The sequence below is a fragment of the Mya arenaria genome, chromosome 10, assembly GCF_026914265.1.
Source record: "Mya arenaria isolate MELC-2E11 chromosome 10, ASM2691426v1".
NCBI lineage: Eukaryota > Metazoa > Mollusca > Bivalvia > Myida > Myidae > Mya > Mya arenaria.
In genome coordinates this window covers 11214277-11358455 of record NC_069131.1, presented here as the reverse complement: position 1 = coordinate 11358455, position 144179 = coordinate 11214277, and the positions used below count along the sequence as shown (strand labels likewise).

The 144179-nt window shown below is 35.7% G+C and overlaps 2 protein-coding genes and 3 long non-coding RNA genes across 7 annotated transcripts; 1 reads left to right on the top strand and 4 right to left on the bottom strand.

Moving 5' to 3' along the window:
* The first annotated feature begins 26388 nt into the window (after positions 1-26388).
* Positions 26389-123782, top strand: LOC128206291 (uncharacterized). Of its 3 annotated transcripts, none has more exons than XM_052908658.1 (4): positions 26389-27719; positions 29010-29207; positions 29453-29689; positions 30120-31686. In XM_052908658.1, exons 1-4 carry the CDS (start codon positions 27602-27604, stop codon positions 30698-30700), a joined length of 1134 nt encoding a protein of 377 aa, XP_052764618.1. In that variant the 5' UTR covers positions 26389-27601; the 3' UTR covers positions 30701-31686. The 3 variants fall into 3 exon arrangements, with proteins under 3 accessions (XP_052764618.1, XP_052764619.1, XP_052764617.1); XM_052908659.1 differs by lacking the exons at positions 29010-29207; positions 29453-29689; positions 30120-31686 and adding exons at positions 121617-121814; positions 122544-122780; positions 122991-123782 and having other exon boundaries at positions 26395-27719; XM_052908657.1 differs by lacking the exons at positions 26389-27719; positions 29010-29207; positions 29453-29689; positions 30120-31686 and adding exons at positions 118812-120121; positions 121617-121814; positions 122544-122780; positions 122991-123782.
* On the bottom strand, positions 35234-53094 carry LOC128206293 (uncharacterized). Its single transcript, XR_008256438.1, has 2 exons — positions 52994-53094; positions 35234-35802 (listed from the first exon to the last, which is right to left on the bottom strand). It is a non-coding gene; the product is annotated as an uncharacterized LOC128206293 (long non-coding RNA).
* LOC128206295 (uncharacterized) lies at positions 59402-65400 on the bottom strand. Its single transcript, XR_008256440.1, has 3 exons — positions 65286-65400; positions 61701-61790; positions 59402-59736 (listed from the first exon to the last, which is right to left on the bottom strand). It is a non-coding gene; the product is annotated as an uncharacterized LOC128206295 (long non-coding RNA).
* On the bottom strand, positions 75784-78910 carry LOC128206292 (uncharacterized). Its single transcript, XM_052908662.1, has 2 exons — positions 78834-78910; positions 75784-77521 (listed from the first exon to the last, which is right to left on the bottom strand). The coding sequence occupies exons 1-2, from the start codon at positions 78895-78897 to the stop codon at positions 76785-76787; spliced, it is 801 nt and encodes a 266-aa protein (XP_052764622.1). The 5' UTR covers positions 78898-78910; the 3' UTR covers positions 75784-76784.
* On the bottom strand, positions 86587-97501 carry LOC128206294 (uncharacterized). The gene is made up of 3 exons (XR_008256439.1): positions 97401-97501; positions 92211-92325; positions 86587-86694 (listed from the first exon to the last, which is right to left on the bottom strand). It is a non-coding gene; the product is annotated as an uncharacterized LOC128206294 (long non-coding RNA).
* Positions 123783-144179: the final 20397 nt, after the last annotated feature.

Genomic DNA, 144179 nt, shown 5'->3' with positions numbered 1-144179 from the left:
CCTGGGGGTGCATAGGATGATATTTGGTCACCGGGAACTAACGCGTCAAAGTATGCCAATTTTCGCGACTGTTCGTACTTTTAGCGCGCTCCCATATAGCCTGTAAGGGGGAGCTAATCTCGAAGATATCTCCGTAACCAAAAATGGTATGAGGTCCGCTAAGGTCTTAAAATTTAGGGCTCTCGATGCCCTACAAGAAGCACCCGTCGGGGTGCCTGGAATGATATTCGATCATCGGCTCCGTTTGCCTATAAGGTTATTCTATACTGTAATATGCAGCGAAAAATGCCCAAAACAGGGGTATGCATGATCGAAGATATCTCAGCATCCCTGCACGTGATGAGGCTGGGACCAATTTTGCCATTTAGGGGACTCTAAACCCTACAAGAAGCACCCCTGGGGGTGCATAGGGATGATATTTGGTCACCGGGAACTAACGCGTCAAAGTATGCCAATTTTCGCGACTGTTCGTACTTTTAGCGCGCTCCCATATAGCCTGTAAGGGGGAGCTAATCTCGAAGATATCTCCGTAACCAAAAATGGTATGAGGTCCGCTAAGGTCTTAAAATTTAGGGCTCTCGATGCCCTACAAGAAGCACCCGTCGGGGTGCCTGGAATGATATTCGATCACCGGCTCCGTTTGCCTATAAGGTTATTCTATACTGTAATATGCAGCGAAAAATGCCCAAAACAGGGGTATGCATGATCGAAGATATCTCAGCATCCCTGCACGTGATGAGGCTGGGACCAATTTTGCCATTTAGGGGACTCTAAACCCTACAAGAAGCACCCCTGGGGGTGCATAGGATGATATTTGGTCACCGGGAAACTAACGCGTCAAAGTATGCCAATTTTCGCGACTGTTCGTACTTTTAGCGCGCTCCCATATAGCCTGTAAGGGGGAGCTAATCTCGAAGATATCTCCGTAACCAAAAATGGTATGAGGTCCGCTAAGGTCTTAAAATTTAGGGCTCTCGATGCCCTACAAGAAGGCACCCGTCGGGGTGCCTGGAATGATATTCGATCACCGGCTCCGTTTGCCTATAAGGTTATTCTATACTGTAATATGCAGCGAAAAATGCCCAAAACAGGGGTATGCATGATCGAAGATATCTCAGTATCCCTGCACGTGATGAGGCTGGGACCAATTTTGCCATTTAGGGGACTCTAAACCCTACAAGAAGCACCCCTGGGGTGCATAGGATGATATTTGGTCACCGGGAACTAACGCGTCAAAGTATGCCAATTTTCGCGACTGTTCGTACTTTTAGCGCGCTCCCATATAGCCTGTAAGGGGGAGCTAATCTCGAAGATATCTCCGTAACCAAAAATGGTATGAGGTCCGCTAAGGTCTTAAAATTTAGGGCTCTCGATGCCCTACAAGAAGGACCCGTCGGAGTGCCTGGAATGATATTCGATCACCGGCTCCGTTTGCCTATAAGGTTATTCTATACTGTAATATGCAGCGAAAAATGCCCAAAACAGGGGTATGCATGATCGAAGATATCTCAGTATCCCTGCACGTGATGAGGCTGGGACCAATTTTGCCATTTAGGGGACTCTAAACCCTACAAGAAGCACCCCTGGGGTGCATAGGATGATATTTGGTCACCGGGAACTAACGCGTCAAAGTATGCCAATTTTCGCGACTGTTCGTACTTTTAGCGCGCTCCCATATAGCCTGTAAGGGGGAGCTAATCTCGAAGATATCTCCGTAACCAAAAATGGTATGAGGTCCGCTAAGGTCTTAAAATTTAGGGCTCTCGATGCCCTACAAGAAGCACCCGTCGGGGTGCCTGGAATGATATTCGATCATCCGGCTCCGTTTGCCTATAAGGTTATTCTATACTGTAATATGCAGCGAAAAATGCCCAAAACAGGGGTATGCATGATCGAAGATATCTCAGCATCCCTGCACGTGATGAGGCTGGGACCAATTTTGCCATTTAGGGGACTCTAAACCCTACAAGAAGCACTCCTGGGGGTGCATAGGATGGTATTTGGTCACCGGGAACTAACGCGTCAAAATATGCCAATTTTCGCGACTGTTCGTACTTTTAGCCCGCTCCCATATAGCCTGTAAGGGGGAGTTAATCTCGAAGATATCTCCGTAACCAAAAATGGTATGAGGTCCGCTAAGGTCTTAAAATTTAGGGCTCTCGATGCCCTACAAGAAGCACCCGTCGGGGTGCCTGGAATGATATTCGATCACCGGCTCCGTTTGCCTATAAGGTTATTCTATACTGTAATATGCAGCGAAAAATGCCCAAAACAGGGGTATGCATGATCGAAGATATCTCAGCATCCCTGCACGTGATGAGGCTGGGACCAATTTTGCCATTTAGGGGACTCTAAACCCTACAAGAAGCATCCCTGGGGGTGCATGGGATGATATTTGGTCACCAGGAACTAACGCGTCAAAGTATGCCAATTTTCGCGACTGTTCGTACTTTTAGCGCGCTCCCATATAGCCTGTAAGGGGGAGCTAATCTCGAAGATATCTCCGTAACCAAAAATGGTATGAGGTCCGCTAAGGTCTTAAAATTTAGGGCTCTCGATGCCCTACAAGAAGCACCCGTCGGGGTGCCTGGAATGATATTTCGATCATCGGCTTCGTTTGCCTATAAGGTTATTCTATACTGTAATATGCAGCGAAAAATGCCCAAAACAGGGGTATGCATGATCGAAGATATCTCAGCATCCCTGCACGTGATGAGACTGGGACCAATTTTGCCATTTAGGGGACTCTAAACCCTACGAGAAGCACCCCTGGGGGTGCATAGGATGATATTTGGTCACCGGGAACTAACGCGTCAAAGTATGCCAATTTTCGCGACTGTTCGTACTTTAAGCGCGCTCCCATATAGCCTGTAAGGGGGAGCTAATCTCGAAGATATCTCCGTAACCAAAAATGGTATGAGGTCCGCTAAGGTCTTAAAATTTAGGGCTCTCGATGCCCTACAAGAAGCACCCGTCGGGGTGCCTGGAATGATATTCGATCACCGGCTCCGTTTGCCTATAAGGTTATTCTACACTGTAATATGCAGCGAAAAATGCCCAAAACAGGGGTATGCATGATCGAAGATATCTCAGCATCCCTGCACGTGATGAGGCTGGGACCAATTTTGCCATTTAGGGGACTCTAAACCCTACAAGAAGCACCCCTGGGGTGCATGGGATGATATTTGGTCACCGGGAACTAACGCGTCAAAGTATGCCAATTTTCGCGACTGTTCGTACTTTAAGCGCGCTCCCATATAGCCTGTAAGGGGGAGCTAATCTCGAAGATATCTCCGTAACCAAAAATGGTATGAGGTCCGCTAAGGTCTTAAAATTTAGGGCTCTCGATGCCCTACAAGAAGCACCCGTCGGGGTGCCTGGAATGATATTCGATCACCGGCTCCGTTTGCCTATAAGGTTATTCTATACTGTAATATGCAGCGAAAAATGCCCAAAACAGGGGTATGCATGATCGAAGATATCTCAGCATCCCTGCACGTGATGAGGCTGGGACCAATTTTGCCATTTAGGGGACTCTAAACCCTACAAGAAGCACCCCTGGGGGTGCATGGGATGATATTTGGTCACCGGGAACTAACGCGTCAAAGTATGCCAATTTTCGCGACTGTTCGTACTTTTAGCGCGCTCCCATATAGCCTGTAAGGGGGAGCTAATCTCGAAGATATCTCCGTAACCAAAAATGGTATGAGGTCCGCTAAGGTCTTAAAATTTAGGGCTCTCGATGCCCTACAAGAAGCACCCGTCGGGGTGCCTGGAATGATATTCGATCACCGGCTCCGTTTGCCTATAAGGTTATTCTATACTGTAATATGCAGCGAAAAATGCCCAAAACAGGGGTATGCATGATCAAAGATATCTCAGCATCCCTGCACGTGATGAGGCTGGGACCAATTTTGCCATTTAGGGGACTCTAAACCCTACAAGAAGCACCCCTGGGGGTGCATAGGATGATATTTGGTCACCGGGAACTAACGCGTCAAAGTATGCCAATTTTCGCGACTGTTCGTACTTTTAGCGCGCTCCCATATAGCCTGTAAGGGAGAGCTAATCTCGAAGATATCTCCGTAACCAAAAATGGTATGAGGTCCGCTAAGGTCTTAAAATTTAGGGCTCTCGATGCCCTACAAGAAGCACCCGTCGGGGTGCCTGGAATGATATTCGATCACCGGCTCCGTTTGCCTATAAGGTTATTCTATACTGTAATATGCAGCGAAAAATGCCCAAAACAGGGGTATGCATGATCGAAGATATCTCAGCATCCCTGCACGTGATGAGGCTGGGACCAATTTTGCCATTTAGGGGACTCTAAACCCTACAAGAAGCACCCCTGGGGGTGCATGGGATGATATTTGGTCACCGGGAACTAACGCGTCAAAGTATGCCAATTTTCGCGACTGTTCGTACTTTTAGCGCGCTCCCATATAGCCTGTAAGGGGGAGCTAATCTCGAAGATATCTCCGTAACCAAAAATGGTATGAGGTCCGCTAAGGTCTTAAAATTTAGGGCTCTCGATGCCCTACAAGAAGCACCCATCAGTGTGCCTGCAATGATATTCGATGCATGATCGAAGATATCTCAGCATCCCTGCACGTGATGAGGCTGGGACCAATTTTGCCATTTAGGGGACTCTAAACCCTACAAGAAGCACCCCTGGGGGTACATGGGATGATATTTGGTCACCGGGAACTAACGCGTCAAAGTATGCCAATTTTCGCGACTGTTCGTACTTTTAGCGCGCTCCCATATAGCCAGTAAGGGGAGCTAATCTCGAAGATATCTCCGTAACCAAAAATGGTATGAGGTCCGCTAAGGTCTTAAAATTTAGGGCTCTCGATGCCCTACAAGAAGCACCCGTCGGGGTGCCTGGAATGATATTCGATCACCGGCTCCGTTTGCCTATAAGGTTATTCTATACTGTAATATGCAGCGAAAAATGCCCCAAACAGGGGTATGCATGATCGAAGATATCTCAGCATCCCTGCACGTGATGAGGCTGGGACCAATTTTGCCATTTAGGGGACTCTAAACCCTACAAGAAGCACCACTGGGGGTGCCTGGGATGATATTTGGTCACCGGGAACTAACGCGTCAAAGTATGCCAATTTTCGCGACTGTTCGTACTTTTAACGCGCTCCCATATAGCCTGTAAGGGGGAGCTAATCTCGAAGATATCTCCGTAACCAAAAATGGTATGAGGTCCGCTAAGGTATGAAAATTTAGGGCTCTCGATGCCGTACAAGAAGCACCCGTCGGGGTGCCTGGAATGATATTCGATCACCGGCTCCGTTTGCCTATAAGGTTATTCTATACTGTAATATGCAGCGAAAAATGCCCAAAACAGGGGTATGCATGATCGAAGATATCTCAGCATCCCTGCACGTGATGAGGCTGGGACCAATTTTGCCATTTAGGGGACTCTAAACCCTACAAGAAGCACCCCTGGGGTACCTGGGATGATATTTGGTCACCTGGAACTAACGCGTCAAAGTATGCCAATTTTCGCGACTGTTCGTACTTTTAGCGCGCTCCCATATAGCCTGTAAGGGGGAGCTAATCTCGAAGATATCTCCGTAACCAAAAATGGTATGAGGTCCACTAAGGTCTTAAAATTTAGGGCTCTCGATGCCCTACAAGAAGCACCCGTCGGGGTGCCTGGAATGATATTCGATCACCGGCTCCGTTTGCCTATAAGGTTATTCTATACTGTAATATGCAGCGAAAAATGCCCAAAACAGGGGTATGCATGATCGAAGATATCTCAGCATCCCTGCACGTGATGAGGCTGGGACTAATTTTGCCATTTAGGGGACTCTAAACCCTACAAGAAGCACCCCTGGGGGTGCCTGGGATGATATTTGGTCACCGGGAACTAACGCGTCAAAGTATGCCAATTTTCGCGACTGTTCGTACTTTTAGCGCGCTCCCATATAGCCTGTAAGGGGGAGCTAATCTCGAAGATATCTCCGTAACCAAAAATGGTATGAGGTCCGCTAAGGTCTTAAAATTTAGGGCTCTCGATGCCCTACAAGAAGCACCCGTCGGGGTGCCTGGAATGATATTCGATCACCGTCTCAGATTCCAGCCAGAAATACGTCATATCGCAGCGACGTGATGCGAGGTTGCGTCAGAGACCCAGATGGATGAAAAAGGATTGGGTCGTTTGACACTGGTTTTAATTTCAGAGTGATTACGGTGTTTTCTGAGATAATAGTTTTGAGATCTGAAGATTTTGTTTCAATTTTTTTTTTTTTTTTTATTGAACCATGAATTTGAAAATTGTTTATTTTTCAATAAGTATAGAATAACATGTATTTTTGAAAATAAAGGTTATTTATTGTGTTTGAAATGCGTTATTATTGAATATGTAAACCATAACGGTTAAAATGCTGTGTTTTAAATGATAAAACTGCAGACATACAATTATTTAGATGTGTCATTTATTTGCTATTGATTAAGATTATGTCTTAATTATTATTATTTCACTACTACATAAACATTATGTTTACTGTTCAATTTGGCGCCCGTACTGGGTTTTTTTCATTGTGACTGTCACCAGCTACAAGTAGTTTTGACAGTTGTAGTGTACTCTCTTAAATGTAGTACCTGTATTTAGAATTATGTATTTTACTTTAGCTGAATTTTAGTTCACAGCGTCTAGTTACTTTGCAATGTCGGGACGACATTTTTTCTAAGAGGGGGAGGATGTCGCAGGGTCATTTATCTATGTGTTTGTCATTGTTTGTTTGTCTATATGTGTCTAATATTATTCATCATAGTAATAGTAGAACTTAACCCCTGTCACTCACTTTCACTTTCAGTCTGGTCTTCATTATTCTTTCACTTTCATTTTTACTATATTTTTCTATATCCGTTAACCTTAACCTTTCACTCGTGCACGAGGAATCCGCGCACTCGTATAATATTAGATTTTGGACATCACAGGCGTGTTTTGTTTATTTCTTATAATTATACTTTGCGTGGCTATTTCTTCAGGTAAATTCCATTTATATTTCATTCTGTGTTCATTTTATGTCTTACATGCTGTATTTGTATTTAAGCACTCCTATATTAGATTTTGGACATCACAGACGTGTTTTGTTTTTTTATTATAATTATACTTTGCGTGGCTATTTCTTCAGCAAACCTGGGTTTTAAACCCTCGTACTCCGAGTATCGCGACATTTGTATTGCTCTTTAGTCTTGCCTAACTTTGCATTGTTTTGTACATTACCTGGCATAGTTATGCTTTTGTATACCTGCCTTATTTTGCATTGTGTTGCTTACATTATTTTGCCTTTTAGTTAGCTGCTTAAGAAAAGATCATGCATGTCTGCTTATCATGTATAACCTGGATACATGTAACCTAGCATTATTGTGACTTTCTGTGTCTTTTGGTTAGCTGCTTTAGAAAATATCATGCATGTCTTTTTATCCTGTATTACCTGGATACCTGTAACCTAGCATTAATGTGATTTTCTGTGTGCCATGTCATTAATAATAATAACATTTAATAATTGATACCAAATGATTTAATTATATTTATTATATGTAACATGCTTATCGGGTCACTTCAAATCTGATTTGAACTGATATTTTGATTTCTTATGCCATTTTTTAAACAAACACACTTGTGTCATTTACTTTTTTTGTCTTGTACTAATGTCTTGTTTAGATATGTTAAACCTCTTTTGGTATGATCAGCATGCCTCCTATGTTAAACCTCTTTTGGTATGATCAGCATGCCTCCTATGTTAAACCTCTTTTGGTATGATCAGCATGCCTCCTATGTTAAACCTCTTTTGGTATGATCAGCATGCCTCCTATGTTAAACCTCTTTTGGTATGATCAGCATGCCTCCTATGGTTTTTTATGCTATAATTAGTAAGTTTTACACTCTTGTAGCTGCTTAGTATATGTTATCCATTTGCATTTGTTAAATAGTCGGTTATAAAAGCTCATCGGAGCTTATGTTGTCTGTATATCTGTATTGCAGACTTTAAATAAATCTTATCTTATCTAATCTTATCTTTTGTGACGGAAATGGAGTTGGAACAGGTGGGTTTAGTATTTGCATAAATATAGATTTCTTGTAGTGGTTTTGTCAGCCTGTATCAGAAGCAAAAGGCAGTCTAAATTTTAAAATGTATAATGTTAGAAATTTATTTGTCTAGTAAATGTTTGTTTAGTATTTTGATATGTAAAAACATACTATAAAACATACTTTTTTTGTTTCTAGTCTGAAGAAACTACACTCTTTCAAATCATTGCTGTGCCCCAGATGCTAGGTTTGACAGGGATAGAGTCTGAACAGGTATAATTATAAGTTGATTATTTGTATCGTGGATATAGATATAAACTTCAAGAAGTGGAATTGTTATATCTGAATCAGTAATTAAATGGCAGTCTGACTAAATCTTCAAATGTATAATGAAGGGAATATATGTGTCTATCTTATACTTGTTTTGTATATTGATTAGTGTGTAAAATTTTAAGTTTATTATTTGCATCAGTGTTATATATAGATCTTTAGACATATTAGGAAAACCAGCTTTAACATACAAGTGGTCCTCCTGATGAATTGGAAATTGCAAATACAGAAATGATGGGAATAAAAAGAACATTCAAAGACAGCAAATTCACATAAACATTTACAGATTTGTGGGTAATATGTAAAGTATTTACTAATGACTGCCGCAAGCAGAACACCGATGTTTATTACTTTTAAGCCATTTGCTACGTATCATATGTGCCTTGCAATATATGGTATATGAATAATTTGAGAATATTGCAGGGTTTTTTTCAGGAAGAAAATCATAACTTAAATGATTAATGGCTGTCAACCTCATTGTAAGACACCAAACGTTTTTGACTGCAGTCAGACAGACTCCAAATTCAATATCTAGAAGTTCTGCCTTAAACTCTCTGATACATTTTAGTTGTGACGCTTAACTGTACCTGAATGATATTTGCGGAGGAAATATCAGGAATTTTTGGTTCAGACTGCGAAATGTTTTCCGTCTTGATCTGCACTTCATGCTGAACATCGTCAACCTCGTTCATCACAAGCTTCCTTCGTGCGCTGTATCGAATAGTCTTTGCTTTGAGACCAGTCTCCACAGCTTCAAAGTATACTCAAGACTTCGTGCTTGTTGCAGTCGACCTTAAATTATAAAAGAAAGGTGTTACATGTAGTAAAACTATTTGTTTAATATGTCATTATCTTAGAAATTAATGTTTTATGTTCTGCCCGAATTACCTTGGATTCAAGCCCCGTACCAATTAAAGGCATGTACTGTCTATTATAGGAAATAAACAGATGGGGGCAGGAATAGAGGTTTAGCACACAAACACTAAAAATGGTATATAAATATATCTTTTATAATGAACAATACTGGGTGAAATTGGTTACCTAGGTTGGATTGGCTGACCAGGTGTTGTAATAGTGGCAGGCAGTTTCTGGGTAGGTATATTGTCGACACTGTGTAGATTATCGCTTTAACACCATTTAAAAATGTGCTCCGCATACTCTTGTATAAAGAGTCACTATGAATTGTTTTTCCCATGACACTGGCGACCAGTACCTTTAATCTACGATTTTCGCCGACCTTCAGGCTTTTTTGGAATTCTGTGGTAGGGCATCTTTGCAACAGACCTTCTATTGCTGCATCCTATTACACAACAAAAGTCTCTTCCACACATAATGAAAAAAAACAAACAAAGTTATCACATTTAGAACAAATTGATCTGTGTCATTTTTTGGCGTTGTTTACTACTCCCCAAATAAGGAAATCACATAGGGGAATCTTTATACTAGCGATACATTTACATTTACATTAAGTTAACACGTTTTTTTTGTAAACAGGTATAAGCCAATTTAATAAGTTTCCGAAAGTCAATATTTACGAGAATGGAGTAGCCCCCACTTATCAGATTTCAACCCAGAATGCATTTCAAAGGAAAAGGGACCCGCGCATGCGCATTGAATCAATGAACTTGTTTATTCCAGATGTGGTCTTGTTATGGCTGAATCAAGTATAAAATAGCAGTCTGCCTAAATATTCAAATGAATAATGTTGGAAATGTATGTGTCTACCTAATACTTGTTTTGTGTATTGATAAGTAAAACATATACTGTTTGTTTCCTAGTCTGAAGAAACCAACCCTGTTGGGGTCATTGCGGTGCCCAAAATGCCAGATTTGACAGAGATGGAGTCTGAACAGGTAAGATTATAAGTTGATTTTTTGCATCATTGTTATAAAGTTAGTCTTCCAGAAGTGGACTTGTTATGTCTTAGTTAGTCATAAAACGCCGGTCTGCCCAAATTAAAAATGTATAATGTTGAAAATTGATGTATCTACCAAATATTTGTTTGGTATATTGATAAGAGAAAACATTCAAGTTTTAAGAAACCACACTGTTGAGGTCATTGCTGTGCCCAAGATGCCAGATTTGACTGAGATAGAGACTGACCAGGCAGAGACTGACCAGGCAGAATTATAAGTTATTATTTGAATCATTGATATAGATATAGACGGTATTTAAGTAGTTTATTAAATTTTGATGCTCAGATTTCTAAAATGTGCAAAAAAGCAGCTAAGCAATTGAATATTCTTCAAAGACTAAGCAATTTTTTACAACCAATACTAATCTTTAAATCTTTTATCTGATCCAATTTCAACTACTGTCCTGTCGTTTTGCATTTTTGTAGCAAGACCAACACAGAAAAAATGGAAAAGATTCAAAGCTTTAAAAATTGCTTTTAATGATTACACCTCAACTTACGAAAATCTTCTTCATAGAGTTCAATTGCCAACATTACATATGAGCAGGGTAAGATACATTGCTATTGAAACGTGCAGATATCTGTACGGTATCTCACCAGAATATGTTCAAAACCTTGTAACTTTTAAGACATGTAATTTTAATCTGACATAGACGTTCATTCAGAACAACTTAATATGGAAAAATACTCTTTCCGCTTCAGGCCAGTCAGGTAGGGAACAGCAAAAGAAAATAAGGTGCTCCCAAAACTACCTGGAATTTATAAGGCTGATCCGCACCTGGACAGGTCTCTCTTGTAAATGTTCAATGTGTAAATAATACCGTTTTGCTTTTAAAAAAAAGAAGATATTGAGAACAAGGAGATGTTTCACTGAATATATTTTAGCCTTTGTCTTGACGGAAAATGAGTTTTGTTTTCAGTGGGATGGCTTTCACCCACTGGACAAGATATGGCATTCAAATACAAGAAAGTAATTCAGACTTTTTTTATTAAAATAACAAGTTATTAAATTAAATTACATAGGCTTATATCTAATTATGATTGTTTCAAATTTATATAACATCTGTCGAGCTCATACAACTACTTGTGTTTTTCTTTTGGCAAGTATTTTTTTTTCAATTAACATTATTTTACAGTGATACGTGTAATATCAAAATAACGATAAATATAATATCTTCTCTAAGCAATACTTTCCAAAGATTTTTCCTATCAAGCTAGATTTATTATAAGATTTTTACCTTCTACACATCGATGTACAAAGCTGTTATTCCCTTGTATATTTTGCTGCTAACAATTTTTCAATTTCAATGTGTATGGTTACCCTTTAAGTTAAGATACTTTTGAAAAAAATAACCATTTCACAGTGGTATATCAACTAGTGGAACCGTGCGCGTTTGGACTGGCCGTACAGCCGGAAAAACTTGTTGATGTTATCACTGTTCTCGATGCTCTTATCCAATTTTTCAATTTGTATTTGAATGCATGCCCCAAAATGTATATTTTAACATATATAGTTTTATTTCCAAGTCACAAGTCCATTGTTATTTTTATTTGATATGTTATGTATGTCTGTTTTTCATTTCGGAAAATAGCTCACTGAGCTAATATTTCTTGTACATTGCATCTTGACTTCAAGAAGTGGAATTGTTATGTCTGAATAAGTAATCAAATGGCAGTCTGCCTAAATCTTTAAATCGTCGAGCTATATATATATTCCCCGATAATGCCTGTCAATGCATAATACATAGTAATATAAAACACACACAAAAATCAGTTTTAAGAGTTTTACCATCCAATATAAAACTTGCATTTTGTTTTTTTTTTATGCCAAATATATGCATAGATGCCTCTTTGGGGGAGAGGGTTGTGTTGGTCCAACACAATCAGAAACATGGCATAGTAGAAATGTCTGACCAATAAATGGATTCCATATAGCACCTGCAAGAAGTAAATATATATATATAGCGTAATTTTTCAATTGTAAATTGTATAGTTATCATACTTAAACAGAGTAAAGACAATACATGTAGATCACGGGTATGAATGTAATGATTTATAAATGTTATATGTTATCAAAACATTCTAAATAGCCAAAGAGTTTATATCAATGAGTTTTGCATCACATTCTCTTAACGAGTTAACCACTTGTATATTGTACTGTATACTGAGCTTATAACTGAAGATATATAAGATAAATTCGACAGTGACACTCTTATTCAACTTGAATCCATACACATGTAAAACAAACATCAATGTTTGGTGATACACCCTCAACTCCTAACTAAATGATGCATATATGGAAAATATGACTTACTATTAACAAAAAATAAACGTGTATTTTGTAGCTGATAACGTTAAAAATGATAAGTGAATGTAAAAAGATTTAACTGTGATCTACTATCCTCTCATAAGGAAGCAATGCCGTGTTTTCTACACATTTTGTTTAAATTGAACTCGGTTTCCTTCATACGCATCATTGTTTTCGACATTTGTTCATACTTTTTTTGTATATTCAAACAACTGTATTAAATGTGGTCAATCTTATTTGTGAGTAATAGTGCATCTTTAATTGCCATTCTTAATTGTAAACGTTATACAATGTAGGTTATTACCAGTTGACTGTATTTGGTTATCTAAATGTCAGTAGAAATATAATCTACTACTGTAACATGTTGATCCTTTAATCGGTTGATCTTTGAACTTGTTTACCTTACTTTTTGAGTGCAATATTTTAGACAATACATATTTATGACGCATTGAACGCAGATTATTTATTTTCTACGTGATAACACCAATTACAATATGATTATTGACTTTATTACAAAATGTTCTTGTCAGCACATTCCAAATGTAGATTTTAAATAATAAAGCTAGTCTCCATATTAAACATAATTATGTTTCTAAATGGCAAAATGAGGTATGCGTATATAGTGATGGCTAAAATAACATGGTATTTTAGACTTGCAAAGTGTTCTTATAAGGAAAACAAACATAGGTCAGTCATATAGGCTCTGGGGCTGTAAGATTTAAATGTCTCTAGACAACGGGAACATGTGTATAAAAGGTTTCGCGGCGGCATTTTGGGTACAAAATTACTCCTTTAGCGAATATCCCATCAACTGATTTGGGTGAAAACTCCCCCTTCAAAATTTTGTTTAAGTCAGACTTGAGGATGTGACAGGGTCAAGCAATAATGCAGCCGTTATAGGGCGCTGGCAGACCTTAATAAACTCAACAACAACAACAAATCTATGATAGAAACACCATATTTTGCCACATTGCGTTAGTTCACTTAAAGTAATAACATATATGTGGAAATACATTTGTGTTCTGTTCTATATGGTCATTTTATTTTCGAGAAGCAATACGGACCCAATAATAAACATTCTGTTATAAACTCTTGCTATGTTGGATCACAAGTTTACGTGCCACTATCCTTATACATTAAACTAAATATATCTCATAGTATTAACAAGTAAGTTTTAATACCATATACTAATTGAGGCACTTAAGTCTATGACCAATGTTTAGAAACGACTTATGATGTTTTATGAATACGTTTAAGACACTACGGCTTATTTGTACTTGACATGAAGTGTACTTGTACTCACACACGAAATCCGGCGGACAGTTAAAGCACCATGACAACGTCTAAATAACACTCTGATTTATTTCATACGCATCAGACTCACTCGCGTCGTTAAATACGTATCGAATGCCGTGCCCGTACCTCATTTCGAAAAATAAGAAGCAATTGTGTCGTTATCTTATGCGTTTGCATGAAAGGGAGTGGTGACTTCGTACTTATAACGTAACATATCAGGTGGCATTTATAAAGTATGTACATGAGTATGTTTTTGTGTGTTTTGGGGGTTGTTATAAGCAAAAACGACCTCCCGGATCATATCGCAGTACTAATACTCCTTATACTTTACATTTAATTAGTTTAAATCACTTAAAAATGTTTAACATAATACAAGTTTAATGGCATACTGTTTTGTTGTATGACGCGCAATGATATGTCGTGACGTCAGCATACGACCGTTTTGCAATAGGTGGAATACGGACAAATAAGTTTCGTTGTATGTATCTCTTGAATATTTATGGAGCGTTCATTAAAAATCAAATTTGTTAATGGTAATAACTTGAAGGACACAATAATTGGGCAACCTAACTCAGTTATTATGTTTACTCTGATAATGAATGTAAACACCATTAAAGTGGGATTGGGGACGTTTTGTTTATCGTCGACTGAACGTTAGATGGGCGTTGAAATGTAAGCATTTAAACAAGCTCATTGAAAACTTGTTGACTTGTTGAGTGTCCTTGTAGGTACATTGTAATATAAAGAAGAGCTTAAATTAGAGTGCTTATCAGTGCTATAAGTAGCATTAGCTGTTTATGAAGAGCTATTGACCTTTCACTTGTTATTTGATATCCGCATTTATACTCATTTTAAAACCACTATGATATGTACTTGTTGGACTTCTATATTTTGTATTAAACGGAACAGACATCACATAAATACAAATGCATCGAATAATCGAAAATTGTCCAAAACTGACATCGTTGTGTACAACGCATTGCATCGTACTTACTGATGTATCACATCGCTTACGACACATGCGTCCTTCGTCGTTTTTGCGCATTTTCAAAAATCGAAATTTATGGGTTGTCTACTACGTAAATCCTTGTCAGTTAAAAAAGCGTCCATGAACAGAAAGGAAAATCATTATGCGCTATTTTTAAACGCGGAAACTCAGATGAGATAGCAGCATGTTGCGTTTATTATTTAGATATTGGAAAAAAATATGTATTATCGGTATTGTTACTAGCTCGCATTGACAATTCGAAGTTTGTACTGCGTTTGCCGATTTTTGGTTCCTTGCCCCTTTTCAAGGTAACGCAAAAATTGTGACTAAATGCTTAAGTTAATAATAAGCTGCGTAACGTCTGAACTGCTGGTTTTAAAGACGCACAATCAAGGTTAATGCAAAAAATGTTGTTTGTTTTAAATTATAATGCATTATCGTGTTTAACTCAATTGACTTTAATGATATTAAAATGCACATGATATTGGTGCAGATAGAACATATAAGCGATAATTTAACTGGGGAATTTGTGACCACTTAAAGATGCACTCTTACAAATACAATTTAAAGTGACACTCTGCCTTTACATATGCTTCTACAGGCCGATACGATTAAAAGGAAATGTATGAATTGTTTAAATGCCCAGTAGTTCATCGCTTGCAGATTTATGACGCGTATATAATACAGATGCTTTTTTAATGGGTCCTAATTGGACAACATATAGCATTTATTGTGTTTACTCCGATAAAAAATGTCAACACCATAAAGGGGGCTGTGGTACGTTTTATCTTTCGTTGACTATGTTTTGGATGGGCTTTGAATTGTGTGCATTTATACAACCTGATTGTAAACTTGTTGACTGTTCAACTTATCCTTGTAGTTACTTTGTAATATTGAAAAGAGCTTAAATTAGAGTGTTTATCAACGCCATTATTGGCATTCTCTTTCTTTTGACGACCTATTGACCTTTCACATGTTATTTGATCTCCGCATTTTATGCTCAATTTAAAATCTCTGCTGTATCAACTTAAATTGATCTCTGCATAGTATTGTATTATAGGTAACCCAATACAAATGTGAATTAATTTTTGTTTAAATTAATGATTAATAAATATTATATAAACTGCTGAATTGCTGGGTTTAAATTAGACTTGAAAGAGTTGCATCTTCCATTCAGGCATTGGGTCAATATGAACATTAGCAATCCAACCGTCCATTTCTTTAAACGGATTGAATCCTTTTTGTACATTTGTTAGAAGTATGGTTATATGTTAAACGGTTATATAACTAGGTCATTGAAATAGTATATTATGAATTTATTATATATTATAATAATGGTTAGCATGGAGATCTTCAATTATGTTTGTCTAGTTCTGATCAGACAAAATTAATTTCTAGCAAATATTACGTTTTATTTAAAGAGATTGTATTGGAAACCTAATGGTAAATATTAAATCTAAAGAGAAAATGCTATTTCAACCCACAACCACTCTTCGTATGTGGTCAGATTTGCATGATGTCTTTATAATATGTATTTCCATCAATGCTAAATTGTTTTATAAAACATTTGTTATAATTGATCAGTTTCTTCTTGAAAACATTCAATGAACGAAGTTGACATTCGGCAAATACATGGTTATTATGTATGTGTCGTTGGAAGATATTATTCATATACTACGATGTGATTATACCTCCATGTGATACTAGAAAATTCTAATTTATCAAACTCTTCTTTCAGTCCCCGTCATTGACCTAGTATCTTTGTAAATACAGAATCGCTAAACAGTGTATTATTCTTGCAGAAGTTTCCTTTTTCAAACATATAATAAATGCCCTTGGCTGGTGATCGTATGAACAAACTGTTCAGATAATGTTAAATGTTTGCCTTTTCAATGACTGAATGGTGTTTGAGAAATATATTAATGTTTTACATTTACCAACATTGACGATCTAAAGCATTTGTTTAAATTGTTGATCGTATGAACAAACTGTTCAGATGATGTTAAATGTTTGCCTTTTCAATGACTGAGTGGTGTTTGAGAAATATAGTAATGTTTTACATTTACCAACATTGACGATCTAAAAAATTTGTTAAACCAACCGGTTAGATGTTAACAACTTCCTTATGAAATGTCATGATACAAACATGTCACGGGTGAAAATGGGTCAAGCGTTAAGAGATATAGTGTATAAATATAAATACAGAACGTTTGCAGTGTCATTTTGAAATGAAGAACCAGTCAGTTTTTACAAACTCAACGGCAGTTTCGGACATTCAGTTCCAACACTTCAAAAGGGTCGTGTTTGTAACCGCGCGGTTCTGGTGAACGTAATTTCAAGCCGCGATTTAAAAGGCCTGTTGAAGTAAAAACAATCATAGGGCAATGCAACCTGACGGTGCATTGATATTTGCAGGTTTATAAGCCCGCCTCTTCAGTAGGTACGTTTAAAGAACACACCAAATCGCTGACGACGGCAGTCGGTGTTTATTTGGTTTGTAATGTCGATATATGTTACACTTGATATTCAATAAGTGGTTTTAGGCAGAGTAAAAGCCACGCTCTTTCATTGTTTCAGGACCTTAAAATGCCGCTAGACAGTGGTCTAGTTGTTAAGGTGGCTAATGTTCAAACCCAGCCATGGTACAAGGTACATCTCTAAATGACATCGAACGAGATACACAAGCAAACAAACACTGCAAACAGATAACACACAAACACATGCAATTAGCGTTTTTAATGTTTGACGAGATTTTCGCGTTCGAACGTTTATCAATAATTACGAAATTAAATTTAAAATCCTCATCGGAGCCAGCATCGATTTGAAAACAAGATTTAAGTAAAACTAAAAAATAAACTGATAAGTATTTTCAAGAACTCAACACCGGTATACAGAACTTACCTGCAAGCGCGATAATCAAACCGGAGGAACATTGCCAACTCTAAAAATGTACAATGTAGTAATTCATAGACAGCCATCTGAGATTTCTCTTCTTGTCTTTTTTTTCATTTAAGACTGTGTGTATGAATGCATCATTTTAAAAACCAGAAAGAAAAACAATGTATTCCTTAAGTTAAAAAAATAGCATGGTGTCGAATATTCTTCGATATATCAAAACGCCAATCGACATTTTAGCAGTGGAGGAGGAGGTGATAGTATAGGTAATATAGGAATCGAAGCAAAAGTCGCATAATTGTCGGCGAATATGTTTCAGCAGAAAAGCCAATGCATCGGCGAGATGTTGTAATAACTTGATGTTAAACCGAGAATCCTTCATGAGCCCACAGTGTCAACCCCCTTTGGCTGTTAGTTATACCGTACAACATGATCGCACCCATTCAGGCGTATCAAGCTTGTGTTTATCGCCGACCTTGTTGAACAGTTACGGGCGAATTGCTTGGATTTGTACAATATATCAGCCAACAAAGTAATTAAGGATCTGGCATTACAATAATCGTAAGTGTTGCAATATCAAGACTCTCAGTCATCTATTAAGTCGCGCAAAATTAGTACTTTGTTGTCAGGTATATTAATTTGTAGAAAATATCGGGTTTTGTCGGCAATGTTTATCAATGTGTTTGTGGGGTTCTTTTTGCTATTTTTCTGTTGCAGCCGATATTTGGCAGGTGGTGGTATCCATCAACATGACAGGGGGGACATCTAAGTCTGAATGATTGTTTTAAATAGATAATGAGATTGTCACAGGATTTCTATTTCAATAAGACCCTGTATACAGGGTACAGTTTTAATTCGTTAAAGGTAAATGTATATGAGCTAATATAGTATATATTAATTTGAGTCTCATCCAAATACATACTGAATGTTACATGCAACACATAAAATAAGTATACTGCCATTCTATACAGAATTACGAGATACTATTTGACAAATACACAGAACATATTATTATGAGTCATGTGCTATCCAACTTTTGTCCCATAGATGGTAAATATATCAACTATCCTCTAATCGATACATTTGACATTTAACGCGAGCCTTGATAATTTAATATTGATAGGATCAAAATATTTGAAAAGCTCGTCTATTTACAATATAAATTAATACGTGGTTTATCCATTGTCACCATTGTATACAGCATAAAATAAACATTTTGTTCTTTCGATGAGATAATGTGAACTAAACAAAGGAAGAGTAACCCTAATCTGATTGATAGCAGATAAACAGATATAAACTGCCTTTAATAGCATGAAAAGGAATACGCAGAATTCAAAGTGGTATTAGGATAAGCAATTATGAAGTTGCCAAAATAAGATTAGTAAGATACTGTAGAAATGGGGTTTTAATGAATAGCGGAGCAAATGTCATTGAAATATTAAATAGGCTGACAAATTGTTATAAACAGCAAATGAATTCAAAAGAGCTAATGATTGAAAAGGTCGAAGAGCTAAGGACATTCATAGGAGAATAATTGAATACACGGCTCGATATTGAAAATAAGAGTTCTATAGCAATGTGTCTGATAAATAATTGAGGGTAATTTATTAAGATAACTGGGAGAAATATTATATTTTCAACTTCCGCATTAATCATAAAATATTGTGTGGGGAAAAGTGGAATCCAATATATAGGAGTCCTGTTTAAAATTAATCATGATTATAGAGTCCTGAATCGTTGGCATTTATGATTACTTACCTATACATGTATTCAATGTATCGGGAAAGGTGTAGGGAAAATCAATTGATTTAAACTGATACAAAACAAACAAACTAATTTTTGGGTGATAAACCTTCTTATACTTACAAATGAATGCATTTATAGAAATTATAATTAACTGATAATAAGACTGAAACCGTGATTCAATACCTGAACACACACATATGAAATGGCTGGTGGGTCCTTAAAGATTGAGAATGATCAACGATGTTCACATAGGGTGGATATACCTTATCTTCTTCACCCTCTCTTTCAAATGAAACACCAACCCTCATAAAAGACATTTTTTCGATCATTATTCATTCTTTCTGCTAGGTGAAAAAGGTATTCGTTGCGGAACTGCTTATTTTGGAGTAATATTGCATCTTGAAGGTACTGTCTCACAGATTAGCACCAAAAAAGGTTTTTTTGTAACAAATCTCAGGACAATTATCTAATAGAATGAGTTACGCTTTGTTGTCAAAATTGTAAAGAAAAGTACAAAAATGTTAAAAACAAAATGTGTCGGAGCCCGGGTTCGATTGAAATCTGGCGTCTTCCCTACTGAGCTATCAAGACTTACAGAATTAGGGTGACATAATTAAGCTATAAACCTTTCTCGGTAATATCACGTGATAACGCCGACTAACAAATCACGCATAAGAAATGAATTTTACCCGGTAGACACACAGTAAGTATTTTTAATGGAAAAATACGAAATAACTGGTAAACTTAAATAAATTGTAAACTAAGTGATACTTCAATTATTAAGTTTCAATGCATTGAACACATCGATGCTAAGTTTATGTCATTTTTCGACAATTTTATTTCATTCGCTATTTATTTCATCTGTGAGACAGTCCCTTTAACAAACACTTTTTTATACGATGAAAGAAGTGTATTAAAGGGCAAAACAATAGTATTTTAGTTAATATTTGTATGTGGGAAGACATGTGTTTAGTTATGGTCGAATAAAACTGTAAAAGAATGATTATATTTGAAATAAGCCAGATTTGATTCAAAGAAAAAGCATGGTGATATGTTTGCAGTAAGTATAATTTAACTTTTGAAGACTTGATCCATTGTCCTGGTATGCAAAACCTTAATTAAGCTAGACTGCAAGTGGAGCTATTATAAACTTATTTTCAAAGAGTGATTAGATTAATTCGGAAACTCCGTGATTCAAGGCTTTCTAACTCAAGAGAATAAAGGTAATATAAATATATATATTCGCCAATAATACCTGTCAATGCATAATACATAGTAATATAAAACAAACCCACAAAAATCAATCATAGAAGATTAATCAACCAATACAAAACTTGCATTTTGTGTTTGTATGCCAATTATATATATGCAAATATGCCTTTTTGGGGGAGGGGGTTATGTTGGTCCAACACCATCGGGAACTTGGCATAGCAGAACTGTTTGACCAATAAAAGGACTTCCATATAGCACCTGCAAGAAATTAATATATATATATATATATATATATATATATATATATATATATATATATATATATATATATATATATATATATACTGCACATGTTTTTAATTGTATGTTGTATTTTTATCATACTTAAACAGAGTAAAGACAATGATTCACGGTATAAATAAAACTATTGATAAATATTATATGTTTTTAAAAAAAAAATCGAAATAGCTTAAAAAGTTTAAATAAATGAATTTGCATCACATGATCTTGACGAGGCAGGCACTTGCATATTTTTACGTACTCTGAGCTTATAACTGAAGATTTATAGGCTTAACTTAATTGACATTCTTAATTGTAAACGCTATGCAATGTAGGTTATTTACAGTTGACTGCATTGGTTTATCTAAATGTCAGTAAAATATCATCTACAACTTTAACATGTTGATCCTTTAATCGGTTGATCTTTGAACTTGTTTACCTTACTTTTTTAGTTCAATATTTCAGACAATACATATTTATGACGCATTGAATGCAGATTATTTATTTCTAACGTGATTACACCAATTCAATATAACATATTATGTCTTATGCAGGCACCCCCTGCATGTTACAGGCAAATGAAGGAAGCCTTAATGCCCCCAGTGAGCACCTGTTTCACTGACTGTTTCCAACGTTTGCTAATGAATATTTTTTATGCATGTGTATTATATCTTTGTTGCATTGTATGTTGTTTGTGTCTGTGTTGCTTTGTTCTGTGTTTGAGATCCCTTGTGTTATATATATTGGGTCTTTTAACAGGGCCATCAATATTTGGCTACCTAACTTGTCCCTATAATGTTCATTAGTATACTGACTTGAGTAGTTTATATATTGGGTCTTTTAACAGGGCCATCAATATTTGGCTACCTAACTTGTCCCTATAGTGTTCATTAGTATACTGATTTGAGTAGTATATATATTGGGTCTTTTAACAGGGCCATCAATATTTGGCTACCTAACTTGTCCCTATAGTGTTCATTAGTATACTGGCTTGAGTAGTATATATATTGGGTCTTTTAACAGGGCCATCAATATTTGGCTACCTAACTTGTCCCTATAGTGTTCATTAGTATACTGGCTTGAGTAGTATATTTATTGGGTCTTTTAACAGGGCCATCAATATTTGGCTACCTAACTTGTCCCTATAATGTTCATTAGTATACTGGCTTGAGTAGTATATATATTGGGTCTTTTAACAGGGCCATCAATATTTGGCTACCTAACTTGTCCCTATAGTGTTCATAAGTATACTGGCTTGAGTAGTATATATATTGGGTCTTTTAACAGGGCCATCAATATTTGGCTACCTAACTTGTCCCTATAGTGTTCATTAGTATACTGGCTTGAGTAGTATATATATTGGGTCTTTTAACAGGGCCATCAATATTTGGCTACCTAACTTGTCCCTATAGTGTTCATTAGTATACTGGCTTGAGTAGTATATATATTGGGTCTTTTAACAGGGCCATCAATATTTGGCTACCTAACTTGTCCCTATAGTGTTCATTAGTATACTGGCTTGAGTAGTATATATATTGGGTCTTTTAACAGGGCCATCAATATTTGGCTACCTAACTTGTCCCTATAGTGTTCATTAGTATACTGGCTTGAGTAGTATATATATTGGGTCTTTTAACAGGGCCATCAATATTTGGCTACCTAACTTGTCCCTATAATGTTCATTAGTATACTGGCTTGAGTAGTATATATATTGGGTCTTTTAACAGGGCCATCAATATTTGGCGACCTAACTTGTCCCTATAATGTTCATTAGTATACTGGCTTGAGTAGTATATATATTGGGTCTTTTAACAGGGCCATCAATATTTGGCTACCTAACTTGTCCCTATAGTGTTCATAAGTATACTGGCTTGAGTAGTATATATATTGGGTCTTTTAACAGGGCCATCAATATTTGGCTACCTAACTTGTCCCTATAGTGTTCATTAGTATACTGGCTTGAGTAGTATATATATTGGGTCTTTTAACAGGGCCATCAATATTTGGCTACCTAACTTGTCCCTATAGTGTTCATTAGTATACTGGCTTGAGTAGTATATATATTGGGTCTTTTAACAGGGCCATCAATATTTGGCTACCTAACTTGTCCCTATAGTGTTCATTAGTATACTGGCTTGAGTAGTATATATATTGGGTCTTTTAACAGGGCCATCAATATTTGGCGACCTAACTTGTCCCTATAGTGTTCATTAGTATACTGGCTTGAGTAGTATATATATTGGGTCTTTTAACAGGGCCATCAATATTTGGCGACCTAACTTGTCTCTATTGTGTTCATTAGTATACTGATTTGAGTAGTATATATAGTGGGTCTTTTAACAGGGACATCAATATTTGGCGACCTAACTTGTCCCTATAATGTTCATTAGTATACTGGCTTGAGTAGTATATATATTGGGTCTTTTAACAGGCCCATCAATATTTGGCTACCTAACTTGTCCCTATAGTGTTCATTAGTATACTGGCTTGAGTAGTATATATATTGGGTCTTTTAACAGGGCCATCAATATTTGGCTACCTAACTTGTCCCTATAGTGTTCATTAGTATACTGGCTTGAGTAGTATATATATTGGGTCTTTTAACAGGGCCATCAATATTTGGCTACCTAACTTGTCCCTATAGTGTTCATTAGTATACTGGCTTGAGTAGATATTCTAAATATAACAACATTAAGATAATATGAACACATTAAAAACATATTCATATTACTAAATATGAAACTTACTTTTCGTTTGAAATAGGAATCACCACGGCAGTTGGATTTGAAAAGGTGAAAGATCTCGATGATTTGTGGGAGTATCACAGACAGGGAAAACTGACGACTCTTGTACCTGATGTCTTGATTACGTCATCGGCTTTGAAAGCAGCTGACGTCACATCCATTCGACTGGTGATCAAGAAGTAGAATGATGAATACTAGTCTTGCAAGGAGGAGTTGGAACATAAAACAAACCAAAGAGAGGATATTGTCTACAGACGTAAGACTTACATTTGTTCGAACTTAATTTTACAAGTGTTGTCTAAGTGTGTTTACATATTACATCATACCATTAATACATAATAAATATCGAGACAGACCTACAAAGGGTTTTGGAATTACAATCAATCAATGGAAAAAGATGCGTCAGGATTTTGATGGGGTTTTTAACGTCGCATCAATTACGGTCATAATATTGAAGTAATGATCATTGTATTACAGCATATGACATAAAACCTGTCAGACGACTAAAACAATATCAGGATGTTCTTTCAAGCGAACTCTCAAAGATGCGAGGTTTGTACTACGGGTTGGAATTGAACCGTGACCAGTTTATGAAAAGCATCCGAAACATACTGTCTAATATCGCCTCACTCTCTAAACGCTATTAAATCACTGAAAGAATACATATACATTGCAGATTTGCCAAAAACAAAAAGATGTTTCATAAAAAATATTAGAACTTGTATTTTATTATAATTCAATAGTGGAGAACGCATTACAAATATCTTCACCATTTACATTTACATGTACCAATTTTGGTGATCTTTATCGATGTCATTTGCATATTTATCCGTTTAGATGTATGTAAATCACCTCTTCATGAAAAGTTATAAAACAAAAGTGCCGCGAGTGAATGAAATCTAGTGGCTACGGTGTATATTGATCGATGCCTTACGCGGATTAAACCATTTATGTCATTTAATTATAGTACTTTTCGCAAATAAACATACACCAACGTTCTTGCCAATCAATGAAACAAAGCACTTGCCATTTAATGCCTAGTTTAATCCTTCTATAAGTGCCCACTCCCATAAAAAAAAATAATACTAAAAACAAAACTATAAAAGAACAACACACAAACAAACAAACAAATAAAAAAAGTGTATCGTACACAACCTCTGTGTATTAATCTTAATCCACTTGCCTAACTGTCTTAGCCTGCTTAGTCTGCTGTGCAGTTTTGGAGGTTTTGTTATATAATTGAACCCTAAATGGCCCTGAGCCAATAAACAAATAAACTGGAAATTGGCCCCTACTGTGACATCAGTGCAAATAGCAGGAGATTCACAGCAGGTGATTGTCATGCAAAACATTCCTTAAACTAGGCCTTTTAGGTCCGAAGACATCCGTACGGTGTCTGTTGCGTCCTCTCAAAATGTTCACGTGTAAACATGAGTAGGTTTTAACGCTAAAACTAATAAAATTATAATCGTCACCTGTCTTCATCTATCTTGCGTGCATGTTTAATGTATTGCCGGGTACAACAGGATACATTTAATACCTGTTAACAACCTGCGAGGAATTAACAGTATATAAAACCAGCACTTTCATTTCATATTTATTGATTCCAAGATAATTAAAATGTTCGTTCATTGATTGCACTTTCCTGCAGTGAATATTAACGCAGTAAGCCATCTGAACGATGCGTCTTTTTGCATTATGCTGCAGATACGGTCTGGAATTGCAAAAACATCCTGTAAAAATCATTGAAAGTAAGACTTCAATGCAGGGCAAACGCGTACACATGTCCTCAATAAAAGAGTACATTGCCGCATTATCAATACATTGTTTATATTGTTTGGCATATGACTCCATAGGACGATCAACTTAAAATACATTGTGAAGATTCGATTCCATTTAACGTTTAAATAGATTGAATTAATTCAGGGATAATGATACAAAGATTACCACAGAGTCAAAAACAGAAGTAAAAAAATGCTCTGTTAAGATTCACAATGTTTGGGCCCAAATGACCTTGAACAAGAGGCATAAACGTACATAAATATCACAAATAGATTGAAGCTAAATTGTTAGATTCCAGAAATGATGCTCATGTTTGTTCATCTCATCACTCTCGAAAAATGGACTTAAGTTAATAGCACAGAGAGTTGATATAAACTTGTGTTTCAAAATATGCTTCATTCAAATACACTCAAACATGTATAATCAATTTACTAGTACAATGTTAAAAATTCCAATAAAACCTTGGTTCAAAAATGTATTTAAATGGAAGTAGTGGTTAATATTCAAACTCCTCTAGGCTCCCTTATTTCAACACCCTATAGGCCACTCTGTACGATATCGTCGTTGCTTAAAAATATTTGTCGAAATTAACGGTCATCCGGAAATCAGCAGTCCATCTAAATGACGGGACTTTTATCTAATCATGAAGATTGTCACTGACATTTCAATCGCATAAGAATGTTCATAGTTGCTCGCGTGTGTAGTTTTTATTTGTTATGATTGCCAGTGTACGTATATAAACCATGTGCTATGAAATAAGATGCCGGTAACATCTGAATCACCACATACATTGGAAATGTATTGCAACTATCGATCAATTTAAAGAAATATCATATTAAACTCCATTCTTGATCATTTAAGGTTTATACGATCAACTATTTGAATAGCTCATCTATTTTGAATATTAATTAATACGTGGTTTATCCATTATCGTCATATTATGGCCTATCACAGGAAATATAATCAGTATGTTCTTTTGATGAGAGGATGTAAACAACACAGAGGATAGAGTTTCGAAAGAGTAACCTTAATCTGATTGATAACCGGGGTACAAACAAATATAAACTGCCATTAAAATTATGAATAAAATGTGCTGGAATTTAAGTGGTCGGATAAGGATAAGTAAATATTAAGTTACTCAAAATAGATTCGTAAGGTTGTGCAAAAACTGTTCACATGAATAGCGGAGCATATGTCGGTGAAAATATCAAATAGGCTGACAAAGACATAATTGTTATAAACAGCGGATAAATTCAAAATAGCTTATGATTGGGAAACTACAAAAGAGCAAAGGAATATCTGAAGAGAATATTTTAAACACGGATATCTATAAAAAAGAGAGAGAGAGAGAGAGAGATCTATATCAGTGTTACTGTCATACAATAAATGGTAATTCATTGGAATAACCGAAAGAATAATTATAGCTTCAACCTTCGAATTAATGAGCATTTAATTTTGTGTGGGGGAAAACTGGAATTCAATATATAGGAGTCCAGTATAAGATTAATTATGATTATTGAGTCCTGAATTGTTGGCATTTATGATTACTTACTTCAATGTATCGGAACACATGAGCGGTAGAAAAATGATTGGAGTACAATAGGTACTAAAAACAGCTTAATATGGGATGAAAGGGGAGTTTAAAAGACAAAATAAATATTAGTAAATATTTGTATGTGGTAAGACGGGTGATTACTGTAAACGGAGGAAAACAACTGAAACCAGCCGGATTAAATCAAAGTAAAAGGCAAGTTGAAAGTAAGTTAGATCTTTGTATTAAATATTTGTTCCATTGGACTATGTGGTAACCTACGTCGATCAAACCAGACTGCAAGTGGAATATTCTTGAAAGCTTAGATACATTTGAAGTATAGAGAGTGTAGGTTAGTTGTCCCATATTTCGAAAGGTTTCTATGTCAAGAGAACACAAATAAAATCTACTTTACTGTGTGGCGGGAACTGTCTTGGGTTCTAGAAGGTATATATCAAGTACAGATACGTGTTTAGTATCAACTTGAACAGAGAACTAAAAGAGGAAATAACCGCGATGTGGCACGATGAATATTTGGTTGGTGGATCTCAATCCAACGGCGAGGTTTTGCCCGAGGAGGCGGAGGAGTATGTGGAAAAGGACGATTCGAGGCCGTTCTTCCAAAGAAAACCTTGTGAGTAGTGTTTAAGATGTTATATTAAGTATGAATATTCTATTAAAGGGATTCATTGGTGTATGTTGTTTTTTTCGTTTAAAATATTCACTTAAGAATATATTTGGATATTTATCAAATCAGCAAATTATATTAAAGCAATGTTTTCGCATCACTCAAAACAATGGGAAAACAGACAAGCATATCGTAAAGTCTTATGCAATGAGATATATTAAATTAAAATTGTATTGACGTTGTTAAATGAAAATGTATATCTTGTTTGTTATGCAATGCACTTTGTTTACAGTTCACTGCATTTGATTACCTATTCGTAAGTTAAATGTTTATTATTCTTTTCAATGTTCTGATCCTTTAATCTGTTGATCTTTAAACTTTTTACGGGACTCATTTGAGTTCGTGTCCTGTTCTATTATAAAGAACTGAATGGTGATTAGTCATTTCTGAAGCGATTACGGCTTCAATCAGACGAGACATAAGGCGTGTATAGTATTTCGGCACATTCCTAAATACGTTTGTAAATGTGCGATTTTAGAGATGATTGACAAGTATTTAAATCCAAATCAAACATAACAAGTATGTTTCTGACAATTTAAGATTAGCTTTTACGGACATAATTGACAGGTATTAAAATCCAAATCAAACATTATAAGTATGTTTCTGACGATTTTAGATCAGCGCTTACAGACATAATAAAACAAGTATTGAAACCCATACTGAAACATAAACATTTCTGAATTGCAAAATAAGATTTGCCTATACATTGATTGCTAAAAGTACAAAGTATTTTAGATTGACAAAATGTTGTTTCAAATTCTAGTAAAATTTACCCTGTCCAATAGATAGAATTCAGGGAAACGATATGATATTAAAGGCTCATGTTTCCATTAATTAAAGTCGTAGGCATTATTTATGTTTTACACTAATAAAACAAGCTAGATTGTGCAAAATGCGGGGTTGATAAAATATTTGAACTATCCGTTTTATTTGCGTACCGGTGATATTTTGTTCTAAAATATTGAATTAATGCTATAACCACTACGGCGACTACCGTTGCTTTGACTTTATCAACTTGCCAAATGTTTAATTTAAGACACACGACAAAACACGCAATTTAAGAAATTGTATCAGTGTAATTTGGGGCTTCTGCCGAAACATCCACAGTATCTTACTACGGGTAACCAAATTTTGACTCCTTTGCAAATGCACATAGACAATCATCTGACAAAGCTCGCCTCAATATATATGATCTCATATAATTGTCTGAATCTTTTATATTTTGTTCTATTTCAGACGAGGTCGGTATCTACATCAGCGTGTACGATGCAAAGGCAACGGACACAAACGAAGTAGGTCTTGAGCACTACTTTCTTATGCACACCACGGAACTTCTGTACGAGGAGTTTTGTAAGGTCGGCACCGTCAACATTCGGGCTAGGTTTGAAGCAAAGAAAATCCTAAATGACATGTACATTGAGAGATTTGAGACAGGTCAGTTGACATATTTTCGTATTAATATGGCAATCAATGCGAATATGGGCTCATATTTTCTAATACCTCTCAATTAATGTTTGGACGAACGGTTTATTTTAGTAACTTGCGAGTGTTATCGATTAAAACTTGTTCTTGCTTTCATTTAAAACTGATGTTCTATGTACGACAATAGCTCACATAAGCAAGTTTTTACATTATATCTACAATCATTAACAAGGTTTTAACTTTCTCTTTTGAAACAGGTATCGTAATGGCAGTTGGATTCGAAATGGTGAAAGAACTCGATGATTTATGGGATTTTTACAGACAGGAGAAACTAACACCACTTATACACGAGGTATTGATTACGTCATCAGCTCTTAAAGCGGCTGAAGTCAAATCCGTCCGACTGGTGACCAAGCTGTGGGAAGACGAATATGAGGTTTGCAAGGAGGAGTTGGAGCACAAAACAAACAGGAGGGTGGATATTGTTGACAGACGTAAGTCTTATAAAGTCTGATAAACATACCTAGTTTATATATATATATATATATATATATATATATATAGTATGTATGCAATGTGCTGTTTGCTGAGTTTTGTGCTGTTCTTTAATGTTTTTATGTTCTATGTCATTGGCGTTTACCCAGTGCCATTAAACGGGGTTTATGTTTAAACGTTTTGCTTCTGAGCTTGTTTCTATTATTTTTTTCGCATAAATATTTATATTTGTTATTTTGCACAATGTTTTGTTCTTATGCATAAACGTTTGCGATAACTTCTTCTTTTCTTGCGACCGACTTTCTTACGTTTTGGAATACTGAGATCTATAGTCAATCAATGGAAGAACTTAAGTCAAGTACTAGATCAAGGTTTTAATGTCGACCAAGCTATGGTAACAATATTGAAGTTATAACAATTTTATTTCAGCATACGATATAAAACTTGTCAGAAGACTGAAAAAATATCAAGATGTTCTTGCAAGGGAGCTTTCCAAGATGCGAGACTTGGACAACGAGATGGAACTTAACCGTGACCAGTTTATGAACTGCGTGCGCAACACATTGTCTAACACACAAAACTCCATCAAAACACTACAACAATACAAAGACATTGCAGCATCACCTAAGGCAAGAAAAATGTTTCACAAGGACCTGTTGGACTTGTACTTTACTATTATTGAAAAGTGGAGAATGTATTACAAAATATTTGAGGTAGAAATCGTCACACCTTTGTTGCAAATCCATACAATTTGCGAAAATGAAAAGCAAACAGAAATCAGGAGGAAAATCATCGCAATGGTACGAGAAATGCAACAGATGCTTGAACCGAATTATGACCTTCAGACAGTTTCTCATCCAGAGATGGCAAAGAAGATTATACGACGAGAGGTCCCAGTGTTCTTGGGCCTGCTAAGTCTTGTTCCGATGGGGGTGGACCGGGTTGCAGATATTGATATCATGATTGATGAATATTCAAGGGAGTTTAGGATGGACTTTATTAAGGAGTAGAGTACCTGTTCAAGGTGATTGTTAAATTCAAAATATAATTAATCTACAAATGACCTTTTACAAATCATGCATTTGATTTAGCATTTTAAAGTGTATTTATTGACCTTTATGTACTTTTTCAAGACTTGTTTAATACATGTTAAGGAGTAAAGTACCGGTTCAATGTGTTTTATTCAAGATAGAATTTGTTCACAAATGGCTTTTAACAAACTATGCATTTGATTTAGCATTATATAGTTTGACCGTTTTTACTTTTCAAGGCTTGTTGCAAACATGTATTAAAGTATATCTATTACGTAATTGACCTCGTTTAAGATTAACCAGTTGAATCATATCCACTGCATCCTCGTTTAATGTGTTTGCTAAGCCAATCTTGGTTACTACTATAACATTTAATGGTTACATTACAAAGGGAATGCCCCTTATCAATTCTATAAACTCGACTTAGAAAAGATGTGGAATAAGTCTTATTGGGACCAGGTGTTCAATATGTTAATAGCGGTACACATACTGTCTTGCAAAATAGCAAGCGTTCAAAGAGACACGGAAGAGTGTCCGCCTGCAAAACGATCGTCGACGGATGAACCAAGCAATATGTGCAGATCGTTACATTGCTTCCTACGGAAATAACGCACGCTGAACGATTAGGTCGCTTCGGCAGTGTAACCAAGTATTCGATTTGTTTATGGCGGCAGTTAATTTGGCTGGCAATATAGCTAGCTTTTAAAGCGACGCGGTAGTGTCCACTCGCAGAGCGGGACCTCGTGGTTTCAATGTCCGAAAGTTGCATATATAAATAAGTGTACTACGTTACATAATGATTAGACGGTTACATGGATGTACCATTTTGATTGGGAACTAATCCAAAATCATTAATTTGTTAAACTTCAACTGCTCATACAATCTGTTCCATTTCTATTATCAACCCTGTGTTTGAATAGGCGTCCGGTATTGTCTGTTATAGGGTGCATTGACATCAGTTGTGTAAATTTTTATGGAACTAGTTTAAATGATCTCTGAGAGTCTATTTATTTTCCATCGAAATCCATCATAGATAAACGTTAATGCACATATAGTCTGTGTTATATTGTACGTTCTTTGTCTCTTGTTGAGTGTATGTTGGGCTTTGACCCTGCGTATTTAAATCAAAGTATTTATATGATGGAGTGCTGGCCTTATCGTTGTATTATTAATGATCTTCTTGAATGATAATATTATAAAGGATTGAGAATAACGCAACATACTAGATGTATTCGTATAAAAGGCCTCCAACGCAAAATGCAAATAACATAGCATATAGTCAATGTGATGTATCATGAAATATATACCATAGTAATAAGATGAAGAACATTCATACAAATTAATCAGCCACTTAGTATTCTGTCATTTTATATTACCGCATAAATCAAAGGCATAGGTGAACACATTTATACATCAAGAATTAGCAAGATAGAATGTTCTCTTCGTAAATGCCTTTACAATTAATTGAAATGGGGAAGTATGTATTTTAAAATAATCTAATAATTCTAAAGAACAAAAGGACAAATAAGTTTATTTGTACATAATGCATTCATTTAGATGGACTTAAATGGTCCTATTATCCTATATAAGTGCAACTTATCTTCACGGTATAACTGTTCCGTTCTAAACACCACGGGAATAATCTAAAGTTTTTATCAATGTGCATGCGCTTTCCTCTCTAAATCAAAGAAGTGTGTCTTAAACCACAAAAAAAACGTCTTATTTTCCCTATAATGCAAATATATTGTTACATATCTTTCGAGTTTAACTCAGTTTTATATTGTTTAAAGTGAATAACATTTGAAAACCTATTAATGAATTCATGTACGTACATGTTGAGATGGACAGTCATTTCAGTCGGGTTTTTGACATCGAGAGGTACAGTTGTTTACTGCCAACAACGTCCACTAACAAGGCACAGCCAAAGCCTTATTCAAACAATAACTGTTTAACACCACTTACAAATGTAGATTTTCCATCATCGTCCACAGTTCACAGCGTTTAATTAAACTGTTGGGGATTTGTGCACGTAGTATATGTTCAGAGGACGTTTGCTCAAAGGATATCTTATTGGGTATTGTTGAATTTATACAGAAAAAACGCTTAACATGTACACGTTCAACACCTTCACATCTATAGCTCGTAGTTTAGAAGAGTAACATAAAATATCTGTCTTTTATGGTTGAAAGCAAGATTTCTCTTGAGTTTAAGAGCATTGAGAAGTTAGGCAAATACGATTGGAAACACATTCAATATATATATATATATATATATATATATATATATATATATATATACATTGTGTGTGTGACCGTATTAACACAAACGTTTCAGACATTTAAAGATTTAATACACTTAGTTAACTGTTCTGTGTTAATAAAGCTAACAATGTGTTATAATACGAGTCACTTCGATGTACTTTTAGTGTCGTATCTTAAATTGTATGTCAATGTACAATTATAGTTCAAATATTAATATATTCTCCCTTGGCGCTGTGATACATTGATGTGTTAAAACATGTTTGATTTCTTACATTAATTCTATGAAAACTGCAGGGACAAGCCAGGTATTCGAACATATCAAATTCAAATCATGTTAAGTGGCACAATGCCAAGACCCAAACTACAATGAACTAGAAATTCAAATATATAATAATCGCAATTCCGCGATGATATGCCGCGAACCAAATATGTTCACCAGTTGTATTTGTACGTATTTTGTATGCGTAAGTACCTTTATGAGTAAAGCGTTATCGACGAAAAAATAAATCTCTATTAGCTGGTATTCCTGGAAGGTATTCAATGCGAGGTAGTTTCCCAAAATAACTGCATGGAACTTTAGACAGAAATATAAAAATAAAATCAACATTATTTTTAAAACTATGGAGGAATCTGTAAATGAAATATGAAAATATAGCAGTTTTTGACGTCGATGAATTTTAAAATGTTTTAGTAATAATAAGTGCGTATGAACGTTTGCATAAACATATGTTGTTGTTTTTCTCCTTTTCTCCTATTAAAGCACGTTGCTTATTTTTTATATATAATTGAGCTTTAACTTGTTAAAAGATATTACACTGAAACTGACACAAGTTAAATGTCGCTCCTGGAAATCGGCGATACGGAGGCTCGAATCTGCAAACCCGGGGTTGACAGTAAATGTTAAATGTTTACGCGTGCATACTCAACTCGTTGTTTTCCTAATCCAGATCCGAGTGCTAAATATAATGGTATTATCGCATTTATCTGCCTTGACACGGTACTGCCAGGACCCGGGACCCAACTTTCGTTTTCGGTTTTATCAGAAATATCTAAAATATTTCAGCAATCCTATTCCTTTTGTATGGGGGATATGTGCATGGACTGTTAAAGTACAGATTCTGTCCTAATAACGTATCTTTTTTTATAAGAAATGATGTTGCATTTATGATCGGCTTCAAAAAGTGACGCGTCTGCATTAGATTAATTTTACTAGGACAATAACTGCCAAGGTTATTGAAAATAAACGTCAAGACCGCTGTGGACGGAACCTTCGATGATAATCTGCCGAGATCGATTATTGAGAAAAGCCGGGACTGTTGTGGCCGAGACATTAGTTGATAACTGAGAACTTTAGAACAGACACTCTTACCATGACTGCTTAGCGTTAACTTAGCTTATTCACTGAAATATATGTTCGTAGATGTCCGTGGCATATTGCATTGATAACTGCCGGTATCGCTTGGACCACTTTGGACGGAGCCTTTATTATACATATTGACTGAGGCAAGGAACAACTCGTGAAGTCCATTTAATGAATTTAATTAGCACATTATAATTAAACACAAATGGCAACCACGTTTCAGTTAAACAGATAGTCAGAAACTATTATACCTGATAAATAATAAACACAAATAGTATCAGCGTTTCACGTAATGAAATAAAAAAATCGGGAACAAGCCACATGTCATTAAAACCTGAAAAAACTTATTAAAGTAAACACAACCAAATAGTTCATTTTCTAGAGTCCCTTGTGTAAATTTAATTTAAACACCTACGTTATCTATTTAACCTGCAAATATACTTTAAAGCATGCATTAAATAGAACCCAATGTTCCATAACTGTTATACAATTGCAACCAATTATGACGATTATCGGGAAACTCATCCTTTTACTTCAACTTTATATATAAATATTTAGCAGGCTTGTAAAGGGATCCAATGAATATGATAAAAATATCGTTAAATGACTTCTATGGTGCATGTTCAGGTATTTTAACGCAGATGTCTACCTATGTATTTAAATTGCGTAAGTGTTCCGTATTCAGAAACTAATATTCGTTCTTTAAAGTTGTCTACATATACTTAAAGAATGTTTTTGATCTCAAATACGTAGGTAAGCTTATTCTTTTAAGCGTCTTTAAAGGAAACCTAATGAGTTTTGCAAGATTTGGAAGGTATCTGACTTGATTGACTCATTACTATGAAATCCGATCGACCTAAAAGTAGCGATGTTGTATATAAAACAAGTAAGTGAATTTTGAACATATTATATTCCACATCGATACACATTAATCATACAAATACATTCGATCGTAGAAGAAATCTTGTATGTCAACTCTAATTTAACTGAGTCAAAGATTGTTTATTTAACATAGGCAGAGTTATACAAAACATATCATCAAATCTATGTTTGGTGGGTCGTTTCGTATGATGTTGACACTTATCTTACTTTGAAATCCGATCAACTGATCGGGCAATAATCCGGGACAATGTATGAGATTTAATGTGAGTATATCATCGTTATTCTTTATCATTACAAAATATCACATAATCATTGTGAACATATTACATTATTTTACACTGTCCTATAGAACCGCTCACATCTGTTCGTCTCTTCCCTGATTGCATGATGTTATTATGATGTGGTGCCGCAAATTTGGCTCCTGCAGATACCGCTGCTATCCCCACGCCTGCCCCGACCACTGCTCCTCCAACAACCCCTTTGACCAAACCCTCGTAGTAGCCCTCGTTAGACGTCCGCTTTTATGTGGTTTCGGTTTCCTTTTTAAGCTTGTGTTTACTATCCTCTCTCGAGTATTCCTGTAAAAGTTCGCACAAATTACTTACTACTGGTCAATGTTTTGAAAACAAGGAAATTTTAATATATAGTTTAACTGTACAAAAGAGTTATTCCAAATCGTACAAATAAAGATTATCTGTTGGTTCAGTGTAAAGTTTGACAGCGCCCATTGGCTTCATTATAGCCCCTGTGCATCCCCTGGGCAAATTATTGGGTTAATTTGATAAGGTATCAAAACCTTTTATATTAATATTGCGTAGTACATTTTGCATTAACCCGACAGACCAGAAAGTCTAAACACATTGGCGGATAAAGTATGAAGCCAAGAAGACCGCCCGCAGGACGAGGAAACAAATTAAGACTTTCACAAATGGCTGTGTAACATCAATGACATCTGAAACGTAACACCACTTGAAATGTGAAGAAAACTATATACAACGTTTCCATGTCTCTGTGGTTGACATAAGTCACTGAAAGTTGTTCTTGTGTAAACATTGATGATGTGCGTGAAGTTAGCACCGTAGCACCGTATCACCATATCACCGCGGTGATGCGGTGCTAGCACCGTATCTCCATATATTGTCAGATCATTATATTAGTAGTATTAAGAGTCTTTTATTCCTGGATATGACACCTATAACACTGTGGGTGCAAGACCTAACCATAGGTCAAAGTTGCATGTGAATAACCTATGATTTTAGGCCGGCAATGCCGTATTTGAATATAGGCACATAATGGCTATTTGCCACATAGTCAGTAAAAAACCACGCCGAAACGTTGGTTTATAATTTAAAGTAAAGTATACATGTTATTTTTTTGTGTTACTCAATTAACCACATAGTCAGTAACTCATATATAGGGGAAACCTTAAAATCAGCGATGGGACCATAGCGATCAATGTCACCGTGTAGCCAAAACATGGCCATAGGTGATAGAACATGTTAATTTCCTAGGATTTCAGGCTGAATAGGCGGAATAAGGAGATGACATAGGTTCCAAATGACCATTTATCGCATAAAATGGTATAACTATGGTGCGGAAACCTCAAAATGAGCATGGAGACCATAACGACCTACGTCATCGTGTAGCCAAGGACTAGGCCTAGGTAATAGTATTTGTGAATATCCTAGGATTTTAGACAGGCTTTGCGGTAGAGGAACATAGAATAGACCCCCAATGTATATTTGCCGCATATTCATTAACTGGTTATGGCACGGACACTTTAAAACAAGCAAGGGGACCATATCGACCTATGTCACCATGTAGCCGAGACCTAGTCCTAGTTGATAGTACATATGAATAACCTAGGATTTTAAGCAGGCTATGCGAGATACGTACATGGAAAAGGCTCCCAATGCCTATGTGCCTCTTATAAATGATATGTAATGGTGCAAAAAACATAAAACGAGAAACGGGACCAATGCGACCTATGTCACCATGTAGCAGAGACCTAGTCCTAAGTGATAGTATATATGACTAACCTAGGATTTTATGCAGGCTATGCGAGATAGGGACTTAGAAAAGGCTCCCAATGTATATTTTCCTCATATCCATTACATGTTATGGTGCTGAAACCTTCAAACGAGCAAGGGGACCATAGCGCCCTATATCAGTGTGTATCTTAGACCTAGTCCTAGGTGATAGTACATATGAATTACCTAGGATTTTAGGTAGGCTATGAGTGATAGGGGCATGGAAAAGGCTCCCAATGGCTATTTCCCTCATATTCATTACATGTTATTGTGCAAACACCTTAAAACGAGCAAGGGGACCAAAGCGACCTATGTCAGCTCGTTACTTAGATCTTTTTCTAGGTGATAGTAAATATGCATTATCTAGGATTTTAGGCAGGCTATGCAATATAGGGACATGGGAAAGGCCCCTTATGGGGTACCATAGCGACCTATGCCAGTTCGTTGCTTAGACATATTCCTAGGTGATAGTACATATGAATTACCTAGGATTTTAGGCAGATTGTGACAGAAAGTGACATTTAAAAGGCTCCAAATGCCTATTTTTCCCTCATCTTCATTAAATACTATGGTGCAGAAACCTAAGATCGAGCAAGGGGACCATAGCGACCTATGTCAGCTCGTTGCTTGAATCTAGTCCTAGATGATAGTACATATGAATTACCTAGGATTTTAGGCAGGCTATGCGAGATAGGGACATAAAAAAATGCTCCCAATGCCAATTTGACTCACATTTATTACATGGTATGGTGCAGAAACCTTAAAATAATTAACGTGACCATACGTCACCATAGCGACCTTTGTCAGCTCGTTGCTCAGACCAAGTCCTAGGTGATAGTACATATGAATTACCTAAGGTTTTAGGCAGGCTATGCGATTAAGGGACATGGAAAAGGCTCCCAATACCTATTTGCCTCTTATTATTACATGTTATGGTGCATTAACCATAAAACGAGCAAGAGGACCATAGCGAACTATGTCAGCGTGTGGCTTAGACCTAGTCCTAGGTGATAGTTCATATGAATTACCTAGGATTTTAGGCAGGCTATACGAGATAGGGACATGGAAACGGCTCCCAATCCCTATTTGCCTCATATTCATTACATGTTATGGTGCAGAAACCTTAAAACGAGCAAGGGGACCACAGCGACCTATGTTAGCGTGTAGCTTAGACCTAGTCCTAGGTGATAGAACATAAGAATTACCTAGAATTTTTGGTAGGCTATGAGTGATAGGGGCATGGAAAAGGCTCCCAATGCCTATTTCCCTCATATTCATTACATGTTATTGTGCAAAAAAACTTAGAACGAGCAAGGGGACCAAACCGACCTATGCCAGTTCGTTGCTTAGACCTATTCCTAGGTGATAGTACATATGAATTATATAGGATTTTAGACAGATTGTGCGAGAAAGTGACATGGAAAAGCCTCCAAATGCCTATTTTTACCTCATATTCATTAAATGTTATTACATGGTATGGTGCAGAAACCATTAAATAATTAAGAGGAAGGGGACCATAGCGACCTATGTCAGCTCGTTGCTTAGACCTAGTCCTAGGTGATAGTACATATGAATTACCTAGGATTTTAGGCAGGCTATGCGATATAGGGACATGGAAAAGGCTCCCAATGCCTATTTGCCTCTTATTATTACAAGTTATGATGCATTAACCTTAAAACGAGCAAGGGAACCATAGCAAACTATGTCAGTGTGTGACTTAGATCTAGTCCTAGGTGATAGTACATATGAATTACCTAGGATTATAGGCAGGCTATACGAGATAGGAACATGGAAAAGGCACCCAATCCCTATATGTCTCATATTCATTACATGTTATGGTGCAGAAACCTTAAAATGAGCAGCGACCTATGTTAGCGTATAGCATAGACCTAATCCTAGGTGATAGAATATATGAATTACCTAGGAATTAAGATAGGCTCTGCGTGAAAGGGACATTGAAAATGCTCCAAATGCCTATTTTTACCTCATATTCAATAAATGTTATGGTGCAGAAACCTTAAACCGAGCAAGGGGACCATAGCGACCAATGTAAGCGTGTAGCTTAGACCTAATCCTAGGTGATAGAACATATCAATTACCTAGGATTTTAGGCAGGCTATGCGATATAGGGACATGGAAAAGGCTCCCAATGCCAATTTGCCTCATATTATTACATGTTATACATATGAATAACCTAGGATTTTAGGTATGCTATGCGAGATAGGGTCATGGAAAAGGCTCCCAATGCATATTTGATTCATATTATTTTCACGTTTTGGTGCGGTAACCTTAAAACGAGCAACGGGACCAAAGCGACTTATGTCACAATGTAGCAGAGACCTAGTCCTAGATAATAGTATACATGAATAACGTAAGATTTTAGGCAGGCTATGCGAGATTTGGACATTGAAAATGCCCGAAATGCCAATTTGGCTCTTATTCATTACATGTTATGTTACAAAAACCTTTATACGAGCAAGGGGACCATAGTGCCCTATGTCAGTGTGTAGCTTAGACCTAGTCCTAGGTGATAGTACATATGAATAACAAAGGATTTTAGGCTGGCTATACGAGATAGGGACATGGAAAATGCTCCACATGCCTAATTTGACTCATATTCATTGCACGTTATGGTTCAGAATCCTTACAACGAGCAAGGGGACCACAACGACCTATGTCACCGTGTAGCTTAGACCTAGTCCTAGGAGATAGTACATATGAATTATCTAGGATTTTAGGCAGATTGTGCGTGATAAGAACATGGGAAAGACTCAAAATGTCTAATTTTACCTCATATTCATCAAATGTTATGTTGCAAAAAAAAACTTAAACAAGCAAGGGGACCAAAGCGACCTATGTCAGCTCGTTGCTTAGACCTAGTCCTAGGTGATAGTAAATATGAATTATCTAGGATTTTAGGCAGGCTATGCGATATAGGGACATGGAAAAGGCCCCTTATACCTATTTGCCTCATATTCATTACATGTTATGGTTCAAAAACCTTAAAACGATCAAGGGGACCATAGCGGCCTATGTCAGCGTGTAGCTTAGACCTAGTCCTAGGTGATAGTATGTATAAATTACCTAGGATTTTAGGCAGATTGTGCGAGATAGGGACATGGAAAAGACTCCGAATGCCTATAGTTACCTCTTATTCATTAAATGTTATGGTGCAGAAACCTTAAAACGAGCAAAGGGACCATAGCGACCTATGGCAGGTCGTTGCTTAAACCTAATCTTAGGTGATAGTACATATGAATTACATAGGATTTAAGGCAGATTGTGCGAGAAAGTGATATGGAAAAGGCCCCAAATGGCTATTTTTAACTCATATTCATTAAATGTTACGGTGCAGAAACCTTAAAACGAGCAAGAGGACAATAGTGACCTATGTCAGCTCATATTCATCAAATGTTATGTTGCAAAAACCTTAAACAAGCAATGGGACCAAAGCGACCTATGTCAGCTCGTTGCTTAGACCTAGTCCTAGGTGATAGTAAATATGAATTATCTAGGATTTTAGGCAGGCTATGCAATATAGGGACATGGGAAAGGCCCCTTATGCCTATTTGCCTCATATTCATTACATGTTATGGTGCAGAAACCTTAAAACGAGCAAGGGGACCATAGCGACCTATGCCAGTTCGTTCCTTAGACATATTCCTAGGTGATAGTACATATGAATTACCTAGGATTTTAGGCAGATTGTGACAGAAAGTGACATGGAAAAGTCTCCAAATGCCTATTTTTCCCTCATCTTCATTAAATGTTATGGTGCAGAAACCTAAGATCGAGCAAGGGGACTATAGCGACCTATGTCAGCTCGTTGCTTGAACCTAGTCCTAGATGATAGTACATATGAATTACCTAGGATTTTAGGCAGGCTATGCGAGATAGGGACATAAAAAATGCTCCCAATGCCAATTTGACTCACATTTATTACATGGTATGGTGCAGAAACCTTAAAATAATTAAGGTGACCATACGTCACCATAGCGACCTTTGTCAGCTCGTTGCTCAGACCAAGTCCTAGGTGATAGTACATATGAATTACCTAGGGTTTTAGGCAGGCTATGCGATTTAGGGACATGGAAAAGGCTTCCAATACCTATTTGCCTCTTATTATTACATGTTATGGTGCATTAACCTTAAAACGAGCAAGGGGACCATAGCGAACTATGTCAGCGTGTGGCTTAGATCTAGTCCTAGGTGATAGTACATATGAATTACCTAGGATTATAGGCAGGCTATACGAGATAGGAACATGGAAAAGGCTCCCAATCCCTATATGTCTCATATTCATTACATGTTATGGTGCAGAAACCTTAAAATGAGCAGCGACCTATGTTAGCGTATAGCATAGACCTAATCCTAGGTGATAGAATATATGAATTACCTAGGAATTAAGAAAGGCTTTGCGAGAAAGGGACATGGAAAAGGCTCCAAATGCCTGTTTTACCTCATATTCAATAAATGTTATGGTGCAGAAACATTAAATCGAGCAAGGGGACCATAGCGACCTATGTAAGCGTGTAGCTTAGACCTAATCCTAGGTGATAGAACATATCAATTACCTAGGATTTTAGGCAGGCTATGCGATATAGGGACATGGAAAAGGCTCCCAATACCAATTTGCCTCATATTATTACATGTTATGGTGCATTAACCTTAAAACAAGCATGTGGACCATAGCGAACTATGTCAGCGTGTGGCTTAGACCTAGTCCTAGGTGAAAGTACATATGAATTAGTTAGGATTTTAGGCAGGCTATACGAGATAGGGACATGGAAAAGGATCCCAATGCCTATTTGTCTCATATTCATTGCATGTTATGGTGCGGAAACCTTAGAAGAGCATGGGGATCATATAGCCCTTTGTCATCATGTAGCCAAGACCTAGTCCTAGGTAATAGTACATATGAATAACCTAGGGTACCTTTTAGGTATGCTATGCGAGATAGGGACATGGAAAAGGCTCCCAATGTATATTTGATACATATTCTATACATGTTTTGGTGCAGAAACCTTAAAACAAGCAAGGGGACAATAGCGACCTATGTCACCATGTAGCAGAGACCGAGTCCTAGATGATAGTACATATGAATAACGTAAGATTTTCGGCAGGCTATGCGTGATAGGGACATGGTCAATGCTCTCAATGCCAAATTCATTAAATTTTATTGTGCAAAAACCTCAAAACGAGCTGACCTTTGTCAGCTTGCTGATTAGGCCTAGTCCTAGGTGATAGTACATATGAATTACCTATAATTTTAAGCAGGCTATGTGATATAGGGACATGGAAAATGGCCCCTTATGCCTATTTGCCTCATATTCATTAAATGTTATGGTGAAAAAACCTTAAAACGAGCAAGTGGACCATAGCGCCCTATGACAGTTCGTTGCGTAGACCTAGTCCTAGGTGATAGTATATATTAATTACCTAGGATTTTAGGCAGGCTATGCAAGATAGGGACATGGAAAAGGCTCCCATTTTCAATTTGCCTAATGTTCATTACATGTTATGGTGCAGAAACTTTAAAACGAGCAAGGGGACCATAGCAACCTATGTCAGCTTGTATCTTAGACCTAGTTCTAGGTGATAGTATTTATGAATTATCTAGGATTTAAGGCAGATTGTGCGATATAGAGACATGGAAAAGGCTCCCAATGCCTATTTTTACCTCATATTCATTAAAGGTTATGGTGCTGAAACCTTAAAACGAGCATGGGGACCACAGCGACTGATGTCAGCTCGTTGCTTAGACCTAATCCTATATGTTAATACATATGAATTACCCAGGATTTTAGGCAGGCTATGCGATATTGGGACATGGAAAATGCTCACAATGCCTATTTTACCTCATACTCAGTAAAGGTTATGGTGCAGAAACCTTGAAACAGACAAGGAGACCATACCGACCTATGTCAGCGTGTATCTTAGATCTAGTCCTAGGTGATAATGCATTTAAATTACCTAGGATTTTAGGCAGGCTATGCGAGATGGGGACATGGAAAAAGGGTCCCAATGCTCATTTGCTTCATATTCATTACATGTTTTGATGCAGAAAACTTAAAACAAGAAACGGGACCAAAGCGACCTATGTCATTGTTAAGCAGAAACCTAACCTTAGTTATGAATAACCTAGGATTTTAGGCAGGCTATGTGGGATGGTGACGCGGAAAAGGCTCCCAATGTCTATTTTACTCATATTCGTTATATGCTATGGTGCAGAAACCTTAAAACAAGAAACGGGACCATATCGACCTATTTCACCTTATAGACGAGACCTAGGTGATAGAATATATGAGTAACCTATTATTTTAGGCAGACAATGCGTGATAGGGACATGGAAAAGGCTCCATATTCCTATTTACGGCATAGTCATTAACTGGTTATGGCGCGGAAAAATTAAAACGATCAAGGGTACCATATCGACCTATGCCATAATGTAGTCGAGACCCAGTCCTAGGTCATAGTGCATATGAATAACCTAGGATATTAGGCATGCTATGCGAGTTGGGGACTAGGAAAATGCTCCCAATGGCTTTTGTCCTATATTCATTACATATTATGGTGCAGAAAACTTAAAACAAACGAGAAACGGGACCAAAGCGACCTATGTCATCGTTTAGCCGAAACCTAGTCTTAGGTGATATAACAGGATTTTAGGCAGGCTATGTGTGATGGGGACATGGAAAAGGCTCCCAATGTCTATTTGACACATATTCGTTACATGTTATGGTTCAGAAACCTTAAAACGGCAAACGGGACCATAGCAACCTATGTCACCTTAAAGACGATATCTTGTCATATGTGATACTTCATATGAATAACCTCGTATTGTAGGCATGCTATGCGAGATAGAGACATGGAAAATGCTCCCAATGCCTATTTGCCACATATTCATTACAAGTTATGGTGCGGAAACATTACAACGAGCAAGTGGACCATAACGACCTATGTCAGCGTGTAGCTAAGACCTAGTCCTAGGCAGGCTATGCAGGAAAGGGACATGGAAAGGCTACCAATGTCTATTTCCCTCATAATCTGGCATTGCGCGGAAACCCTTAAAACGAGTAAGGGGACTTACGTTACTAAGTAGACTTGACCTTTCCCAGATGATGGTTTATGTAAATATATAGGCAGGTTATGCGGGATAGGGAAATGAAAATGACTCCCAATTCCTATTTACCCAATATACAACTAAAACGGTGCGAATCCCTTAACACGAGCAAGCGCACGAAGGGACCTATGGCACTTTGTAGCCCAGACCTCGCTTTAAGTGATAACATCGCTGAATTACCAAGAATTTAAGGCAGGCTTCGAGGGAAAGGGGCATGAAATAAGCTCCAAATGCCTTCATTGCATTAATAACAAACAGCGAAAACATGAACACGAACACATATACCATAGCGACCCAAATCGCGACCTGGCCATACACGGTGAGTGAACATATGAATTGCATAGGAATTTATGCAGGCTATGCGGGATAGGGACACGAAATTTGCTCCTTATGGATATTTAGTTATTTATATTCTGGCATTGTTATAGTGCGGAAACCTTACAACACTCAAAGAGATCATAGCGACCTTAGTCACTGTGTAGCCGAGACTTTGCCCCAGATGATTCCATATGTGAATTAGTTAGGATTTAAGGCAGATTTTGCGGGAAATGGGCATTCAAAAGAATCCCAAGTACTATTTAGCCAATATACAACTTTTATAGTGCGATAACATTACAATGAGTAGTAACCTATGACACTTTGTAGCCAATATTTGGCTTGAAGTGATGGTATATGGATCAACCTAGGCAAGTTATGCTAGGCTAGATAGGGACATGAAAAATACTTCCAATGCCTACCTGGCATTACTAACATGTTATGGTGCGGAAACCTTTAAACGAGAAAGGAGACTATAGCGACCTATGTCACCGTTTAGCCGAGACCTGGCCATACTCGGTGTTGAAACATGAAAATATCCTATGCTATGCGGGATAGGGACATAAAATATGTCCAATATGCATATTAGTAATTTACCCGATATTCTTGCAGCGTTATTGTTTGTTATTGTGTGGAAACAATAAAACGTGCACTGCGACAATATGGACATCTGTCACTGTTCAGCCGAGACCTTGCACCAAATGATGGCATATATTTGAATAACCTAGGATTTTAGGCAAGTTATGCAGGATAGGACATGGTAAGACTCCCAATACCTAATATCCAATATACAACTGTTATGGTGCGATAACCTTAAAACAAGCAAGCTAACTATAGGGACCCTTGCCACTGTATAGCCGAGACTGGTTTAAGTTTATGGCATATGTGAATCACTTAGGATTGTAGGGTGATAATGCGGGATATGGACATGAAATAAGCTCCCAACACCTACCTGACCCACATACTTACCGTTTATGTTGCGGAATCCTTACAACGAACAAGGGTACCATATCGACCAATATCACAGTGTAACTGAGACCTGGCCCTTGGTTAGGTCTTATGTGAATAACTTCGGATTTTCGAAAGACTATTCGAGATAGGGACATACATTTATTTCTTAATGCGTGTTTAATGTGTGTATATAAAAGTGCCTGTCATAGGCAATTAAATAAATAAATAGGTCCAGCTTTTATTTGTATTTAGAGTTATTACGATGTCTACACCTTGTGTGATGGCCGTAAACAACAGTGCACTTTAATACGATTTGATATTTCCTAGGGATCACAACTTAGTCTTGATCCGTCTTCCCCTTGAAGCATAGTATATGCGGCATAAATAAATAAGGAGATTGGAGTGTTCTTACGCTATAATATCGCTATGTCTAAATTCAGTCTTGAACTGTGCACTTTGGTGTAATATTTGTTTATTTATATGGACATTAAACGTTAATTTTATGGCGTCACATTGGGAATGTGACGTCTTCCATGTTAACCGAAAATATGTTAACACCTAAACAAATGCGCGGCTAAAATAATTCTAAAACTGTGCATTTTGTAATACATACACAGGACAGAGGCTTGGAACTATCCCGGAATACGGTGAAGATGTTTGCCGTTACATAATGTCGTATCCCGGAGAGCAATGCTGATTTGTGATAAATGCATATTTATATACTTGATGTATGCTTATTAATGACAGGCTTTTATAAATTACCGCTTCAAATGGCCACATTCAGGTAAGGATACTAACACATTCATAAGTTTACAAAATGTTACCATATTTTTAAATATAATTCATTCAAGAATATATAGTATATATGTAGCATACGTTTATAGACCTAAACATAAAGATAATGTTACTTATCTTTATCTAAAAGTAAACATATTGGAAACTCAACAACACTGCTAAACGAAAAGCCCTCTTTTCCCCTGTAAGTAATCACTGTTTTCTCTCCTGCACCTCTTATACCATCCAAAATGCTACCCCTGTGTACCCTCCGTTAATACGGATGTTCGGTAGCAGTCAATCGTTTAGTCATCATTCGATTGTTCATCGTAAGATGCGAATCGGGGATTCCAAATTTCTATCTATAAGGCATTGAAGGTAAATTTCGGCAATATCTGTCTCTAAAAAATATAAAGCTGTTGTTTTTGTTAAACAGGTACTATGTTACGACTGTTTCTTATATAGGGCCAATTTAAATTCGAAACTGTGCTAGAAACACCCTACCTTTCAAATCTAAAGCTAAGCTTTAAAGCTGTACTCTCACAGATTGAACGTTTTGACACCTTTTTTTGTCTTGGAACGAGAATTTTTTTGCGTAAATATCTGCAAACTAATGGTAAAAGACTGCTGACTAAAGATCAGATCGCAGCTTTACATATTTCCGTCCCAAAATTGATGTTTTATGCATTTTTCTTAGTAACGGTTTAAGCCATAAAACATTAAATTTGGAATGGAAATATGAAGATCTGCGATCTGATTTTTTGTCAGCAGTCTTTAATCACTGGTAAGCAGATATTTACGCAATATTTTCCAATTCCAAGACAATTTTTTTTTTTTTAAATGGAAAAACGGTAAATCTGTGAGAGGGCAGCTTTAAACCTGATATCTGCAACCCGGTGTTAATCAATCTCCAACGCAGTGTTCTCAATAATTTTCATTTCATTTACCAAAATAACGTTTTTTTCTATTGACACGGGATTTTCATGTTGTGTGCTCAAACACCTTAGCGATGTATATTCATGTGTTCGTTCATTATGCTCAGAACACAGTTTCCCCAGATCAATGGCCTATGTGAGGTTGAAGTGATTCCAAATTCCTACCACTCTGGCAATATTCATGTTAATTGAACATAAACTCGTGAATGCCTCGAACATGAGCCATCACAGCATATTGAGGTATAAGGCAATGCTCACATATTAATAAGCTCAAACCAGACTTTTCCGAATACAATGGTATATTTGAGGTTGAAGAGATTCCAAATGCCGACCACTCTAGCATAGTGGCAATAGCCATGATAATTTTAAACAAACGTGTCAATGCCTAGAACATGAGCCATGAAAGAGTATTATTATTATCTATAGTTCACATTATAGGCCCTGAACCTAGTTATCATTACACTTTCTGTGAAGGACCTCTTAGTCGAATAATCGGGTCAGTTCGTCCCAAAAATGGCTTTTGCAGCAGAAAAGTCCAATTTTCGAGCTCTATTTTCGGCTATTCAGTACAACAGCTCCAGCGAAATAAAGTTGATCATAAAGTAAGCCTCGTGGCCTAGTTCATCCCTACACTTATCGTTATGTCCTCGAGGTAAAATTTTTGGGTCAGTTTGTCCCTATCCCGCATAGCCTGCCTAAAATCCTAGGGTATTCACATGTGCCATCACCTAGGCCCAGGTCTCGGCTACACAGTGACATAGGCCCCTATGGTCCCCTTGCTCGTTTCTGCGAGAACGAGCCTTACATGTATGGTAGGGGTCAGTAGGGCTTATATTGCCCATATACGCACAATGTTGGGCTAAGGACAGGGCCAGACTAAAATCCTCGTAGTATTAACAGTTTCCCCGAATGTATCACACCGCCAGGTAACCCTTGGATACAGTGCCATTGGTCCCCTTGCTCGTTTTTAAGGCATCCGCACCATAACATTGTCTGAATATGGGCCAAATTGGCATGGGGGATCGAGTTCATGTCCCTATCCCGCATAGCCTGCCTAAAATCCTACGGTATTCACATGTGCCATCACCTAGGGCCAGGTCTCGGCTACACAGTGACATAGGCCCCTATGGTCCCCTTGCTCGTTTCTGCGAGAACGAGCCTTACATGTATGGTAGGGGTCAGTAGGGCTTATATTGCCCATATACGCACAATGTTGGGCTAAGGACGGGGCCAGACTAAAATCCTCGTAGTATTAACAGTTTCCCCGAATGTATCACACCGCCAGGTAACCCTTGGATACAGTGCCATTGGTCCCCTTGCTCGTTTTTAAGGCATCCGCACCATAACAGTGTCTGAATATGGGCCAAATTGGCATGGGGGATCGAGTTCATGTCCCTATCCCGCATAGCCTGCCTATAATCCTAGGGTATTCACATGTGCCATCACCTAGGGCCAGGTCTCGGCTACACAGTGACATAGGCCCCTATGGTCCCCTTGCTCGTTTCTGCGAGAACGAGTCTTACATGTATGGTAGGGGTCAGTAGGGCTTATATTGCCCATATACGCACACTGTTGGGCTAAGGACGGGGCCAGACTAAAATCCTCGTAGTATTAACAGTTTCCCCGAATGTATCACACCGCCAGGTAACCCTTGGATACAGTGCCATTGGTCCCCTTGCTCGTTTTTAAGGCATCCGCACCATAACAGTGTCTGAATATGGGCCAAATTGGCATGGGGGATCGAGTTCATGTCCCTATCCCGCATAGCCTGCCTAAAATCCTAGGGTATTCACATGTGCCATCACCTAGGGCCAGGTCTCGGCTACACAGTGACATAGGCCCCTATGGTCCCCTTGCTCGTTTCTGCGAGAACGAGCCTTACATGTATGGTAGGGGTCAGTAGGGCTTATATTGCCCATATACGCACAATGTTGGGCTAAGGACGGGGCCAGACTAAAATCCTCGTAGTAATAACAGTTTCTCCGAATGTATCACACCGACATGTAACCCTTGGATACAGTGCCATTGGTCCCCTTGCTCGTTTTTAAGGCATCCGCACCATAACAGTGTCTAAATATGGGCCAAATTGGCATGGGGGATCGAGTTCATGTCCCTATCCCGCATAGCCTGCCTAAAATCCTAGAGTATTCACATGTGCCATCACCTAGGGCCAGGTCTCGGCTACACAGTGACATAGGCCCCTATGGTCCCCTTGCTCGTTTCTGCGAGAACGAGCCTTACATGTATGGTAGGGGTCAGTAGGGCTTATATTGCCCATATACGCACAATGTTGGGCTAAGGACGGGGCCAGACTAAAATCCTCGTAGTATTAACAGTTTCCCCGAATGTATCACACCGCCAGGTAACCCTTGGATACAGTGCCATTGGTCCCCTTGCTCGTTTTTAAGGCATCCGCACCATAGCAGTGTCTGAATATGGGCCAAATTGGCATGGGGGATCGAGTTCATGTCCCTATCCCGCATAGCCTGCCTAAAATCCTAGGGTATTCACATGTGCCATCACCTAGGGCCAGGTCTCGGCTACACAGTGACATAGGCCCCTATGGTCCCCTTGCTCGTTTCTGCGAGAACGAGCCTTACATGTATGGTAGGGGTCAGTAGGGCTTATATTGCCCATATACGCACAATGTTGGGCTAAGGACAGGGCCAGACTAAAATCCTCGTAGTATTAACAGTTTCCCCGAATGTATCACACCGCCAGGTAACCCTTGGATACAGTGCCATTGGTCCCCTTGCTCGTTTTTAAGGCATCCGCACCATAACAGTGTCTGAATATGGGCCAAATTGGCATGGGGGATCGAGTTCATGTCCCTATCCCGCATAGCCTGCCTAAAAACCTAGGGTATTCACATGTGCCATCACCTAGGGCCAGGTCTCGGCTACACAGTGACATAGGCCCCTATGGTCCCCTTGCTCGTTTCTGCGAGAACGAGCCTTACATGTATGGTAGGGGTCAGTAGGGCTTATATTGCCCATATACGCACAATGCTGGGCTAAGGACCGGGCCAGACTAAAATCCTCGTAGTATTAACAGTTTCCCCGAATGTATCACACCGCCAGGTAACCCTTGGATACAGTGTCATTGGTCCCCTTGCTCGTTTTTAAGGCATCCGCACCATAACAGTGTCTGAATATGGGCCAAATTGGCATGGGGGATCGAGTTCATGTCCCTATCCCGCATAGCCTGCCTAAAATCCTAGAGTATTCACATGTGCCATCACCTAGGGCCAGGTCTCGGCTACACAGTGACATAGGCCCCTATGGTCCCCTTGCTCGTTTCTGCGAGAACGAGCCTTACATGTATGGTAGGGGTCAGTAGGGCTTATATTGCCCATATACGCACAATGTTGGGCTAAGGACGGGGCCAGACTAAAATCCTCGTAGTATTAACAGTTTCCCCGAATGTATCACACCGCCAGGTAACCCTTGGATACAGTGCCATTGGTCCCCTTGCTCGTTTTTAAGGCATCCGCACCATAACAGTGTCTGAATATGGGCCAAATTGGCATCGGGGATCGAGTTCATGTCCCTATCCCGCATAGCCTGCCTAAAAACCTAGGGTATTCACATGTGCCATCACCTAGGGCCAGGTCTCGGCTACACAGTGACATAGGCCCCTATGGTCCCCTTGCTCGTTTCTGCGAGAACGAGCCTTACATGTATGGTAGGGGTCAGTAGGGCTTATATTGCCCATATACGCACAATGCTGGGCTAAGGACCGGGCCAGACTAAAATCCTCGTAGTATTAACAGTTTCCCCGAATGTATCACACCGCCAGGTAACCCTTGGATACAGTGCCATTGGTCCCCTTGCTCGTTTTTAAGGCATCCGCACCATAACAGTGTCTGAATATGGGCCAAATTGGCATGGGGGATCGAGTTCATGTCCCTATCCCGCATAGCCTGCCTAAAATCCTAGAGTATTCACATGTGCCATCACCTAGGGCCAGGTCTCGGCTACACAGTGACATAGGCCCCTATGGTCCCCTTGCTCGTTTCTGCGAGAACGAGCCTTACATGTATGGTAGGGGTCAGTAGGGCTTATATTGCCCATATACGCACAATGTTGGGCTAAGGACCGGGCCAGACTAAAATCCTCGTAGTATTAACAGTTTCCCCGAATGTATCACACCGCCAGGTAACCCTTGGATACAGTGCCATTGGTCCCCTTGCTCGTTTTTAAGGCATCCGCACCATAGCAGTGTCTGAATATGGGCCAAATTGGCATCGGGGATCGAGTTCATGTCCCTATCCCGCATAGCCTGCCTAAAATCCTAGGGTATTCACATGTGCCATCACCTAGGGACAGGTCTCGGCTACACAGTGACATAGGCCCCTATGGTCCCCTTGCTCGTTTCTGCGAGAACGAGCCTTACATGTATGGTAGGGGTCAGTAGGGCTTATATTGCCCATATACGCACAATGTTGGGCTAAGGACAGGGCCAGACTAAAATCCTCGTAGTATTAACAGTTTTCCCGAATGTATCACACCGCCAGGTAACCCTTGGATACAGTGCCATTGGTCCCCTTGCTCGTTTTTAAGGCATCCGCACCATAACAGTGTCTGAATATGGGCCAAATTGGCATGGGGGATCGAGTTCATGTCCCTATCCCGCATAGCCTGCCTAAAATCCTACGGTATTCACATGTGCCATCACCTAGGGCCAGGTCTCGGCTACACAGTGACATAGGCCCCTATGGTCCCCTTGCTCGTTTCTGCGAGAACGAGCCTTACATGTATGGTAGGGGTCAGTAGGGCTTATATTGCCCATATACGCACAATGTTGGGCTAAGGACGGGGCCAGACTAAAATCCTCGTAGTATTAACAGTTTCCCCGAATGTATCACACCGCCAGGTAACCCTTGGATACAGTGCCATTGGTCCCCTTGCTCGTTTTTAAGGCATCCGCACCATAACAGTGTCTGAATATGGGCCAAATTGGCATGGGGGATCGAGTTCATGTCCCTATCCCGCATAGCCTGCCTAAAATCCTAGGGTATTCACATGTGCCATCACCTAGGGCCAGGTCTCGGCTACACAGTGACATAGGCCCCTATGGTCCCCTTGCTCGTTTCTGCGAAAACGAGCCTTACATGTTTCTTCGAGAATATTGCATGTCCTCTTATTGTCTAGATTTTAATGGTGATACGGTGCTAGCACCGCATAACCGCGGTGATATGGGGATACGGTGCTATGGTGCTAACTTCACGCACATACATTGATGAGGGTTCGAAACAATAAGCTTATTAAAGGGTTAATAGTTTACCAAACTAAATGGAGTGTCGCAGACCATTTGTTTAAACCACTAATAATATAGGTTAAAATTTTATCTGCACAGCGAACAAGGGATTAAATGTTACCTTTGTTGATGAAAAGGATCTACAGAAATGTACAATACTTATGTAAAAAACTACAGAAACACGCTCAGTAGCCAAATTTCTAAACAAAGACCGGTTTAATGGCACTGGGTAAACGCCAAAGACACAAACAAACAAAATAATCACAAACATAATGAAATATAACATTCCTATGTAATATCCAATAAAAAGTTAAACATACGTACAAACATTAGTTACATGTCGAAAGATTTTATTTTAAGTTATAGTGTAAAATGTCCTTACTTTTATTCTCCGGAAACCAAGTTAACAGAATACGATTTAGCAAAAATCAATTTATCATCCGATGGCCAAAATAACTAAAGTAAATTGAGTACTGCGATATTTGACAATATATCATATATAGGGAAAGGATTTATCTTGAGGTAACATTTAACTGGTTCAAAAATTATGATGAACAATTTGATAATCAGAAATTATCACTGTTTTAACAATGTTATCTATTCGACATCGACGATACATTACGTAAATGTTCACATTTAATTGCATCGATAGTCCGATGTGTTGAAAAGTAATAAATTAATATTTGTACTAAATAATTAGAAAATAATATCAAACAATGCTCTTATCAAGTGTACTGCATCAGCAAAATATGAGCTCATGTTTTTAATCGTATAAATTGATGTTACTTTATTCAGGATTGTTGGGATAAGGGTGAAGTTGTGCACGCAAACTGGTTTAAACCCTTAGTAAATTTACATTTTAATGACCGTTCCAAGGCTGTACAATCCTTGATAAACATACTTAGTTTTATATATATATATATATATATATATATATATATATATATAAATATATATATATATATATATATATATTTATGCGAAAAGATACAGAAACAAGCTCAGTAGCAAAAATGTTCAAACATAAACCCGGTTTAATGGCACTCGGTAAACGCCAAAGACATAAAACAAAACATCACAAACAAGTAGCATTGAAGAGCAGCACAAAACTCCACAAGCAGCACAGTGCATACATACTATACATATATATATATATATATATTTATATATATATATATATAAATATATATATATATATATATAAATATATATATATATATATATATATATATATATATATATATATATATAAATATATATATATATATATATGTATAGTATGTATGCACTGTGCTGCTTGTGGAGTTTTGTGCTGCTCTTCAATGCTACTTGTTTGTGATGTTTTGTTTTATGTCTTTGGCGTTTACCGAGTGCCATTAAACCGGGTTTATGTTTGAACATTTTTGCTACTGAGCTTGTTTCTGTATCTTTTCGCATAAATATTGAGCAAACTATTAATCTTTGTAAATATATCAGGAACACGTCGCTGTTCGCTTAATGGAGGTTTGTTAAGTTAAAATGTTAAAAAGCACTAATTGATATTGGTCCGTAGTTAGTGATGATACAGGCGTCCGTTTGGTTTGATTTTTTCTCGGTACAAGACAGTTTAAAAAGTCAATTAAAGATGGTTTAATTATACCTCCAACGTGTAAATGTGTTTCAGAATTAATCATGAGCCATCTCCTACTCTACTAGAAATACGGCAAAAACCATAACACAGGCATTCCATATTACATTTAAGGTTTAAAATTCTCTTTATAACCCATTCGTCTCCCAAGAAATGCAGGCAACCCGGTATCATCACCCCTGCCTTCTGCAAACGGTTCAAAACGGTATGCTTGCTTCCTTAGACTGCATATTCACCTAATCAGACGCGAACCATCATTGCGGGTGTTCATTTGACCGCTCTTGGCCGACTTTTCATACTGTATAATTATGTAGTCATATATCTATTCACAATCTTACATTGAGGTCGCTGATATTTTGGTATGAAGAACTCTTAATAGAATAGGCACGTGCGGAATTTAGAGATTTCTGGAGACGGCAGACGACATCTTGCGATGATTTGATTTTAATGTTATTGCTTCAAGATATCATCGTCATCCACGTTACTGCCAGAACGCGTTGGTGCTCCCTGACATGAAAATCTCCCACGATGGCCATAATACAGCAGAAAGTTGAGTTAAAGACTCGCCTTGGGTGGGACCCGTTCGGTGAACATAATGCGGGTTATCTTTGGATCTGCGATGTAAAGTGTGTCTTTAAAGTCTGTCATTTCAACGCTGAAGACAACTACATAAACGTAGAAAAAGAGTTACTTAGAAGATACCTACATCGACCAAACGCAAAAAAAAACATGTACCGTTATGGCAACTTACTCTGGAGACAACCTATATAGCACAGATCAGGATATACCTCGCAGTGCGATCATTAAAACACACTTATTTTCTGCAGTTTGGCATTCGTCGGATATCCACGATCGACGCATTTCGTTACTCTCCATTCATGCAATGAATGCCAGAGAATGGTGTCAGTCGTGGGTATTCAGAGAGATTCTGAGATATCTAAATTATTATATGCATAATTTAAATAGACCCAGGTTTATTTCATTATTTTTGAATTAGTGTTTATGAAAGATTCTTCAATTTATAGTTTTACACTGAAGATCCGTGTTGATAGAGGAACCCACTGCGTAGGAGTTCAGCGCTGCATTCGACCTCCAGGGTATGGTTTTTATTCGGTTCTGTTTCCATTGTAAACAGTCAAAATTCGTTGGCACGATATCATCGTTGACACAAACTGGATTAAAACGACCGATTTTTGCCTTTAAAACTAACGGGGCAACTACTAAGCTTACTGTAAAAAGCTACTTCGAGAATTATTAGGCCACAATGGCTGTTGAGAGTTGACGAAAATAGCAAATAGGAGACGAGCTCGGCTCCCCGCAGAATCCGAATTCAGCTTTGTGAAAAAAATTACCAAATTAGAGTCTGAGTCCTCGCCATTGACATAGAGCCCGAACGCAAGCTGGCGACTCCAGCCAAATAGCCGGAATTATGTAAATGTGCTATCTATATGTTAAGTGCTGTGTTTATATTGTATGAGATTTGTTTATCTGTAACCCAATGTATGAAATATGCTTGTGTATTGTTTTCGTTTATATGTGTTTATATTTTTATTTCTATTGCGTAAATAAATCATAGAAAACGTAAAATTGTCGAGGTATTGTATGGAATGGTATTTAGGAAAATAATGCATTATGCTTGATGACATTTGTATTATGCTTGATGATATTCCCGTTTGAGTAATGAAACTTACAATATGCATTATGTCATGTCGTATTGCATGATGGCATTAGCATTCTGCATGTTGACATTCCAATCCTGTTTAGAACAATTTCAATTACACCGTTATGTACTAACTTCACTTTGTTTAAATGTCTGTGAATATCATTTAATGAATGCATCTTTTATTACAATCTACATAACTTCCTTATTTTTATCATAAAGTTCGAAATTTGACGAATCCGAATAGAAATACAAGTACGCACAATGCATCAATCACCAAGCATTATAGAACTATCCGAATGAAACAGACCAAATAAGACAAGCCGAATGATGCAAGCCAAATGAACTAACCATAATGCGGTTGCCAAGAAACAGGCATAACGAATTATGACAGCGTGGGGCGCTGTATGCATATTCATTTGTTTCCGTACATTTTCGGAGTGATCGTTCGTTTTGTCCGTACATGTTCGGAGTTTAACGAGTTATATACATTGCAGTTATTTCCCTTTGTTCTAAATTTGTCATAGCAATTAGTTTGCTGTATATTTATATTTCGGCTGAAAATATTCAACACTTATAAGAGTCTCATTTTCTGCATCTACTTATAGCATGGCATTCTCAACTACACCCATAACAAGGTCAAATGGATCAACAGTTGATACCAGAAATTCTACCGATTACAGATGTTACAAGGGACAGGATCTTGCATTTGGCCAATAATATTTCGAACCACCGCATGGAAAATGTTGAATATGAATTTGAGTCAATAATGTCTGTTTTGACCCAGCTGTCATATCATGTTGATGTTTCATTTGTTTTGGACAAAGTAAAAGATGCCTTTGACGCTATAATAACGAGTACTAATGGCAGTGAAGACAGTGCTGTTACTTATGGTACACCTGATTTGGTATATACGTCTAATAAAGGTAAAGCCTCCTTTAACATCCCAGAGGAAACACTTGTCTATTTTATCGAAAAGGGGTTTACTGTTAGACAAATGTCAGAGATGATAGGAGTCGGTGACAAAATAGTTGTATACCGAATGGCAGACTAAAATCTGTCAATAAGAGGTTCATACTCCTCGTTGTCTGACGAAGAACTCTAGACAATTGTTGGTAACAAAATTTCCGAATTCCCATCTGTTGGGTACAAGTCAATGCAGGGCCATTTGAGAGCTGATGGGATCAGAATTACTGAAGCAAGACTTACAAGAATCATGAGGGCTCAAGATCCACTGGGCGTATTACTTAGGAATGTTTTCTTCCAAACATATAGGATAAGGAGGAGGACATACTCTGTCAGGGCACCGATGTCGTTGTGGCATATTGGTACCAACCACAAACTCATCAGATTATAAATGTCTTAAATTTTAATTTTAATTTAAAAGAAATTAACAATTAATGATTATTTATAAAGTTAATCAATTTTATTTAATTGACTCAATATACAGTTGAATATTTGCACACTGGGTTTTAGCACTGTATCTGAATTATCGACCTGAAAATATTCTGCGAAAAGTACAGTAATGGTATTCACAGATTACTTTTTAAGTATTTTTGATAAAACACTGATTTAAAGAACAATCATGTCATGCAGCTGCCAGGACTCAAACATGTTAGGGCCATTTTCCTTATTGTCACTGTTATGCTAACCTGATCCCAGTCTCTGTCTCTTTTGTCTGTAGTAAAGTTAAGCTTATAAATATCATGAATACAAAGGTTTAAGTCTATAACACGTAAAGAACTGGACGATTTTTTAGTACATGCTACACATACTGCACAGTACGCATGCTGCCCGAGTTCAGTAAAGGCTTGCTGCATGTCATGCGCTAATTTGATACCCTGTACTCATTCTGAACACTTTTATGAAACAGGGATTAAGTAATTAAGATGGATGGCTAAGCCAAAAACAATGTCTCTTAAATCTGGGGGGAAAAATGAGCTGATGAAAGATGACATAAGCTACATACTGATAGACAAATAACATGACAATCGACAAACTTAAGGTAAAATTGTAAAAATCATTATTATTTATACAAACTTTCTATCAGCCACTTACGCTCAACTTTTTTGAGGAAGTTGCTGAAGTTGTAGATAATCATTTCCTCATTCTCTTTTTCCTCCTTGTCTGCCGAGTAGGATGGGCTGAATAGATCAACGATAGTATCAGCTGATGTGTGGCTGCTTATCCCCAAGATGGCTTCAGCATCAGAACTGCTGGCCTTTAAAGCCTCAAGTACTCCATGAAGTTTGAGGCCTGTCAATAAAAGACAAGCAATAGTAGATTATTGTTTGAATTCAGTTTTACATACTTGACAAAACAACAAGTTAGTCTTTCCATAACCAGTGTAATTTATCAGTGTATTCATGCATTCAACTTTCTGGAAAAGAGGTTGACAACTCACTGAAGTCTAATGTCAGCAAGACATGGGAATTAAAATTTATCAGACAGGTAAAATAATGTGTTAGACCATCCAGAATTGTAGATCATAAACAAAAGATTTTACTTTTACATTTTCTTTTTTATTTATATTGAAGTACTTCCAAGATATGAGATTTGCGAACTGAAACATCTAAATTTTAGTACTTCGTCAAAGCCCTGTAATAAAGGGGTAAGAGTAAGTTTTATGAAGGACAGTATCATCCATACCTTCCATAAACTGCATAATTGGTCCTAGGAATTTGTAAAAGCCATTGTGCAGTTTAAGTGCAGATATGGCCATAGCTTTGTTTTCGTCCGTCAGTACTTTCCTGAAACCCGCTTCTTCAAGTAATGCCACATTGTTGCCGAATGCAGTATCAAGAGAACATTCAGAAATCTGAAAGTAAACACATTAAGAGAGTTTCAACTGTTCTATATTGTTACTTTCAAATATTCTAACTAAGGTCAAATAATATAAATCAAATTAAACTATTAATAGTTACAAATAATATTTACTACCAATTTCATGCACTTAACTCTGTTACAATGACAGAAGTGAATCAACTGTATTTATTTATCTATGTACTAAAATGGGCTGCATCCTGACAAAAAAAAGAATTCTGATGTCAACACCAAAAAAATGACATCAAAAACTTTTCAAGTGACTAACAGTGTATGAATGTTGAATACCAACATTTGGTCCTGTCAAAAACAACATTGTTTTACAAAATAAACAATTCAGTTTGCAACATGACAGCACACACAAACTTTAGAAAACTGATATACCCTACAGAAAGGGCCTCTAATGGTAGTTGTTGGTTTCGCGGGGAAACATGAGAATCTTAAGGTTGAGTGATTTTCAGACCAGTGGCATAACAACCAACATACAGAACAAAACAAGACGATATGTTTTGTCAGAACTTTTTAACAGGGGAAAAGCTTACCTCTCTTATTGCATTCCTGACATCCTCACCAAAGCAGTTGTCTGAAATCTCTTCAATGGTGGGTTCTTGGCCTCTTAGTATAAATGTGACAAGATGTGCACTTAAGGCCTTCGGTTCTGGATGCCCATAAATGGCAGCCATTGCAGTAAGTTTCCCCATGATGGTATATGTCTTTTCTTCTAGCATTTTAGCGTCAACGCTAAATGTGCCACGGTTATTGAAAATGTTAGTTTTATCGAAGAACACAGAAAAAAAAATCAAAAGTCAATCCTCCAGCATCCACTCCCTCTTCTCCTATAAACTGAATTTTTACAGGGTTGGACCAGTCCTCTTGTCTGGCTTCACCAAGCTGGTCTATAGCAGTGGCATGGAAGAGTCTTCTAACTACTCGGATGGTAAATTCTTCCTTCTTTCCTTTAAGTTCAGACAATTTCTCCTCCATAATGGTGGGAAAGGATTTTGGACCTCCCGAACTGAAAATAAAACGAAAGACCTGTTAATAAAAAAGTGACAAATGCCTCTAAAGGAGACACCAAGACTAGATTCATTAACAAAGCTGTTATAAGCATATATGAAGCCTCAATTCACATCTAGTGTGACCTTGATCTTTGAGCTAGGGAAATTGGTCTTACTAGGTTATGACATCATATTAAGAGAAACAATTGCGTCAATTTATTTAAAATCCTGGGTTAAGTGAGGGAGTTACAGCCCAAAATTGAATCATGGCATAATAATGTTTGAACCTTCATAGTGACCTTAACCTTAACGTTAGTGGCATGAGTCTTGAACACCACATGTTGCATGAGTCTTGAACACCACATGTTATCTTCTTGTAAGGAAAATTGCAACAAGGTTATTTGAAATTCCTTCATGTATTCAGCCCGCACACGACCATAGGTACTCTTCTTTCCTATATAGTATGCATCATGTCTGCCAAATGTGAGCTTCACCTCTGATACAGAGATTGGATCTTGTTCATACCACATCGTCTTTATGTGATGAACATTTGTGATAGGTTACTTTACAACAGTTGGACAAATGAGCAGACAGCACTACTACTGTATATGCCCCTCCTTCAGGTTCAAATAAACCACCCCAGGCCACAGTTTCATGTTCATTAGTTGAAGCAAACACAAGTAATTGTGCAGAAACCACCAGTTTGCAGGCCATACAACTCCCTCCCATCCAAAGACATATTCTGATAAGTTGGTTTCACTTAAAACCTAGTTAAACAATTGACAATTCTAACAATAGATTCAGCCATCCCGCCACACTAGAGCTTAATTATAGTTGTTAAGAATAGTTGTCCATTGACCTCTATTTGGAACCTTGGACCCTGACCAACATATCTGGGTCATATCTGCACACACTGTCTCATTAAGGTTAATGCCAAGGTATTCTTATATCTCTCCATTCATAGATAAGGTATGTTTCAGACAAGATTATTATGAACAGATGCACACACGCACTAACATACAGCGCACCACCACTGTGACGGCTCTGTCAAGCTCTACAAACAGTCTCAACAAAAATCAATGCAGTTTTTTCTAGAGAACGAGTTGACTGATCCAATGTCAGTAACCAATTTCATAACTAGTTTTTTATTTCATCAATATGCATTTATACAATATTACTCCTGAACTTAACAAGAGCACGCTTGACTACGCCTCTTTGACTTAGAAGTGATAATTTGTATTTAGGGTTTAAATGGAGTTATGTAACCTTATAGTAAGATAGTTGTCATTAATTGTGCAAAGTATTAAGTCAATTGAATGGAGTGTATAGAAGTTTTTTTTATTAAATCCAAACTTGCCCTACAACTTCAACCTGCCACAAAAATTTAACATAAGTTCCTAAGTCAGTCTGGGGCCATACTTTGTATAAAGGAAAATATGAAGTTATCTAACCTCCTTATGTGATGGCCCTGAATAACTGTGTGAAGCATTAAGTGAATTGAATGAAGAGTATTGGATTTATAAGAGAAAATCCAAACTTGCCCTAAATCTTTAACCTGCCACAAAAATTTAACCTAAGTTCCTAAGTCAATCAGGGGCCATAACTTGTATTAAGGATAATATGGAGTTATGTAACATTATTGTGTGATGGTCCTGAACAACTGTGTGAAGTATTACGTCCATTGAAAGAAGGGTATAGAAGTTAAAAATAAATATCCCAACCTGCCCTAAAACTTTAAACTAAGTTCCATAGTCAATCAGAGGCTATAATTTGTATAAAGGATAATATGGCATTATTTAGCCTCATTATGTGATGGCCCTGAACAACTGTGTGAAGTATTAAGCAAATTGAATGAAGGGTATTGGACTTATAAGTGAAAATCCCGACTTGCCCTAAAACTTTAACCGGATGCCGACGCCGACGCTGGGACGAGTAATATAGCCCTCCTTATTCTTTGAATAGTCGAGCTAAAAATAAATACCTCATCTCTCCACATTCTGCAGCATGATCCTCTAGCACATCAAGAGGCAATGTCATCTGACAGAGGGGACACTGTCCTGTTGTTCTAGGTCTGAAATAGCAAAAGGCATCCCATTTTTAAACATTAAGGAACAATATTTATTAAACACATGTTTTACATAAAGTAGTTCTGGGTGTTATTTTTTAATATCATGAAAATAAAATTGTTGATTCTAATTATAGTAGGTAAGCCCATTGAACCACAAATATTAACTGTGTGCTATCACAAATGTCTGATTTTGCTATGTAACTACTTGATGTTTATTCAAGTATAATGACAAACACAAAAATGCTGACTTAGGGTAATCTAAACCCTAGGAAATAGCCAATTTTGCTTATTGGAAATATTTTTTTAACTTCATGATCTCACAAAGTGAATTTGATATTGTTTATCGTTATAAAGTATTTTAACTATATATAAAAACATTTAACAAACATAGAGGCGGGACATATTGCAAAGAAAGTCCAAGTCTACTTTTACCTCTTTTCAAAAATACTTTTGACTTCAAAAAATACTAAACAGTATTTTTAGTTCATGTTCAGTATATTTGTTGATTTACCAGACCAAAACACTTTATTTAAATCAGTCTACATGTACAATTTTACAATATGTGTACATAGATAATCCCTGTTAGTATGTTTTCATTAAATTGTCATAACACGCTTCATTGTCCTCGCTTTAAGGTACTAGATGCCATACCGACACATGCAGAGCCCACTTAGAGCCACTATGTGGTACGTAACAACTTTTTTGGATTTAGTTTGTAACTCTGTCTAATGATTGGTGTCAATTATTTAAAAATCCTTCAATTAAATATGCAAATGAGAAACGTATGTAGGTACATACAGATAAGAACAAATCTAAAGGCATAAAAATCTACTTAAATTGTGTTTTGACTTCAAAAACACAGTTTATAATGTTACAATAAAATCTATAAAAAGGGGACCATCATTATAGGTTCGAGTCTATATTCTAACCAGAGATATGTTCCATAGAGTGGAAGGGGTGAGACAAACTTAGAAGTTTCCAACATAATTATGAGGCTACTACTTGTCAAGAATAAAAATTCTTGGCAAACTGATTTAAAATCAGCACTCTTGAACATGCAGTTTAAGGTAAAAATTATTTAAGATTCCATTTTAAAATCTACTAACCATGTTTTTTTGATCTGGGAACAGACTGGCTAATTTGAGAACTTTAGAAGAATTATTAAGAAACAGTTTTACTAAGTCTATCATGATTATGACCAAGCAATAGTTGAATTGTTGCTGGATAACGGAGCAGATGCCCAATAAAATGTTTACACCTACGCTCTGTACTGATATAGGTGTGAAATTTGATTGTCATCTAACAAGTGCATCATTGGGACCCACATATCTACTACATGTAGCTAGGTTACGTTGTTTGATGTTCATTGATATATTTTGCAATGTTTTCAATAAAAGTTATATCTTGTGAAGGCTAAGGCAATGTAAAAACTTTTAAATAAAACAAACAAGAAACACTAGAATGTGACAAAACAAGAACTTCCTGGATATTATATACAAGAACAAACAAGAAAACTATGGTGGCCTTGAATTGCTCAACTGAGACTTTAACAACATAAGCATAAGGTAATAAAGCCGGTTCAGCTTAGCACAGTTGGTTTTGCGTTAGTCTACAAGTCAAGGCCAACCACAACATAACAAAGACAGAAGGCCCTAAGCATGTTTTTTTTTTCAGATGAGATAAAAATAGAATCAAAACTCAAACAATTTAAATCTTGTCTAAATCTGATGTAAATAATTTTTGCTGGATATTAACTCCAGTAATTGTGCAGAAACTAATTTTCAGAGAATTAAACCATAAAAGGTTTTATGCTGACTGACCGAAGTAACATATATAAATATTTAAATGTCAAATATCAGTTCAGTTCTACTTTAAGTTAGGTTTAAAATAAGCTCTTCTTTTACTAACATCCTAAAAATGATTAAGGTAGGTAGGCCGGCATACTTTTTATTTTTTCTATTTTTAATATGCATTTGTACAACTGAAAAGTAGTGCCGGAGTGAATACCAATCAAACCACCACAAAGAAGTGTAGCGTCAGGAGGAAATAAAATAGTCGGTCAAGTAAGTGGAAGCAAACAATTTTTTATCTTGCGCCTTAAATTCAGGAAGCCATGTGTTGGACAATCATCTTCCAAACGACATGCACAATTAATAATCATAATCATTTAATAATCATTGAAAACCTGATTTATTGTGAACAAAAACTTAACTTTAAACTGGGAATAACAAGACTAACTGTGGGAATAACAAGACTAAGACTGACTGTGGGAATAACAAGACTAACTGTGGGAATAACAATACTAACTGTGGGAATAACAAGACTGACTGTGGGAATAACAAGACTAACTGTGGGAATAACAAGACTAACTGTGGGAATAGCAAGACTAACTTTGGTAATAACAAGACTAACTGTGGGAATAACAAGACTAACTGTGGGAATAACAAGACTAACTGTGGGAATAACAAGACTAACTGTGGGAATAACAAGACTAACTGTGGGAATAACAAGACTAACTGTGGGAATAACAAGACTAACTGTGGGAATAACAAGACTGACTGTGGGAATAACAAGACTAACTGTGGGAATAACAAGACTAACTGTGGGAATAACAAGACTAACTGTGGGAATAACAAGACTGACTGTGGAAATAACAAGACTAACTGTGGGATTAACAAAACTGACTGTGGGAAGTAGCCTCATTTTCAGTTTCAGAAACCTAAAACAAAATGGGGAAATTTGCCTCAAACATGGCCAGTCATCTCTTATTGCATTGCAACAGAGGTCTAATTTAAATATAGTCATTTGACTGCTTTGTTTGCGAAATATTAAGTATGTGTATAGTGTAAATACTTGTATGTTGCAAATGATATCAGAAAATCTGTCACTAGAATACTAACATAAATCTGATAAATAAAGACCCATTAGGGACCAGAAAGGTGAAAGCGACCGCCCATCTGCAAGCTGTGTATTTAAAATTGAAACAGATATAGATATATCTAGAAGCTCAGACATTTTAACATATAAAAGCTTAAAACCAATAAGGATGGGAGATGACACGACACAACCAAGTGATTCTTTTATAGACCCTTTTAGGTGGGGATATAGAAATGGTATCACTGCTACATAAAGGATTATCTTATAAACCTTAAAGATCTTTTAAGCATTAAGATGCAACAGACAAGCAGATTGTTAATTAAAAGCATTCATATTAAGTTCTACCTAAAGCAAAGCCATGAAGTACAGCTTATCAGGATTACCTCTTCATGTATAAATTATAAAGCATGGCAGAACCTGTTCACTCTTGGTGGCAAAATAAATAGTGAAGTCTTAAACTTGTATGAATCATCCTTATATCACCATTGAAGGTTACAACCAAAGTTCAAATAAATCTAAAAGGACATCAATATGAATATTCTGACAAAAAAATCATACAGATGTAATGATGGACTGACTGCGCTTAAGTAGAACACCGTAAAGCTATGATTAGGTACTTACATCTGTCATGATGTCAGGTAATTCACAGTCGGTGTGGACTGGTAAACAGGCAAACTGGCACACTGGGAGCTGATTTGTCCTTCTGGTTCCAGTAAAAGGCTCATGAAAGTGTTCGGATAACAGATGGCATTACAATCTGCAATTAATCTTGCGTTAACTTTATCTGTCCCCTATTTTCATCAACATGGAAAGTGTGAACGTTTATAATGCTATGTTATGTTTTTTAAACAAAGGTTTAACACATATTTTAGCAGTTTGGATGTCAAACAGAGGGTACACCCACCTGCAGTTTAATGAGGTATTTTATACATAAAATGCAATTGTAAAATTGATAACCTGTCTTAAAACCTCTGTTACTCTTTATATGTTTTGTTCACTCCATCCATATTGATAAAATGTAACACACTTATGGCAACCAAAATGAGACAGGGTAGCAATATGTCTTGGAAAGTGTTATTCGAATTAATTTGGCCATTTTTTTGATGAGTAAAAAGAGCGCACAAATCTGTCCATCTTAAACCTCTTAGAAAACTAGTCCATCCAAGAACATGGCTAAATAATAGGTACCATTTAAAGAAAACTGGTTGATGTATGATAGTTTGTAAACTTTGCCTCAGTTTCTTTTGAGAAACCTTTGCAATGCTAAGACAAAATAGTTCTTTTTGAGTATTATCTTTCTTTCGCCATTACCGCACACTGTGATGTGGTCTCTCAGATTGGTTAAGGGAATGCTCTCGCCACATTTTAGACATACCTCCCTGCCTCCTTCACCAATCCTTTCCTGATGAAAACATACACAAACATACAGTAAAAATATCATCAAAATCTCATGTCAGTCTGGCTAGTGCAGTTGGTAGCATGCTAGTCTACTAGTAAGATGATTGTGGGTTTAAGCCCAATGACCGGCAAAGATCTTTGTTGTAAATTGACTGAAGATCACCTGCCTCTCATTTCTGATTAAAGTGGAAAAGCTGTCTGTCACTTGCAAAGTTCTGAGAAGACAAATGGATAGATATGGCACCCAGATACATTCTGACGAAGACCAACAGCCTTAAATAGGCATATACATGTAAGAGCTTAAATCAACAGACAATCTTAAATCCAATGCAAAAAATATGTACAGTTTCACTTACATACATGTACATACCGGTACTTGTTTACTATATTGGAACAGTTTTATTTATTTTGTATAAAGCTTTAAACTTTAAATGGAATGGAAAGATTTGAAAAAGCCATTTAGCATACCCATGTAGGTTCATGACTCAACAGAGAACTGGACACTTATGTAATTCGGGTATAACATTTTTTCTATGAGTTTTCTGAACTTTCTTTATATTTCTGTTTATTGGTTTGGCAATATTAAATAAAAAAAGTCTTTAATTTTCTGATAGACAGATTGACAAATATGCAGCAGAAACACACCTCTGTCTATTGAAAGATGACTTTTAATACTACAGATTGAAATGAACATAATTTACATCTATGGTGGCATCCTCCACTGATATGTCCCTCTGGACTGGCCTGATGAAGCACAGGGCTTATCCTAACAAACCATTGTCTGCTAGATAGGCCGCGTTATAACCGCCTGGTGGTAATGGAATGATGTCAAGCTTATTTCTTGATGTTAATGAAGTCCTAAGTAGCTCCAATCCTCCTATGTCCTTCAGTTTTGGGTAGGTTTCCACCAGCTTGTCGTGAAATTGTGCTTGGTCTGAAGATTTAACAAATGAATTTTTTTCCCCAGACCAGCCTAGAAGAGTCTATACTTCTCTTCACGATATGGTGTGATGTCCTGAAAAAAGGAAGGATAGTTAAACTTTTTAGTAAAACTTTTAAGATGCCTAAAGTAACTAATTGCTATTAATGTAAATTAAAGATATGATAAAGCTTCAAAAGATTGACTTCATAAAATATCTTATAACATAACAAACTAGAACTATCACTAAAGGTGATGAATACCCCCACATGGGTGCTTGGTACTGGAACTATTTAATAATATTGTATATAGAGAAAAGTCGAATTTGACATGTATCTTGTGATGTTACAGTTGTGTACCAAAAACTTTTCAAATCTGTAAAGCCTTTTATGAGGTATCATCCAGAAACTGTTTTTCTATTTTTAGTAACAATGACCTTGACCTTGGCCCCACCAGTCCCAATATCGAACTTGACCTGTATCTTCTGATGTTACACCTGTGTACCAAAAATTGTTCAAATCTGTCAAGCCTTTCATGAGTTATCGTCCGGAAACCGTTTTTCTATTTTTAGTAACAGTGACCTTGACCTTGGCCCCACCAGCCCCAATATCGAACTTGACCTGTATCTTCTGATGTTACACCTGTGTACCCAAAAATTTTCAAACCTGTCTAGCTTTTCATGAGTTATCGTCCGGAAACCATGAAAACCGACAGACCGACCGACAGACAGACCGACCGACAAGCTCACTCCTATATACCCCCTCAAACTTTGTTTGTGGGGGGTATAAATTTTAGATGCCATTCGGCTTAATGTCGAGCCCAGTTCTCGCTTTCCCAAAACCCCAACCTCTGCAGTAAACTGAGCATAGTCATTTCCTCCCATCTCTGATTGCATTGGGAAAGCTGTCAGTTGTTAGCAATATTTTGAGGAAAGCACCAAGGTAGAAAATTTAAAGACTTATTTCTTTTGAACTAGAGTAAAGCTCAACAAACTAGGTTACAACAAAAAATAAATGTACTTCTTATATAGCATACCCTATTTTCTTAAGCCGCTCAATATAGATATTAGGTTTACTATAGCCAAGAAGTCATAAATATCATATATGATAAATATGAAAAAATCAAAATCAACCAGATACAAGCCCATACATTAAATCTGTAACATTTGATGATTTTGACATCGAATTCAGTTTAAACACAATATATATTCATATGCGAACAAGAGATGAAGATGTATACCTAGTGTTATATATATTTTTTTATAATCAGCAAATAAAAGATCATGACATTACATAGATTTTCAGCTTTAAGTATTATTAGATAAATGAAGCGCTTTCGCCATATGGCTTCTTCAGTGGTTGAATGTAAATGTCCATAGCTTGCCACTAGATTCATATTATGTATGTATCATCACTATCACCATATAGTCATTTCAATTATTATAATCACCCCCATCATTATCATCAAAATCATAATTTAATGATCATCAACATCAATGCTGTTATCATTGCAATTCATCATTTCCTCCTGTATATTTTTTTTCATATCATTCATTTTACTTTCACTATTTCATTCAAGTACGGTCAATTATAGTTATCAGTACTAAGTTATAAAATTGTTTGATTTTGAAGGCCTCTTGTTTGATAATTTTGTACTTAAAAGAGTTACCTTGGTTAAAAAGAATTTGAATTGAATTGAACATACACACCTGGCTCATGTCCACAACACAACATGTCATCATGGCAAATACTTGACCAATCACAGCACAAACACAACACCATTATGGTGACAATTTTGAGCTTCACAAGCAGTCTCGACAAAAATGATTGAAGGGAGTATTTAAAGTATCATGAGTCGACTATGTACTTTTATTTTGTTTGGTTAATAAAAAAAGTTATGAAAACATTTAAATTTCATGGCAAAATATAAAACTGCATTTACCTGTGTGCAACTACTTAAGGCACAAAATCTGTGAGACCAAAACAAGATGGGTGGTGCTGCTGTTGTACTTGTTCTTCTGCGATGATGACCTCTGTTAGAATAAGGCGCAAACAGATATCTTGTTGCCGCCCGTAGCTGACTTGTGTGCGTGTGTACAGTCGGTCTGATGTACTCTGTCCCAGCTGTCACAGTCTCTGTATTCTGACCAGGAGCTGTAGATGCTTGTTGTTCATGTAGAAGAGCTGCAGCCTCTCGCAGGAGCTGCGAGGCTCGCTGCTGGTTACTCATTTCGCTAGGAAAATAAAAAAGATGATTTGTATTAAACTTATAATTAAGTCAACATAGTTTTTGTAAGATACAGTACAAGATAAACAAGCAAGAATTAAGCTATATACATCCAGCGTGAATGTGACAAAACTTTGTCTTGGTGGCCTATATCAATGACAAGCCAGCCAGAATTAGAATTCACTGTGTGCCTGTTAAAAGTGTTTGTAGACGACAATAACTTCTGGAAATTCAAGATATGAAAGTAACAAAAACAAAAAATTTAGCTTCTCATTCATATAAACTATGTAATAAATAACCATATTTGCAGTCTAAAGATTTGCAAGTCATTGTCAAATTGGGTTTCGTTTCTGTAATTTTGCTAAGCCATGTGACACTTGTTTTCTTTTGTCAATGGAAAGTATAGAAATGTGCTCTCAATTTGGTCCCTAAAGTGATTTCTTGGACTGAGAATCAAAAACAATGAGTTTCAGTACTCTATGATACACATAATAAACAAATAATCCACTTTTGGTGGTTTATTCTTACATATTAAATATTTTAAAATTTCATACAATCTTTATCATTCACAAGTTATGAAGGTTAGCAGATTTCGGATTGAGACATATGTATGGAAACGAGCTCAGATCTACAAGATTGTTTGGATAAAACAACTGTATACGTGGCATGCATGTTCAGAAGAAAGTTATCTCTAAGGTGCAATCGCTCAACAAGCACAAACTAGTCGTATTTTCGCAAATTTCTTTAATAAATCTGCCGAGAATACTGTTTATTTACCGACTCACAGATCTTCGCCAGTAATTTTGACCATGCACATCGGCCGGACCCGGCATGCGCTTTTCAACTTTACGCGCGAACGGGAACCGGGAATATGTTTACCTTGTGACTGGTACCCGTCCGCGCATAGAGCCAAAAGGTGCATGCCGGGTTCGGCCCTTGTGCATACTCAAAAGTGAATGATAAAGATTGTATGAAATTTTAAAATATTTAATATGTAAAATTAAACGACTAAAAGTGGATTACTTGGTTATTATGTGTTACAAAGAGTACTAAACCACATTTTTTTATGATTCTCAGTCCAAGAGATAACCATAGGGACCAATCGCTCGAGTCCTGAGATAGCTCGACTGGCCAAAAATGCAGTCCAAATACCACGTAACTGTGGCTCATACGACCCAAGTTGTTTGGAAATAAGCCTGCTAAATCGCTTGGGTCGAAAAAGCCTATGCCTCTGATTTACTGACCCTTTAAATATAAAAATCCAACATCGAATATTGAATGGCTATGGAGAAAAAAACACCAGAAAGTTTTGTTACTCACGAATACTCGGGAATGAAAATGCGAGAGAGAAATCAGAAATCGTGGCTTATTCGCTACAAAGGGAAGCTACTCTAAGCGCCTGTACTAATACAGTCGTATATTTTCGACATTTTCCGTATCCTTTCGTAAAAAAAGCGAAGAAGCGCCATATTTTTTTTGTCTGTCTATAACGTCATAACATATTGTGACAAATTTAGAATGCAGCCAGGCAAGAAAGAAGGATATATATATACACACAAGACAAGAAAGAACGAATGTTACAATGGTGAAAAGCATTGGAATGCAGCCAGGCAAGAAAGAAGGATACATATATACAATGTACACACAAGACATGGATGAAAGAATGTTGCAATGGTGAAAAACATAATTCAGATGTACTATTGACAAACCACAGTATGCATGATGCAACCATGCAATAAATAGCACCCAAATTGTAAACACAGGCATGCATTGTTAAACAAAGGAAGGATAGTAAGGAAGCTTAATACACATACCATCAGGCAACAAGCAATACGCAGAATGGAACGTACAATGTTAACAGGCGGAATGGAGTGGTCATAAGGCAAAATACAAATGTCATCAAGCACAATGCAATTTTTACCTAAATACCATTCCATAGTATTGAATGTTTAATTATGCTAACAGGATGTTATGGGAACGGAAACTTCGTCAACTTTAACGTAGGAGCATGAAAAACAAGGCAAACATGACTTTATTTAACGTATCAAACAAACAAAAACCACATTCAGTTAGCATTACGTTTGACTCGATATTTGCGAGGCTCGAGGCCGGTCACTTGAATATCGAGCCAACGAGTTTCGACTGTAACGATGTTGACCCCTTTTTGTTGACAACATGGCGGACAGGATAGCAACGTTTGACAGCTGATGAAAAAAGTGAAATATTTCTTCAAACACAAAAAAAGAGATATAATTTAAATGAGGACAAGTGGAGCATCTATAATGTTTATGTTTTTGAACGTCTATTAGGTTTTGACGGAAAATAATTCTAAAATTCAACATGAAAACGAATCTTTCATGATTGAAAAAATGTCAAGATCAACTCTGTATAGAGCATGCCAAATCGTGTGTCGTTTGGCGCATATGTTCTGTGCACGAGTTTGTAAGCTGTGCTCCTTTGCTTGTCTTGTCATTCTGGTTTTATGGCGGTGCATTATCGCAGCTGTTTCTCATGGTATCAGTGTTCGGTAAGAAATGTTTCCATAGAAGTGAAATTAATTTTAATATCATGAAATGGACCACCCATCTTCCTGACTTCGTAAAATAAACTTATCATTATCTCGTTTTGATTTTACGCAAATGTTTTTTTATTAAATCGATAAAAGATAACTATAGATAATGCGATCACCTTAAAATATTGACATTCAAATAGATGACTGTTTATTCGATCTATGTACATTACTTGTACTGTTTTATCATATTTTATGATATTATAACAGGTATCTTCCATTGTGCAAAATATATAATCCTGCAATATCCAGTCCTTTCTCCAATTTTGTGTATGCTATTTAAAGAGTTATTTTTCTTTGAGTATCTATCGATTTAATTTTTACTGGACAAATTTATTTTCACCATAAGTCTATTATTAAGGTATTGGCTCCAAACTTCATACACATATTGACTGTTTTAAGTAGAAGTGCTTAGGAAAAGAAACATTATTTTGTGAATGGTATTATTAGAGGTATTGCTCTTTGATAAAAGAATTCCATATTTTTTACTGGGACAAGTCTCCATTTCTCCATAACTCCATATGTTTTTGCGTTATTGAAATTTAACTTCATAAACATAGTTACTGTGTTAAGAAAAGGGCATAAGAAACATTATTTTGTGAATGGTATTTTTAGAGTAAATGCCCTTTGATATGTTTAATACTCTTTGCGTAGTTTTGTGCAAATGAAGCATTATTTTGAGTGATAGTTTTATAATAAATACCCTTTCCTTATATTAATACTAATTTGTAACAAGGTTTTCAACGAAAACTGGGTAATAAGAATGGGGAGATTGTTGTGCAAGCTTGCGGACGTTCTGGAAGATGGGCGTCAATCATTGGTTTCCATTTAATTAGTTTAGTTAGGATTGGTGGTTAGTGACGAAACGTATTCAAAGAGTAAGCTAGGGAATACTCTTGAAGGGGGGGGGGGCGGAGGGGGTCAATGTCAAAGTCACTGTTACCTTAGCGGGCAACAGTGAAAGTTGTTGGGAAATGAGTGAAGTTATATCATTTCCACTGGTATCTTTTATATTTATTTAGCAATTTTACATTTGCAAGCGATATCGAAATCAGTCTGTTCTTTCCTAATGCAACTTGATGCCCCTCGAAACTTCCTTACTGCCTTATAACAGGATTAAGCTTAGATCACTGTCTTTGTGTTTTCTATAATTTTGGTAATATTGACTTATATAAGAGTATATAAATATTCAATTATCATGGTATTATCTTTATGATAATCACAATAAACCAACTGAAGTTTGTATTTTGGTTTATTGTAATTGTAATACCCTACTTAAGCCAGTTAAGCTTAAGATATTTCTTGAAGTAGGGGACATATCTACAATGACAACACAGCTTAACAGAAGAAAATTCACAGAAGAGGTGATCTGAGACCTCTAATATCATCGACAATATGAATGTCAACGGGTTATGGTCTATTAATTGTCGGTTGGGCATCTAAACAAGGTTCATGTTTGAATTTTCATTGTATCATTGAAATTATTTGAAAAACTAATGAAGCTGATGGAAGAACAGCTACCATCCAAACTAGTATCAAGACACACGATCATTACGACATCGGGTACTATGTAAAGTCGAATCGAAATTGCCTCCAGAAAGTATATTTCATACTGAAACAAAAGATAAATTATAGACTTACATACGACAAACCACGAAGCAAATGACTAAAGAACAAGAATACTGGATATGCGTCACGGACTCATTGGTACTAATTTGATACAGATTTATCGTCATATAAAATGGGTTTGCTGACATTCGACACTTAACTTCTTACCCCTCACCCTTCAATTTTATTGCATTTTGGCATATATTTTCATGTTTGTGCCTACAGTGCCTAAAATAAGCTACGTCCCTGCATTGTGATATAAACAAAAATTCTTTGTAAGTGTTGATTTATTGTTCTAAGAAGAAATGGTTTTAATGGAAGTCTAACATCACTCAAGAGTTTTATGTGTATTTGGATTGCAAATAACAAAGTCATTGAAATTATTGAATAGTGTCAATATACCAAATTTCAAGATTAAACAATATAATTAGAAACAGCAGTTTTGGACTTTTGCAAGGTGGATTATCAGAAACGTTTGATAAACATCAACCGTTCGACTATATCTTGCCTTGTCCAACTAAACAACGTTACCGGCTCTGTTTCTGACCCTCCACGACCGGATGCAGTGCGTGTAACGACGGCTCATCAAGACGTTTATATCCTTCAACGGCATCTCCGCAATCGCTTCTTGACTGCAACGTCGAGGGCAAAAATAATCGTCGGTATAAGGAGTCCACCAATTCAGCGTACCACAGGATTGTTATCGTGTAGTAATTTCGGTCTAGACAAGATTCAATTTGTTTAACCCCAACGTCAGGATAAGGATATTCCGTATGCTTAATCAACCTTACACAAACAACTGTGTAAATGAACATGAACGTTCCGGTGGTGGAGGCGCGATGGTTTAAGGCTGCTATCAACTGTGACTTTAAGACAGTGCTAGTAATATGTGATGAGAATTTGAACGTCGACCGGTAATTCACTTAGATTCTTACACCAATTGTATTGGCTATGTTCCAAGCACGTAAAGGGTTGACGTTTCAACAGGATAACGCGCCCACACATAGGGTAGGAGTTACATTAAACTTTCTTGACACGCATTCCCGCCTTGGCCTGACCGTCATCGGATCTCAATCATATATAAAAAAATTACGAAAAGTTAGGACGTAAGAAATGTCGACGACCGAACTTTTCTACCATCGTAAAAAAAGCTCACAGCAGCACTCGTCGAAAAGTGGAATCGTATTACACGTCGGATATATAGAACACTTTGTCGATCAAAGCGATGTCGGCTACAGGAAGTCATCGCCAAACGCAGAGGTCATTTTGGTTGTCCGACATCAAGAGAGGAACCATTGAAAAAAAAATCGTATGGTTTTCTTGTTGTTTTCTATTTTGTGTTGAGTAAAAATATTACTGAATAAATAAGTACCTTATATATTGTTGCCACTGTTAGAGTCTTCTATATCCAGTGTTGCGTTTTCATGTCTCTTGACTGTACATCTTTTAGTTTTTCAATTTACTAACATATCACAACTGTTCAACAAAACAGGTTTATTGAAGAGTACGAGAATGCATTGATTGTATTGATGTTTACAACAAGGACGCATGAATTAGAAAACAAAAATTAATGAAAATATTGCAAATTTCGCGATTTTTTTTACATTTAAAAAGTATTCACCAAATACTACTTGATAAGCTATTCTTAAAAACAAACAAAAAATGTTTTGTTTTTTGGATTATTTCGTTAGCATCATTAGTAGATCCACGAATTTTATGTGATGATGCGATATCATCACGTAACGGATTTGTATTTCATTATGTTATGTACACATGGAATGTATGTAATCGTTGTATTTATGAAGAAATTAACGGATTGTCAGATTCGGCAATTGCAAAAAGAAAAACGTGTTTGACTTAAGTATCATTCTATACATAAATACTTCTTAAACCGATAGAAAGTCAAGAATTAAAGAAATAAGTAGGAGACAAACATCGATGGTGGTGGCGCAGAGACTTTAATCTAGTTAACCTGGCCTATATAAGGTCCATGCCCATTTGCATCCAAGTGTTTTCCCACCTTGTCCAAGACTAGCCGCGCACGGGATAATTATGATAAGGCATACATCATCGACGTACTAATAATAGTTTTCACGATTTATAAACATAACTAAGCGACATTGCCGAACATTGTATCATTTATTTAGCCCTACACATTCAATGCATTGTCAGCGACAAACTATTTTGGATTTCAAATGGGATAAACTTTGTTATATAATTTCTTTTTCAACGCCCTTGGGGAGTTCGTTCTTCATAACAACAGCATATTAAAATGCGTAATCTAAAATACAACTTATCGAACATTGCTCAAACTCGGTTGATTAAGTATCATGTTTCAACCATTTTCGCCAATCAGACAAAGAATAAACATATTACCGGTACCCAACAAATGCCTGCCAAACCGAGTAAAACTTTTTATTACAATCAATACAAGCAATTATGCATAGCACTATGATAAATAAATACATTACTTACACAGCTGAAAATATTATAATTATTTCATTTGATTGAGAAACAAATGCATTTTGTAAAGAAATAAACTTTCATTATGCCTTTAGTATATTTCACATTTTACAAAACAATCTTCACTGTATACAATACGTAACGTTTGAAATAGACCGTGCAAAATACGTGTTGTCTGATTTAATAACAGCTTTGTCGTGTTATTTACATTTGTATGTACGAAACTTGTTTGCGAATGAAAGCATAAATGCATGGCATCCAAGTTCTATCTGAATACTTATTTAAGTGAACTCGTTCGAGCGAATTCGTCTATTAGACGGAAATCCCTTCATTTATTGATAAAACTATTCGGACGCATGTGCAATCGGTTTGCAGCGTTTCTTCGTTTAGTGTTTCTCGTTCAGTGTCACTTCGAAAAAAAAAAGAAAGTAATACTACGAAAATTATAGGGACACGCCCAGTAGTCAGGAATTCAAATATTACTAGGTACGCAAACTTACAGACACCACATCCACACGTACAAGCACCACAAACAGACCACACATGCATCAACATAGCTTTACTTTACTTGTGACTTGTGAAACTCGATTTCACTTAAACTCGAGTCTACTTGGCCTTAAACTAGTTGATATGATCATTACCTCACACTTATCCCAACATTTATCAATACAATTGGAAATAAAAGCCACATCAGGGCCAGCGTAAACTTGAAAACAATTAAGTAAACAACAAGCAGTATATAAAATATCAACAATTTAAAGACATTCAAAGCTTTTAAAAGCATTATGATAACTTGATAAATATACACAAGCATGAATATATGTTTTTTGTTCAGTTTTGTACCACACATTTAACATAGGTCATTTCTAAAATGGTAAATTGTTAAAGTAATATTTTGTATTTACACAGTTTCTTTGTTTTCATTTACCAATCCAGTCTAAAGGATGGTGCAACAGCCTGATTTCGATGGTGAAGCATCAGCGGTCGAGCCACGCACAATACCACAAAAGCCTGACCTGAGACCCGACCTGGAAGCTCTTGCTGGAATGTTGCCTGTCACGACTGCAAACGCCTTCATTTTTTTGGACTTTGGTAGTCCTACTTTTTTTTTCTTGGCATCTATTCCCTGCTCATCCGTAATATATTCTTGAACATATAATTCACTATTCGATTGCAGTAAAACTTCTTTCTCATCAGTGAAGTTGGAATACTCGCTTATTTCTGTGCCTCCTGGAGAAGTAACAATTTTGAAAAATATTTTGTTTTCATCCAGGAAATTTGCCGACGCGCTTGCATTCAGTGATGTACTCCAAAAGTCATAATTTTTTAAGATGTATCCCTTTTTTATATCGGTACAATGAGACGCCCTGAAAACAAGATCCCATGTTTTGGCGCCTAACATTTCCAACGCTTTATTGAGCAATTTTTCTGTGTCCCGCCAAATTTGTTCATTTGTTTGATCTCGAAGTTTTGCATTCAGTTGCCAATAGAATTGCCTGTTGTCGGGGTTATTATTGTAGTTGATACAGTTTTGTGTGTACACGTTGACAAGAGCAATTGCCATACCCTTGTCATTCGTATTTTCATCTGCCCCTGTGGTGCTCCAACATTCATTATCTTTGTTGGTGAAATGTCTCTCAAAAAGATTCCTTACTTCATCAGCGTAAGAAACCCCTAAAACGTACAAGTTATCGATTGTATCAGACTATAAAAAAAAATATATTGATTTAGGCAAATATATCGATAATTACTCGATTAATGATCAGTTGGTTTTATCTTAACATCTTTCGTTGGATATAGAGTTAAGGTGGTTTTCCAAATACTTTAGGGAACAATGAGTATACGATTTTATATCGATTCACAGTTCAGAACAGTTATTAACGATTCGCCAAATATAATCAATCATAGGTATTTGTCTGTAAAGAACGTTTAAGTTTCGGTGAAGCTTCTTCATTCTATTTTAGAAAAGAAAAGAAAAACTAAGTCAATAATAATCCTCACATATTATCGTTGTCTGTCAAACAGATTTTGAGTATTTTACATTGAATTTTGATTTCGTGTAACTGGTAAACTTGATGCGCATTTATAGGAATCCGTCATTATTTAACATTCACCTTTGAATTGAAATTATCACCATGTTGTAACATGTTTTTTTAATCAGTTGACATAAATGAATTATTAGTAATGTTATCCACCCTTTGAGATTTGTAGAATGTTTGTATAGGGATTTAATAAGATGTTCTAGAAATTGCTATTCATTCATTGTATAGAAGTTTTAGAATAAACAAGATTCTCTTAGAATTTTAAGGAAAGTTATTGATGATGTTTTATGTATGCTCTGGAACATTCTTATATAAGGATAAACTTCTCTGATCTAGAGTTTTAGGGATACAATGAAAATTTCTGTTATAATATTACTAATCCTAAAATATTTCTGTATTCTTGTATTAACTATTATGTGAGGATTATATTTCAATCTTTTATTCGAATTATTCTGAAAGCGTTGTTGGATTAAAATAGTGCTCATATAGTGTATGCAATATTTTATAAGGATTAAATAATGTGGAAATTATAAAAAAAATTAAGACGATTTTATAAATTCATGATTAATCAAATTTTACAACAACGATGTACCAAAACGATATAACTCATTAAGTGCTATAAAAACTATTTGCCTTCAACACCCGGGTAATAGTAAGAACCTTTGAATTGCTAATTGTACTCTGACATATATACAAACAATTTCCACAGTCATTCTCAATCACATTACATTTGTTTTGCTTGATGGTCTGGGTGATTTGAAATTGACATAAATTGTTGTTTTTCATCGACAAACAATAAACAAACTTACAAGAGATTTCCCACATAAAGAGCAAATAACGTTAGCAATTTCTCCGATTAACTGTTTATATTTAATCAAATTGTAACATTGTTTTCAACTTTTCGGAAAATATAACCATTAAAATATATTATTAAAATGTTTTACCTTCCACTAAGCAAGAAGTGCAAAGGAGAATCCCGAAAACTTGAAACAAGACATTCACCATCATGGTCAATATTCGAGCGCGGTCTGATGTTCGACGCTATGTTCAGAGATATATATATACATTTTAGAAAGTGGCGAGGTCTACAGTGCAGTTCATAAATAATTAGTTTTAGAATGGGTTGTCTGTTTAACAAAGTTGTTTAACTTAAACTAAAACGATAATACAAGATAAGAATGGATTCGTTCAAGCGAATTCATTTGAAAAAAAAAAATACATATTTTTTTTAATCGAATGTTCAGGCCCCGATGTCATTTTTCAAAAGACTTTTTCGTTTCGTATACTATATTATACTCGATAACCAGGTTGTTTATTTGCTCAAATGCTTATATAAAATTTAAATTGTGACAAAACAACTTATTTGTACAGTGTAATCAATAAAGATGTGTCCCTAAAAACATTACGTGTTGGCCCGCTTGGGGGGGGGTGGCAGGGCCCTATGTGCCCGCCACTGGATGGGCTGATATTACAGTGAGACCCTACGAAAATACAGCCTTCAAGACAGAAGATTTTTCGCTATGATAAACCATGAACCGTGTGTGTGTGTGTGTGTGTGTGCGTGTGTGCGTATGTGCGTGCGTGCGTGCGTGCGTGTGTGCATGCGTGCGTGCGTGTTGTCGTACACTGAATGAGATTTATTCAAAGATATAATTAATTACTGAGATTTAAAATTTTTAAGTAATACAGTCGTTCTTAACCTATTAATCCCATATATTATCGACCTGGTTTAGACAAATATGCATTTGTCTTTGATGAAGAGAACAATGGAAAGTGCCATTCAGTTGTTACAGAACATCGCACTTTTAGATTAACCTGTAAAGCGATCGCTATTTCCGACCCCGAATTTCTAGTCCTATCGGATGACAATTTCGACTCTGTAGTTTTTACAAACACAGAGGAGAATCTCACGTCAGTGATCAATACATTAAACGAATATTGCACACAATGAAAATTGGTATTAAATTTGACAAAACTTAGATAATGCTATTTGGAGACCGTTTCCGTAGAAAAAGAAATTTTATCATCAATAACCACAAAATTGAGGTGTGGGGTACATTGAAATATCTCAGTTCTCTTTTCTCTTAAAGCAGAAAATTTACATCTGCTAAAAACATATAGCTGAATAGGCAAGGAAAGGCTTTTTTCGTCTATAAAGAAAAGTAAGAAATCTATAATTCTCTACGGATTGTCAACTTAAATTCTTTGATTCAACTATTCTTCCATTTATTACATTTGAATGTGAAGTATGGGGATACTCAGACGTTAATCAGTTAGAAAAACTACATACAGACTTTATGAAAAATGTATAACATGTTAAACGTAGTACTCCTCATATTATGCTATTTGGAGACCGTGGGAGATATTCCATTTATATTGTTATCAAGAAACGAATAATTGGCTTCTGGTATAATATGATATAAATTACTGATAAACCTTTTTCATAGTTCCATTTAAATATGTACTCTAACTATGTTCATAATTCTAAAGTACATAACTGGTTAACATTTGTTAAGTCTATTCTCGATGAATGTGGTTTAAGCTATGTATTGATAAACCAAATGTTTGATGGTTCTAGAGATAAGTTGTTGAAGAAAATAGAAACAAGTCTTCAAAATCAGTACTCGCAAATATGGCATAGAAATGTTTTTGATTCCAATAATGTTCTTAATTACCGTATGTACAAACATGAACATCAATATGAACTTTTTTTTTATATATTGCCCCCCCCCCCCCACTTTGTACAACAATTAGTTAATTTTAGAATGTGTAACACTCATCTCCCTATTGATAAAACTAAGATGGGCTAATGTTCAACATGACGATAGAAATTGCAATGTTTGTAATTCTATGAGGTCGGAGACGAATTTCATTACTTATTCAAATGCATTTTTTTAATCAATAACGAAAAAAAAATATTCCAGGGCGATTCCACAGAATCTTAGTTTCGAATCTCTTAGGAATGAAAACAACGAACAAACTCTTTGTCAGTTAGGCAATGTTTTATCTATTACAATGAATTATTTTAAAACCCCACCCGGCAGGCCAAACACATAAAACTATTAGATAATCATAGAAGCATGTATTTCCTTTAAATAAATGTGTAACCACTTTTCCACATTATTTCTTCCCTCTGATAGTAACAACCCACAGCCTGATTATTTAGTTATAAGTATTCTTTATGAAACCTTATATCACATGTATGTATGTGTTATGTGCACCAAAAAACTTGGTCAACTGGTCAACTTTAAAGAACCGCTGTGTACAAGGTTCAGTCCAATTAGTACCTATCATATAATTGAGTTGCTTACCGATTACGCTTGCCATCATTCGACTGTTTTTCGTAAACGTTAAAAATAGGTAATGACTGACAAGTTAAAAAGACTTATGCTCCTTTTTGAGCAATGGTTTATGAACATAACAAATTTTATTTGACAATCTAATTTTGATTTAGTAAATATCAACTGAGTCCTTACACTGATGTATAGTTTTTTTAACTTTTAAACGTAATTTTGTCGTTTTAATGCAATATTTGTACAGTTTAATAAATTAACTATTCATATTGAATGTTTGTTGTCACTTTGTTACCGAGAGTAGTTAATCACTCTTGAGGTGTTGTTATAATGCGTTGCTCCTTATATATATACAGTGTTTTTTTGTGTTATTTTGCGTGGTTTGTGTCCAACAAACTTTTCCATTCTCACAAAGTTTCATATTTTCTTATGTTTGGTGCTTACATTTGAAAAAAACAAACATACTTATTTCTATAATTTGGACAAATCCCTGAAGTGGCTGCTAAGCCACCAAAGAGCATATCGTTGGATTTAGTTAACTCATTTTTCAAACTGCCTACTTATGTTTAATGTTTGCATTTTTAACTGCATAACTTATCCCTGTAGATTTAATTTTATCACATGCTTACCCTTGTTTTCAGTTTAATATACCCATTACGAATATTTTTATCTCACACATGTGTAAGATAACATATCACACATTAGTATTGGCTAGACTTATCACACGCGACCTAGATATCCATCCGAATTGTTTGTAAACAAAATGGTTTAAACGCCAACATAGTATACTTACCTCAATAATAAAGCTGTAGGACTTCCGGGAGACAAATGGCTAACGAATCATAGTGCCAGAAAGCATCTTGTTCGAACACTTTCTGATAACAATGTTCCGCCAACCAGATAATGCAGATCACTAGTCACAGAAATATCCAGTCAGTCAACAAATATAGCCACAATAGTGACAAACAACACGAGAACATTTCAAACATTGCAAACATCTCCGTCTTGACAAACACAGTCAATATGCAATCAAGGCCATTTGCTTGCCAGTTTAATCAGCTGTCGGTTACCAAAACACAAATACGAATTCCCCAGCACAGGCTTCTTATTACACGTCCAATGACGGCTAGAACGACATGTTCTCTGGAAACATTCTTGGTGGATTTTTTTCAACATCAACATCCATGCAGTACAGAGAAAGGCTTCGCTGTAATCATCTTAATGTTGTGAAAATTCATGTACACTAAGAAAACGCGGCAAAAACATCGTAGAAAGCGACAGCGAATAACTTTTAAATCCGTGCTTGATGGACCGATGTAGGTCACATAGACCGCGTCAATGCATGTACTCTCAGTGTGACGTCATCAAATTGTGTACTTATTTGGGGGGGTTGGTTAAAATTGTTCGTTATTCATGTTGTTTTATATTTTACTACACATTTTTTTTTATATTTGTGACTTGTTCAGTGCTTTATCAGAATTAAAACTCGATAACTATAGCTGTTTTTGTCATTTTCATTTGGAACTATTTATATGGCGCATCGTTGACATTCCACTCTGAGTTCTTTGGCTGTCAACCATTGGGTTCAGAAAGTGGAACTAATTTGGTAATAAAACACCGTCTTAAGCATGTGATAAAAAAGATCTGACACTCGTTGTCATTTTATACAAGATTTTTATTAGACTCGTCCATGAAAGTTGTAAGCCAGAGGCTCACTTACTAACAAATTTCATGAACTCGTTTAATAAAATCTTGTATTAAATCACAACTCGTGTCAGATCCTATATATACAATTTACCTGTGCTTAAGATCTCAAATCTAACGCTTAACTCAAAATAGAAAATAAATTTGAAACAAAACTGTATTATGTTTTATAAGATAACTGTAAATAACAGTGAAATTTCACACAATTCACTCTGCTTGGAAGTCTGAACTGAAATTTAGATATTCTATATCCGTCAATTTACTCTTTACTCAGAACGAAAGTTGTTATAATTGTGCAATATTTGTTTTTTGCCTGTTGCCTGTTGATGTTTTGTGGTTATGTATATATGTTTATATAGTCTTTAAACTTGAATGTTTTTGATAGGCGTGTCACTATAACCTCTTTTATATTGTTAAGAATATTCGTAATTATAGACTCTGAAGGTCAATTATGAAATGATACCGTTTAATGGATCTCGCATTTTGAACAGAATAGTAATATTAGAAAATCCTTTGCATTGTTGCCAGAAAGTTTGTCATTGCTCAAACTCCTACGCAAATTTCCATGAGTAATTAAACTTTCAAATTCCTATGATTAATTAAACATGAAAAATGAAATAACAAAACGTTATGGTAGCCACAAAATTAATTATAAATAAAAATATTTGAACACATGGATCAAATGACATACAAGATTAGACAGGAATCATAATATTTATATTAAGATAACTTATTATACACCGTCTTACAAAAGCAACATAAAATAACAAACAGAGAGGAAGACTGTTTTAATGAATAAATCAGTATTCTTAGAATGTGAAAGTGATAAACAGTTCATCTGCCTGCGGTTTTCTGAATTGTCAATGCTTGACAAGAAACCCACTCAAAACTCGTTTTTGAACATAAAAATGAAACTACGGCGATAAGCGTACCAGGCAAGATGTCAGTCTATGTCCTTGGGCTTTGAATAAGTACACAATTATTCATCAGTGTCCATATGTTTTGCAGATTTGATAAACGTGTAATGTGAATGTAATAATACTTCGGGATGTGACATATATATATATGTATTGCTTTTCAGTTCATTGCAATTTTCAACGCACAAAACATTTCGTCTTGGCTTGCGCTGGTATGGTCTTTAATAGTCCATATTGGTTTTTAAAGACTAAACAATAAATTGCCAATTGAAAACTGTTCAACATACTATCGTCAATTTAAATAAAATGTATTCATAAATAGCATATGACCTTAACAAACAAGATATATACAGCAAATGCTATATTTCACGAGTGGCGTAGCCACAAATAATATATACTTTCTAAAAAAAAAAATTAAATGACAGTTAACTGTTGAATTCAAAATAAAGAGCGCCAAATTGTATGCGAACGTTACGTCATTTCAGAAATGACGTCGTTGAATTTGTTTCCAAACCCCGTGCGCGATTTGAAAGTGAAGGATGTCTAAGATTTGTGTATGAAACAGTGAAATACATTTTGTTTTCAATGATAAATTTCTATAAACCACCGGAAAGCATAAAATGAATCCATTTATTTTCGTGTTGTACCATTCTATCATTTGTCACTGCAATTTCATTTTCCATGTTAAATCTCATAATTACGTATGTCTTACAGTGGATGGAATATGTTATTGTTCGTCTGTTCTTTGAACCAAAAATGCAGAATTTTATCAATATATCTGAAACCTTAATTATCGCTATTGTTATTCACGAGTGTTTTATAGTGATTTATTGTTCCTTCTTGTACGTATGTTGCGTCATCTACAAACAGTGTTCAGAACGACAATAAAATAACAATTGGACCGAAATTTAAATGTTTCAAGCACTCTAGCATATATGTATGCTCAACTCAAGGCCTTTTAGAAATCGGCAAACAATAACGGACCAGGACTATTATTTGTGTATTTAAGCAATATTAACTTCGTGATAAGTCGTATATTTTAACCAATACACTTTTGGTCAATCGGTAGGATTTTATGGAGAACTTTTTAAGCATGTTTGAAATGGCTTTCGTAGCTGTCTTATAATTGACATTCAATAAACGAACTGATCGCCAGTCTTTCTATGTATTTTCCTTGTTTCGGTATAAACGATATAATGTTTTGTCTTTGTAAATCTGTGAGAATTTTATTTTCATAATGCGCAAATTTGCTTGTAAAATAATTCTGTAAAACAATCCGAAACAGGCCTTTTTATTATTCATATAGCTTAAAGAATAAATTAAAGGCCTTCACATGTTTTCCATTTAACATTTTGTTAAAGGGATGTAGAAAATATAATTTTCATTGTCAATCGTTGTAGTCATTTCGACCTAAAGATAACTGAAATAGCGATGCTGTTCTTTTATAATATTACTTGTGTAAGGAAACAATTTATCGTCGACTTTCAATTATTTTATAGTTATCATTTCGGTTTGAGAAATAGTTGTTGTTGTTTGTAATTTTACATTTTGAGCAATACTTAAAAATGTTTCATTCCATTTTTATGTGTACTTTTTTGTTGTTTCTGAACGGTCTGTCCGCGTTTAATGAGATATGCATGTATGCAGGTGATCAGATTTCATTATAACATTGATTACAACTAATAATTAAACTTTTCTTTTAGGTTTCGTCCTTGATATAGAATCTTTATATATACATACTCTCAAAAAAGCGTATTAATCTAACGGAATGAGTTTCCTTCTTCCAACATTTAACAAATGCTCTTGGTTGGTGATTATACTTACATTCTTTCCAGATAGTGTTAAATGTTGCTTACTTATTTAATTAATTAAAGTGGTGTTTGAGAAATATCTTAATATTTAAAATTTACAAACGTTGACGATCTTTATAAATATCATATGTTTAACCACCCGGTTAGATGTAAAACACTTCTTTATGAGATGTCATGATACAAACGTGTCGCGGGTGATAGTGATCTAGTGGTTACGGTGTATAGTGTTCGATCCCAACCATGGATTAAACATCTCTTTATAACATTTTATGATACTTTTGTTTTCCATAAACTTAAATAAAGCACGCTTGCAGTGCGATATTACATTCAAGAGACAACGAATTTTTACCTACTCAAAGGCGGATATTGGCATTCAGTTTCAACACTTCAATGTGTTGTGTTTGCGGTTCTTGCGAGCGTAACCAATGTTAGCTTTACATATGTGGATGCTTTGCAGGTGTATAAGCTGGTATTTTCATTAGAAAGTTCCACATGATACGAAAAAGGACACGCCAATTCGCTGACGAAGGCAGTCGGCTTTTCTTTAATGTGTTGCACTTGATTCGTTATTCAATAAGTGGTTTTAGGCAGAATAAATGCAACGCTCTTACAATGCCTCAGAACCTTGAAATACTAGGTTCAAACACGCTGCGAGTGAGTGGTCTAGTGGTAAAGGTATTTGATGCTCAAACCTAGCTATAGACGTTTCCCTGCGTTCTGTCAAAGACGATACCAGTACGTGTTAAAAGACTTGATCAAACTAAAATAAATTAAAAATTAACTTAACCAAATAGTACAGACCAACATTGACATGCATTAAAGAAACTGTAATTAATAAACATTATCATATGTACGTTATTTCTTGCCTGATGCGACAACAACCTTTCATACCTGATAACCACTCGCGAAGAGTTTGTAGGGTTTAAAACAAGCACTTTCATTTCATATTTATTAATACTATGACAATGCAACTGTTGATTGATTTAGTGAACATTCTTGCAGTGAACATTAACACGGAGAGGCATTTCTTTCCGTTTCCTTGTTATCGTTTGCAATTTTGCATGATGTTGCGGAAGCATTCTGAAAAGTAAAAACTTCCTTTTAAAATCAACATACATGTATTTCAAACTTAGACTTCAATACAGGTCAAAAAGCGTACATTTGTCATCAATTGTTTTTTATTGTTGCACAGTAAACATGTTTTATATTGCTTTTCATGTACTTCTACATGGCTGTTATTCAATATTGTTCTTAACTGGATCTAAGAACACAGTAGTTAATCGGATTAATAGAGTGAATGAAGTCAACGATGTGTGACCATAAGATTGACTTAAAGTGCATATCGAATACCGCCCATGACGATTCAAATTCTTATGTACAAAGGCATTGTTGCCCAGAAGTCTTACATCCAAATATAAGCACCGAAAATGGCAAGAAAATCATCTGCGGACGTCAACGCTAACGGTGGGGAAGGTGGTAATATTATCAGGAAAAAAGTAATTGTAGCAAAAATCAAACAATTATCTGTGCATCATTCAGAGAATAAAAGCAACACATGGTGAAATATAACGCTCAACACTGTCGAAATATGGCATAGAAAATAATTACGAAGCTTTTGGAACCCAAATTGCCAAAAACGTACGAGTCCGTCTTTTAGAGGGTAAAAAAACTACCACTGATCGGTAAATGGTTGTTCTATGTTGTAAGTATGTTTGTAGCATTCTTTTATGTTCGGTAAGTGGTTGGTCGAACGTTATGGTCGACTGCAGGTGTGTACTTATACATTGAATACCTTTTGCCATTCAAACATTATTTTATCGGTTATCAACTGGATAAGAGCATGTACGAATTTGGGTGACAGTGTGTTTTGACTGATTCAAGGTTGATCCTTAGTAGTTGCTAGAACTCGACAAGAAGTAAATGATCAATGAAGATTTGTCAAATTGTTAAATTTGTTAATTGCAAATAAAGGACAGTCCACTATTTGCTTAATTTTCTCTGAAAATTTATTATCCGCAACAATAAATTCATGAGCGAAAAGAAATCGCGCTATTTGATCGGTGAATATATTTCAGCAGAATGGCGAATGCATATGCGAGATGTTGCAACAACTGGCTAAGGATACCGAGACTCCTCCATGAGCCCACTATGCCAAGCCTCTCTTTGGACATAAGTATATTAGTTATATCGTTCAACATGACCGCGCCCATTAATGTGTAGCAACTTGTATTTTATCGCCGACATACTTTTCTACTTCTACCAGATACTGGCCACGTTCAACAAGCTGTACATTATTACCAGGGGATAGCGCAATAAAGTAAATTAAGACTAAAGAAAAAAGAGAGAATATGTATAGTGAAGGATAAAAAAAATAAAATAATTAAGAGTCCAGAAAAAGAGTGTGGCTAGCTGAGCCTTAAAGGCATCAACTGAGCCTGCTGATACGGTGTCCATTTGGAGGCTGTTCCACTACTTGCTAGTTTGCGGGAAGAAAGATTGTTGCCGTCGACATTGCTGAGCGGCTACGGGCAAATTTCTTACATTTGTACACTAAATCAGCCATCAAAGTATTCTAGGATCTGGCATTGAAATAATCTAAAATGTTTTATAATGAAGACCGTCAGTCACCTATTTGGTATATTTGTCGACATTATCGTTTTTGGAAGTGGTTGTTTTATTATTTTGCTAGTCATCTTCGGCAGTTGCTCGTATCCATCCACATGACGGGATATTCATCTAATTCTGACCGATTGTTTTCATATTTACACCTCAACTTCCATTCCTTAAATGAAATGCCTTTCGGCAATTGCGGTTATCATCCGATGAACGCAACATCTTAGGATAAGTTCGGATCGCAATTCATCGAGTAAACAATAAACATGGATATTGTTGATCCTGATATTGTTTGTTATGTGTCAGCAAGTCCCGTAAAATATACTCAACATTTTAGAAAGTGTTCATTTATGATATTTTAAATGTATTGTTGCCAGAAGTGTTTTAATTTTACGTTTAAAAGTGATTTCCAGTGGTTGATCTTCTCCCGCATTATTGTGACGTCATTTGATAAGATGTTTCCGGTTACAGTCGGGTCGTTCTATTTACAGAATGGGTAAGAAAGGATACCGAAATCTTAAATGATCTCTTATCTTAAATGAAATGAAGTATTAACAATTCTTGAATGAAATAATGAACTTTTGGTGCAAATATAAGAAATGAATTGCGGGCTTGATATCATTATTGGGGATATGAACGCAATTGGGCTAGTCAAAGTACGCGTGGAGTCCTCCACACACTTTGACCAGCCCAATTGCGTTCATACCCCGACACCAAGCCCGCAATTCATTCATTAACTATAGATGATAAGGTTGTCACTGAAATATCATTGGCATAAAATCGTGCATACTGCCGGGTTCACTTTGTATTCGTTAAAGGTACATGTATATGGGCCATGGGCTATCCAGAAAGATGCAGGTAAGTTTTGTCCCATAGATGTTGATGTAAATGTATTGCAACTATTCTCTAATAGATCTTTTAAACAGATTTACCATTTACCGCTAGAACTGATGATTTAATGCGCATGCGGACAAAATATTTGAATAGCACATCTATTTGCAATAGTGCCTATCTCATTGCCATCAATATATAGTGTGACCTGTAGCAAGAAATAAATATTATGTTCTTTTAATAAGATTATGCGAAAAAAAAAGTTTCGAAAAGAGAAACCTTAATCTGATTGATAACCGATCAACAGATATTAAATACCATCTATAGTACGAAAGGTAATACGGTGGAACTTAAGTGATGTAATAATTTTGACCATGAACAGCAGATTAATCAAAATATCTAATGCTGAAGAAATAGGAAATCTATAGCAGTGTATCTTTCAAATTATTTATGTTAATTTATTGGAATAACTAAAAGAAGTATTATACTTCAACCTTCTAATTAAAGATCAATTAATGTGTGGGGGAAAAGTGCAATTCAATATATATAGAAATCCTGTTTACGATTAATTATAATTGTAGAGTACTGAATTGTTGACTTTTTGATTATAAATTATTCATATTTAATATATAGGGGGAAATTGTACGGTTGAACATTGATTTGAGTACAATAGGTACTAGACAAACAGCTTAACAAAGGACGAAAGAGATGATTTAAGAGGCAAAATGAATATTAATAAATATTTGTATGTGGTGTGACGTTTACCAAGTTCTTGCCGTGCTATGTTACGCTGAAAACAAACAAAAAGGCTTTTCAAAATATTGCCTGGTTATGTTATGCTGATGGAAAATAATGCGTTATGTTGATGAAGAACAAAACAAGTTTTTCCCAAATATTTTCTGGTAAGGATATGCTGATAAAAAAGAAAGCAAGCTTTTCCCCAAAGCTGCCTGGTTGGGTTATGCTGATTAAGAATAGAGAAAACTTTTTCCTAAAACTGCCTGATTGGGTTTGCTGATGAAAAACAAAGCAAGCTTTTCCCAAACACTGCATGATTATGTAATGATTATGAATAAAAACGCAAGCTGATGCCCAATTCTGCCGCTACATTAGGTTATCCTTATGACAAAACAATTAAGCTTTCCCCAATACTGCTTGATTGTGTTAAGCTAATGAAGTACAAAGCAGGCTTTTTCCCAATTATGCCTGATAAGGTTTTGCTGATGAAGAACAAAGCAGGCTTTTTCCCAATAATGCCTGGTAAGGTTATGATGATGATGAACAAAGCAAGCTTTTTCCCAATACTACCTGGTAAGGTTATGCTGATGACTGATAAAGTACAAAGCAGGCTTTCCCCCAATTATGCCTGATAAGGTCATGCTGATGACTGATGAAGTACAAAGAAGGCTTTTTCCCAATACTGCCTGGTAAGATTATGCTGATGACTGATGAAGTACAAAGCAGGCTTTTTCCCAATACTGGGTGGTAAGGTTATGCTGATGACTGATGAAGTACAAAGCAGGCTTTCCCCAAATTATGCCTGATAAGGTTATGCTGATGACTGATGAAGTACAAAGCAGGCTTTCCCCCAATTATGCCTGATAAGGTTATGCTGATGACTGATGAAGTACAAAGCAGGCTTTTTCCCAATACTGGGTGATAAGGTTATGCTGATGACTGATGAAGTACAAAGCAGGCTTTCCCCCAATTATGCCTGATAAGGTTATGCTGATGACTGATGAAGTACAAAGCAGGCTTTTTCCCAATACTGGGTGGTAAGGTTATGCTGATGACTGATGAAGTACAAAGCAGGCTTTCCCCCAATTATACCTGATAAGGTTATGCTGATGACTGATGAAGTACAAAGATGGCTTTTTCCTAATACTGGGTGGTAAGGTTATGCTGATGACTGATGAAGTACAAAAGCAGGCTTTTTCCCAATACTGCCTGATAAGGTTATGCTGATGACTGATGAAGAACAAAGCAGGCTTTTTCCCAAATATGCCTGGTAAGGTTATGCTGATATAGAACAAAGCAGGCTTTTTCCCAATACTGACTGATAAGATTATGCTGATGAAGAACAAAGCAGGCTTTTTCCCAAATACTGCCTGGTAAGGTTATGCTGATGAGGAACAAAGCAGGCTTTTTCACAATACTGCCTGATAAGGTTATGCTGATGACAGATGAAGAACAAAGCAGGCTTTCCCAATAATGCCTGGTAATGTTATGCTGCTGAAGTACAAAAGCAGGCTTTTTCCCAATACTGCCTGATAAGGTTATGCTGATGACAGATGAAGAACAAAGCAGGCTTTTTCCCAATACTGCCTGGTAAGGTTATGCTGATGAAGAACAAAGCAGGCTTTTTCCCAACTCTGCTTGATAAGGTTATGCTGATGACTGATGAAGAACAAAGCAGGTTTTTTCCCAATCATGCCTGGTAAGGTTATGCTGATGAAGAACAAAGCAGGCTTTATGTTCACCCAATACTGCTCGGTTAAATAATGCTGATGAAGAGCAGAGAAAGCTCCCCCAATACTGCATTTTTAGGTTATTCTGATGAAGAATAAAGAAAGCTTTTCCCCAATAATGCCTGATTAGGTTCTGCTAATGAAGTACAAAATTAGCTTTTCCCCAAAACTGCCTTGATAGTATTTTATAATAAATCTAGCAATAAGACGTTGTATTTACTAACTTGGAAATACGTCGCTCAACTTGTCTTAGAAAACAGAACAACACACATAAGTATCATACTACTCAGTGTTCCCTTGAACCAATGTTATGGAATCACTGGTATACTATCGAAACATCGCTACCAGCTTTCTTTGATAGGTTTCACACACTTATCCACTTGGTAGATATTTCACCAATAAGAAACAGTATGACATGTATGAATAAAGCAAGGCAAAACTTTTAAATGCATAGTACATGTAATTAAGAATAAGGTATTCAAATTAAATTATACTTACAAGCAATGGAGTACATGCAGTACTTTAATAACAGCATTGACTACAACATTATTATTTTATTGATGAACTTAAACACAATATGTACCATACTTGTTAACTGTGTGATATATGTATTTAAGCTATAACATTGTAAAATAAAAAGACATAATCAATTTTGGAAGTTCGATTATCAAAATTAAAACTTACATTGTTTGTTTTCATGCCAATTATACGTTTTTCGGGTGAGGGGGCTATGTTGATCCTACATACATTTCCCAATCGGGATCTTGGGATAGTTGACGTTTCGGACTACATATAGCACCTGCAAAAAGTAAATATATGAAATGTACATATATATCAAACTGTATAGTGTATCTTATTTATTACTAAACAATGTAATGACATGGGCTTCATTGCAGTATCTAAAGAAGTAATTAACTTGTATTTCGTACCGTATTCTGCACTATGATATATAAGTTCAAATGTTATTGCTAATCTTGTTTGTTTTACAATAAACGTTGACTGCCTTTGATAGCCTTAATGTCACTAAATTATTTTTATTCATTTAATATGTTCATTCTTTATTCGATTGATCTTTGAACTTGTTTGCCTTACATTTTGAATTCAATATTTCAGACAATACAGCTTTAATACGCATTTGAATGCAGATTATATACTCTGATTTGATTACAACAGTTACAACATGATTGTCTTGATAACATGATATTCGTGTTGTAAGCATGTCAGCACATTCCAATGTAGTTTGTAGATATACGGTTACAACGATATTAAAGTAAGTATATACATTAATATCAAACATAATTATATGTCTGAATTAAACAATATTGTATGCATTTATGTTTATGGTTATATTAACATCACATTTTAGGCTGGCAAAGTGCTCGTAAAGGTATACCGACGTTTATATTGGCGCTGGGGTTGTAAGATGTGTCTCTAGACAACAGCTGCAAGTGTACAAACATTCGTTAAATGAAATTAGTTTGCTTACTGTTTTAAAATGTGCTTTAAAACCAACTGACTTTTAACAATCAATCTCGATTATGCAAAATGCGCGTTTTGATCAAATATTAGAACTCTCCGTTTTACTTGTGTACATTAGTTTCCATAGCATTGTTATATATAAACGTTGTAATGAAGCCCATCATAAGATATTCTTAAACAACAGAAAGGTCAAATATCAAACATATGAGACCCGCCAAAACACACAATTGAAAGGAGAATTAGATCGACTGTTTATCAATCCAATGTAAGGTCCGCCTTGGACTGCAAATCATCAATAAACTAACTTTTAACATGCATCAGAATCAAGCCAGAGAAACAGATATATGAAGACACCTCTATTAAAGATAGGATGCAATTATACACCGGAATTTATCTGACACGGTAACAATATAGAAGTTCTGACCATTTTATTACAGCATAATACATACAATTTGTAAGAAGACTGAAAAAATATCAGGATGTTCTTGCGAGCGAACTCTTGAAGATGCGGGACTTGGACAGAGAGATGGAATTTAACCGTGACCAGTACGTACTGCGACCGAAACATATTTGACAACGCTTGTAAAAGGGACCACAGGTGGAAAGTCGTTTTTAACTTCATATTTATGCGAAAAACTACAAAAACGAAGCAGTACTATCTTGGGAGCAAATAAAAGTGAAAAGAAAATCAGTAGCTCAACTTTTGGCAATGCTATGGCAATTTTCGCTGAACTTGAGTGCATGGAAAGAATCATGAAACTGCTTGCAAAGTTGAGGTATTTATAAACCAAACGGCGACAATTTATTACGAATAACTAGGATTTTAGCAAGGTTTAAAAAGGGGCAGGGTGCTGCAGACAGGGTACAAAGGGAGAAAAGTGCGCATTGTATCGGGCTATGAAGAACTTTAACATCACGAATATAACAAAACTGTTAGAAATGGTGTTTAATAAAAGTAATATTTAGTTTTAACTGCAAACATTTACAAAAAATGTATCGTCAAAGTAAAAGTTTTAGTCAGAACTATCTGATTATCATTAGCATTTCTTTCTAAGAAGGCAAAACGGTCATTATGCTATTTCTATGAGGGCAGAAGAGTGCTTACAAAAATTGACAGGAATAACTATGTTGTTAAAACCCTACCTTATACACACTTAACAAACCTACGTATAAAATGCAGTAACGATTGCATTTTAGCTCAGGTTAAAAAACAAATTATAAATGAGAAAGCTCTCTTACAGCATCTTTAATCATGTTTTTTTTTTCATGGTGTCTTTTCAAAATCATCACGATACTGCGTTAAGATGCATTATTACCACATAATAGGATGGTAATATTTTTAAATGCATTGCAACTGTAGAAATTTGTTTGATTGCACCTGCATAGTGTAAATAACGTAATCATTAATATTAAATGCCAGCAAAATTAATTTCATCAATCAAGTTGAATTGTTTAATATCTTAATTAAAATAAACGACAGGATTGTTTAAAGATACACACACGCACTAATGCGCACCCCCCCCCCCCCCACACTCACACACATACACAGAAAACTCTAAACAGTTTCGATACTGATTGAATGTATAAACGAATGCGAAACAATATCAAAACCAGACGAACGGTAAAGCCATTAAATGCATTCAAATGAATGGCTGTATTTGGAAAAGAAACATACAAAGTGCAGCACGCATTTTAAAAATATAATTTATATATTAATGACATGACATATATCAAAATGAGTTGAAATTGTCAATTATTAATCAATGATTACCATCCTACATAATAATAATTACAAACAAGCCTTTAGACTGACATCATTTGTGTATATTGATACTATATAAAATTTGGCTAGTATCAACTCCAAGGCCGATGACCCGCTGTACGGTGCACTTGTTCATTCGAGGGTTTTATTCTTTCAAGTATGTTTTGCTGTTTTTATGTTTAAACATTTATTTGTTAATATTATAAATACATTTCTTCTCCTGCCGTAGACGAAATGATTAAAATGGATGAAACTTTTAGCATATTGTATATATTACACCTTTTAAATTGTCAAAGAATATTATGCATGTAGACTATATCCTCGCTTACGTCAAATATTTAGATGAATTAAAAACAGTAAAGGTTTGGGTCTGTACTTATTCAAATTTCGTCTATTTGTTCAAATAAGTCCAATTTTATTAGCCGGCCTGTTTTCCAAAGACATTATTGTAGCACATGTGTACTTTATCTCATCTGATTACCCTTCACTGTTTATTAAGTTACGGACGAAACTAAACCTATTTTACCAAATACTGTACTATAACACAAAGATTGTGGTAAATAAAATGTAAATCTTTCGAATTTACGCCCTAAAGGTAAGGGCTCATAGGCTTGTAATAATAATTTACCTACACTTGTTATTCGGTAAAGTGTGACAACTTATTTATATAAATGACATATACGTGTTCGATTGTTGTCGCTGGTTGAGCTCTGTGTGTGTGTGCGTGCGTGCGTGCACGCGTGCGCGCGCGTGAGTGCGTTCGTGCAAAACACATGTATGTCATTTAATTATACTACTGTTCGCAAATAATATCAACCGCTGGTCACTCACTTGAGCAAAGCAAGCAGTGCCATTTAGCGCCGAATAGATGTTCATGATTGTCGATCTCAACCGTATGGAATCTTTTGCGTCTTTACTAAACGAACTAGAATAAGTGCTAATGGACAAGATCAAGATAAAATTAGTAAAAGTATAAACTTCACCTGACAATAATAGACTTCAAAGATTTAAAAGCAAAAAACTTCATTACATTCACTTTCAACAACAAGACACATTTATACCTGTTAACCACCTGTTTACCTGATATAAAATAAACACTTTTATTTCATATTTATTAATACCAAAATGGTAAAAATGTGCATTTATTGGTTGAACGTTCTCGCAGTGAATATTACCGCGGTTAGCCATCCGAACGACGCATCGTTTCATTTCCGTGTCTTTATTATCGGTTGCATTAAGATGCAGACACTGTCTGACAATGCGAAAACATCCTGTAAAAAGCATTCAAAGTTAGACTTCAATACAGGTCATTAAGCGTACATCTGTCCTGTATTGTGTTGTTTTTGCCGCATAGTAAATATCTTGTTTATATTGTTTGTTCATATATTTCCACAGATCAACCAAAAGACAATTGTGTTAAATCGATTTCCATTCGTCGTTTAAAGACATGGTTTTAATGCAAAGATGCTAATGAAAAAAACTCAGCCAAGTCACGCGAAGTTGTCAAGAATTAAAAGGCAAAATGTACGATCCGAAATGGCACTTAACGAGAGACAAAAACGTGCACAGATATCACAAATAAACTTCACACGCACCACAATGACACTGAACGAGAATCACAATCGTACACAAACATCACAAATAGACTTCACATGCACCAAAATGACACTGAACGAGTTTCACAATCGTACACAAACATCAAAAATTGACTTCACATGCACCAAAATGACACTGAACGAGAATCACCATCGTACACAAACATCACAAACTGTCTTCACACGCACCGAAATGGCACTGAACAAGAGACACAGTCGAAAACACAAACATCACAAACAGTCTTCACACGCACAAAAATGGCACTGAACAAGAGTCACAATCGTACACAAACATCACAAACTGTCTTCACACGCAACAAAATGACACTTAACGAGAGTCACAAACGTACGCAAACATCACAAACAGTCTTCACATGCACCGAAATGGCACTGAACGAGAGACATAACGTACACAAACATCACAAACAGTCTTCACATGCACAAATATGGCACTGAACGAGAGTCACAAACGTACACAAACATCTCAAATAGACTTCACACGCACAAAAAATGGCACTGAACGAGAGTCACAAACGTTCACAAATACCACAAATAGACTTCACACTCACAAAAATGGCACTGAACGAGAGACATAACGTACACAAACATCACAAATAGACTTCTTCACACGCACAAAAATAGCACTGAACGACAGACATAACGTGCACAAACATCACAGATAGACTTCACAAGAACAAAAATGGCACTGAACGAGAGTCATAATCGTACAAAAACACCACAAATAGAATTCACACGTACCACAATAACACTTAACGAGAGTCACAAACGTACATAAACATCACAAACAGTCTTAACACGCACAAAAATGGCACTGAACGAGAGTCATAATCGTACACAAACATCACAAACAGTCTTCACACGCACAAAAATGGCACTGAACGAGAGTCATAAACGTACACAACCATCACAAACAGTCTTCACACGCACCACAATGACACTTAACGAGAGTCACAAACATACACAAACATCACAAACAGCCTTCACATTTAACAAAGGCCCTTGGTTAATAATACTTACAATATTTTCAGATACTGTTAAATGTTTGCCTATTCAATTAATAAATTGATGTTTGAGAAATATCTTCACGCTCTAACTTTAATTTATGTTGACGATTTGTATCAATGGCATTTGCTTAACCACCCGTCTAGATATAAACTTCCTCTTAATAAAATACCATCAAACGAGCATGTCGCGAGTGAGTGTATAAGGGGTGACGGTGAATTGTGAACCAGCCCTACCATAGATACAAAACATCTCTTTATGGTATATTATGATACTACTGTTTAACATTATTCAAATACAGCACACCTGTAGTGCCGTTTTGTATTGAAGAGATCAGTTTGTAGCATCTCAACGGCGGTTTCGGGCATTGAGTTTGAAAAGAGCGGTTCTTAAGAGCGTAATTTAAAGCTATGATTTAAATGACGTGTTTAAGTAAAACCAATACAGGCTGAACATGCATAGAAACTTTGCATGTGTATGAGCCCGCCTCTTCAGGAAGTAGTTCCAACAGATATTCAAAGAAGCGCCTGACTGTATCTTTGTTGTATGAGGTCAATTGATGTAGCACTTGGTTAATAGAATAAGTGGTTTGGGGTGAAGACAAAGCCACAATCGTGCATTTTTTCTAAACCTTGAAATGTAAGTACAAACATACCTTGGGTATGTGGTAAGTGTTTAATGTGATTAGGGTGTTTAAATTCAGACGTAGATGTCCTCTTTTGTTCTCTCAAAAACGTCAACTGAACGTGTTCACAGTCTCGATGAAGCTTAATTAAATTGCACATAAAATTAATCCATCGCGTATAGTACAGAGCAACACCGACGTGCATTTAATTGCAATCAATACATTTTATCCCATGCACTTTCATTTCTAGCCGGATCCAACAAAATACCTTTTATGTCTGTTTACCACCTGCAAGGCGCTTACAGTGTTTGAATCAAACGCTTTCATTTCATGTTTATCAATACCAAGATAATAAAATTGTTGATTGATTAATTGAACTTTCTAGCAGTGATTACCAACGCGTTAAACCATTCGAAAGACGCATCTTTTCTTTGTCGTTTTCTTGTGATCGTTTGCATTAGGTTGTGGATACAGTAAGAAAAAACAAATCCTTTAATAATATCATCATTCATAATAAGACTTCAGAGCAAAACGCGTTCATTTGCTGTGAATGGCATTGTATATTGACTAACGGTAAACATCTTGTTTTACCTTGCCTTTACATATGCTTCTACAGTTCGATACGATTTAAAGGAAATGTATGAATTGTTTAAATGCCCAGTAGTTCATAGCTTGCAGATTTATGGCGCGTATATAATACAGATCAAGAGCTTTCTTAATGGGTCCTAATTGGACATCATATAACATTTATTGTTTTTACTCTGATATAAACTGTCAACACTATAAAGTTGGCTAAGAGGACGTTTTATGTCTCGTTGACTACGTGTTAGATGGGCTTTGAATTTTGCGCATTTATTCAACCTGATTGTAAACTTGTTGACTGTTTAGCTTATCCTTGTGGTAAAATTGCAATAATAAAAAGAGCTTAAATTAGAGTTTTTATCAACGCCATTAGTGGCATTCACTTTCTTATGAAGTCCTATTGACCTGTCACATGCTATTTGATCTCCACATTTTATGCTCAATTTAAAATCACTGTTGTATCTACTTGAATTGACCTCTGCATATGGTTTTAAAGTAAATCCAATACAAATGTGAAAATATGTTTAAATTAAAGATTAACATGTAAAGTGCTGAACTGTTGGTTTTAAAGAAGCCTTGAAAGTGTTGCATCTTCCATTCAGGAATTGGGTCAATATGAACATTCGCATTCCAACCGTGACCAATATTTGAATGGATTGAATTCATTTTTGTGCATTTGTTAGAAGTATTGTGATGTATTACACGGTCACATAACTAGGTCATTGAAATAGTACACTATGAATTTATTATATGTCTAAATAGTGGTCAGCTTGCAGGTCTTAAATTATGTTTACAAGTCTAGTTCTGATCATATTAAATTTCCAGCGAATGTTACGTTGTGTTCAAAGAGATTATATTGAAAAACTAATGGTAAATATTAAATCTCAAGAGAAAATGCTATTAAAATCGGAGAACCACTATTCGTATGTGGTCATATTTGCATGATGTCTTTATAATATTTATTTCCAATTATACTATATGGTTTTATAAAACGATTGTTATAATTGATCTTCTTGAAAACATTCAATGAACGCGGTTGACATACGGCAAATACATGGTTATTGTGTCTGTGTCGTTGGAATATATTATTCAAATATACGATTTGATCATACCTCCGTGTGTTTGTTAAGTTATACTAGAAATTTCTTATTGAACATACTCGTCTTTCAGCCCCCGTCATTAACATAGCATCTTTCGCTAAACAGTGTATCATTCTTGCAGAAATCATTTTCTTTTTCAAACATATAACAAATGCCCTTGGCTGGTTATCGAACTTACATTATGATCTGATAATGATAAATGTTTGTCTTTTCAATGATTAAGTGATGTTTGAGAAATATCTTTGCGTTTTACATTTACCAGCATTGACGATCTTAATAAATAACATTTGTTTAACCACCCAGTTAGATGTTAACAACCTCCTTATGAAATATCATGAAACAAACATGTCGCGGTCGAGAGTGGGTTAGGGTTGACGATATAAGATGTTCGAGCCCAATCATAGATCCAAAACATCTCTTCATGACATATTATGATACTACTTTTTAAAGTAAATATAAATAAAGCACGCTTGCAGTGCCATTTTGAAGTGAAGAGGCTGTCAGTTTTTACAAACTTAACGACGTGTTCGGACATTCAGTTTCAGCACTCCGCGCGGTTCTGGTGAGCGTATTTTCAAGCAACTACGATGATTAAAATGGCCTGCTGGAGTGGGACCAATTATAAGGAAATGCCAACTGTACATGCATGAATGCGATGCTGTGAATTAGCCCGCCCCCTCAGTTGGAACTTCTAACAATTAAATCCTCATCGGAGCCAGCATCGATTTGAAAACAAGATTTAAGTAAAACTAAAATATAAACTGATAAAGTAATTTCAAGAACTCTACGGCGGGATACAGAAACTACCCGCAAACGCAAAACTCAAGCCGGGGAAACATTGCCATCTTTGAAAAAGAACGATGCAGTAATCCATAGACAGCCATCTGAGATTGCTCGCCTTGTCCGTTATTTACTTAAGACTATGTCTATGAGACTCCTCCATGACCCCAACATATCAACCCCCTTTGGCTGTTAGTTATACCGTACAACATGATCGTGCCCATTCATGCGTATCAAGCTTGTATTTATAGCCGACATTGCTGAGCAGTTACGAGCAAATTGCTTGCATTTGTACAATATATCAGCCATCAAAATATTTTAGGATCTGGCATTGGAATAACCAAGTGTGTTGTAATAGCAAGACCCTCGGTCATTTATTAAGTCGCGCAAAATCAGCACTTAATTGTCAGGAATATTTGTAGAAATTATCGGGTTTGTCGGTAGTGGTTGTCTATGTTTTTGTGGGGGTTTTGCTATTCTTCTTTTGCAGCCAATTTTCGGCAGGTGGTGGTATCCATCAACTTGACAGGGGGGACATCTAAGTCTGAATGCTTTTTTTTAAATACACAATGAGCTTGTCACAGGAATTATATTTGCATAAGACCGTGCATACACGGTACAGTTTTAATTCGTTAAAGGTAAATGTATATGAGCCATGTGCTATCCAATTTCTGCCCCATAGATGGCAAATAAATTGCAACTATCCTCTAATCGATACATATGACATTTAACGCCAGACTTGATAATTTAATGTTCATATGATCAACATATTTAAATAGCTCGTCTATTTGCAATATAATTTAATTCGTGGATTATCCATTGTTATCATTGTATACAGCAATGAAATAAACATTGTGTTCTTTTGATGAGATGATGTGAACAAAACAGAGGAAGGGTAACCTTAATCGGATAAATAACATATTAACAGATATAAACTGCCTTTTTAGTATGAAAAGGAATACGCAGGATTTGAAGTGGTATTAGGATAAGCAATTATGAAGTTGTCCAAACAAGATTTGAAGGATACTGTAAAAATGGGGTTTTTTTTAAGAATAGCAGAGCAAATGTCATTACAAATATTAAAAAGGCTGACAAATTGTTATAAACAGCAGATAAATTCAAAAGAGCTTATGATTGAAAAGGTTCAAAGGGCTAGGGAAACTCATAGGATTATATTTAAATACACTAAATATTGAAAATAAGAGATCTATAGCAATGTGTCTTACAAATAATTAAGGGTAATTTATTATGATAACTGGGAGATATATTATATTTTTAACTTCCGAATTAATTATAAATCATGTGTGAAAAAAGTGCAATTCAATATATAGGAGTCCTGTTTAAAATTAATTATGATTATATCATTATATATTGTTGGCATTTATAATAACTCAACTATATTCAATATATCGGGAAAAGTGTAAGGAAAATCAATTGATTTAAACTGATACTCGTTTTATAAAATCAATATAACAATCTAAAAAACAAACAAATTCAATTTTGAGTGATAAATCTACTAATACTTACTAATTAATGCATTGATGGAAAACTATTAATAACTGATAACAAGACTGTAACCGTGATTTAATAGCTGAAAACCCACACATATGAAATGGCTGGTGGGTCCTTAAAGATTGAGAGTGATCAATGATGTTCTCATAAGGTAGATATACCTTCTCTTCTGCGCCTTTCGGTCAAATTAAAAACGGTATCCTTCATAAAAAACATTGTTTTCGATCATTATTCTTTCTATCCGGTAAATTAAAAAGAAATGTATTAATTGTGGTACTGCTTATTTGGGATAAGATTGACAGTGATCAATGATGTTCTCATAAGATGGATATACCTTCTCTTCTGTGCCTTTCGGTCAAATTAAAAACGGTATCCTTCATAAAAAAACATTGTTTTCGATCATTATTCTTTCTTTCCGGTAAATTAAAAAGAAATGTATTAATTGTGGTACTGCTTATTTGGGAGTTAGTTCTTTAAGAACTTAACAAACACCTTATCATATGATGAAAGAGGTGGCTTAAAAGGCAAACCATTAGTCTTTTAGTTAATATTTGTATGTGTTTAGGAAAGGTCGAACAAAACTGTAAACGAATGATTATATTCGAAATTAGCCAGATGTGATTGAAAGTAAGAGCATGTTGACATGTTGACAGTAAGTTTTATTTTAGTTTTTAAGACTTGTTTTATTGTCCTGGTATGCGTAACGTTAATCAAGCTAGAATGCACGTGCAGCTATTATAAACTATTTTTCAAAGATATAGATAGTGTAGGTTAATTTGAAACTCCGTGATTCGAGAGTTTCTAACTGAAGACGATAAAGGTAATATAAATATATAGTTCCCCAATAATGCCTGTCAATGCGTAATACAATTTTGGAAGTTTGATAATCCAATATAAACTTGCATTTTGTGTTTATATGCAAAATATATGCATATATGTCTTTTTCGGGAGGGGGTTAAGTTGACCCAACACACTCGGGAACTTGGCATAGTAGAAATGTTGATCAATAAAAGGACTTCCAAAAAGCACCTGCAAGAAATAAATATATATACTGCACATGCCTTTTTAATTGTATATTGTATTTTATCACACTTTTACAGAGCAAAGACAAAATTTTACGGGTATAAATGAAACGATTAATAAATATTATATGTTTAAAAAATCTAAATAGCCAAAGAGTTTAAATCAATGCGTTTGCATCTCATGCTCTTAACGAATTCTTAACTTATAAATGAAGATATATAAGCTTAATTTAATTGCCGTTCTTAATTGTAAACGTTATGCAATGTAAGTTATTTCTAGTTGACTGCATTTGGTTATCATAATGTCAGTAAAATATAATCTACTACTTTAACATGTTGATCCTTTAATCGGTTGATCTTTGAACTTGTTAACCTTACTTTTTGAGTTCAATATTTCAGACAATACATATTTATGACGCATTGAACGCAGATTATTTATTTCTAATGTGATTACACCAATTGCAATATGATTACTGTCTTGATTACAAACTTTTCATGTCAGCACCTTCCAAATGTAGATTTTAAATAATAAAGCTAGTATTAATATCTCCATATCAAACATAATTATGTATATAAATGGCAAAATGAGGTATGAGTATATAGTGATGGCTAAAATAACATGACATTTTATACTCGCAAAGAGCTCTTAAAGGGAATACAAACATAAGTCAGTCATATAGGCTCTGGGATTGTAGGATTTAAATATCTCTAGACAAAGGGAACATTTGTATAAAACGATTAGTTGATTGAAATTTGTTTGCTTACTGCTTAAAAATGTACTCGAAATAAATCACATATGCTTTACAACAAGCCCGATTATGCAAAATGCGCGGTTGATAAAATATTCGGTTTATCCCTTTCGTTTGCGTATTGGATAAATGCCCATGTGTGTGTGAAAATATGAAAACTTCAGCAGCAAACTTAGTGGGGAAAACCTCGTAAGATCGTATATGAGACTCGACAACACATTTAATTTGAATAGGTATCAGATATGTTGTTGATGGCAATTTAGGGCTACCGCCTTGGACCTTTCTGCGAAATATCCAGTAACTCACCGCGAGTTCCACGTGTAACCAATCAGCTAAAATGTTTAACACAAACCAAATACGATATGTATTGAACAACGGACATACTTGTTAATTCATAAAGGTTTGCATAAAGTAACCAAAGACCAGAACCAGACATCCCCTGCATATTACAGGCTAATGAATCAAGCCAGAGTAAAATATATATGTAGACACCCCCTTAGAAGATACGATGCAGTTGGACAGTGCTGTCATTTTGTGTGACATTCACTCAGTGTGTTCACGGGTGTGGTCTTGTGTTTATGGTGATTTGTTTTAAGCCAAAACGACCTCCCGGATCAAATCGCAGTACTAATACCCCTTTACTATACACTTAATTAGTTTAAATCACTTAAAAGCAAGTTTTAACATAATAAGATTTTAATCGCGTACTGCTTTGTGGTATGACGCACCTTGATATGTCGTGACGTCAGTATACGACCTTTTCGCAATAGGTGGAATACGGATAAATGAGTTTCGTTATATGTATCCCTGGAATATTTATGGCGCATAAACTAAAGATCAAGTACTTCCTTAACTGGGATAAGTTGAAGGCCAAAATAATTGGACAACATATAACATTTATTAAATTTACCCTGATAATAAATGTAAACACCACAGAAGTGGGTTTGGGGACGTTTTGTTTATCGTCGACTGAGCGTTATATAGGCGTTGAAATGTAATCAAAACTTGTTGACTTGTTGACAGTCCTTGTAGGTACATTGTAATATAAAGAAGAGCTTGAATTAGAGTGCTTATCAGTATCATATGTAGCATTAACATTATTTGTAGGACTATTGACCTTTCACTTATTATTTGATCACTGCATTTTATACTCATTTTAAAAACCACATGATATGTACTTTGTTTGACTTCTATATTTTGTTTTTAAGGAAATAGACAACACATGAATACAATTGCATGGAAAAAAAGAAAATTGTCAAAAACTGACATCGTTGTGTACAACGCTTTGCATCGTACTCACTGATGTATCACATCGCTTACGACCCATGCATCTTTCGTAGTTTTTGCGCATTTTTCAAATTCGAAATTGACTGGTGTTTTCTACCACATAAACCCCTGAAAGTTTAAAAGAAGCGTCCATAAACAGACTGAAAAACGTTATGCGCTATTTCTAAACGGGGGGACTCAGATGAGACAGGAACATAATTGTTGCGTTTATTCTTTAAATCATGTAAAATGATGAATTATCGGGCTCATTACTAGCTTGCAATGACGATTCTAGGCTTGTACTGTTTTTGCCGAGTTTCTGACCATCTGATGCCTTGTTCCTGTCAAGGTATCGCAAAAATGTGACTTAATGCTTAAGTTTATAATAAACTGCTTAACTTTTGAAAGGCGCGCAATACAGGTTAATGCAAAAAAAAAAGTTTTTGTTTTTAATTTTAATACATTATCGTATTAATGCAAATGATTTAGGTAAAGATAATAAATATAAGCGATAATTTAACTGGACAATTTGTGACCACGTAACTATTAATCAAAAAACAACATTTTTAATGGTTAATATTTTTATATGTACAGTTATCATATGCTTTCTTTTGTTTTTATCATTAAAGTCAAAAGAGTTAACCATGATAACGCAGATAATTTACAAATTATGCGTTTTTGTAAAGCTCGTAATTAACTTATTTTCTTGCCAATTGTCTTCAAACATTTTGCATTTTTCTCAGAATATAATAAAATTTCAGAAAGTGTACAACTTCAATACATTACCATTACCGTCAGTATATTTCTTTTTGAACTTTGTATATGTATATGCTGTCAGATTTTCATGATTTATTTATGAAATGTATTACCAATAATAATAAATGGTGTAATAAAACATTTCTTTTAATATACAAATATCTTCTTGAATACATGTCGGTAAACTGCAAACGCATGGTTATTGTGCCTATGTTTATGTAACTTGATTGAAAAGAAAGCTTTCAAAGATGAAGTTATTATTCAATTTTGATCATACCTGTGTGTTTGACAAGTGGTATTAGAAATATTTTATTCAACAAACTCTTCTTTAAGTCCTCGTACTTGACATAGAACCTTTATAAATACGTAGTCGCTAAAAGGTGTGTCTATCTTGAAGAATTCATTTTATTCTTCAAACATTTAACAAAGGCCCTTGGTTGGTGATTATACTTTCAATATTTTCAGATACTGTTAGATGTTTGCCTATTCAATCAATACAATGAAGTTTGAGAAATATCTTCACGTTTTAACTTTAACTTATGTTGACGATTTGTACCAATAACATTTGCTTAACCACCCTGCTAGATATAAACCACCTCTTTATGAAATGTCATGAAACAAGCATGTCGCGAGTGAAAGTGTATTAAGGATGACGATGAATTGTGCTCCAGCCCTATCATAGATCCAAAACATCTCTTTACGAAATATTATGATACTACTGTTTAAAATAAATACAAATACAGCACACTTGCAGCGCCATTTTGCATTGAAGCGACAGTCAGTATGTACCATCTCAACGGCGGTTAAGGGCATTCAGTTTGAAAACTTGTAACTGCGCGGTCCTTTAGAGCGCACTTAAATCGTACTATGATTTGAATGGCCTGCTGAAGTAAAAGCAATACAGACTATACATGCATAGAAACTTTGCAGGTGTATAAGCCCGCCCCTTCAGAAGGTAGTTCCAACAGATATTCAAAGAGAGCGCTAACTTTTTACGGCAGCAGTTGATGTGTCTTTGTTGTGTGAGGTCAATCGATGTAGCACTTGGTTCTTAATGCAATTAATGGTTTTGGGGTGGAGTAAAAGCCACAATCGTTCGATGCTTTTGAACCTTGAAATGCTAAGTACAAACATACCCGAGTATGAGGTAAATGGTTAAGGTGTTTAATGTCTAAATTCAGACGTGGATGTTCTCTCAAAAACGTCACCTGGACGTGCGTACAGACTCGATGAAGCTTAATTAAATTGCAAATAAATTTAATCCATCGCGTAAAATACAGAGCAACGCCGACGAGCATTTAATTGCAATCAATATAGTTTATCCCATGCACTTTCATTTCTAGCCAGATCCAACAAAATACCTTTTATGTCTGTTTACCACCTGCAAGGCGCTTATAGTGTTTGAATCAAACGCTTTCATTTCATGTTTATCAATACCAAGATGATAAAATTGTTGATTGATTAATTGAACTTTCTAGCAGTGAATATCAACGCGTTAAACCATTCGAAAGACGCATAATTTCTTTGTCGTTTTCTTGTGATCATTTAGGTTATGGATACAGTCATAAAAAGCAAATACTGTAATAATATAAATCATTCATAATAAGACTTCAGGGCAAAACGCGTTCTTTGCTGTGAATGGCATTGTTAATTGGCATACAGTAAACATAAAGTTTTACACTGCCTTTACATATGCTTCTACAGCCGGTACGATTAAAGGGAAATGTATGAATTGTTTAAATGCCCAGTAGTTCATCGCTTGCAGATTTATGACGCAAATATAATACAGATCAAGTGCTTTCTTAATGGGTCCTAATTGAAAAACATATAACATTTATTGTATTTACTCCGATAAAAACTGTCAATATCATAAAGGGGGCTGTGGTACGTTTTATGTCTCGTTGACTATGTTTTGGATGGGCTTTGAATTGTGTGCATTTATACAACCTGATTGTAAACTTGTTGACTGTTCAAATTATCCTTGTAGTTACTTTGTAATATTGAAAAGAGCTTAAATTAGAGTGTTTATCAACGCCATTAGTGGCATTCCCTTTCTTATGAAGACCTATTGACCTTTCACATGCTATTTGATCTCCGCATTTTATGCTCAATTTAAAATCTCTGCTGTATCAGCTTAAATTGATCTCTGCTTATTATTGTATTATAGGTAACCCAATACAAATGTGAATTAATGTTTAAATTAATGATTAATATATAAACTGCTGAATTGCTGGGTTTGAATAAGACTTAAAAGAGTTGCATCTTCAATTCAGGCATTGGGTCAATATGAACATTCGCAATCCAAATTTCCATTTTTTAAATGGATTGAATCCTTTTTGTACATTTGTTAGAAGTCTGGTTATACGTTAAACGGTTATATAACTAGGTCATTGAAATAGTATATTATGAATTTATTATATATTAGAATTATGGTTAGCATGGAGATCTTTAATTATGTTTGTCTAGTTCTGATCAGTCAAAATTAATTTCTAGCAAATATTACGTTTTGTTCAAAGAGATTGTATTGGAACCTAATGGTAAATATGAAATCTAAAGAGAAAATGCTATTTAAACCCACAACCACTCCTCGTATGTGGTCAGATTTGCATGATGTCTTTATAATATGTATTTCCATCAATGCCAAATTGTTTTATAATACATTTGTTATAATTGATCAGTTTCTTCTTGAAAACATTCAATGAACATGGTTGACATACGGCAAATACATGGTTATTGTGTCTGTGTCGTTGGAAGATATTATTCAAATACTACGATGTGATTATAACTCCATGTGTTTGTTAAGTGATAATAGAAAATTCTTATTTAGCAAACTCTTCTTTCAGTCCCCGTCATTGACCTAGTATCTTGTAAATACAGAATCGCTAAACAGTGTATTATTCTTGCAGAACTTTCCTTTTTCAAACTGCATATAACAAATGCCCTTGGCTGGTGATCGTATGAACAAACTGTTCAGATAATGTTAAATGTTTGCCTTTTAAATGACTGAGAGGTGTTTGAGAAATATATTAATGTTTTACATTTACCAAAATTGACGATCTAATTGAAAAACATTTGTTAACCACCCGGTTAGATGTTAACAACTTCCTTATCGAATGTCATGATACAAACATGTCACGGGTGAAAATGGGTTAGGCGTTGAGATATATGGTGTATAAATATAAACAAGACAAATGTTGATATTAGCGGTACATTGCATGCCATTGTATGAAAAAAACAAAGTTTGCCCTTGGTGAAAATGTCCTTAAACACCTCTTATCATAGTGAGTTTTCGCGTTTTCTTTCCCCCAAAAAAGATGGAGGAGGATGCTTAATCGTTGTGTCACGTGAACAATAACGATACCCAATTGGCTCAATAAAGTTATGTGACAATATATACAATTGTTAACATTCCGAATCAACACGGACGTAGCCGAACTATGACGGATTAATTAAATTTCTAGATCTTAGTTACTCGGTCGTCTCCGGCATGCGTAAATTATTTAGACTGGTACCTTGCATTATCACCGATAAATTAATTGGTGTCGGGTCGATTCGGCCGAGGTATCATTTCGGCCTGATCCTTTTCGGCCTTCTTTTATTCATTAATGTTTGTTTTAAATCGTGTGAATTATGCTTTGAACTTTCATTTTATATCAGTTAAATTTAAAGTGTGTTAATTTCGTTATTGCGACTTATATTTGTTAGTAAAATCGTGTGAATTAAGCTTTGTACTTCCATTTTATATCACTTAAATTTAAAATAGTCAATTAATATCGTGTTACGGCACTTATATTTGTTATCAAATGCATAATTTAAACTATTATTCAGAATATGCTCGTAAATTCGCACATGCTTATTTACTACCACAGCGTGTAAATAAATCGTTTTCACAGAAAGTAAATTTCTAAAATAACGAACTCGTATGACCGGCGACCAGTCAATACAAAAACACAGAGAATAACTTTTTTAATTTCCTGTTTAAACATTAAGCTTTTTCGTTTTATATGACGTTTTGGAAGTTTTACACGCATCAAAACGATTGGTGACGACAAATTTTAAGTAAAGTTGAATAAGAGTTGATATCATTAACAAATCTTTTTTTATAACTAAAATTTATCCGTATACACTTCCTCATTGACAATTGCAAACATGTATCCCTACAGGCCGCGTCTAATAAAGAACGCTTGCAGTGTAATTTTGAAGTGAAGAAACAGTCAGTTTTTACAAACGGCAGTTTCGGACATTCAGCTTCAACACTTCAAACGGGTCGTGTTTGTAACTGCGCGGTTCTGGTGAACGTAATTTCAAACCGCGATTTAAAAGGCCTGCTGAAGTAAAAACAATCATAGGGCAATGCAACCTGACGGTGCATTGATATTTGCAGGTTATAAAGCCCGCCTCTTCAGTAGGTACGTTTAAAGAACACACCAAATCGCTGACGACGGCAGTCGGTGTTTATTTGGTGTGTAATGTCGACATATGTTACACTTGAATCGTTGTTCAATAAGTGGTTTAAGGCAGAGTAAAAGCCATGCTCTTTCATTGTTTCAGGACCTTAAAATGCCGCTAGACAGTGGTCTAGTTGTTAAGGTTGCTAATTTTCAAATACAGCCATGGTTCAAGGTACAGCTCTGAATGACATCGAACGAGATACACAAGCAAACAAACACTACAAACAGATTACACACACACATGCAAATAGCTTTTTCAATGATTGACGAGATTTTCGCTTTCGAACGTTTATCAATAATTACAAAATTAAATTTAAAATCCTCAACAGAGCAAGCATCGATTTGAAAACAAGATTTAAGTAAAACTAACATATAAACTGATAGAGTATTTTCAAGAACTCAACGACGGTATTCAGAACTTACCTGCAAACGCGATTATCAAACCGGAGGGACATTGCCAACTCTGAAAAAGTACAATTCATAGACAGCCATCTGAGATTTCTTTTGGGTTTTATTTAAGACTATGTGTATGAATGCATCATTGTAAAAACCAGGAGAAAAACAAAGTGAACCTATAACTAAAAAAATATGAAAATAGCATGGTGTCGAATATTCTTCGATACATCAAAACGACAATCGACATTTTAGCGGTGGAGGAGGAGGTGATAGTATAGGTTATAAAGGAATCGAAGCAAAAGTCGCCTAATTGTCGGCGAATATGTTTCAGCAGGAAAGCCAATGCATCGGCGAGATGTTGTAATAACTTGACGTGAATCTGAGACTCCTCCATGAGCCCAACATGCCAACCCCCTTTGGCTGTTAGTTAAACCGTACAACATGATCGCACCCATTCAGGCGTACCACGTTTGTGTTTATAGCCGACCTTGTTGAACAGTTAAGGGCGAACTGCTTGCATTTGTACAATATATCAGCCAACAAAATAATTAAGGATCTGGCATTGGAATTATCTTAAGTGTTGCAATATCAAGACTCTCAGTCGCGCAAAATCAACACTTTGTTGTCAGGTATATTAATTTGTAGAAAATATCGGGTTTTGTCGGCAATGTTTATCAATGTGTTTGTGTTGTTGTTTTTTGCTATTCTTCTTTTGCAGCCGATTTTCGGCAGGTGGTGATATCCATCAACATGACAGGGGAAACATCTAAGTCTGAATGATTGTTTTAAATAGATAATGAGCTTGTCACAGGATTTCTATTTCAATAAGACCCTGTAAACAGGGTACAGTTTTAATTTGTTAAAGGTAAATGTATATGAGCCAATATAGTATATATTTATTTGAGTCTCGTCCAAATACATACTAAATGTTAAATGCAACACATAAAATAAGTATACGGCCATTCTATACAGAATTACAAGAGACTATTTGACAAATACACAGAACATATGATTATGAGCCATGTGCTATCGAACTTTTGCCCCATAGATTGTAAATATATTGCAACTAACCTCTTATCGAAACATATGACATTTAACGCCAGCCTTGATAATTTAATGTTTATATGATCAAAATATTTGAATAGCTCGTCTATTTGCAATATAAATTAATACGTGGTTTATCCATTGTCACCATGTATACAGCATAAAATAAACATTGTGTTCTTTTGATGAGATAATGTGAACTAAACAAAGGAAAAGAAATCCTAATCTGATTAATAACATAACATAACATAACATAAGTTTTATTATTTAAACTGCCTTTAATAGTATGAAAAGGAATACGCAGAATTTCAAGTGGTATTAGGATAAGCAATTATGAAGTTGCCCAAATAAGATTAGTAAGATACTATAGAAATGGGGTTTTAATGAATAGCGGAGCAAATGTCATTAAAATATTAAATAGGCTGACAAATTGTTATAAACAGCAGATGAATTCAAAAGAGCTAATGATTGAAAATATCCAAAGAGCTATTCATAAGAGAATAATTGAATACGCGGCTCGATATTGAAAATAAGAGTTCTATAGCAATGTGTCTGATAAATAATTGAGGGTAATTTATTAGGATAACTGGGAGAAATATTATATTTTCAACTTCCGAATTAATCATAAAATATTGTGTGGGAAAAGTGGAATTTAATATATGGGAGTCCTGTTTAAGATTGATTATGATTACAGAGTCCTGAGTTGTTAGCATTTATGATTACTCACCTATATTCAATGTATCGGGAAAAGTGTAGGGAAAATCAATTGATTTAAACTAATACTCGTTTTTAAAATCAATATAACAAACTAAAGAAAATAAACTAAATTTTGAGTGATAAACCTACTAATACTAATACTAATGAAAGCATGTATGGAAACTATTATTAACTGATAACAAGACTGTAACCGTGATTTAATAGCTGAAACGGATACATATGAAATGGCTGGGTCCTTAAAGATTGACAGTGGTCAACGATGTTCTAATAAGGTGGATATACCTTCTCTTCTGCGCCTTTCTTTCAAATGTAACACTTTCTTTCATTCTTTACGATGAAATATGTGGGTTTAACAGTGAAATAACAACAGTGAAAATATCAATTTGATATTTTCACTGCAAAATAAGGAGTGAAAATATCAACTTTCAGAACTACTTTTAAATTCCTTTGTTGTTACATGTACTTGCCTTGATCAAAACAGAACATTGGACTTCAGTAAATTATGTCAAAAATGTTAGAAAAAGAAAGAAATATTTTATAAATTTAAATAAATATATAATTGGAAATTAACAACTTACCGTTTATTACCGGTTATCCCGTTCATCAAACATTTTACTGATCTTTGAAGCTGAATGTTCGAACATTTGCTTTCATACCAAACAAATTACAGACAAAAACAACTGTTCGAACATAAATAAAATTTTATATCCTCGTTCAAATGCATTTTAAACTGTTAACCGTTGTAGTACGTAAAATGAGCTCCCTGGAGAATTCACACAATTTACACATAGATCCGATATTTTTTTACCCCACCCACACCTCAAAATGTGTCAACAAACTAGCGTGGCATTTACTCTTTATCTGGAAAACAAACATTTTAAATCGAAACAGACTGGTCTCTGACAGTAAGATGACTGAATATTAACTTACTATAAAAACACGCGTACATGCAGTCTTAAACTAACAAAAATGGTTAAAATCCAATGAGTATCCACATTTGTTTTGCTAACACATTTGACCTTCCAAATTTTCATTCTTTAAATAGCGGCGTAGTAATTTGGTTTTGTATTCATGCCCATCTTAAAATAAAAAGTGTTTCCATTATTTTTTGGAACATATGTGCACTAATAATACTTCATTGTTTACTGTTCATAAAGCTTTGCAATAAAAAAACGAGCGAATATTAAGCTATAAGAATGAATAGCAGAGAATTATTTCTCAGCAAACCGAAAGTAGAAAAGTTGACAGCTATAACTATGCATGAGGGGCGCCCCACGGGTAGCGGCCTAAAGCACACCCTTTTCAAAAAAGGGGGTAATTCAGAAATAAATAAAAAAACTCCGAAAATAAGCATAAAAGAAACAGAAAATTTGTTTATTTCAGTGTAAGATCGTATTTTATTTCACTCTTGAAAATATGTTTTTCTATGACACTCGTGAAATAAAATACGATCTTACACTGAAATAAACAAATATCCTCTATAGCCTTCATAAAATAACATTGTTTTTTATCATTATTTATTCTTTCCGGTAAATAAAAACAATTGTATTCATTGTGGAACTGCTTATTTGGGAGCAATATTGCAACGTTAAGAACTTGAAAAACACCTTAGCATAAGATGAAAAAGGTGGCTCAAAAGGCAAAACATTATTTTATTAGCAAATATATGTATGTCGGAAGACACGTGATGAGGAAAGGTCGAACAAAACTGTAAACAAATGAAAAGTTAGATTTGATTCAAAGTGAAAGCACGGTGATATGTTGGCAGTAAGTTTAATTTTACTTTTGAAGACCTCTTCCATGGTCCTGGTCTGCCCTACCTTAATCAAGCTAGACTGCAAGTGGAGCTATTATAAATTTATTTTCAAAAATAGTTTAGATTAATTCGAAAACTCCGTAATTCGAGAGTTTCTAACTCAAGAGGATAGAGGTAATATAAATATATATATATATTCGCCAATAATGCCTTTCAAAGCATAATACATAGTAATATAAAACAAACACACACAAATCAGTTAGAGAAGTATAGAAGTTTGATCAACAAATACAAAACTGGCATTTTGTGTTTGTATGCCAAATATATATATATATATGCTGTATATATATATATATATGCCTTTTTGGGGGAGGGGGTTATGTTGGTCCAACACCATCGGGAATTTTGCATAGCAAAAATGTTTGACCAAAAAAGGAATTCCATATAGCACCTGCAAGAAATAAATATATATACTGCAAATGCTTTTTTAATTGTATATTGAATTGTTTTATCATACTTAAATAGAGTATAGACAATAATTCACTGGTATAAATGAAACAATTTATAAATGTTTTATGTTTTCAAAAAAATCTAAGTAGCCAAACAGTATAAAAGAATGAGTTTGCATAGCATGCCCTTAACGAGTCAACCACTTGTATATTGTAACTTATTCTGCTCACATATACAAGTTAAATTTAATTGCCATTCTTAATTGTCAACGGTATGCAATTAGGTTATTAGCAGTCGACTGAATTTTGGTTATCTAAATGTCAGTAAAATATAATCTATAACTACTTTAACATGTTAATCTTTAATCGGTTGATTTTTTAACATGTTTACCTAACATTTTGAGTTCAATATTTCAGACAATACATATTTATGACGCATTGAACGCAGATTATTTATTTCTTACGTGATTACACCAATTACAATATGATTATTGTCTTGATTACAAAATGTTCATGTCAGCACATTCCAAATGTAGATTTTAAATAATAAAGCAAGTATTAATTTCTCAATATCAAACATTATCATGTTTCTAAATGGCAAAATGAGGTATGTATATATAGATTGCTAAAATAACATGATATTTTATACTCGCAAAGTGCTCTCAAAGGGAATACAAACATAAGTCAGTCATATAGGCTTTGGGATTGTAGGATTTAAATGTCTCTAGACAACGGGAACATTTGTATAGAACGTTTAGTTGATTGAAATTTGTTTGCTTACTGCTTAAAAATGTACTCGAAATGAGTCAAATATGCTTCATAACAAGCCCGATTATGCAAAATGCGCGGATGATAAAATATTCGGTTTATCCCTTTCGTTTGCGTATTGGATAACTGTCTATATGTGTGTGAAAACTATAAAAACTACAGCAACAAACCTAAAAGAAACAACCGCGTAAGATCGTATTTACTGTCAAACATATGAGACTGGACAACACCAACAATATGTATCAGATATTTTGTTTATTAAGGCAACTCAGGGCTACCGCCATGGACCTTTCAGCAAAATATCCCGGAAATCACCACGGGTAACATTTGTAACTAATTAGCTTGTCTTACTTGAACCGGACAAGACACTTGTTGAACAAAGGACGTATTTTTATTTGAATCAACAATATTCAACGACCATATGAAGGCATCCCTGGCATGTTACAGGCAAATGAAGGAAGCCTTAATGCCCCCAGTGAACACCTGTTTCATTGACTGTTTCCAATGAATGCTAATGAATATATTTGATGCATGTGTGTTATATCTATGTTGCATTGTATGTTGTTTGTCTCTGTGTTGCTTTGTACTGGGTTTGAGATCCCTTGTGTTATATATGTTGGGTCTTTTAACAGGGCCATCAATATTTGGCTACCTAACTTTTCCCTATAGTGTTCATAAATATACTGGCTTGAGTAGATATTCTGAATATAACAACATTAAGATAAGATTAACACACTTAATACATATTCATATTACTAAATATGAAACTTACTTTCTCGTTTGAAATAAGAATCACCACGGCAGTTGGATTTGAAAAGGTGAAAGAACTCGATGATATGTGGGAGTATCACAGACAGGGAAATTATATAATCTTGATTACGTCATCGGCTTTGGAAGCAGCTGACGTCACATACATTCGACTGGTGATCAAGAAGTAGAATGATGAATACTAGTCTTGCAAGGAGGAGTTGGAACATAAAACAAACCAAAGAGAGGATATTGTCTACAGACGTAAGACTTAAATTTGTTCAATCTTATTTTTACAAGTGTTGTCTAAGTGGGTTTACGTATTACATCATACCATTAATACATAATAAATATCGAGACAGACCTACAAAGTCTTTTGGAATTAAAATCAATCAATGGAAAAAGATGCGTTAGGATTTCGATCGGGTTTTTAACGTCGCATCAATTACGGTCATAATATTGAAGTAATGACCATTGTATTACAGCATATGACATAAAACTTGTCAGACAACTGAAACAATATCAGGATGTTTTTTTCAAGCGAACTCTCAAAGATGCGAGGTTTGTGAAAATGTTTATGAAAAGCGTCCGAAACATACTGTCTAATATCGTCTAACTCACAAAACGCCATAAAATCACTTCAAGAATACATATACATTGCAGATTTGCCAAAAGCAAAAACAATGTTTCATGAAGATCTGTAGGACTTGTATTTTACTATAAATAAATAGTGGAGAACGTATTACAAATATCTTCACCATTTACATTTACATGTACCAATTTTGTCGATCTTTATCAATGACATTTGCATACTTATCCGTTTAGATGTATGTAAATCACCTCTTCATGAAAAGTAAAACATACATGTCGCGAGTGAATGTGATCTAGTGGCTACGGTGTATATTGTTCGATGCCTAACGCGCATTAAACCATTTATGTCATTTAATTATAGTACTTTTCGCAAATAAACTTAGACCAACGTTCTTGTCAATCAATTAAACAAAGCATTTGCCATTAAAGGCCTAGTTTAATCCTTCTATAAATGCCCCCCCCCCCCTAAAAAAACAAAAAAAACAACAACAACGAACAAACAAAAAACGTGCATTGAACACAATTGATCTTAATCTAATTGCCTAACTGCCTGATCAGAGCTCCGATCTGAATATCCTACTGTGAAGTTTTGGAGGTTTTGTAATAGAATTGAACCCTAAATGGCCTTGAGCCAATAGACTAATAAACAGGAAATTGGCCCCTACTGTGACATCAGTGCAATTAGCTGGAGATTCACAGCAGCTGATTGTCATTCAAAACATTCCTTAAACTAGGCCTTAAGGTCCGAGGACAAGAGTACGGTATCTGTTGCGTCCTCTCAAAATGTTCACGTGTAAACATGAGTAGGTGTTAACGCTAACACTAATAAAATTATAATCGTCACCTGTCTTCATCTATCTTGCGTGCACATTTAATGTCTTGCCGGATACAACAGGATACATTTAATACCTGTTACCAACCTGCGAGGAATTAACAGGATATAAAACCAGCACTTTCATTTCATATTTATTGATTCCAAGATTATTAAAATGTTCGTTCATTGATTAAACTTTCCTGTAGTGAATATAAACGCGGTAAGCCATCTGAACGATGCGTCATTTTGCATTATGCTGCGGATACGGTCTGGAATTGCAAAAACATCCTGTAAAAATCATTGAAGTTAGCATCAATGCAGGGCAGAAAAGTACATCTGTCCTCAATAGAAGCGTGCATTGCCGAATTATAAATACATTGTTTTTTATTGTTTGGCACATGATTCCATAGGTAGATCAACTTGAAATATTCAATTTGAAGATTCGATTCCATTTAACGTTTAAAGACATTGTTTTAATTCAGGGATAATGATACAAAGAATATCACAGAGTCAAACACAGAAGTAAATAAAATAGTTCTGTTAAGATTCACAATGTTTGGGCCTAAATGACACTGAACAAGAGGCATAAACGTACACAAATATCACAAATAGAATGAAGCTAAATCGTTGAAGCTATTCCCGAAATGATGCTCATGTTTGTTCATCTCATTACTCTCGAAAAATGGACTAAAGTTAATAGGGCAGCGAGTTGATATAAACATGTGTTTCAAAATATGCTAAATTCAAATACAACCAAACATGTATAATCATTATATTAATACAATGTTAATTAATTATAATAAATCCTCGGTTCAAAAATGTATTTAAATGCAATAAGTGGTGAATATTCAAACTCCTCTAGGCTCCCTTATTTCAACACCCCCATGGACAGGAGGCTTTAAGTCATATCATACGACATCATCGCGCCACACAGGTCGTTATCGTGGTTGCTTAAAAAAATTTGTCGCAATTAAGGGGGTCTATCAGCAATGATTGTTTTTGGTTTTTCGCTATTCTTTTTAGCATCCAAAAATCGGCAGTCCTTCTAATACGGGACTTTCATTTAATCATGAAGATTGTCACCGACATTTCAATCGCGTAAGAATGTTAATAGTCGCGTGTGTAGTTTGTATTTGTTATGATTGCCAGTATACGTATATAAACCATGCGTTATGAAATAAGATGCAGGTAACATCTGAATCACCACATACATTCGAAATGTATTGCAACTATCGATCAATTTGAAGAAATATAATATTAAACTTCATTCTTGATCATTTAATGTTTATACGATCAACTATTTGAATAGCTCATCTATTTTGAATATCAATTAATACGTGGTTTATCCATTATCGTCATATTATGGCCTATCACAGGCAATATAATCATTATGTTCTTTTGATGAGAGGATGTAAACAAAACAGAGGATCGAGTTTCGAAAGAGTAACCTAAATCTGATTGATAACCGCTGTACAAACAAATATAAACTGCCATTAAAATTATGAATAAAATGCGGTGGAATTTAAGTGGTCGTATAAGGATAAGTAAATATTAAGTTACTCAAAATAGATTCGTAAGGTTGTGCAAAAACTGTTCACATGAATAGCGGAGCATATGTCGGTGAAAATATCAAATAGGCTGACAAAACATAATTGTTATAAACAGCGGATAAATTGAAAATAGCTTATGATTGGGAAACTACAAAAGAGCAAAGGAATACCTGAAGAGAATATTTTAAACACGGATTTTTATTAAAAGAAGAGATATCTTTATCAGTGTTACTGCCACACAATAAGTGGTAGTTCATTGGAATTACTGAAAGAATTATTATAGCTACAACCTTCGAATTAATGAGCAATTATTTTTGTGTGGGGGAAAAGTGGAATTCAATATATAGGAGTCCAGTATAAGAATAATTATGATTATAGATTTCTGAGTTGTTGGCATTTATAATTACTTACTTCAGTGTATCGGAAAACTTGAGCGATTGAAAAATGATTTGAGTACAATAGGTACTAGACTAACAGCTTAACATATGATGAAAGGGGTGGTTTAAAAGACATAATAGATATAAGTAAATATTTGTATGTGGTAAGACGGGTGATTAGGACTAGGTCTTACTGTAAACGGAGAAAAACAACTGAAACAAGCTGGATTAAATCAAAGTAAAAAGCAAGTTGAAAGTAAGTTAGATCCTAGTTTTAAATATTAGATCCATCGGCATATGTGGTAACCTACGTCGATCAAGCCAGACTGCAAGTGGAATATTCAACCTTAAATATATTTAAGGGTATAGAGAGTGTAGGTTAGTTCTAAAATTCCTTATTTCGAAAGAATTTTATGTCACGATAACAAAGTTCAAGTATACTCAACTGTAAGGACAAGTGGGCGGAAACTATCTTGGATTCCAGACGGTTATATTTATATACGCGTTGAATACACGTTTGTTATCTACTTGAAAAGAGGTCTAAAAGAGAAAATAATCTGACCGCGATGTGGCACGATGAATATTCGGTGTGTGGATCTCAATCAAACGGCGAGGTTTTGCCCGAGGAGGTGGAGGAGTATGTGGAAAAGGACGATTCAAGGCCGTTCTTCCAAAGGAAACCTTGTGAGTAGTGTTTTAGGCGTTATATTAAGTAAGGATTGACTATTTTAAAGGATTCATTGGTGTATTCAAACATGTATTAATTGTGTTCGGACTTCACAATTACACAGCCACTAGTCAAACGCACAAACAAATAGACACTAGTTCTAAAATATTCACAATTTAAATCAATACCATTTAGTTATAAATACACTATCTTGAATATTCATACTATGCTTCAATACAATTAACGTCTTATAAAGTTGGCCAATCAAAAACGTATAACTAATGTATAGCTTTTAGAAAAAAATAAAAGTAAACCAAGCATCTCGTCGTCATATTCTATTTCTGATAACATTTTCGTTTAAAACATTCACAAAGAATATGTTTGGATAATTATCCAACAGCAAAATATATTAAAACAATGTTTTCGCATCACCTAAAACAATGGGAAAACAAACAAGCATATTGTACGTCTTCTGAATTAAGATATATCAAATTTCAATTGTATTGTCGTGGTTAAATGGAAATGTATATCTTGTTTGTTATGTAACGTATTTTGATAACGCTGCATTTGATTACCTAATCTTCAGTTAAATGTTTATTATTCTTTCAATGTTATGATCCTTTAATCTGTTGATCTTTGAACTTGTTTACGGGACTTATTTGAGTTCGTGTCCTGTTTTATTATGAAGAACTGAATGCTGATTATTCATTTCTGCAGCGATTACGGCTTAAATCAGACGAGATATAAGTCTTGTATAGTATTTCCTAACATTCCTAAATAAGTTTTAAAATGTGCGGTTATAGAAATGATTGACAAGTATTAAAATCTAAATCAAACATAATAAGTATGTTTCTGACGATCTTAGATCAGCGCTTACGGACATAATTGACAAGTATTAAAATCCATTATGTAACATATATTTCTGAATTGCAAAATAAAGTTTGGGTATACATTGATTGTTAAGTACAAACTATTTTAGATTGACAAAATGCTGTTTAAAGATCTCATAAACATAACCCTGTCCAATAGATAAACTTCAGAGAAGCTTTATGGTATAAATGGCTCATGTTTCCAATAATTAAAGATGTTAGCATTCTTTATGTATTACATTAATAAAGCCAGCTGGTTGTATAAGAAGCTTGATTGTGCAAACGCGCGATTGAAAAAAAACATTGAAAAATTTCGTTTTATCTTCGTACCGGGGATATTTTGATCCAAAATATTAGAACTAATGCTCTTACAAATCGGCGACAACTGTCCCAGCAAATTCTGCTATGACTTTATTAAATTGCACAATGGTTAAAATTTAAACATAAGACACACGACAACATACGCAATTTAAGAAAGTTTTATCAGTGTCATTATGGGCTTTCGCCGAAACATCCACAGGAACGGATAACCAAATTTCGAATCCTTTGCAAACGCACACAGATAATCACACGTCAACAGCTCGCCTTAATATATATGAACTCATATAATAGTCTGAATATTTTATACCTTGTTCTTTTTCAGACGAAGTTGGTATATACATCAGTGTGTACGATGCCAAGGCAACAGACACAAACGAAGTAGGTCTTGAGCACTACTTTCTTATGCACACCATGGAACTTTTGTACGAGGAGTTTTGTAAGGTCGGCACCGTCAACATCCGGGCGAGGTTTGAAGCAAAGAAAGTCCTAAATGACATGTACATCGAGAGGTTTGAGACAGGTCAGTTGGCATATTTTCGAAACAACATGGCAATTAATGTGCGAAATGGGCTCAAATCTTCAAATACCTCTAATCATTTTAGACAAATGGTTTATTTCAGTAACTTGTTCTGTTTGGTAAAATTTTAAAGTAAATCGCTCATGGTTTTTTAAATTACGAAATAAGTTGTGGCAAATCATAATGAGTGTTAAAACAAAAATGCAAAAAGCTGGAACCCTTCATTAAATGTTGATATTTGCTCAAATATCGTCTTTGAAGACCACAGTTTTCATTAGCGATAAAGAACGCGATTGAAAATTAATAACGGCTGTGGTGTTGCGTGATTGATTGGTTGACATTATCACGAGATGTTATCAACGTATCATTAAAAAGTCAACATATCCACCATTTTGTGAATGTCCCTGTGGCCGTATGGACTATCCGGCTGTTTTCTATTTTTCTTGACTTTACCAGCGTGTGATCGAACCCAACTAAAACCATTTACCAAATACTTTTTAATGCTATAACTTTTTCTGCAATTTCGGTATCATAGAGCAAAACAATGATTAAATAAGTAATTTCAGATGCATTACTGGAAAAACTAATTTTTGGTCCAAACACATGAGCGAGACACTTGCAAATGATATATATATATATATATACACATGTACGGCAATAGCTCACGTAAGGAAGGATTTAATCTTATAACTACAATCATTAATACGGTTTTAACTTTCTTGTTTGAAACAGGTATCGTAATGGCAGTTGGATTTGAAACGATGAAAGAACTCGACGATTTATGGGAGTATTACAGACAGGAGAAACTTACACCACTTATACACGAGGTATTGATAACGTCATCAGCTCTTAAAGCGGCTGAAGTCAAATCCGTTCGACTGGTGACCAAGCTGTGGGAAGACGAATATGAGGTTTGTAAGGAGGAGTTGGAGCACAAAACAAACAGGAGGGTGGATATTGTTGACAGACGTAAGGCTTATGTTTGATAATGTTTGCACAATATTTTCGTTTTATGCATAAACGTTTGCGCTAACATCTTTTTCTTGAGACCGAGTTTCTTACGTTTTGGAACATTGAGATATATAGTCATTCTAAGAACTTAAGTCAAGTACTAGATCGAGGTTTTAATGTCGACCAAGCTATGGTAACAATAATGACGTTATTACCATTTTATTTCAGCATACGATATAAAACTTGTCAGAAGACTGAAAAAATATCAAGATGTTCTTGCAAGGGAGCTCTCCAAGATGAGAGACTTGGACAACGAGATGGAACTGAATCGTGACCAGTTTATGAACTGCGTGCGCAACACATTGTCTAACACACAAAACTCCATCAAAACACTACAAGAATACAAAGACATTGCAGCATCACCAAAGGCAAGAAAAATGTTTCACAAAGACCTGTTGGACTTGTACTTTACTATTATTGAAAAGTGGAGAATGTATTACAAAATATTTGAGGTAGAAATCGTCACACCATTGTTGCAAATCCATACGATTTGCGAAAATGAAAAGCAAACAGAAATCAGAAGGAAAATCATTACAATGGTACGAGAAATGCAACAAATGCTTGAACCGAATTATGACCTTCAGACAGTTTCTCATCCTGAGATGGCAAAGAAGATTATACGACGAGAGGCCCCAGTGTTCTTGGGACTGCTTAGTCTTGTTCCGATGGGGGTGGACCGGGTTGCCGATATTGACATCATGATTGATGAATATTCAAGGGAGTTTAAGATGGACTTTATTAAGGAGTAGAGTACCTGTTCAATGTGTTTGTTATATTCAAAATAGAATTAGTCTACAAATGGCCTTTTACAAATCATTTGCATTTGATTTAGCATTTTAAAGTGTATTTATTGACCTTTATGTACTTTTCAAGACTTGTTAAATACATGTATTATAGTATATCTATAACGTAAATGGCCTCGTTTAAGATGGACCAATTATATGAATCATATCAACTGCATCCTCGTGTATTGTTGTTGTTAGCCAATCTTGGTTTATACTACAACAGCTAATGGTTACATTACATGATCCTTATATAAACTCGGCTCAGAAAAGCTAAATTCTTACCAGGTATTAAATATGTTATAAGCGGCACAAATACTGTATTGCTATAGAGCTAGCTTTCGTAGAAACACGGAAGAGTGTCCGCCTGCAGAACGAGAACTCGATCGTCATCGGATGTACAAAGCAATATGTGTATACCGTTACATTTTGAGTCCAACGGAAATAACTCAAGTTTCACGATTAGCCTTAAGGTCATTACAAATTGGCCTAAGAATCAGAAGGTAGTGTAACCAGGGATGCCAGCAGTTTAACCTGTCAACAAACACCATTTTATACCGACGCGATAGAGACCCTGTGGTCTCAATGCCCGACAGATGCACATATAAAACAGTGCAGTAAGTTACATAATGAATAAACGATTACATAGCTCTACCATTTTCACTGGGAACTAATAAAATATGTTTGTTTAACTAGCTCATACATTCTGTTATATTTACATTATCAACCCTGTGTATGCATTAGCCTCAGATATCATCTGATATTGAGTGGCTGCGTGAACCGTTGACATCGGGTGTGTACATTTTGTGGAACTTCTTTCACTGATCTTTGGAGCGTATCTAACATTCCAATCAAAAACCATTATAGGTAAACGCATATTCCTTTAATTTCAATAATAATTAAATATTAACTGCAATGGCATTCTCCTGCAAGGATGAGTGTTGTTAGCCACTGGAACATGTCACGTCCTTGTTGAATTTATATCGCTTCACTAAGGTTCAAATAAACATCTTTTATGACATTGTTTACTCATTTAAGACCAAAAATTCCACGCGGTCAAAGAAAACGTCAACAAACAAGGTATTGTTTCCCACATTGATCAATCAAAAGCAATTGCGAAACTAACATCTCTATATTCAATGCAATAATAATTTCAAGATAGGGTTCCCTGTAAAATTGATTTAGTTAAAGCCACCAAAACGACATTATTATATATTTTAGGCGGAACGATCGCGCTTAAATGCTCTCTGAATCTTGTGAAGTGGTTGTTTACCTTTTTAAGCTCAAAATGTGTATGTAACAATCTAAAACGCCTAAAAGGATTCCACGCCGACGTGTTGCCAAATAGGGTTCCCGGTGGAGATAAAAATGCCATGGTCATAATCTTAAATTTGATCACCGATAATGTTTTAAAATTTGTATGGTATATTTGTTTTCTTATATTTAAACATGCGGAGGAAAAGATCGAACTTAAGACTTACATAAATCAAAAAGTTATTAAACCCAGAAATATCACAGAACTGTAATAGAAAAAAGTTAAATGGTCATCTGCTTATATTTCTTTAAAAGGAACAAATACTGTTTTAAACACCGATTTTACGCCATTTCAATCACCTAGAACATTGATGTTCACTCCTTCAAAATATTCAATAAGGAATCGATATCGGATACCGCCATTTGAAACCCATACGGGGGCAGAAAAAAATACTTATTACTTGCAGTTTATTTTCATTTCGATATTGACATGAAACGTTAAATAGGGGCACACTCGGACAGTCGGTGCCGGCAGCATTATTGCAGCTTCCAGTTTCATAGTAAATGAAGTTAAACCACTATCACATTCTGTACACACAATGGTCTGCATTATGGCGCGTGATGTGACCCTCGTACGACGATCAAACGTGTGCCTACATGTTATTCGCGTCAAATGCTAATCTGCACTGTACATAGTGTATTTCGTATCTTTAAAATCTTCTTTAATATTGTAATATTTTCCCGCACATGTCACAAATGTATGACGGATCTGAAAAAAACATCTGAAATAAAGTGTAGCGTCAACAAAGGTGGCGATATCATGTAAATTCTTAATAGACAACTGACAAACAACCCAAATATTTAATTTGTCCGTTTGCAAACTACATTCTCCGTACGTTTAGGGCATGCTTAACGTTGAAATGTTTAATTATGAGAAAAACATGTATGAATCATGTAATCTAGCTCTAGCTTCCGTATCATAACTAGATGTTTATTTATATGATTTCAACAGTTTTACATTTAACAGGTACCCAAAAGGTACAATATTTAACTCTTAACGCTAAAGCCACCAACATTTCAAACGTTCTATTTACCCAGGCAAGTTAATTGATGCGAATATTTCAGGATTCATATCAGGTAAATATTGTTTATAGTGAATGGTGAATATCATCTAAGACCTGTTTATGAATTCATGTACGTATGTGTTGAGAGCTGCATGGACTGTCTTTTAAGTCGGGTTTTTAACATCAAGCGGAACGGTTGTTTGCTGCCAACAGCATCCGCTAACCATGCGAGTAGTGTAAAAATAGGGGGGGGGATAACTCGGGTAACCGATGTAATTGCACTTTGCGGAAATTTGTGGTATAAAGGAAAGCATTGCTGCAAACCTGATGTAGAATACAGAGACGAGTTATATCCTAAACACTGTCTTACGAAGAAGCTTGATGCTGCCGAACATGCAATGCACCACTGAGGAAAAGGTCGAAAGAAAATCGGCAGCTCATGATAAGGATGAAACAAAATTGGATTGTTGCGGCTTTACTATGCAGTTTAAAGCATTAATTGACAGACATACGATAAATAATGAAGGTGTTATGCTTCAACAGTTTTTACTTTATAAATCATGAATAATATAAATAATAAATATTATTCATGTCATATCCAGTTTGGTATAACTTGTTGACAGTTTTCATCACGATGATCTAATTTAGGTATATCATTCAATGTCTCTGGTTTGGCATAACAATGTGCAGTGTTATTGATATTAAGCGAGGAGCCATTAACATACACAAATATCAGTCGAAGAGGAAATTGCATGCTAGCGTGAATAACTTCAAACATCGCCATCTATATATAGTTAATGTTTTATTCACACCTCGTTAGTACTCTCCGAGATTAGTTTTATTTCAATTCCATTTGTAGTTTTGAAGTTTTCCGGAAAAGGGTATGACGGAAGAACGGGCGGACAAAGCGGCGACTATATGCTCCTCCTTTTAGGGAGTATAATAAGTTTATTTTTCTCTTACAAATTTTGAAAAGCAAATTTATCATTTTAAATATAATAGTGATGTGCTGGAACGGTAATTGAAATTACAATTTGGGCAAATAAGCCTAAATCTTTAACACAACTTGTTTAACCCTCTCTAATATATAAAATTTAAATTTTGGGCAAGCCCACATCCACTCGATTAATGCAGGGCTTGCGGGTCCGTGCTTATGTCAGCCTCTGCTGGGTATACTGCATAGGTCCTCTGTTCGGTCATGTAATTTGATACAAAAAATAAACATGAAACATACCTACTAACGTTTTTACATCTGCAAATGAGACATCAAGTGTGTTTGTCTGTATGTACCTTCAAGGCCTGTTCCAGTTTCTGGTTGTCATTTAGTAGAGAAGATTTATGTTGGCTTGACGGCCTTGTCCATCTCTTCCTTTTCGGCAGTGAACTTATTACACACTCTGCCTTTTACATTCTGTGGCAAGTTAAGACACAACAAAATCGCACTATGTATCAGCATTTCGAAGCCCATTTAGCTTCACAGAATGAGACCTCCTTTGAGTCAAGAGGTAACTCACTTATATTTAAGCGGTTTAGAAATGGTAAATATGTTTACATATACCTTTTCCACTTTGAAGTGTTTCACATCAGCCAGCACCAGGCGGGAACTCTACTGAATGACGCCTTGCGAGGAGTGCTGGACAGTCAAATGGGGCAACTCTGGCTTTTTATATTGGAAACTTACAGACTATACATCTCCCATGCACAAAAATGAAGGCTACAAATACTCACAAACACACCGTCTCTGAGTCAAGAGGTAACTGTTTGTTTTGAACACACCACCTCTGAGTCAAGAGGTAACTGTTTGTTTTGAACACACCACCTCTGAGTCAAGAAGTAACTGTTTGTTTTGAACACACCACCTCTGAGTCAAGAGGTAACTGTTTGTTTTGAACACACCACCTCTGAGTCAAGAGGTAACTGTTTGTTTTGAACACACCACCTCTGAGTCAAGAGGTAACTGTTTGTTTTGAACACACCACCTCTGAGTCAAGAGGTAACTGTTTGTTTTGAACACACCACCTCTGAGTCAAGAGGTAACAGTTTGTTTTGAACACATCTCCACTAAGCCAAGTGGTAACTGTCCGTTTCGAACACACCTTCTCTGGGTAAAGAGCTAAGTGTTCGGTTTAAATAGACCTCCTCTGAGTCAAGAGGTAACTGTTTAAGGTAAAGGTATCTCACTTTAAAGGCGAGATGGAAAATGGTTAAAATGTTCGCAGATACCTATTTCCTTTTGTTAAATTAGGTCTCTTCAGAACCAGGAGCAGTGATCTTTAAGGTTCAGCTCACTCTTTTACACTCGAAAAGAAATTAAAAATGATCAAGTGCGGTTTTTACATAAATTGAAACCAATAGCAAGTCAACTTGCGAACCAGATATTTACCAAGTTTCATAACAATTGGATTAAATCTTTATAATTTAAAAATGGGATTATTTTTTCCTAAGATTTGACCTAGTGACCTTCTTTTTGACCAAAGGTAAACCATAGTCATTATTGTTCAAAACAACATGCAAACAAATTGTCTAATTGAGTTTCGTAAAACGTGGGAAATGAATGAATGAGGATTTTTTTCTCTCCAGGAAATGACATTAATTTGTTTTTGACATAGTTGAGCCATATTTATAATCTTACAGGACAACCAAGTTTTATAACAAGTGTATATAAACTATTGCATTTATGACGGGGATTTGTTTTCTCAAAGACAAGACCTAGCGACCTTGTTTTTGACCAGAGGTGATTTTTATTCATAATTGTTGAAGACAACTGCAGACAAGAATTCTGACGGTTTTATAACCGCTTAAAAGCATAGTTATCACGTTCTATACATTTTTTATATTAAAAGTCTTTACATCGCACACTTAGTACAAAGAAATTACAAAAGAGAACCAAATACATTTAAGGGTCAATCTATTGTTAAGGAATCACAACTTAAGACCCTTTTAAAGTTACCCACAGTGCGAAGAACCATCGCCTTGCTGACTTCTGGACCGGGCCGTTTTGAACCGGGCCGTTTTGGTCATTAGGCCGTTTTGAACGATATCGTAGCTCTACGCATAAAGCTTAAAAGGATTGCACATTCTTGTTTTTCTTGTCATTATATATAGATATATCTTATAGTTAGATCGCAACAAAATTTTACCATTTTAGTTCTTTATTAATGTCTATAATCGCAGTTCGTTCATACTGACCTACAATCTTCAGTAATATTCAGATTACCGGTCGTAAGGGATTGGAAAACCTTGTGTCCGGAATAACCTCGCAATAATACTGCGCAGCAAAGATCGGTGAAAATGCAAATGTTCGTGATCATAAATGATCCTAAACATACATAAACGTCTTTATGCAATCAAGTTTTTATCACTTTCCATACGACCTACTTCTACAATAAAGAAGGGTTGCATTTTGCATACAGCCAATACAATCGATTTATTAATAAAAAAATACAATTTTGCATGTTTTTGATAAACATTGTCGAATGACAAAATTCGATATATTTTCAAAGCCATAATTTTGCATGTGGTTAAAATATTCCAATGTTGTTGACATTCTCCAAAGATCATTTATTCCGTGAATTTAAGTGTTGACAAACATTGCCAAGGGAGCCGCCGAATTTTATTATTTTCCTATATTTTATTATATTAAAAGATAAAACATTTTACAAACTTTCTACACGTTTTCTTAAATGGTACGTAGGGTTGAATTTGATCAACTGCGAATCAAAAACGACAAATTAAAAAAGCAAATAAGATCACATTCGGTTATAATTAAACATTCTTCTAACAAATCACCACCAACAAAGTATGTACATGTACAAACTTACCGGTAAAATAGTGCAAATTTGGCCATACTAATATGGCAGCCTGGTGATGCAGTGTTGTCGTTTATACCCAGTTTATATTCTGTTATAGGGCAAATAATATTCACATGGTTCCCACTGTTAAACTGTTCCCAAATTCAAGATCGCATACATTTGTTTTGTTTCAAACATTTTTGTTAAGTATTTGTTCTTAATCATCTTTTACATTTTTAATGTATTTTAGTATTTTTAAAGCAATACAAATCCCCTTTCGTACATGTTTTCACGTTTTATGTATGGTGGTTAACCCCAATCGTCATTTTAATATCGATACCAAAGAAAACAGAGCATATACCCCGTCCTATGAAACAGGGTCAATGCCTATAACAAAGTACATCAAACAAACATCCCAGACCAGAAACACGGAACAACAATACAAGACTCCACAAACAACACTCTACATATATACGAAAGCAAATCATTTTGCATGTTGTTAAAGGACATTCCAATGTCGAACTACTTACACAAAAAGACATGTATGCAGTCAATTCTAATGGTACCGAAAATGGTCATATTGATTTCGCTGCCGGATGGTGCAAGTTTAAAATATGTTACCCATTCAATGTCAATAACGACGTTCAACCTTTTCCAAAATGATAATAACCGCATTAAAGTGTTATGTTCATCTCATAAAAACGGTTTAGCTTTAAATGCATTTCGTCACGGAAATAGACTATACAACACGAATTTAAAAATAAATTTATAACTAAAAGATTTTGTTCTGCGATCATCATGTTTTACCGTTAATATATATATTAATATATATATGTTTGGTGTTATCAAACCTTTCCAACCGTTTCCAAAGTCATGATTACATAAATGTTATGTTCGTTTCTAACGTAGTTTTACCCTTTCAAATAATTTATTGCTAAGTTAGACTACACGTATGGACAATTGAAAAAAAAACTTATGTTACCGGGCGCTTATCGTTGGGGTTAAATGATCAATAAGCAGGTAATAGGTTCGTTTTATTGTTTATTATTTCCTCATAGAAATATATGAGCATGAGCCCTGAAAGCATACAAAATACAAAATATATGACATCTGAATATTAATCATGTAACATATAATTACATGTTATAATATAATATAATATAATCACATGAATATAAGTATTACAGTAATGACCATGGATGAATACACAATAACGTACATGGAAACAACATAAAACAGTACAGACATGTTACAAACATAATTACAACATAACAAACATACCTGACATAACATTATGACAGTCTTACCAGTAGGTGGTACTGAGCTCCACTATATGTCTCTAACACTCGATCTCAAGCACTCGTGTGGGGGGTATGTTCAAGCGGTTAAAACAACTGACCAATCAAATCTTGCATTTGCAAGCATACCAAGCCCTGGAGTTCAATAAAGGTCAAACTATAAATATAATATATTATTATAACGAAAGTAAAGAAAGTAGTCCCTCTAACGTAAACCAGTATGTCGTAAATAATGACCCTGTCACATACTCCGCCACTTTGAGAAATGACGTCTCGTCATCGTCTGTCAATATATATAGTTATATATATTTCTCTTCTAATACATATGTACTTAACAATACAAAACTATCATGAAAAGCCTACACGCTTATCAGCTTTAAATACTTTCTACCTCTATGCATCTCTTAACACATAGCTACTTTTACTGACTATAACCTGACTACTACTCCCCTACTTTGAAAATATTGTGCCCTCACAATCAAACAAAAAAAAATGAATATTTAAAAAAAATACAATAAAATACAAAACCGTGCATACCAAGTATTTCAAAATTGTACACAGTAATACAATAAACTCAACATTAATCCCACTTCTTTAGCTCGAATACTCAATATATTAAATACTCTCCTTCCCATACTATACTAAACAATATTATACAATTATCACAATAATTCACAAATAAAAATGTGTTAAATCATGTCTTGTCAATTACATACTATAACATACACATTTTTAATACATGACAAAAAAAATAAAACATACACTTGTGATTGCTCACCTTAATCACTTTATTTCATTATAGTCTGAATAATCTTATGAACAACCTCACTATCTAGTTGGCTGAATACGCCAGACGACATCAATGTATTTAATGCATCTACTTTCGTATCTCTTGGTCTTGTTACCATCTGGTACATGTGGTAATCACCGTACTTATCTGGCGGCTTCTTCTGTCTCGTTGATCTTCTCTGCATAGGTTTTGGTCCAATGTTTCTCTCATTCTGTTCTATCTGTGTTTCTTCCCTGCCATTCACATCTGTTGCTCTCGGTAATTCTACTACATCTTTGTGAGTTTCTTGCTGAATATTTATCTCGGCTACTTCTTCACCGACTTCAGCTCCCTCATCATTCTCCACTTCAAAATCAGTCTGGTTCTCTTCCTGAGTACCTTTAACTTCTGTCTCTACTTTCTCAATATTCTCTGTATTCTCTTTACTATTATGCGCATCTTTATTCTTTTCTTCTACTACTTCTGTAGTCTTTTCAGATCTCCTGCGGGCGTCCCCGAGTCCATGTGTACATGCTACACAATATCATCTGATTCTTCATCTTCTATTGTCTGTCTAATTTCTTCACTTCTCTCTACCGTTTTGTTGTTTTCTACGACTGTATCTTCTGTTGGTACGTGTCCTCTTTTTCGAAGTCTGGGTTTCGGTATCGGCTTGTCCAACTTCTTCTCCTTCTCTTCAACACCCGATTCTATTGGCAACAGATGGTTCCTATGTATTGTCTTTTCAACTCCTGTTTCTGATCTTACTTTAAACACCGGTATTTCTGGTCTCTTCTGTTCAATCACTGTGTAAACATTGAATTCATACTTGTCTGCTAATTTGTGTTTACCTTCCCCATGTGAAAGTATTTTACCAACACAGTATCTCCTACTGACACCTTTGAAGCTTTAGCTTTCTTATCATAAACTGCTTTCTGTTTCAGTCTAGCTTTCTCATTATGTCTTTGTGCTATTCCCTGTGCTTCCTTCATTCTCTGTTTCAGATCTCTTATGTAATCAGATTGAGTTGTCCTTTCTGTTTCCACTCTTACATCTTCAAATACAGAATCTATAGGTAACTTCGGTGTCCTGCCGAACATAAGTTCAAATGGTGACAATTTAGTACTTTCATGTTTTGTACAGTTGTAAGCATAAACTAAAGGCTTAAAATAATCCTTCCAGTTTGGCTTCTGATCTGGCTGTAGTGTTCCAAGCATACCTAGTAAAGTTCTCTTCCATCTTTCTGTACAACCATTCCCCATCGGGTGATATGGTGTTGTCCTGCTTTTCTTCATACCCATAGTTTCACATAACTCTTTAATCAACTCCGATTCAAAATTTGTACCTCGATCTGTGTGAATCTTGTACGGAATCCCATACTGTGTTATGAAGTTGTCGTAAAATGATGTGGCTGTTGTCTTTGCCGTCTGATTCTTGGTAGGTATAGCAAACGCATACTTTGTAAAATGATCAGTGATAACTAAAATGTTCCCAAACCCTTTTGAAGATTCTAAACTCAAATAATCCATGGATACTAATTCTAATGGGTATGTTGTTACTATGTTAACTAGTTCTGATCTTGTTGTTGTTGTTGACTTTCTCTGAATACATCTATTACATTTCTGAACCCATCTCTCAACATCATTCGTCATTCCAGGCCAAAATTATCTTTCCCTTAGCAGTGACGTCGTTCTATCCCGTCCGGGGTGTCCAATCTCATCATGAAGTCCCTTCAATACAGCATTCCTATAAACATCTGGTAAAACTAATTGAAAGACCTGCTTACTATCTCCATTCTCCTTCCACACTATATACAAAACTCCCCGTATCACCCTAAAATTGTCAAAATTTCTCCTCATCGTCATATCATCCTTTGTGTCACATTCTTCCCTACTTGGTAAAACCTGATCTATGACTGTCCTCCTCCATCTCTCTATCAATGGGTCTTCTCTTTGTTTTCTTCTTATTTCCCTATATTCTATCTGAGCTAATGGTGCTCCAGGAGTTTCAGTAGCTTCTACAATGTTTATGCTTGCTGTAGGTATTACTTCTATATATGGATTGGCATCAATGCTTCTACAAATGGTTTTAACAGTACTATCTTCAATCTTAATGAAATCTTTGTCTTCTTCTGTAATCTTCTCAAATGGGTATCTACTCATGGCATCAGCATCAGTATTCTTAAATCCCTGTCTGTAAAATATGTCGAAATCAAATTCCCCTAAAGCTGAAGCCCATCTCTGTCCTGTGGCATCCAATTTAGCAGATGATAAAACATATGTCAGTGGATTGTTGTCCGTATAGACTACGAAGTGATTGTATGCCAAATAATCTTTAAATTTCTCCGTAACAGCCCATTTTAATGCTAAATATTCCCATTTAAATGCTGAATAATTCTTCTCAGATTTAGACAATGCTCTGCTGGCAAATGCGACTGGTCTCATGTCTTGATATAAAACAGCTCCTAAACCCTTTCCAGATGCATCTGTATGCAATTCAAACTCTCTGGTAAAATCTGGATAGCTCAAAACTGGTGGTTGTGTTAAAATCTATCATACAAAAACAAGTGTAATACAAAAAATTACCCTTCTCAAATAATACATAATGCATTTTATCACTTTGCTTCCGTTTTATTTCGAGCTAATAGAACACAATCGAAACATTTTGCAGGCAAATAAGAGTGAGTGCATGGTTTTAAAAAAAACTATTAGAATTACCAACATCACATTCTATTTATTAAGTATATAATAATGTTTGCGCAAATGGATACGCCAGGAGATCAAGTTTTATTGTTTTCCGTGACATGTCCGTCAAAATATAACAAAAACAATTGGGGCAGTTAGATCTTCCAAATTATGATCGCATACACTGTGATTTTCTTGCTTTTTCTTACACAGTCTCTGCCGCTTTAAGTCGCTTTTAATACCATTTTGATAGTAAAATACAAACAAAATCTGCTGCTCCAAATTTTATACAATGGTTATGTTTCAAACATCATTATTTAGCGTTACATGTCATTTCTCGCCAAATCAAAGAACACACCATGGAACAAAACTGTTTTAAAAACTCGTACATGTACTTCAGATAACAATACACTCAACCGACCGGAGAAGAAATTAGTTTATTTACATCTGCGCGCCAAAGCGCTCTGTAATGCGTTATGTTTTGCGTGTTTGTTTCATCGAAATCCGAATCGTACTTCTACCATTCCTTTACTCTTGCATCTTTGATAAAAACTCACAATCAAAAATCGTTTGACCTTAAATAAACATAAGTTATCATTTGCATACGGTTAAGTGTACTCGAAACCAATAACAAAGCATTTTAATCACTTTCCATAGGTTTTTCTACAAAATTTATAGGGTTGAATGTGCCCTACTGCCCTACTGCTAAGTAAAATCGTAAAAAAATAAAAGGAAGTAATTTAACATGCGGTTACTAGCATTCTTATGTCGAATCACTAAGAACATGTTACACGTGTAATGGTTTCGAATATGGAAACCGTAATTTTGCAGCTTGGTGATGCAGTATTGACTTTTTCCAGTTCGAATGTTATTTAAGGCAACAAATATGCAAAAGGTTCCCGTTGCAAACCTTTTTCCAACCTCAAAATCGCATATACAATTGTTTTGCTTCAAACATGATATTTTAGAGTTAGTTTGGGCAAAAAGAATTGTTTCTGTTCACAGTTTGTCTTTTTGACAGCAATAAAAAAATCAATCCATTAATGTACATTTTCTTTCATTGTATGTAGTGTTGACCAACCTAATCGTCATTTTCAAAAGCAAATAGTTTGCATGTGGTTGAAAAACATTCCACTTAAGAAAACTACTGGGACACACGCAGTTCTCATACATTAAAAAATAAGCTCTGTTTAGAGGCAGAAGGCAATGCCAAAACGACAATGAACTGCAGACACAAACGTATAAACACCACATACACAACTACAAACACCACAGACCACGTACAAAGTGTAAAGGTGGCGAAAATGGCCATTTGATTTACAGTCGGAAAACGCAATTTTGACTTTTCCTCTTTTTAAATGCCAGTCAGAGCAATATTTAAATGAACAACTTCAGAAACAGGCTTAGTAGCAAAACGTTTAAACACAAAACCCCGTTTAATGGCACAGGGTTAACACCAAAGACATAGAACACAAAAACAGAATATCACAAACAAGAAACATGGAACAACAACACAAAACTCCACAAACAAAACAGTGCATATATGTATTATAATATACTATATAAAAAACTAGGTTTGTTTATCAAGGATTGTAAGGTACCGCCTTGGAACGGTCGGTAAAATGGAAAAAATGGGGTTTAAACCAGTTTACGTGCACAAACCTCACTCTTATCCCAACATTCCTGAATAAAGTAAAAACGTTACAGGTAATAATTATCAAAGTATACAGAAAAGGTACTGTTTTTCCATAGTGATAATCGCATGTAATTGATTACCTTTACATCAATTTTATTTAGAGACTATCAAACAAAACCGACACATTTTGTTAACAAAGCATTCAAATCACCCACAACAAATTCAATTATTCAGGTTGCCGTTTCAGGTTGTTGTTTTTGTTTTTTGTTTTGTGTGTGTGTGTGGGGGGGGTGATACACATAGTCTGAAGTTGTTGCTCAACCTGTTCTTAATACATGGCCGCAAAAGTAATTTCTTCGTTTGAAACGTTCTCTTAGCGTTCCATTTCTTTATTGAAAATTACACCACAAATTGTGACAAACGATTTCTTTTCAAGATACATTACTGTTATCATTGTATTTGGCCTAGAGCTATTTTAAAAAAAAATCCAAACATGGTATTTGCATGTGGTTTACAAAACAGTAACAATTCATGAGGGCATGTTTCATGTTTTTGCGATTTCATACCATCGGATTGCGAGACATATTTGTCCTTTCTTGACTAGGGTCCCACCACTCGATCAAATTAAACTCGTTTGACCTGATTCCACATGTGTTATCCTTTTCATATATTCTAGTTTATTCGAATACAATACATGTAAAAAAAGTTAAATATTTCCCAAAATCATGAACGCATATAAATGTTTTCTTTCAAACATCATTGTTTAGTGTTTGTTCTGGAATTATATTTTTCATTTTTTTATGAATTTTATTCTTTTTGAAAGCAAAACATTTCTTTCCGTACATTTTCCTACTTAGATCGTGAGAAAAAATATAAATATAAATCGCCGATACCATAAACTAAACATCTACCTTGGTATAACGTAACCGAAATACAAGTTAGGAATTGGGCTTGTCATTGGCAGTGAATATCTATTGCACATTCATATTGATCATAGTATTGAAGCGTAATAAGAAAATATTGCATGTAAAATACATTCATGAAGGTGTTCAGTAAAAACTAGGGATGCAAACGAATATTCGATCGAACGTTTGGTATTCGATTGTCAAAATAGGTATTCCAATATTCTATGTTTTTGTTGAATTAATAAATTAATTAACTTTTTGCTTTCAACTGTCATCTTCGTCTGTCTTGTTTTTACAGCGATGGACCCCTAATGCCAGAGGTGTGAACTTGATGACACTATACAGGCGTCATATCGGATATATCGCCGGGAACTATAAACAGTCCCCATAATTTTGCATTTCCTGGCTGTTAAACAAGTGACATCAAACACATTCCAATTATTTTGGGTACATTTGAATGGCCATGCCAATTAGGGTTTAAGAGATCGGCCTTTATACCAATGTGTTGTCTGCACTGCTAATCAAGCTTGGCGATATTGCTAAAATCACCTTGATGTTATGAAGGACATGTGCTAGTTATGTGCTTTAAACTGTTTTCCATGTTTTCGATATATCCCTCTTGCGTACAAAAATTAACTGTATGGTTTAACGTTTAAGGATATACGTCCTGTATTGTTGTACAATACATCAGTCAAAATCGACGTTTTGCCATGGTGTCGTTTTCTATAAATATATTTCGTAAACATCAATCCCAGAACGAGGATGCAAATCCGGGAAAATACGCAATTACCTGATCTTATTTTGCATTGTTTACAAAAATGAACGCAGAGGAATTGGTATAATTCGGGGGTTTTGATAAAAATATACCGCTTTTTCTTGGGATGTATTTTGAAAATGGGGAAATTCAGAGGCTAATTTGTGGAACAATAAAGGTCCGTCGCGTGTACCGAATACGACACAGAAGGGTAACAGGGCCCCGGCTATTACGTTAGTGAATAATAGTTTAATACAAATCTTAAAGGTTCATTTTGGTATTCGAATATTCGATCGAAAGAATTACCGAATATTCGAATATCAATTTTGCCATTCGTTTGCATCCCTACTAAAAACAGTATCTGCAATTCAAGAAATACACGAACAAATTGTTCAGCACAATGTATTTGTATAAACAATTTCTTTTCAAATAATATATAACATCAATATTGCATTCGAATCGTCTCCACACCAACTAACAAAGATATGCTAGGCCAGAGTTTAAACTTCTACCTAATTATGAAATGAAAAAGCTCTGGGAAGCTGTATCCTCAGCAACAAGTATGAGCGAATAACGAACTTATGCCGTGAATGTTCAATATTCAAAAATATACTCAAGGGCAGAAGTAAGTATACTTCAGCCTTATACGTATTCAAATTTATTCTTTTGTGATATTATGAATTTAATTTACAACAAAAATTACATTAACATGTTTAACAACATATGCAAAAAACAAATAACGGACACATCCTTTTTTGGAGGCGTGGCTACCAGGTAACTGACATGGGGGTCAAACTGAGTTTCCGCAAAGCTCATGGTCAGAATTTCAGCTGATCAAAAGTAACTGGGCTCGGTATCTATTGTGACCACCTTGTGCATTGATCATAGCAACACAACGCTGCGGAAGTCTTTGCCACTTCTCCAAGCTCGTCCCATATATACTCAATTGGATGGAGATCCGGGGTCAGTGACGGCCAGTTCATGACATTGAACGGCTGGCGACGTAAGAAATCCATACACACTTTTGCAACATAAGGCGTTGCGTTATCCCTCTGGAGATGACGTAGGCCATCATAAACGGAACCACAACAGGTTGTAAAATACTGTCCCTGTAGTTGACGGCATTTATGCGTTCTCTTATGATGTGCAACTCTGTCCCAGCTTATGCCTGCCCACACAGTTACACTGCCACCTCCCCATCTGCCTGCCTATAAAACACAACACTGTGCGTAACGTTCGCCTCTCCTTCTGTACACACGTCGCCTGCCGTCTGAGACACATACAATTAACTTACTTTCATCGGTGAGGAGAACGTCCCTTGTAAGGACGTCTGGCTCGAAGTCCAATATTTCCAACGCGACGCCGAACAGTCCTTCCGCTGACAGATCTGTTATGGGTGCCGATGGTTTGCCGTGCTATTGCAGACGCCGTCTGAAAGCAGTCGTACTGTCGGTGCTTCGTGACTTTCGGTTTTAACTGACCTAGGGTGGTCTTGAACATGGCCATACTGACGAAATTTATTCCACATATTGTGAATTGTGAGCTTCGTACATTTCAAGAGCCTTGCAATAAGACGTATAGAGGAAACTGCCTGTAGCATGCCAATGGCGCGACTTCTTTCAGCCTCGGAGTCTCGCCATTTCAGAAAATGCAATTTTAACACTGGCCTTTTATATGCCGGTCAACGAAGACTAACATGCAGTAAAGTAGAGCAATAATCTAAGTAAAGTGGCCATGTACCACGAGACTAAGCGAAAGATCCACTTTGTACGTGCAAATCAAAAGGACTACTTTTTAACACAAATATACATTTTAAAACTGTATACTTACTTTTGCCCTTGAGTATATATGACGACATCAAATTTAATGCAAGTTAATACAGTATATACATAAATATGTTTGAACTGTTAAGCACAACCGAACGCTTGAAAGATTGCAATGCGCAAACGAAGTCCTTAATAATGGTTATCTACGGTTTGTTTGAACTGTACCGACATGTGGTCATCTTCCACAGCAATTTTGTCTGGTCCCCAACAGATACAAGAAAATATCCACGTTAATGCACACTCTCATTTGTTTCAACAAGACTCCTACACGTATTTTTTTGTATTATTAAACAACAACAAACAATATATACATTGTTCAATAAAAACAACAACAATACAGTATATAAATCATCATAAAAGAAGAGCGGGAGTGGAAAATTTTGAATAAATAAATAAATGTTATCGCTGCTAAATAAAAACCTCGGGTGTTGTACCACGCCTTTAACTTTCTAATATACCATAGCACGAAATGTCCGTGCATTCCGACTACTACCCTTCCGCCAACTGTCCTGCGACTCAAGCTGACGATAGTACGTCATATTATGAAACGAATAAAAGGTTCTTTTAATAAGTGTTGTTCTGCGGTCATATTTTTAACCGGCTTTTTTAAAATATGTTTTCTATATCGAAACCAAAAAAAACATTTGAACGGTTAATTTCGGTCTACTGCGAACCGAATTCAACATATTTTGAAGCAAATAATTTTGCATCTTATCAAATCTTCTCACTGTTGCATCTCTTACAACACACAACACATATCATTTATTAAGCAAAAAATAATGTTTGCAATTATGGCCACCTGAATTTTGCCATCGTCTCGTGATGCAGGTGTATTTTTAGCGTTTCATATCACAACTCGCCAAAAAAGACTACAAGTGTGGACAGTTCAATGAAAACGCACATGCAATAGAAAGTGTACACGTGTCAATATTCACACTTCTCATATAATTCATAACGTTTGTATGCAAAAAAAGCATTTTATTACGTCGCTTCCGTTATATTACTCCATCGATATATTTTTAAAGCATAAAACGTGCAGTTTGATTACCAACATCACATCAAATGTTTATTTAAATGTTGGCGAACATGGCTACGACAGAAGATACAGTTTAAGTGTTTCCCGTTTGCGTGCCGATTTCAGTAAAACAAAAAACAAATTCCGAGTTAAGCTTTCGAAACTTATGACCACATACATTGTGACTGTTTTGCTTCTGCTCACACCATCAACGCTTCAGGTCATTTTGGGAACTCACACCACAAATGTGACGAATGATTTCTATCAGGAAACATTACTGAATTAATTGTATTTGGCTATCTGAAAACAAATATCGATCAATTGTCAAAGATATTAATTTTCCACGTGGTCAACTGAACACTCCAATGTCGGATGACCAACAAAAAATTCCATTTATTTCGTGAACTCAAAAGGCGGCGAATATAGCCACCGGTCCACCGTTATTTTGCCGCACGGTGATGCTCTATTGAAATATATACCGGTTTCAATACCATTTTGACAGAAAAAAACAACAACAAAAAACTAGTTCATAAATGCATACAATAGATGTTAAAGCATCATTATTTAGCGTTACATGTCATTTCCCGCCAAAGAAAAGAACACACCATAGGACACACTCATTTGACCGGTGACAAATTAGTTCATTCGCAACTGCGCCCAGAAGTACCGCAATGCGTTATTCTTGCGTGTTCGTCCCATCGAAGAGCGAAACATATTTCTACCTTTCTGTTTCATCTAAGGGTTCGCCACTTTACATAATCAGAAATCATTTGACCTGGAATCAACATGATTTATCATTTCCTTACAGTTGTGTGTATTTATAACCAATAACAAAGCAATTTGATCACTTTCCATACGTGTTCCTCCATATTTTATAGGGTTCAATGTGCCCTACTGCGAAGTAAAATCGACATTTTTCAAAGCAAATACTTCTACATGCGGTTAGTAGCATTCTTATGTCGAATGACTAAGAACCAATTCCATGTTTAATGGTCGCGAAAATGGCAACCCTAATTTTGCCGCCTGGTGATGCAGTGATTTTTTTTTCAGTTTGCACGCCAATTAGAGCAAAAGAAATCTGCAAAAATTCCCGCTGTAAAGCTTTTTCCAAACCAATAATCGCATACATTTGTTTTGTCTCAAACACGATATTTTAGTTTGTTTCCTTTTCACACTCTGTTGTATTACTGATTCAATAAAGACGTTTCAGTACAACTATGTACTTTTTCTAACATTTTATGTAGGGTTGGCCAACCCAATCGTCATTTTCAAAGCAAATAATTTTGCATGCGGTTAAACAAAATCCAATACTACCAACATTAAATGGCATGTATTCAGTCAAAAATACAATGAAAACAACAGACACACGCCCAGTAGACGAACATACAAAACTAATCTCTGTTTAGATACACAAGGCAAAGGCCTTAACGACAATGTACTGTAGACAAAAACATTTAACATCACATACATAAATACAATCACCTACCATGGTGGCGAATTTGCAGTCGGATAACGTTATTTAAACTTTTTTTCCGATTTCGTTGCCAGCAAGAGCAAAATCAGAAACGGTTAAGTGTTGTTAAACCTTTTCCAAAACGATAGTTGCATGCAATTTTTATGTTTGTTGCAAACAACAGTTCAGCGTTTAAAATTATTTGTCGCAGAAAAAGAACACACAAATTATATCTTCAATAAAACAGAAAGCACTTTCTTTAATATAAGTGTAATGCGATCAACATGTTTGGCCGGCCTTTTAATAACTACATCGAAACCAAGAAATGCGTATAAAAAACTTCCCTTAATACGTTTACTTCATTTTAATATGGGTAAGATTAGGCTTACTGCAACTTGAAATAGACATATTTTCAATGCAAATGATAGTGAATGGTAACAACACATTGCAATATTGAATAACAAACAATAAATACCATTTATTAAATCAAGTTTCATCGTGGCGAATATGGCCACCTTGATTTTGTCACCTGGTGAGGCAATGTTGACACGTTTTATTTCAATGCCAGTTAACGAATACAGCTAAACAAAGGTTGGTGTTGTGAAACCTTTTCCAATGTAATTACTGCACAAGTATTGTTTAGTTCCAAACGTATTTATAAGCATTTTGTGTCATTCCTCGCTAAACAAGACTTCTAGATGGGACAATTAAAAACATGCATATACAGAACGAAGTATTTGAATTTTTCTTTTTGAAAGCAAGCCAAGCATTTTTATCAATTCAAATAAGTGTTCCTATACATGAATTAGTTTATTGTTGGCGAAAACGGCCTGCGTGAATTTGACGCCCAGTATTGCGGTGTTGACATTTTTACGCTTCAATGCCAGTTTGTTTTAGGTTGTTGTTGTTGTGTTTTTGTTGTGTTTTTTTTGTTGTTGTTGTTTGTTGTTGTTTTTTTTTTTTTGGGGGGGGGGGGGGGCGATCATGAACGCATTATTTGTTTTGTTCATTTGAAACGTAATATTTAAGGGTTTTATGGCATTGTTGGAAATTACAACCCAAAATGTAACATTTCTTACCTAAAAATATTACTTCAATCATTGTATTTGGCTTACATTTGCGTTTCATTGCGGGAAATTATACCATAATCGTTAGCTTACTGCCAACCAAAATTGAAAAAAACTACATCTAAAATATAACTTGCATGTGGTTAACAAACAATCAAGTGTTGAATGACATAGCAACAAATTCAATTTATTCCGCAAACTTAAATGACGGAGAAGGAGGCCATCGGGCTGTCATTTAATTGCAAAACGGTCACGCTTTGTTGAAATATTTTCCGATTTGAATGCCAAGTATGGCAATGAAAATACAAAATAAATCAAAAATCAAAACACGACCCTGCTACACCTTTTCAAAATTCATCATTGTATACAATGTAACTGTTTCAAACTACATTTTAATCGTGATATGTCATTTCTCGCCAAATGGGGCACACAATGAGACACATTTATTTACCTTCACATAAATAGAAGCGTTGTGGGACCTCGACTTTCTCAAAACAGTCATTTGAAATAGGATAAAAATTGTTCAATTGTACCTGCTTTCAAACGCGCTGAATAACGCATTTTCACGAGTCCGTGTCATTGGCGTGCGTGGCAAATTGATGCCCCTTTCTCTCGACTAGGGTCCCGCCTCCTCGATAAAATAACACTCGTTTGACCTACATTAATAAGTGTTATCCCTTTCAATATTATAGTATATTCGATTCAGATAACAACGCAATTCACATTCCATACGTTTTCCTACATGCTATGTAGGGTTTGAATGTGACTTTACCAAACCAAAATCGAAAAATAAATCGAAGTAAATATTTTTAAATGCCCTTTCCATATATACTTAATACAAGTTACAACCATTTTGATCAAACTCCAATACGTTGGCTTACATTCAATATGTGACTGATATTGATATGCTGCCAACAAAAAACCACACACTTTCAAAACAAACAGTTCTGCATGTGGTTAAAAACAAATTTTAATACCAAAACACCGACATTCGATGTGTAATGGTCGGTTATTTAGCCACCAAGAATTTGACGCCCAGTTATTGCAGTGTTGACATTA

What these genes read in the sequence shown, in the direction of transcription:
- LOC128206291 (XM_052908659.1), top strand. Translation starts at nt 27,602, where the DNA reads ATGTGGCACGATGAATATTTGGTTGGTGGATCTCAATCCAACGGCGAG. An exon ending in GTTCTTCCAAAGAAAACCTT is followed by an intron (nt 27,720 to 121,616) that starts GTGAGTAGTGTT and finishes GTTCTTTTTCAG; the next exon opens with ACGAAGTTGGTATATACATC. An exon ending in CATCGAGAGGTTTGAGACAG is followed by an intron (nt 121,815 to 122,543) that starts GTCAGTTGGCAT and finishes TGTTTGAAACAG; the next exon opens with GTATCGTAATGGCAGTTGGA.
- LOC128206292 (XM_052908662.1), bottom strand. Translation starts at nt 78,897, where the DNA reads ATGATGGTGAATGTCTTGTTTCAAGTTTTCGGGATTCTCCTTTGCACT. An exon ending in CACTTCTTGCTTAGTGGAAG is followed by an intron (nt 77,522 to 78,833) that starts GTAAAACATTTT and finishes TGTACGTTTTAG; the next exon opens with GGGTTTCTTACGCTGATGAA.